Source organism: Neodiprion lecontei, chromosome 5, assembly GCF_021901455.1.
Source record: "Neodiprion lecontei isolate iyNeoLeco1 chromosome 5, iyNeoLeco1.1, whole genome shotgun sequence".
Lineage (NCBI taxonomy): Eukaryota > Metazoa > Arthropoda > Insecta > Hymenoptera > Diprionidae > Neodiprion > Neodiprion lecontei.
In genome coordinates this window covers 35,505,882-35,648,861 of record NC_060264.1, presented here as the reverse complement: position 1 = coordinate 35,648,861, position 142,980 = coordinate 35,505,882, and the positions used below count along the sequence as shown (strand labels likewise).

At 40.1% G+C, this 142,980-nt stretch overlaps 12 protein-coding genes and 1 long non-coding RNA gene across 35 annotated transcripts in view; 8 read left to right on the top strand and 5 right to left on the bottom strand.

The window, feature by feature from the left end:
• LOC107217302 (Down syndrome cell adhesion molecule-like protein Dscam2) overlaps positions 1-7,089 on the top strand; it is a 50,310-nt gene extending 43,221 nt beyond the window's left edge. For 4 of the 11 annotated variants that reach the window (XM_046740351.1, XM_015654788.2, XM_046740349.1 and 1 more), the window contains 16 exons: positions 378-557; positions 884-1,031; positions 1,585-1,883; positions 2,195-2,343; positions 2,411-2,565; positions 2,664-2,845; positions 2,925-3,236; positions 3,333-3,629; positions 3,730-3,871; positions 3,968-4,095; positions 4,325-4,753; positions 4,833-5,117; positions 5,184-5,473; positions 5,559-5,817; positions 5,920-6,010; positions 6,529-7,089. In XM_046740351.1, coding sequence (XP_046596307.1) covers positions 378-557; positions 884-1,031; positions 1,585-1,883; positions 2,195-2,343; positions 2,411-2,565; positions 2,664-2,845; positions 2,925-3,236; positions 3,333-3,629; positions 3,730-3,871; positions 3,968-4,095; positions 4,325-4,753; positions 4,833-5,117; positions 5,184-5,473; positions 5,559-5,817; positions 5,920-6,010; positions 6,529-6,991 — 3,809 coding nt within the window. In that variant the 3' untranslated portion in view covers positions 6,992-7,089. Of the gene's footprint in view, positions 1-377; positions 558-883; positions 1,032-1,584; positions 1,884-2,194; positions 2,344-2,410; positions 2,566-2,663; positions 2,846-2,924; positions 3,237-3,332; positions 3,630-3,729; positions 3,872-3,967; positions 4,096-4,324; positions 4,754-4,832; positions 5,118-5,183; positions 5,474-5,558; positions 5,822-5,919; positions 6,024-6,413 lie in introns of all 11 variants that reach the window. The other 7 variants (XM_046740353.1, XM_046740356.1, XM_046740355.1 and 4 more) reach the window with 7 other exon arrangements.
• A 1,951-nt stretch (positions 7,090-9,040) lies between these two features.
• LOC107217278 (dihydropyrimidinase) lies at positions 9,041-20,939 on the top strand. Of its 4 annotated transcripts, none has more exons than XM_015654747.2 (11): positions 9,041-9,440; positions 11,999-12,093; positions 14,417-14,729; positions 16,009-16,188; positions 16,316-16,429; positions 17,286-17,518; positions 18,261-18,597; positions 18,677-18,832; positions 19,277-19,568; positions 19,669-19,744; positions 20,046-20,939. In XM_015654747.2, the coding sequence occupies exons 1-11, from the start codon at positions 9,402-9,404 to the stop codon at positions 20,086-20,088; spliced, it is 1,878 nt and encodes a 625-aa protein (XP_015510233.1). In that variant the 5' UTR covers positions 9,041-9,401; the 3' UTR covers positions 20,089-20,939. The 4 variants fall into 4 exon arrangements, with proteins under 4 accessions (XP_015510233.1, XP_015510232.1, XP_015510234.1 ...); XM_015654746.2 differs by lacking the exon at positions 17,286-17,518 and adding an exon at positions 16,616-16,848; XM_015654748.2 differs by having other exon boundaries at positions 19,669-20,939.
• Positions 20,940-22,148: 1,209 nt separating this feature from the next.
• On the bottom strand, positions 22,149-39,387 carry LOC107217273 (epidermal growth factor receptor kinase substrate 8). 4 transcript variants are annotated; one of them, XM_015654733.2, is made up of 11 exons: positions 39,260-39,387; positions 31,021-31,097; positions 30,698-30,933; positions 30,275-30,614; positions 28,087-29,327; positions 27,509-27,626; positions 25,230-25,385; positions 24,370-24,639; positions 23,870-24,038; positions 23,517-23,652; positions 22,149-23,393 (listed from the first exon to the last, which is right to left on the bottom strand). In XM_015654733.2, the coding sequence occupies exons 2-11, from the start codon at positions 31,064-31,066 to the stop codon at positions 23,289-23,291; spliced, it is 2,817 nt and encodes a 938-aa protein (XP_015510219.1). In that variant the 5' UTR covers positions 31,067-31,097; positions 39,260-39,387; the 3' UTR covers positions 22,149-23,288. The 4 variants fall into 4 exon arrangements, with proteins under 4 accessions (XP_015510219.1, XP_046596214.1, XP_015510221.1 ...); XM_046740258.1 differs by having other exon boundaries at positions 39,171-39,317; XM_015654735.2 differs by lacking the exon at positions 39,260-39,387 and adding an exon at positions 39,029-39,164.
• Positions 39,388-39,399: 12 nt separating this feature from the next.
• LOC124294554 lies at positions 39,400-40,775 on the top strand. Its single transcript, XR_006904436.1, has 2 exons — positions 39,400-39,912; positions 40,284-40,775. It is a non-coding gene; the product is annotated as an uncharacterized LOC124294554 (long non-coding RNA).
• On the bottom strand, positions 40,543-41,634 carry LOC107217239 (cytochrome b-c1 complex subunit 8). Of its 2 annotated transcripts, none has more exons than XM_015654658.2 (3): positions 41,486-41,634; positions 40,885-41,050; positions 40,543-40,791 (listed from the first exon to the last, which is right to left on the bottom strand). In XM_015654658.2, exons 2-3 carry the CDS (start codon positions 41,036-41,038, stop codon positions 40,697-40,699), a joined length of 249 nt encoding a protein of 82 aa, XP_015510144.1. In that variant the 5' UTR covers positions 41,039-41,050; positions 41,486-41,634; the 3' UTR covers positions 40,543-40,696. The 2 variants fall into 2 exon arrangements, with proteins under 2 accessions (XP_015510144.1, XP_046596216.1); XM_046740260.1 differs by having other exon boundaries at positions 40,885-41,063; positions 41,486-41,621.
• A 335-nt stretch (positions 41,635-41,969) lies between these two features.
• Positions 41,970-58,358, top strand: LOC107217258 (lysine-specific demethylase lid). Of its 4 annotated transcripts, none has more exons than XM_046740256.1 (18): positions 41,970-42,564; positions 44,381-44,597; positions 44,679-44,839; positions 45,098-45,451; positions 45,580-45,858; positions 45,931-46,423; positions 47,414-47,541; positions 47,621-47,815; positions 49,681-50,135; positions 50,246-50,507; positions 50,681-51,503; positions 51,582-51,790; positions 51,887-52,111; positions 52,200-52,248; positions 52,711-53,111; positions 53,282-53,402; positions 53,519-53,658; positions 55,045-58,358. In XM_046740256.1, the coding sequence occupies exons 1-18, from the start codon at positions 42,340-42,342 to the stop codon at positions 55,177-55,179; spliced, it is 4,872 nt and encodes a 1,623-aa protein (XP_046596212.1). In that variant the 5' UTR covers positions 41,970-42,339; the 3' UTR covers positions 55,180-58,358. The 4 variants fall into 4 exon arrangements, with proteins under 4 accessions (XP_046596212.1, XP_015510187.2, XP_046596211.1 ...); XM_015654701.2 differs by having other exon boundaries at positions 52,200-52,284; positions 55,114-58,358; XM_046740255.1 differs by having other exon boundaries at positions 52,200-52,284.
• Positions 58,359-60,737: 2,379 nt separating this feature from the next.
• On the top strand, positions 60,738-76,818 carry LOC107217286 (plastin-3). 2 transcript variants are annotated; one of them, XM_015654761.2, is made up of 3 exons: positions 60,738-61,028; positions 72,513-72,943; positions 73,225-76,818. In XM_015654761.2, exons 1-3 carry the CDS (start codon positions 60,978-60,980, stop codon positions 74,636-74,638), a joined length of 1,896 nt encoding a protein of 631 aa, XP_015510247.1. In that variant the 5' UTR covers positions 60,738-60,977; the 3' UTR covers positions 74,639-76,818. The 2 variants fall into 2 exon arrangements, with proteins under 2 accessions (XP_015510247.1, XP_015510248.1); XM_015654762.2 differs by lacking the exon at positions 60,738-61,028 and adding an exon at positions 72,165-72,343.
• A 92-nt stretch (positions 76,819-76,910) lies between these two features.
• LOC107217257 (vitellogenin) lies at positions 76,911-83,480 on the bottom strand. Its single transcript, XM_015654700.2, has 6 exons — positions 83,366-83,480; positions 82,415-83,133; positions 80,649-82,291; positions 80,099-80,565; positions 78,250-80,004; positions 76,911-78,159 (listed from the first exon to the last, which is right to left on the bottom strand). The coding sequence occupies exons 1-6, from the start codon at positions 83,394-83,396 to the stop codon at positions 77,135-77,137; spliced, it is 5,640 nt and encodes a 1,879-aa protein (XP_015510186.2). The 5' UTR covers positions 83,397-83,480; the 3' UTR covers positions 76,911-77,134.
• A 6,019-nt stretch (positions 83,481-89,499) lies between these two features.
• On the top strand, positions 89,500-92,227 carry LOC107217310. The gene is made up of 2 exons (XM_015654800.2): positions 89,500-89,757; positions 91,017-92,227. Exons 1-2 carry the CDS (start codon positions 89,755-89,757, stop codon positions 91,473-91,475), a joined length of 462 nt encoding a protein of 153 aa, XP_015510286.1. The 5' UTR covers positions 89,500-89,754; the 3' UTR covers positions 91,476-92,227.
• A 5,745-nt stretch (positions 92,228-97,972) lies between these two features.
• LOC107217276 (synaptojanin-1) lies at positions 97,973-105,225 on the top strand. Of its 2 annotated transcripts, XM_046741972.1 has the most exons (8): positions 97,973-98,462; positions 100,080-100,437; positions 100,593-100,757; positions 100,830-100,890; positions 100,963-101,887; positions 101,977-102,548; positions 102,679-102,853; positions 102,948-105,225. In XM_046741972.1, the coding sequence occupies exons 1-8, from the start codon at positions 98,336-98,338 to the stop codon at positions 103,961-103,963; spliced, it is 3,399 nt and encodes a 1,132-aa protein (XP_046597928.1). In that variant the 5' UTR covers positions 97,973-98,335; the 3' UTR covers positions 103,964-105,225. The 2 variants fall into 2 exon arrangements, with proteins under 2 accessions (XP_046597928.1, XP_015510227.1); XM_015654741.2 differs by having other exon boundaries at positions 100,830-101,887.
• A 466-nt stretch (positions 105,226-105,691) lies between these two features.
• On the top strand, positions 105,692-112,688 carry LOC107217289 (ubiquitin carboxyl-terminal hydrolase calypso). Its single transcript, XM_015654773.2, has 8 exons — positions 105,692-105,917; positions 106,162-106,376; positions 106,514-107,274; positions 107,871-108,004; positions 110,671-110,775; positions 111,494-111,810; positions 111,891-112,039; positions 112,122-112,688. Exons 1-8 carry the CDS (start codon positions 105,860-105,862, stop codon positions 112,198-112,200), a joined length of 1,818 nt encoding a protein of 605 aa, XP_015510259.1. The 5' UTR covers positions 105,692-105,859; the 3' UTR covers positions 112,201-112,688.
• LOC124294795 lies at positions 108,003-110,025 on the bottom strand. The gene is made up of 2 exons (XM_046741973.1): positions 109,724-110,025; positions 108,003-109,350 (listed from the first exon to the last, which is right to left on the bottom strand). The coding sequence occupies exons 1-2, from the start codon at positions 109,895-109,897 to the stop codon at positions 108,025-108,027; spliced, it is 1,500 nt and encodes a 499-aa protein (XP_046597929.1). The 5' UTR covers positions 109,898-110,025; the 3' UTR covers positions 108,003-108,024.
• A 399-nt stretch (positions 112,689-113,087) lies between the features above and the next one.
• LOC107217225 (mediator of RNA polymerase II transcription subunit 12) lies at positions 113,088-128,226 on the bottom strand. Its single transcript, XM_046741974.1, has 2 exons — positions 127,397-128,226; positions 113,088-119,196 (listed from the first exon to the last, which is right to left on the bottom strand). The coding sequence occupies exon 2, from the start codon at positions 119,174-119,176 to the stop codon at positions 117,806-117,808; it is 1,371 nt and encodes a 456-aa protein (XP_046597930.1). The 5' UTR covers positions 119,177-119,196; positions 127,397-128,226; the 3' UTR covers positions 113,088-117,805.
• Positions 128,227-142,980: the final 14,754 nt, after the last annotated feature.

The window sequence follows — 142,980 nt, the reverse complement described above, 5'->3', positions numbered from 1 at the left end:
GACATCTTGATGATATTTTTCTGCTCTTGGGAAAGTCATAAAGGTCGTGTAAGTGAGTTAAGAGGCAGTTTCTTAAAGAGAAGATCGGTCGAAAAATGTAGACTCAGCACTTAGAAAACATTGAAAAATAGCTGCTCAAAGTATTTGACTTTTAAGTAATTTACAACAAGCTCATACTATTCATCTGCATCGCGGAAGTTCGAGTTGAGGGGTAACTGCGAGTTGAGTTTCTACGAAAGCCGTTAAGAAAACCGTGGACGCTGTGGACACTCATGAGAGCGCAAAGATATTTTCATAGTTATTCAAATTGTAATTTACCGGGAGTGAAAAATAATTTTAATTTACTAGCGTCAAGCATTTTGTTGTTTGTGTTGCAGGCGAAACACCTGGTGATTATCGAGAGCTGGGTTATGGCGGTACAGAGGGCGCCGGAGTTGCTGGCAACGGTTCTTTGGTCATTCCTCGCGTAGCGAAAGAGCACAGCGGCTTCTACCTCTGCCAGGCAAGCAACGGGATCGGTCCAGGACTCAGCAAACTCATTCGTCTGACCGTTCATGGTAAAATATTCAAATTCCATCTAGGATATCGTACATTCAGTGTCTGACGTGGGTCAGGGTTCTCCCTCGCTATCGAACAATATTTATGGAAGACATTTGTAGGGTACCGGATACTTCTTCGGTAGTCGTAACTTGCACGGTTAACCTACAGTTAACCTACACGGAACATTTTTCATTACACCAACCTGAACCACACGAACAAATGACAATGCTGTTTATTACCCGTCACGTCTACTGACCGTTGTGAACCAAATATCTTATCTAACAACAGTGAGCGTAAAATGTTGCTAATTGTATGACATGAGAATCGTGACTCGTTGCCATAGCGGGACCCACTGTGACGGTGAGGACGAGACAGGAGTCGGTACGTCGAGGCGAGGCGGTCACCCTGCACTGTGAAACTGAGGGCGACTCACCCCTCGAGCTCAGCTGGCGTGCTCGCGGCAGTCGGGTCGACCCTAACTACGACATTAGGTTGGTATCCAATCCACTCACGTAGGTCTCCCCAGACCACCTCGCGCCACTCACCGCTCGAGCTAATAGTTGATGTAGGCAACCCCGACCACACCGCGAACCCTAAATACGAAGAGCTCACAAGCCCAACTCAAAACCACAAACCCAAGTACGTGACTATTTCATCGCGATTTTCGTGGGTCGTAATTAATTTATGTAGAGAATGTGATGATTTGGAACTTACAAAGTGAGATTTTCCACGAAAGCAAAACTTGGTGATGCGGAAGATGATTGCAACATAATCCTGTAAGACGTGCGCGTGCTTCTATTGTAACTTCAAAGGATGCTATCCGAATTTTGTCTGATTGGCAGTAAGGAGTGATAACTTCTGATTTAAAAGTGTCTATTTAACATATCTCTGTGAACCCAAAAAAAAGTCTATCACCGTGAGCATGGCTGGCTTAGAGGTATCTCGAAGTGAGTCTCAATGTATAAAGTATTGCACGAATACGAATGATTTTCGCCAACGACAAGTTGATGGTTGAATGATGTAGCCCTTGTTCTTGAAATTCAGATACACTTTACACAACTCGCCAGTTCCGCGAGGCATGATATCGGAATTACGAATATCGGAGGCCGGTCACGCCGACCGCGGCGAATACACGTGTGTAGCCAGCAACGCCTACGGTCACGACCGCGCAAACGTTCATCTCCTTGTACAAGAACCACCGAACTTTCCACGAAATTTACGCGTGGCCGAACAAGGAAGTCGCTCGATACTCCTGGCCTGGTCGCCGCCCTCCGGCGATTCGGACCCTGTTCACCCCGATTCTCCGATCATCAGCTATGTCGTTCAATACAAAGAAGCACAAGGTGGGTAGACACATCTAGTTCGACAACCACAAACCACCCAGGATCTCCATCTTCCTTGTTTTCACTTCCACTTTAGTTTCCACTTCCATCGTGAGCTTTTACCTTACAATAGGCGCACAGCGTAACCCATCGATTCCCTCGACGAAAGCAACTTTTGCAACCTGATAAACTATTCTTGTACCATGCATCGTGCTTCGGTCAACGCTCTCAAGAAATAATTCAATTTTTTCAATACGGTATGACAATAACCTTTTTTTTAAAGTGCTGCAGACTCAAGATTAATCACCCTTACATATTCAATTCTTCAACAGACGTTTGGCACGCCCACAACTCTCAAAAATTGGTCACTGGTAATAAGACAGCTGCTCTTGTGACACCGTTGAAGCCGGCAACCACATATCACTTTCGCGTCTACGCTGAAAATCATCTGGGAACGTCGGCTCCCAGCGACATACTCCACGTTAGTAATATCGATCATTATTATCATCAGACAATAACTCAGCTTAATCTTTTACTCTTTATTCCAGGTACAAACTGATGTTGAAATTCCTAGTGGACCGCCGAGACAGGTGTCTGTCGAACCCTTAGGTCCTCAGCAGCTCAGGATTTCCTGGCAACCACCGGACAGATCATTGTGGAATGGAGAACTTCTTGGATACAATATAGCATACAGAAATTTAGGGTACGGGCATTATGAAGTATTATCGTCTTATTCAGTGTCCAGGCCGGTCCGCGAATTGTGGCCTTTTGCTCGCTGATTGAACACCTTAATTCTTTTAGTCATGATGAAAAATCAGTCAACACCACACCAGTTGGCATAATGGGAAATGGCGATGGTTCCTACAACTACAGACTAACAGGATTAGAAAAATACACTCAGTACAGTGTGGTCGTGATGGCTTTCAATAGCAAAGGGGATGGGCCTGGGTCAGATCCGATAATAGCCCAAACTTTAGAAGACGGTAAGATAATAAGTTTCCTACCTTTTCCAACAATTCCTTAGCATACAAAAATGTAGCGAATCCTCACTTTGTGACACAGTACCTAGCGCTCCGCCTCAGAACGTCGCCTGCGTTGCTCTGACCGCCCAAAACGTCCAGGTTACATGGAAACCGCCTCCGTCCGATAAAGTCCACGGTGTCGTGCAAGGGTACAAACTTCTTTACGAAGCAGCAAATGACGCCACATCATCTGAAATTCAAGGCTCTCGCGAGACAAAAATTACTCATGCTTTGAGTACAGTTCTGCATGGGCTAAATCCTTACACGAACTACACTGTTCAAGCTTTGGCTTATACTCGTGCCGGCGAAGGTGTAAGCAGTAGTCCGGTGTCCTGCACCACGGAGGAAACTGGTAAACCAATAGTTCAGAGTTCTTTGTAAAGATAAGCCGTTTCATCTCAACTTCTGTACAATATTGTCTTGATTTTCAATACTTTCGCCTGCGCAGTTCCTGAAGCCCCAGAAAAAATAAAGGCTGTAACTAGTGGAGAGGACTCAGTTGTGATCTCTTGGCTGCCACCACGCAGACCGAATGGCGTACTGACGAGATACATTGTCTACATCAGAACGTATGATCAAGGTCACGAAAAGAAGATTACACCAAATTCTGTCCCAGCTCAAAATTTGCACTATGATGCTATGGGATTGAAGGTTCGAGACGTATACGAAGCTTGGGTTACGGCGTGGACGAAAGTAGGCGAAGGTTCGAAATCTGCTGTCATCAAACTGCAGCCAAGTTCAACAGGTAAATCAATGAAATTTCTACAAATAAATTCTCAATCGTAGATCTGATGTTATAACAGCTCCGATTTTTGAACAAATAATCATCAACGTTTCAAAATTAGTTCCAGCTGCAATCATCTCGTTCGGTGGTATGATTTCGGTTCCGTGGAGAGTGGACGTCACGCTTGCATGTCTATTTGTTGGCGATCCACGACCATCAACCGAGTGGAAGCTCGGTGATGTGAAATTGCAGAAGCAGCAGAGGTGAGCTACATCACGTGTTACTACCTCCGCATGGTGTGTCGCATTTGATAAGCGGTGCCATTCGAAGTCTTCTCACTCGGTTTTAAATCATTTTAGATTAGAAATTGGTCTGGACAACACTCTTCTTCTGAGGACTGTGCAGCGTGGTCACCAAGGCAATTACTCATGTCACGTTAGGAATTCTCTGGGATTGGACCAAATTGTTTACAGTTTACAAGTCCAAGGTAAAAACCGTAATAATCCATAAATCATCGTGCAGAAGTTTCATTTGAGACACAAATTTGACCTTCCCCAACGCCCTGCTGAACTGTAGTACCTAATTACCTTGACTGGTATTCATAGTTTGGAAGCAGATTGAAAATTGTTGGGCAGCGCGTATGTGAAACAATACATCAAACCCGCTTTGCTATCCAACTTTTCAGCTAATTGGTAAACTTCCTACTTTGTGTCTAGTTCCGCCAACTCCACCAACGCTTCTAGCTACTGGAACGACAACCGATGCAATTAAACTGCAGTGGAAGCAGGGGGACAACGGCGGTTCGCCAATAAAAGGATTCTTGCTCGCTTATCGAAAGGAATCAGCTGAATGGGAGGAAGTTATACTAGACCGAAGAGCTAATACGTATTTGCTTGAAGGACTTCAATGTGGGACCATGTATCAATTCAATTTAGCGGCCTTCAATCGCATTGGAAGTGGAAGTGCTAGCAAAACCGAGAGTGCAAGAACTAAGGGGTCAAAGCCTATTGCTCCAGCCAAGCAGCATCTCATCAGGTCTAATCTGACTTCAGTACTATTAGAATTAGCCTCGTGGCAGGATGGTGGATGCCCGCTTCTTTACTTTTCCGTTGAATATAGAAAGCTTTCTGATAAGTGGCATTTGGGTAAGCGTTCACGGTACTCTTTGTTATTATCATTAATCATTTTGCGTCAAAATGAATAAACTATTATATACTATTTTAGCTTCGAATGACATTCGACCGCATTCGCGGTATACGATAGTTGGGCTGACGAGTAGTACCAGTTACGAATTAAGACTGACGGCGTATAACAACGCTGGTTCTACGCAAGCAGAGTATACATTTGTCACTTCAAGTTACAACGGTGGAAAAAGGGCCTTCGATGATTCCATGATGGACGTCGAAGAAACCCCGTTGTACTTGGACGCACAGGTCCTCGCTCCTAGTGTTGTTTCAGTACTGGCTGTGATATTGGCTGTTGCTGGCGTTTGCTTTTGTTTGAAGACGCGTGAGTATTTGTTTTTCAACGTTTCAAAGAGATGCATTCTGAATTCGTTGCAATAACGCATTTTAGACCCCCGAAGAGCTGGAGCAGCAAATGATCCGCCTTCTCAAACCCAAGCGGCTTTAGACAACAAACATAATATGGAGCAGAGAGAACAATACTACGCAACTGCCAGAAAATCAGAGCATCAGTCACCCTGCCGAGAAGTTAATCATGGTCTTGAACGAATCCCCGAATATTCTGAGGATATATACCCGTACGCTACTTTCCACCTTCCTGAGCAAGAAAATCTATCTGCTAATCCTATGCGGCAGGCCTTCTTCTACGAGCGCGGAGAGACAATGCTTCAAGGAGCTCAGGTATGCCTGCGATGATGAAATTTAAGTCATCAGCCTCATTATTCGGCAGCGAAAATCCAAAGATGATTTGCTAAATCTCTTTCAGCGTGACATGGATCAGTACACCAAGGTTCGCGGACGTTCCCCTCGCAAATCCAAGTCTTTCAAATCGGAATCAGAGGAATACGATACTCTAGGCTCCGATAGCGATACAGAAGTTGGTACCAGCAGTCGAACAGAGTCTTCAAATCACCTGGACGACTCGGGACCAACTTCGATGATAGCGAGATCGCCCGGGCCAAATTCCGGGGTTCATCGAAGTCGTGAACAACGATTGGCTCGGGTCCCGAGGGCGGTTCATCATAGTAAGTTAGTATTCGGACTTCTGTGTCGATTTTGAAGCAGCTAATACTGTGCTAATCTCACTCATTACTTCTTGTCTACTTTTTCCACCAAATGTACATCAGACGTGATATACCACACGCAAGAATCGAGCACATCAACAGAAGCGTCACCAATTTCTGAACGAAAGACTTTTCCTAGACTGGAAAAGCAGAGGTATGCAGTCATTGTACGTTCTTTACTCAGCTACAATTTGTTGTAAAATAACTTTCGTTGGCATGGCATGTCGAAAAAAGTGAATTGATCTGACCACTGGGGAATGTATGTAAAATTTGCTCTGATGAAGGTGCATTGCGTATTTTTACATTGGATATTATAGAATGAATAATAACTATGTAAGATTTAGAATTTACTACAAATATACAATGTATATTGTACAAAATGCAACGTTTATCGTAAAATGAGGTACACTTTTCTACACTCCTGAATCATCAAGTTTACAGAACGTAACCATATTCGATTGGTGCATTCTTACACTAGTGTAGAAGGTAGAGAAAAGTGTGCAACATTAACTGAAGACCTTGTGTTAATGCGTGCAAATTTTTGCGACATTTTTTAGAGATTGGAGCAACTTACTTTTGCCCATGCAGTAGCGCTGGCTCGGGCAGATGTGAAATGGACCAGATAATCCAGCTTGATAAGGTATTTTCACTTTGCTACACTGATTTTTTTAGGAGTCGTGGAGCAACGCCAGATATTTCAGTTGATCCAGGCCGTGATCCAAATGGGATTCGGACAATTTTAAAATTATCAGAGGCCGGAATGCGTCCGTATTCGGCAAACTTATCATCAAGTCATTCTGCAAACACGGTCTGTAATCGGCTATTGCAAGCTCCAAGTATCTGCAGCAATCGAGCAAAAGAGCTTAACGAGAGAAAATCCGTCGAGTCATTTTGTCTGCTGGATGAACCCCGCGACTTTTGGCGGACCGTTAAAACTATAAACCGCGAGAGAAACGAAGACTGGGGTAGTGAGTTGTCAACCTTGGAGCTGAAACCACCTTCCGGCTTTATGGATGCCCACGAGACAAGCGAAGCTGAGTGCGACATGGACATGAAGCTTAAACTCCATCACAAAAAGGGGATCACGCTCAACGCCCTCTCCAAGTCACCAAAAGACTTTACCATCACTGTTTAAGTCTAACGAATATCAAAATAAATGTATCTTATTGATTATTAAGATTAAGAAAATAAATTTGAATTATATAAAATGACTGTTTCAACCATTGCTGATGACGCTCTATGTACAATAAATACATATTTTTGTATGCCTGCATTATTATATATTGAAGACATTCCATTTCATTCCAACTACACGGTTTTCATGCTGTTCCCTTACCTTGAAAACTAATTGAAACTTTGGTTCCAGCCACGGAGTATTTCTACTCATTCGATAATGTAGAACTAGAACCAATTTGTTCAACACGACTTACAATTAAACTAATTCTACGCACGACCGTGCAACAGAGGCTACAGTACCCCACGACCGAAATGGTTCGCAGTTTGGGCGCCAGGTTCCGCTAGTAGTCCTGAACATTCTGTTTTGTCTCCATGCCGCCAAGTTGACCAACAGACGGGTCCGACGTCGCGTCGGTATCGGTAATAGACCTTCTAAGCTGTAATTATGTCGGTAATCAAGAACGAATCGCTGACAAAGAAATGAGTGCTTATCGAAGGCGAAGATCAATAACGCAAGTGCACAGCACCTTGCTACGGTACCAGTCCTCTGCTTCGAAATGAAACAACAACCCTACCGACATCTGCAAGCCAAATTACAGAGAGTCTGTAACCCAACTCTTACCCTGTGTCAGTATTAACCTAGGTCAATATGCAGTCCATATTCCGATGACAATTTATCCCTTCCATAAACGTGTCGCAGCATACAAGATATTCGTTGCCAACAGGGTGAACTTTAACAAAAAAATGGAATTCGGTATCATACTCACGAGTGCTGTGATATCTGGATAAATTCCAAGCTAAAAATATCATTGTCCCAAACAATAACACAATATCAAGAACGCACAAAACGAATGCCTTTAGTATAATAGTGAGAACCTGAAATTAAACATAATTCCTCGTAATTTCAACAGCTGTCCTGCGCCTAAATCGGATATAGACTGCACGCATGTATATGCAGGTCCAAAAATGAACGAGAAGCGACTCCCGCAGCAGAGAAACCTCGTTAAATATAAATAACCTTCACCACAACCCTCTTAAATACCATGAGGCATAAAACCTGAGCGATTCGTCTTTTCGCCGAGAGGTATTCGAATCCGGGGTGTTAGAGAGGTAGAAAAGGGCGTATTGACCCTTGAGACTCAGGGAGTCCATCACACAACTTTTCTCACCAAACTATTCACGTGAGATCCAATGGTTTCACCTACCAGGTTGCAAAGCATTAGCCGTGAAAGGTAAAATAACGAAAGTTACCTGCTAGCCCCTGTTAGGTGAAGGAGAATCTGTAGTTTTCAATAAGGCATGGGCTGCATGGGGCTCTCCATGGTAATTCATATTTGTTATGAAAAATTGCTACAGACTCCACTCAGAAGTATACAAACCCGGAGGCAAACTCTATTCAAGGCTTGAGAAATTACCGTCACGGTGGCCATAGGAAGTTCATTAGTATTTGCAGAGGCAACTACCGGTTCGACTCATATGGTCAAGCTGATATTATACGATTCGGTCTTCGGGTTCAACAAACCTGCGCTACTGTAGATTAAATTTTCGCATGTAATAAACTGGAAAAGAAAATGAAAGAATCAAAACTGGCCGCAAGCTCTAAAGTATACGCATCGAAAAATTCCAAATGCAAGAGGGAAAAGGTATAACTTCAGAAGCCATTTATTAATTCAAACGGCATTCCGCCATCATCTATAAGGAGAGAAATTGTAACAAGCATCGACGAACCAGTTCCGCGCTGTTTCAAAACCGTTTATGGGAATAAATTCTTGTGCAGACTCTCAGCCTTTCGTCGTCTTTGAAAACGGTGAAGCTTTAAAGATAATTCATTACAAATCAAGTTTCTAATATCTTTAAGATTATTTTCTATGCGGAGCATCTTCTTTCGTGTGAGGGCCATAGCGATAAGAAGAAGTGGCTGTGCGGCACCGCGGTGCCCGGATCGCGAACCAGCTACGCGAAGAGATGATTCTTCGAGGTGTTTCGTTAAACCAGTATCCGACTAACCACCAGGCGGTGAGTTCTCGCCGGGTCCGTCAGTCAGTCGATCGCAAGCCGTTGAACCAGCCGCGCAGACTCCGACCGTCGCAAAACCAACCACCCAACGACCGTAGCGTGCCTCTGCGACGATTAGATCTCCGGAAACGTGTTCCTTATAATTCTAGGAAAAACGGCGCAGCGCGTTGTTAGGGTTGTGCTTCTGTTCTCCAGGCTCGCTGTGCACCACTGTTATTGACATTAACACCCCAGGACCTGGGAGGCCAATAGTAACAGCATAAGTGTTGCATCGCATCGTGTAGTACACACGGTAGTGCGCATCTTTTCGTCGACACCACTGTGATACTGTGCAGTGATCTAAAACGGGGATCATGAGTACACCGGTGAAGAAGGTGCCAATTCACCTCCAGGTAAGCAGCGATCACGCGTTTACGTATTCCGCAACAAAAGCAGCCCGTTATAGTAGGATGAATGTAAACCGACGCCGGTTACGTAATAAGCTATTTATGCTGTAGTAACGATCAGTGTGTACGTTTACGTGCACTGGTGACGGCAGCGAATGTTGATGTGTTCAAAAACTAGCTTTGTCAACGGTGATATTGAAAGGCGGGCAGAAATCCATTCGAACATGAACGAGCTGCTTCGGTTTGGAACCGGTTTTCGGTTTCAATCCTCATCGGCTATCAGCCACTGTGCCGATTGTCAACTAGGACACTCTCAGTCCCAACCCTTGAACTCGGGGTCGTGAAGATACCTGTTCCACCATATCACGCCTTCTCTTTCGTGATAACGTATCTGTTTATGTTCTTCGACGGTGTACCGCTCTATTCCAGTTGTTCACGGTGCATCTATCTCCTCCTCCTCCTCCCTGCAGTATTTGTATGCAGACATGGATGTAAAATACACTCTCTACTCCGTAGTGTGTACCTCGTCACCGTTCTTATCGGTTGTCTATGACTGGTACACACCGTGTATGGTTCAAAACAAGTGAACCACACGCTATCCATTGATACATTCACTATCTGGATCAGCGACTGGACGCTGAATGAAAGCACAGTGTTTAATCATTGCCACGAGACTGCCCAGTTATGACAATGTTGTTTCAAGTCGGAATCATAAATTTGGAATTAAATTTATAGAAATTGACTACAGATTATCAATAGTTTTTTCACTTGTTATGAACCCATGGTATTCGTTGCAAGTGACCTTCACTCTCCTGTGTCTAAAAAGAACCTATGTATTCACAGCCTAGCATCCGCTCACGACTGGCAGTTTACTGTTACAGAATATGAATTGAGAAACTCTTCCTTATAGTCTGAACAACAAAAGCGAAAAATTAACCAGCCGAAGATCTCCACATACTAACTCGCAGTTGATACCGTTGCAGGTTAGGTGTACCGTATATGAAATAATTATGAGAAAGTTACGAAGAGACCTGAAAAACTACACCGTGTCATGTGCTACTGAATATTCGCATTCCCTGTGCCATAAACGAGCTGAAAAACTAGTCTTTCGAGAATATCTGCGGTAGACGTCGCAGCTGTACCGCGCTGAATCGATACCAACACTAACGCGTGTCTCCATGGAAATGAACATAACGAGTTGTTGCGACGCGAAAAGTGTAAAATGTTAGACCCAGCTCTTTGCTGGGTCTGCAGGTGTGTCGAAGAAAAAAACATTTTTTTTTTTTTGTTTCTTTATTGAACAGTCATTGACCGTTACCTGCCGGAGCTGTCACCCATACAGCCTCGACGGACACGTGAAAATTTCCATACGTTACTTCCGGAAGTGTCGGGAAACGGCGCATGAATCGGCTGGCTACTAGATAAAGTGTACGATACCATTATATATATATGTATACTCGAGGCTACGGGCACGTTATAATCTAGCCGACCGCAACGTTTACGTTGAGCCATGGCAATTCTAGGTCGTCATTTAATAAGGCCTTACGCTCATTGTTCGGAGTTCATTATACAGAGTCCGAGTAAGAGAAAATAGTACCTATACAGTTCCCGGCTGAGTATATTTTTATTTTCGTCGAGCTTCATTATCCTGAACAACAATCTTCGCATGTCAAATCTTAATTTCGGCTACTGCACTCTTTATCGAGTCAGTGATCCTTTCATCTATGGGGGCAGTTCAGACTCAGGGTTGGTTATTGACAAGGACTGAAATAAAATTACTAAAAGTTCATAGCGTCGTCACCGTCTACTGTGGCTGAAAATATCATGGCAGGGCACAGACCTTCCGTTTCCGCCCGGATCGATACGGTACTAGAGAATTTCCGCGCTAAATCCCGAACGCTTCCGTGCGGGTATATTAATGTTTAGCAGAGAATCGTAGACATGTATGAAATTCGAAACGTGAAGACGATAAGCTCGAAGAAAACTTTTCATCTCCAATCTTTGGCTTTGAAGTCATTGAGCCACGCAGTTTGCTGGTTTGTTATTTCTTTTTTATTTGTGACGCAGAGAACAGTCTAAAATCTGAACATCAGTCGTGCAGTCTTTGTATAAATTTTCACGATATATACTCCATATATTGGCAAAATATATGTAATTCACGAATCGCGACGAGGTTGACGACATGTATTGAGAAAATCTATATTGGTGGCCACTTCAGAGGGTTGGGCATGGACGTAGGTGGCGCTGATACCTTGAACTCTACCCGAGGGTGCAAATACAACCGCAGGACAACGCCCTGGGTTATGATGTAGTGATGTGAAAACCCCTTAAGGAATCGAACTATCTTCCCATGTAATGCGGAGAAAGTCGAAACCTAAAAATAGATGATCCAAGTAGCGGGAAAGGGATTATCGAAATAAACCTGACCCGCACGATTGTATACCTATATCTCTATGCATGAGTGACTCGAAGAATTCCACATGACGAAGTTACTACCATTATTATTATTATTCACACTATTTTTACTTACAGCTCATGTTCTCTGTTTTCATTCTTATTTTCAGAGCGCTCAAAACCGGCTTCTCATTAAAAATGGAAAAATCGTCAACGAAGATGAAATTGTGGACAATGACGTCTACGTTGAGGATGGTGTGATCAAGTTAGTATTGAAAAAAAACATTTACAAATAACTACTGTCTATCCTTATTTCATTCTTACTGCACAAAACAATGAAACCGAATCCCAACACAGTCTATCGGGGTTTAGCGCACATTTGATCCCTTTGCAATTCCTAGTGTGAGGGCGGATATATTTGCCTGGGGTGTAACTTTAACTCGGACTACCTTCTAACCAGTTTAAACTGTTGATGCCCAGTGAACAGGAAACCGAAGGGTGGTCTGACCGATTTAATTTTAAGATTAAAACACCCGGCTCATATTCGTGACTCACGATCAGTCACATGGTCGCCAACATGCGCCGCGTCAATATCACTGCAGAGTTTCTAGATCAGTGAATCATTTTTAGTCAAGGCCAATGGAGAGGGTCCTTTCCCTAAACCTAAACAACCCTGAAAGTATAGCTAATCATTATAAACAACTCCCTCTTTCAATACGACCTCAAAGAGGACTGTGCCGAAATCCGTGGAATAATGGAATCGAGAATTGCAAACCCTTCAACAAAGTGCCGGTATTCGGGCAAACTTCCAAATCCCGACATTTCTTCGTTAGCAATCTTCAGCCACGGATAACACGCCTATATGCACTGCGCAATTGCTTTGGATCGATGGTTTGGCTCTAGCTGATGCTGCAATGATTCGACGAGAAATAATCCCTACAAAAATCTTGACCGTTATTACCGTGGAAAAATGTACAGTGTTTTCGTGAATCCGAAATATATTCACATATTATGTTTACGCACTTTCATATCGCGTTTGTAATGAGTAAATTTGAACTGAGCTTCGGGTTCAGATAACATTAAGTGGTTTATCAAAACTCGACGATAAGTCGATGACATGGTCATTACCAATTTCTATTGACCGCCAATGGAGGCCGAATGAGATTACCCGTAATGTCTGAGATACCGAACCTAAGAGCGTTGAAGAAGCATACTTCAAATTTCACGCTCTTAGCTTGGATGCTCTCCGTATGAATTAGATACTGAAAGGAATAAGTATTCATCGGAGTGTAAATGTAAGGAAATAATGGAATTATGTCAGTGTGATAATGATTGAAAACAATGATAAATAATTTCACGGTACTATAAGGAACAAGCGTGAACAAAGTAACGTCAGATCAAAAGAACAGGTATGGTTTTAAACGGCTCTTAAAAGTTTTCTTTTTCCGATCTAACAGCTATTGAAAACAATAGAACATTCTCCGCATTGCAGCTAGCCTCATACACGTACTACAGAAAATATCCGTCTATTTTTAATACATTTCCTAATCTATTTACGTACCCGCTAGTTTAAAGCTTAGAGGACATTGCCCACGCTAGGTGCTAAAATGGAATTATAATGTAAATAAAAAAAGCTCACGCAGTATCGTGCTGAAGAGAACAATTCGCGTTGTATTTTGCGATAATTAAACTCGGAATACACGTGTACATTTCGAGTGGGTTGTACTAATTATCGTCATGCTATGAAAAAAAAAGAGAAAATAAACCACTAGTCCGAGCCGCGAGGAATAAGTTTGGATAATTTTATCCATTTCTATGTCGTCAAAATGCAAAAGAATCACAACAACTTCGATCGCAGCGTGAATCGTTAGTGGTGTAGAATTAATTCACACCTTATCCACTTCACGTCAGCAATTAGTATGCTCTCTTAATTACTTTCTATTCTGTATTCGTATACGAACGATTGTCAGGATCGACGAACGCATGCTAATGTCCGCCCTCCTGTACATACCATTATTAGCTGAATCATTTTAATCCATCCAACACATGTTTGATCACGAATGCAGGGGCACCAGCAACGGAAGCGTTTGTCACGGTAGACATACATGCCAGATCGAGAGCCGCCACGTATTTTGACGTCCAGACTATTCTTAACCCTTTCAGGCACAATGGGATGCTCGGCGTCCCACTTCAAAAATTTCGACGTCCTAGCCTCGGCCGCGTTTATTTACAACTTAAAATGATCATTGTTACTTCGTATAATCCGAAAAACCCCCGAGTAACTAGTTTCGGTCAGAATCATCGAATTTTGATAGGTTTTTTGATTTTACGTCCGCCATATTTAATCCACCATCTTGGATTCAGAAATCATCAAATCCTGACTTCAGATTCGTGATCAGCGATCCCAGAAACTCCCGATTAACAAAATTTAGGCCAAATATTGAATTGAGAAATGTGTGACTGAAATGGTTAGAATACTGCCAACGAACGAACGCGGAACGCGATGTTGACTTGATTCTTTTCACACAACTCCGCATATCATACATCGATAGCGTTAAGTATATCACTTATGATATGTTAATTCATAGACAGCTGGGACGCAACCTGATAATACCAGGTGGAACCAGAGTGATTGATGCACGAGGAAAATATGTGATGCCAGGAGGAATCGATCCTCACACCCATTTCGAGCTAGAATTCATGGGGACCAAGTCAGTGGATGATTTTTATCAGGGGACCAAGGCCGCTGTCGCTGGCGGTACCACGATGATTATAGACTTCGCAATACCCAAGCAAGGGGAGTCGCTCCTCGAGGCTTACGACAGGTACAGAGCAACTGCCGACGAAAAGGTCTGCTGTGACTACGGGCTGCACATCGGGGTGACATCATGGAACAGCAAGGTGAGGAACCTTCACCCTGTAAATCCTTCGGCCAGTCGGCCCGCGAATTAATCATTAGCGTCACTCTTCTGCTGCCGCTTTAAATGCGGCACTTCCTGTATTCGCATCCTCCACGCACTGTCATTTCTGCAGCAGGGTGATCAAAACTACCAGACCCCGCGTTTTATAACTTTAATGATGCTTAATGGACGTCGGCATTTTAGAGAGGCTGGCGGTCGGTCAGTCTGCTGCTGCGCCGAAACGGGGGTCAATTAATTTGCATTATTCGTCTCTTAACTCTTTAAGCGGACGAAGTATGCCTACCCACACTTGGCCACTTTCTCCCACTGACATGGTGGGAAAATATTATTGTTTTCGTCAAGTCAAGTGGGTTAGTTTTTCAGCAATTAGACGTGTAACCTCTTACACAACTGTACAATAATGTGCTAGTGCCTTGTTTACATTATTACTGCACAAATTGTAGATATAGTACTTTATACAATAAGTGGATAGGCGGAATCATTGTATGTATTACTTCGTCCATTTAATTCATCCTTACAAGCATTCTGCTATTTGAATTAATAAAAGTACGTTGTTCTTCAAACACGCGGCCAGTATTTAGCAATTATTAGTCTTTTGTCGTTGACTCATTATTATTAAGCCAGAAACAGAATCAATACGAAAAAAACAGTCAACAAATTGATTTCGAAAAGTGAAACAATCAAACTCTAAATTCTACATGAATTTGTTACGTGGTGATACACGATCAGTAAAAAGAGCAATAGTGCTCGATTCAAAACGAGACGGCCAGTTACTGTAGTTGAAGGTCAAGTTAACGTCAGCTTTGCTGGTTACTGTGCAGAGCCATAGACCAGTTATTCTTTATCTTTCACTCAGCCAAAGATGCTCTGGTAACTGACGAACCAGTGCAATGACATATAATTAGAGGCAGTGACCAGAACTCTGAGAACGGGAATATGGAAACGTTTTAAATTTCCTTGCATGGGCAGGTGGTTCATCCACGAATACTTGCTTATACGCTCCATGGTATACCGACGGCTTAGTTGCTCATGAAACATCTGTAACCGGGACAAGCCTCTTTCAAACCAACGAACTCACCATGGAGATCGAAGATTAGAAGTGTCGAAGCTTTCTCTTTTTCCTCAGAACCGACAGGAATCACAATTTGCTTGCTAAAGTCAACTCTCGACTTTTTACGCAACCGCAAATCAATATAGAATCGTATAACTGCAAAGTTTGAACAGCCTAAATCTGATCCATAAATTGAATTTGTTGCCAGGTCAAAGAAGAGATGGCAATTCTTGCCAGGGACCACGGAATAAACAGTTTCAAAGTGTTCATGGCCTACAAGGACACTTTCATGCTAAGGGATCCCGAGCTGATCGAAGTTTTTGCGGCGTGCAAAGATATCGGAGCCGTAGCTCAAGTCCACGCTGAAAACGGTGACCTAATTGCGGAGGTAAGCCTGTCACAGTTCTTGACTCTTTCTTTTCGCACTTTCAAAAAAGTTTGCAATGTTCAACATTCGGCAAGCCGTCTTCTCAATTCTAAAAGACGTCGGTATTCACCGTCTGAAACAATTTCAGAACACGAAACGACTTCTGGCTGCTGGTGTGACCGGACCTGAGGGTCACGAGATGTCGCGCCCGGAAGAGGTTGAAGCTGAAGCGGTAAACAGAGCCTGCGTGATCGCTAATCAGGTAACCCATAGACCGTTTCTTCGTTGTCACGAGCAGCAGATCCAGGCGTACAATTATGCACGAGCAAAATTTTCATTTGCCGATTATCATTATGAGTTTTCCCCACGTCGAGCGAAGAGAAACGGCCTTTCTAGCACGTTTTTTCTTTCACCACTCATTTTTTAAATAGTAGTTGTGCACGACTAGGTCAACTGCCCGCTGTATGTTGTGCATGTGATGAGTCGGAGTGCAGCTGAAGAAGTTGAAGCAGCTCGAAGACGCGGTGTGATAGTGTGGGGTGAGACATTGGCGGCTGCTTTAGGAACCGACGGTACACAGTACGCACACTCTTGCTGGAGACACGCAGCTGGACACGTGCTCAGCCCTCCTCTGAGGCCTGATCCTGACACACCTTACAATTTAATGATAAAACTTGCAACGTAAGTGTTCATAGTTTTTGAATAACCGCTGTGAAACTGGTCGGAAGAGACATGTTTGACTTTACGCCAGCTGCGGAGATAGACGGACGTCGCGGCCAGCCAACACAAACCTGCGTTGAGATTATTCGTCCTCTTCCATCTTATTTGTACAAACTTGATGTGTCTAGTTGCAAAAATCAGGACTGTGCACGCTCATTTAAATTACAGTATATTTTCAATGCACCTCTTTCGGCACGTTTTTTCACCCGTGACGCTTTTATGCATAGCTTGAATATTTTTCTTCAATAGATGCAAATTTGTGGTAGTATTTTTTTTTCAATTTACTTGGTTATTACAAGGTAGCTTAGCGATGATTCGTTTTTTTGTACCATGTGCCGAAATATTATCTCGAAGGGATCTTTTCGAAATTAGAGAACTTTGTATGATCTGACATTTAGGTAAATTGTCCGCTGTACGTATCTCCTGTGACGAGCAAATCATCGGCCGATGTTATAGCTGCTAAACGCGCCAACGGTGTTGTCGTATTCGGGGAACCCCCAGCGAGTAGCCTCGGGATTGATGGTAGAGATCAATACGGAAAGGATGTTAACAAGGCTATAAAGCTGATCACAAATCCTCCATTAAGACCAGATCCAACAACACCTGCATATTTGATTGAGCAACTTGCTCAGTAAGTAGATTAACTGCTGCAAAAGCAGAAACCATAGTACAAGGTCGATATAATTTTGTCACTCAACTTTTATCTCACATTTAATTCTTCATCGTTAATTAGCCCTGAAGTCCGTCAGTGAATTCACTACAAAACCTGAGAGTTTACTCATGCCTACAGTTACACGATGATGCAACTGCACAGTCACGTTAAATGATAATTTTTTCTCGCGTGGGCGTGTAGAAGGCAGTAGTATAAACATATTACGCAGTCTCTTTATGAGGAGGTCGATCAAGCCTGTCTTACATGCTGCAAGATTATTCTAACACCAGCGAAATTCAGATAGCAAAAATACGCGTCAAACAAGTCGAGCACTCTCTCTCTCTCTCTCTCTCTCTTAGGATGTCTCTTTATTAATGCATTAATTCTTAATCAATCATTGGATCCTACGGATTTAGGAATAGAAAGAAATTGATGAAAAAAAACATCACCGCAATTGCGAAAATATATTTGAATTGCATAAGATAAATTAACTTAAAATTCAATATACCATGCATACGTAAACCGTCATCGGCACAAGATCAAACTCGCACCTTTTACCATGGCGTAAACTCTTGACGAATTTCTTTTCTGACCAGTAAAATGTTTATTTATCGATTCCCAACTGCCAGGGTGAGATCCACTCTGAAATCACATCACGGGGATCATACACCACGGTAGATTAAATTTACAATACTTACAAAATCGTTTGCCTGACGATTAGGGGCGGTCTCCAAGTGACCGGCAGTGACAACTGCACCTTTAATTCGGAGCAAAAGGCTCTCGGAAAGAACGATTTCTCCAAGATTCCAAACGGCGTCAACGGAGTCGAAGACAGGATGTCCGTTGTTTGGGAAAAGGGAGTTCAGGCCGGAATAATGAACCCGACCAGATTCGTCGCAGTGACGAGCACGAATGCTGCTAAGATATTCAACCTCTACCCAAGAAAAGGTGTCATAGCTGTCGGCTCCGATGCGGACATCGTTATCTGGGACCCAAACAGGAAACGCACCATTTCTGCTGAGACGCACGTGCAAGCAGTAGACTTCAACATCTTTGAGGTGATTTGTTAACAGTCGCTACGTATATGCCTAAATTGTACGACCATGCATCAACAAATTACGTGTTCAACCCGATCAGGGTTTGGAAGTCCACGGTGTTCCAGAATACGTAATCGTCAACGGCCGCGTCTGCGTCGACGAATGTGACGTCAAAGTTGTTCACGGCTACGGCAGATTCGTGGAAACTCCGGTGTACCCTCCGTACGTTTACGACCTCATTTCCGAACGAGAACAGGTAATTGTTCAATAATTTGTGATCAGGAATCAACCCGATAACCTTAGTTTCGCAGGGTGGCCATCCATCTGGAAAAACTGGAAACCCTGGAATTGCCAGATTTTTAATTTTGTCGTGGAAAAAACTGAAAATATCAGTTTTGTGTCATAGGAATTAGAAATGATTTTTTGAGATAACAAGTTTATGTTTTATCGTCGATAAAACAAATTTGCTTAAACTGAATTTTTTGTACGCACGTACATTATATTTTTCTTCAATTTGAATTGAATTTGAACCGTATATAGATTTAATAAGCTGACCGATTCAGATTTTAGTAACTTACTAGAAGTGGGAAAGAGTTCGGGAATTTTTTACCCAAAAATTTGAGGCCACCCTGGTTTCGACAAGCAGTGTCGAGGCAGGCAAATCGTTGATAAAAATACGAGCTTGACGATGAATATTTAGAAGCCACGTGGAGTGGCTCGGACAGAAGTGGAGTTGAAACGATACGCCGAGGAAGACGCAGCCATGGCGAAGGCGAGGGAAGCCGCGAAGGCGGCTGCTGCAACGGCTGCGGCGAGCGCGGCGACGATCGGCAACATTTATACAAACGGTTCGGTGGACAGTCTGAAACCGAAATTGCAGAACCTCTCGTGCGTTCCAACCTTGCCAGAGTCAGCCGTGGTCACCCCATCAGCAAAGGGTCCGCGTCTCGAGGGTCAAAGAAACTTGCAGGATTCTACCTTCTCGATCAGTGGTAAGTCTGCCGCTTATCGCTGCTCTGTCGGTAACGGCGAGGACGTTTTGTTTCCGCTAGTTTATCTATGTTTTTTTTTCCTACCACTTTGAATTTTCAGAGGACGTCGACGAGGCTCGTCGCGCTTGCATCCGCGTCAATAATCCTCCTGGTGGTCGCAGCGCCGGCGGATTTTGGTAATTTGATCCCTTAAGGGTCGTCATGGTTCCGCTTAACGCGCAGGCAAAAGAAAAAAAGAATGATAAGCAAACTGTCCTGGAGTAAGAGAAATTACTAATAACAAGGAAAACCGGCTGAAGGGCAACAGCAAATCCCATCCCACTTTACGTTTTACCTCATAAATACTGCACTACCTGCATCCCGTTCCGTAACACCCGGCGTCCTATCACCGTTACGGCTTGTAATCTATAGCTTTGACGTTTCGCTACTTACCAAATATTAAACGTTAAGTTTTCACCAACGTTCAACTTCATCAAGGTCTGTCCCACCCAAGGAGGAAACGGAGGCGCCAAGTCAGTAGGTTATGCGAATGTACCGCAGACCCGATAGATAGGTATAATCATTATTGGTAATTCGTTCAATCGTTCATTAATTCGTTCGTTCGTTCACACGCTCTGCTTGATAAGACTTGAATTATTGTTACATTTAATCTCGTGTCGAAGTCTGTACGCCTGTCGCTCCAGCTGGAAGCCTGCCTCTTTTCAAGCTTTCACAATAAACGGCATCTTATAACTTACACATCAAAGTACCACGCGCGCCAAGCTTCTAACGTTTATTACTATTCAAATACATAGGTATATATCCGTTAGTTATTCTAACGCGCATGTTGCAGCAGCAAAGATAATGAGGAATGCTTGTAAAATCGCCAAATATTTCTCCGAAGGCGGCGGTGCTTGGGAACATAATAATATTATGACAAATGATTATTTAAACTGAGTCTCGTCTCTTTATATACATAGGTATACATATAATATATTGTTAAGTTCTGTGTTAAGTTTTCATTAGGTACGGTTACAATTTTTTGTTTTAACAAACGTTTTTTTAAAAATATTTCTGTTACAAATAATAATAATAGTAATAATAATAATGACGATATGAGGCAATAATCTTATGGGTTTTATTATCTTACGCGATTCTCCTTATTGGATAACATTACTGTGAGTACAAGATTGTCATTATACCGAATATAATGATATTAGTGTAGCTAACTGATTGTCAGAATTTTAGTTATATACGATAGAAACGTATTCGATTTTAATTACGCTCGACTAATAAACGTGCAGCAGCCAGATAATATGGAAAAAATTAGCGTTCGTATTATATTTATAAATTAAAGTTAAATGAAATAAAATTTACATCAATTATGCAGTATCTGGAGAGTTGATAATCGTATCAATATAAAATTCTTTCTTTGTTTTAACTCAATAACAATTAAGAAACTGAATTTCTTCACTTATTTATTTATTTATAAATATACTTGCTCTCGTCTCGCACAGATTAATCGATTAATACGAGCAAATAATCAATTGAATTAATATTGCGCTGATTATACGCGCACTATATGGAAGCAAATATTTGTTTCACAATCAGCAGAAGAAGCCGCTCGAAGTAATTTGAAGCCTCTTAGGGTATAATTACTCGTTCTTGTTCTAAACATGGTGCAGAATAAGACATTATACATTTACAGATGTGCATGTATAATTTATAATCTGTACGTACAACATGTTACGTATGTATAACATTAGATAATGAATTTACGCCAAGAGTTTGCAGAATCGGTATTGTGACGCACATTATACGGTTGAAAACACGTGATATCGAGATTTTTCACGGATCGTTGATTAATTGAATAATTCAAGTTATTGATTGAAACTGAAAAACGAATATCCAAACAAGAAAATCATCATACTGATCATTGATACTAACATTGCTTATTCGCCGTATCTGCAGCTAGAAGAATATTCGATAATTAAATTATCAAAATGCAGCCTATTACAAACACTCTGTGAAATTTATTCTCGCAGCAACGCGTAATTGATAATTAAAGTTAAATACACAATTAAAAAAATGCTGATTTAATAATCTTGAAACCTATAATGGTGTTCAATAGCACTAGGAATATAACAAAACGTAATTAGACGTCGTGAAAGTTAAGTAATTTATGACAATGACAAATAATACTGATTGCCGCCCGATGTGATTTAACGAACAAGATACAGCTGTGAATATCAGAGAATCGACATCATTAATAAACAACCAAGAATTCTTGTGGAACTCAACATATCGTGGAACTAAATATACCGATGACGAACGAGAAATGCAAGAATAGAAGGACATTAGAAGGACAGTAACCCGAATATAATATTTACACTCGTATGTGAAAAGAAGTAAATGAATTCAAATCCTCTGATACAACAGTCCACGGGCGTTAATTACTAACACTCTTCTTTCGCTTAATTAACGAACTTCTGGAAATATTATTATAAATTTTACCTGTACTTTCGCCGTTTCAGGTTACTAAAAAAACAACGCAACAACCTATAGTATGTGTATATTAACATTTTGCAAAAATAACTTTTGTGACGATACTTACTATACGTACTTATAAATTATAATATTACACTCGGATATGTAATTCCGTGGTGTTTTTGTACTGAAGTTTTTTATCGTAAACTCCACATCTTTTAAGCAGAAATTTATTGGCCACACACGTACAAGTGTAGATAATTACGCTAAATAGACAAGCGTCGAAAATCATTTTCATGATTCCAGGACGAATCTTCTACAGTGAAATAATGTACAAGAGTACAAGTATTACAGTATTGACGATTTTTCTGTCAGTTGAATTGTTGATATAAGGAAAGTGATGTTTATATGAAACGTTGGCAAAGGTTCAAGCTGCAGATTTACACTGACAAGAGAGAAAAAAAAAGGAGTTGATGTTTATCGGGAAGTCCGTCTATAACGCATTGCTTCTTCCTGGTGTGATGACCGTTTATATGTGGGTTTTAAAAAGAAACAAAATATCAACTGGAAAACAAATTTTCAAACTTGAAAATTTTACTATTTATCATTTTTCCATGAACTTTGAGTTGAACATGAATGAGCGGTGTTGAATATAATAATTGACAGAGTAGGTACATTATATGTATATACACTATATAATATATATATATATATATCTGTTACAATGTATATGGTATTGCTTTAAATAAATGAAAAAGGAATAATAATCGGGACTATGCAGTGATAACTGATACGTGTTGTTTCGTATAAGTTACGGTAATATTTGAGTTTTTCTTCAATTTCCAATATATTCAAGTAAATTCATATTATTTATTGAATTGATGTATTTATGGTATTACTGGAAAGAATTGTATATACATGCACGATGTTCAGTACGTTCTAGTTGAAATTCTTACGGACTTAAAGTTATTAAAAAATTTTAAATAACGATAACAACAAAATAGTGCTAACAGGAATATAAGAATATTAAAATCTCTTATTCTTACTGACTTGTGATATTGAATTATTTTCATTAACTATAATACTATTTATGGTTGCGAATGTAAATTGATTGTAGCTGTACATGGAATTCGATTATTGGTTCTACACCGAATAGAAGTGCGTGGCCGAATATGTACAAATGTATTTACATATCATCGATACATATCGAGAGGTAATTATTATTGATTAGAATTTCGAAAGCAAAGGAATAATTCACACGTTGTTTTTTACTCCGTTCCGCAATTCTTCGTCGCCGTCAACTCTTTGGCGTACTTTGTCCAAAATTTGTTTCAGTTCGTTGGATCGCGCCGTCTTGTACTGGAGATGAAAAAAAAAATGAACAAATCAAACTTTGAGTTAATACTCATAGAGCTACACATATTCTACGCAGATGAACGTCACAAAAAAAGAATGACTGCCTCCCGAGCCAGATCCACTCACCCCTCTTACATTACGAGACAAAGTGATTTGACTATCCAGTCGCTTGCCTTCTACCTGTCCGCAATATTGCTCAAGTTGACGCTTCGATAACATGAACAACTCGTAACCAGCCATCCCTCGGAGCTGCCGACAGGTTCTGTGAATAAATAAATATGTGTACTGTTCACAACAATATTTCAGGCAATTTTTCACGCATTTTGTGATTCAAAGGGTTAAGACAAGTGTAACGACATTGTGAGAATATCGTTAAAATCAGCAGCTGCACGTGTAAATTGATTCAAGGCATCACGTTCTTAATTGCTATCTTGTCAAAGGTGTACCTTCAAAATAAACAATGGCTATGATGCACGTACTTATCTGAAAATCCTTTAGCTCTCAGCCAGCTTTGAACTTCACTAGGTGTAGAGCGATTATCGATACACACATCCGGCGTCTTCACGATATCTAAGTTCCGTCTCTTTTCGCGAAACATTGTCAGGACGTATTTGAGCTCTTCTTGCATTTGATCTTGGCTGCTGAGTCCTACGAGGACAATCGGAATTACAGCAAACTTTTTTACATAATAATCGATAGCGTGATTCCGAAATCGGGATCCCATGATTATAGCAATATGGCGTCGGTGTGGGTAATCAGCTGATCGTTTTTGATAAATTTAGTAAATTCAAGGTAGAAAAAATAACGTGCCAGCTGCTATAATTTCATTTAGTGACATTGAGTCACTGTGAGATAAAATATGTGACGAATGATCGTTATTATAATTAAATCCGACTCAGTGCTGCATATTCACTGCCAGAAGATGGAGTTTTCTGAATTTAAGAATCCCAAAATGATGTTATAATGGTCTCACCCTCACCTGGTCCAACCGATTTGTTACTCTTGGACGTCCCACTTTTACTAAAACTTGGAGGATCACCAGTGGACCTCTTTGACATTGGCAAAGGCAATGGTGGCGGAGGAGGTGGAGGTGGTGGCGCCTTGGAAAATGAATCTGAATTTGACGCGAGACTAGATTCGTCGCTCCGACGCATAGTGCTGGCCTTCGACTGCGAACTTTGGGGTGAAATACTCGACAGATCGTCGACACTGAGACTGCCACTCGACGTGCTCGAATCTGCTGCAATACCTGTGAAACAATCGAAGAAAGATTTTGAAACACTTTAACGCTGGAAGAGCGACACCGATCACATGCCCTTCACCAAATTTGTGTGCACCTCAAGTTTAAATAAGAAGCATATTGATTGATGTGAAGTTGTGCTGATAATAACGATGGTCGTCAAATGTTTAATGGTGAAGTAAAACTTTCAGGGTTAGTATATCAAACGGTGTTATCCTACTTGTAGCGCAGTGCAGCAATATCATCCTTGTCACTAAATTTTTTTCTAGTTCTTTTCAAGTGCGCAGCAATTTGATGAACATACCTTGAGTCATCGTACAATTGTGTTAGCAAGACGGACAAACAAAAGCATCACTTCGATCGAAGATTTTACGATGATTGGCGTTACTTAGAGAGGAGTTAGGAAAATTGACAAACCTCAAGCACTTCCCCGCAAGCATGCGTAAAACATGGTGAGTTTTCCAATTGTTTGGACAAAAAAAAAAAAAAGAATCGGCAGAATCAGCGGTTTGATAAATATCAATAGCTGTATTGTTTTATCATAAAATGCACCGACTTGTTTCTGTATATCAATTGGAAAACCCACGTAGATAACTTACCATAAAAGTAGAGATTTTCATCCTGTCGCAGACGTGTTTTCACTGGTGTGTAGACGTTGGGGGTTGGAATCGCAGTCGTGTCACTTCTTGTCGGAGGAAGCGGTAAAAAAATTTTTGCAGCAACAATTCGAAGCGAAGGTATCGGCAGACATGACGCTTTGATCACAATTGCAGTACGCGTATAGAGACACAAAAGGGAACAAATAATAGAAACAAAAAAAAAAATAAGGGAGGTAGAGAAACTTTCATCGGCTTTCCTTTCAAGTTTATTTTACGTACTGTATGCGGTATTCGAAAAATTTGATGTATCCGTATGTGCTGTGCACGTTGAGTATTTTTTTCAATTTATTGACTGCAACGGGAAATCATTAACGAGGTATGAAAACCAGCAGGTGAACAAAAATAATACGTGAATTATACAATGATGCGGGAGATATAACGTGGACACAACTTATTTTGCACAGTCTGTCTATGAACGGCGTGAACATGGAACTAAGTACGTAACTGTCAAATTATACGTGTATATGGACAATCACAACATTTAAACATACATCATTAATCGTATATATTTATTAATAAAAGATTTACATAAATTACAATACAATAAAATACTGGACCGATGTGCAATCCATATCCGGTAAACAACGTATGCGTATAGAAAGATGAAAAACAAAAGAAAAATTCACACCGACAAACAATCATGGAAAAGCGAATATTTTTGAAAGACCGGAGAAAAAACTGAAAAGGGACTCGTGTACGACTTGAGGCTTTTAAAATTATTGCTATTCCGTTTGTTCGCTATTCCTTTGTTTTCGAACGGGTTTTTCTTTTTCTTTTTCTTTTTCCTCTTTCTCTATCTTTCTCTCTTCCCCTAACTCACTCCCATGCTCACTCTTTCTCTCTTTCTTACTCTTTTTTACTTACTCTTTTTTCTTCTTACATTAAAATGGTAGACGTCACAAAAATCATCTTTCTATCATTCACTGCGATAACAAACTTATGCGATGTATACGTATACATGTGTGTATAATTATGATGCCAAGGGTCGACTAAATGTATAATAACACTTGGAAATAACCGATACTAAATTTTGATAATCGAGCATGCGGCGGATTATTTTCAGATGACGATGTAGGTGTGTTCTAACAATACTTACCACATTTATTTACATTCTAAATACGATACACTACGGTAAAGAAAAATAATTATTTACGAAATATTCAAAACCCAGTTTCGGAATTTGAAGATAAGTAATTCGATGTACGTATAAAAACAATCGTACAACCTCTGTGATGCAAAACAATTACGCATTCTAAAGCGTGTCAACGATATAATTTATTTCTCCATGTTCATTTACTTGTTCCAAGTATTGCAAGTCTATCATTCAAGAAAAATTCATAAAACATTTATACTTTCATGTACAAAAAATTATATTCGGCAACACGTTATTCATTGAAAACTGAGAAAGAAATTGAAACGGATTATTACGCATCTTTCAAACGTGTATATCTACAACAAATCATTTCATCCATCTCTATGCACGTGTAAATTCATGCGAATGATCACAAAAGTCGTTATTTCACATATATTCAACGACACAAACAGAAACCCATATTATAATAAGACAACGGACAAACAGATATTCTGAATTAAACTAAAACGGTTCAACTTCTAGACAGATCAAGTTTCCGATAGGTATGCACCGATCTGGTTGAGGTGTCGACATCAGTTAAGTACTACAAGACAAGCATTTGGCAACCGAAAATTCGACTCGTCAACCATCTAATCTTTACTTGGACGAAGTATTGGGTGTTAAGTGTTATAATTGTTAAAGTGTATGTATATATGTACTTATATATTTAACTTTAGCACTTTGAAATGCCATGTCTGGCTACGTACACGTACAGATATGGTACGGTAAGAATTTTTTAATAGATAAATACGCAATATTTGTTATAAAATATATGTTTGTCAGTTTTGCAATAGTTAAAGCAAAGACGGGAAATAATTTGAAAATTTCATAAAGCTCGTTCGTATCTAATTAAAGAACGAGTACGAATGAGAACTTGAATGATGTAACACGTGAATCTCTAAAATCATTCGTCCGCCATGATTAAATTTCGAATAAATCGATATTCTCTGTTAAACGGCAGAGGAATATTATCCTGTACTTATCTCTCGGGTTTGTACATTAGCTCGTCTAAAATCTGTTGCACATGTACATAATAATATGGTGTCGGTGAGCTTGACATATGGGCCTTAGAAATATCGAAATTCACCTTTTTTTCCGAGTCGTTCTTTTCGAACCCAGTCAGCGGGGGCCGGAGGCGGTATGGCATGAGGACGATGCGAGGGGTCAGGTCCCGGACTGGTGCTGGTACCCTCGACTTCAGAGTCCTGAATCAAATGATAAACTTGTAGGCGATTAAAGACTTTTCGGAGCATTGAATCAATAATGAATGAGCCCTATCGTCTTAATCGGAAAACAGAAACGGAGAAAAGTGATTCAAAAAATATTCAGAAACATTATTTACTCGAATGATGGTGAACACGAATAAAACAACATCCCTTCTACGTAAAACAAATGGATCTGAGAAAATTTGAATAGCACAGGCTAAGGTTCAAACAAAAACAACTTGCTCGGGATCTTGTAAACGGTCTTTTTCTTTTCTTGAGGTCATGTAGTACTACTACCGTTACCGACCGAGCAAACTCACCCTTCTTGAAGGCTGATGAAAAGGATGTTTGCTCGGTCAGTAAGGGTAGGAGTACTATACCAAGTACTTAACTTAAATTTTGGTTCACAGTGTGCCCAGTCGGCCTAATGTAAAAGAGTACTCCAATAATGACGTTGTACCTCGTAATTGTATCCGTGTCCCTGCCGTTGATACCTGCTGGTGTACAGCGGGTTATTGAAGACGTCGTTATCGCCGGCAGGCTGATTCGTCGAGCTGTTGTGAGGCGCGACGATGGTGTGAGGCACGTGGGCGATCTGCCCTTTCGAATTCCTGGCCTTCCACCACTTTCTGCTGTCGTCAAGGAGCTCGAGGTACTCACCCCTAACGACCGTCAGCTCTTTGTCGTTGTTCGCGGTCCGGGGATAGGTAACCTGGACGATCTTCGCGTGTCGCGCCACCAGCTCGTCAAGCCAAGCTTCCTGCGCGCGCTGCTCGACCGGCACACCGCGGGAACCGCGTTCGATCGAGTCGAGGGATATCTCGCTGTGCGCCCTGGTCTGCTCGACTCTTTCCCTGTCCTCACGGCCGTAGAGGTCAGAGGCGGGCCCGTAATTCCGCTCGAAGTAATCGTTGCTCGGACGCTCCTCCCTGCCGCCCTCGTACTCGAGGTAGTCGCTGCTGTAGTGCGACTCGTCGACATCCCGGTGGTTGTAGTAGGGCTCCCCGAGGTTCTGCTGCTCCGGGATCTCGTCCCTCTTCTGCTTGTCCGCGTTCAGCAGCGAGGCGAGATGGTCGTGGTCCCGGTCTTCCGGTATCGGGTACTCTGGAGACCAGCCGTCCATGAATATGGGGTGGTAAAGAGGCACGTGGCCCTTCCACTGGTCCCTGGGTATCAGCCACGTGTCACCGAGGGAGTGCCAGAGCTCCGTTTCTTTGCTCGTCACGCAATTTATCAACAGGTTGACGGCCTCGCGCGTCAGGAGGGGGGACACCACCTTGTTCGGGAGGTTCGGGTCGTAGTTCGTATCGTGAGAGGCGTCGACGATCAGCGCCAACGGGGTGAATAGGAAGTGGACGAGCTCTGGAGCGTTGGGATCGTGAATGTGCGCCTTGAGCTTGGCGAGCAGGTTGAACGAGAGTTTGAACTTTTGGAATATGTCTATGAACTCCATCTCCGGTGGCGGCTTGGCGCGCATCGTCAGCATACCGTCGCCGAGGTTCCTCTTCTTCGATTTACGATTCCGGCGACGACGTTCCAGCTCACGAGACGCCGCCGCCGCGTGCTGAAGCCGCGCTATGAACTTTTCTATGTCGTCGAAACAGTGGTTCAGTATTGTCACGTCCCTTTCGTACTTTTCCGAAGACGTCGAGGACACCTCGTCGATGTTCTCTTCTCGCGACATGTCGTTCGTTCCGTCATCTGAAACACAAGATTGAACCGTAAACCGTGTGAAACTCCAAGATCTCATCTCACGCATGCATGAGATTTCTTTAGCGGGACGTGGCAGGAAATAATCTAGCAGAGAAGTATGTAGAGACTATCGTTCATTGCGTCAATGATACCGCAGTCCTAAAACGCAGCCTTCCAATCAATCTTACTCGAGAGTTAGGGCAAAGTACACTAGCGCAATTAAAAAACTAGCATCGACAAGATCAAGGGTTATGGTAACTAATTCAAGATTACGTGGGGAAGCACAGATTTTGTTGGACAGCCTCCGATCAACTGCCAGGAGTAATCCGTCACCATGACTCTTACTACTAGTTTCCGCGTTCCTATCTTTATGGCAAATAATAAAATCATTTAGAGGTGATTCGGTGTCTTAGGCAGAGTCGTCGAGCCAGGTTTCAGTAACGGCTAGAATTGCAGGTTGAGAAGTCTTCAACAGGAGGTTGTGGCTCAGGTTCATAAACTTTGACCTCAGTCCCCTAGTATTCTGATAGACAATATAGAGCTCCACCCCAAGAAGTATTTTGAGCGACGATCACTGTCAGTTTTGGCATTGACAATCATGGGCATGTCATTTTTAAATTTGATTGTTTTGGTTTCTTTATTTTTTTTGTTACAACACCTACTGCCAAAATGGTTGGGATAAATACACAGGGCTGTGCTCTGCGCGTTATAACGGGAAAACTACTTTTTGGTATTGATTGTTTAAAATTATTATTATCGAAATGAAAAACAACTTTGCCTATGTGATCTTGTTGAGTCAATACAAATGAAAGCAACAAAATTAACTTATTCAAATGTTACTAGTGCGTTATTTAGATCAGAGGTTCAAAGTGAATGAAAAGTTCAGTCATAAGAAATCGAACATTGAGATTGCAGTGGTGTTTGAATTATACTAAAGTCATCAGACTCAGACTCACTGTTTGCTGCATTGAATGCCGAAACTTGTTCGCGAACATTAACACCGTTCAACGGAGGTTCCGGAGGAGGGAGAGCCGGTGGAGGTGGAATGTGACCCCTCGGTCCTCTGGGAGAACCACCGGGGACTAATTTCCCCATTTGCAGCATTTTGAGATCTTCGACAAGATCCTGGGCGGAGACGCTCTGACACTGAAATATGTGCATTTCGGCACGTTGACCAGACACACTGTCGTCAGCAACTGTGAATACCAAAATATTGTTGTACATCTCCATTGGATCCCTGGACGTGAAAGCGGTTGGTTCCTGTATCAATGAGGCTGGGAATCTCTCCATTACTGCCTGAAAGATGAAAAAGGATATTGCTGTTTCTAGTTCTTTCAAGGTATGACAATTCATCCAAATGGCAATTTCCCTGAAATTACCCCGGTCTCGTTGTCCATTATCAAAACCCACGACCTCTCCAGACGTAGCTGCATTTTCTGACTCCATATACCATTGCTCTTTTCAAGTTGAAGGAGCCTCCTCATTCCGTCGGCGGGATAAACTATGCCAGTTTCAATCGTCACAGTAAACGTCGCCAAATGCTCCATCAGGTAAGTTGGTTCCGAACTCGTACCAACGGCCCCAGATGTGCTCGGAGGGCCACTGGACCCGCCATCTGAACGATGTGGAAAAATAGATACATGAAATAAGCTTAAATAGCAATTCAAGGGCACGAAATAAGAATGAAATAATTTTTACTCACCTTTGTTGTAGGTCGATGTGCTGTGACCACTGTTGTAGTAAGGCATTGTGCGACCACCGCTTCAACTCAGCGTTTAACTAAAAAGAATCAGAATTGTTATATCGTAGAATTAGTGTATAGAAAACATGGTAAATAGGCATTGAGAAAGGGTTTTGCAGTCCAGTGTCGTATAAATATTTTTATATAACGCGAGCATGTTTTACGCGTTTTTCAATGTGTTTTCCGTACCCAAAGTACCATTTTCCATAGCGGCCGAGTGAGTCTACGAATACGCATACGCGGAGTATTGAAAAGACCACTTTTAAGTCCTATGAGTTGAGAATGGTCTTTTCTATACTGCGCGCATGCGTTCTCGCGAACAAATCTATCATTATATCACCCTAACCTCAATTTCGTGCTTCGTGAAAAAATGTATAACACTCTCGTTATATAAAGAATCGTCCGCAACAAGGTGGCAACGGTCTTTTCGCCTCGCGTATTTGCAATATACGTCTTCCAAAGAAATCATATAAGCTGCAGCAAAAAAAGAAATAGATAGGAACTGTCAAAAGAAAAAAGTAAGTAACATAACCTTTTTATCGTGTATAGAGTAAACGTTGAAAGTACAGTACCAAATCAATTATTCATAACATAACACAAGAAATGGATTTGTCACAACATTGAAGGTTCACTTTGGGTGCCAAAACGGTGTGATTATATATGCAGTAATCATTTTATTGAAAATAAAAAAGGAGATGAAAACAGTCCAAGTTGTATACCGACAATATTTCCTTTAGTATATCCGCAAAGAAGCGTAAATGAAATTATGGGAGCAAATAGATATGATTTAATTAATATATTGATTGATGAAACAAGTCATTGGGGTTTTTATAAAACACAGGTTATAATATGTTTTATTGCAGGCATGCTCGGTTTATAAAGCGGGGAACAGACAACGTAAAATTTACAGTCGCTTCACGCAGGCAAAAAATTCTTGAACAATCACTCAAATTAAATAAAAGAACTTGAGGCGCATTGGAGGATGTTGAAATGGAATACATCAACATCAAGACAACAATCGATCATGGGTGTCAAGTTACATCTCTTAATAACGAGCAATTTGACAGTACGTTTATTTGTAATGGGATTGAGTTGGATGGTAAATCTGTGTGGGATGTGGAAATTCAAACGAATACAAATGAACATTCAAATGCGGTAATCACTTCCAAGAGAAAAAATTTTGAAGACAAGCAGTGTGGCACAGAATCGAAGAATTATGTAAATGTAAGTGTAGGACGCAATCTAGAAAATGAGACCTTGAATACTCCACAATTTTCTGGATTTGCTGGATATTTGTCAATAAAAAAAGGGGAACAACTTTTAAATTTTGCTGGTATGACATTTCAGAATTTTAATTTATTACTAAAGCGTTTAAATGACAGATCAGATCATAGTAAGCTTTCCAAAGAAAATCCACTTCTACTTTTTTTAGTAAAAATCAAAACTGATTTGACATTCTCAGTGATTGCCGTTTTATTTGACGTACGCAGAACGACCGTGTCAAGAATGTTTTTTGCTGTTTTAAAGTACTTATCTGCTGCCACACAAAATTTAATTTTTCAGCCAAAGAAGTGTATTGTAATGCGGTCTATGCCAGAATATTTTAAACCAAATTATACAAATACTCGAGTAATCATAGACTGTACAGAATTCAGTGTCACTCAATATTCGATAACAGGATATTCTGTTATTCGAATTACAAGAAAGATTTCACAGCTAAGCTGCTTATTCGAATCCCTCCATTTGGATTCATTAGTTTTAAATCCAAAGTTGCTGGTGGAAGACAAAGCGATACGCAATGGACTGAAGAATCAGGTTTGATAGATTTACTAGAAGAAGTTGACATCGTTTTGGCAGACAAAGGATTTCCGCAAATTAAACAAACGGTGGATGCAAAAAGGAAAAAGGTAACAGTCGTGATGTCTCCTGTTTTGGAAAAAAAAACAGAATTTAGCAACGAGGAAACTGAAGCCACGTATAGCATAGCATGAGTTTGGATCCACGTTAAGAGGATTATGCAGAGATTAAGAATCTATAAAATTTGATATAAAATGTTTCATTTCGGTGGTTTTTTGCCAATAACTTTTGATCCAATCAATATTTATCAGATCGCGATGCCTAGCTTTGTAGAGCTTTCAAAGATGAAAAGAAAGTATTGCTCTTTATTCTGTACAATTGAAAGGAAAAAAGATAAACGCGAAAAACGTTAAAATCATAGTTTTCATTGACTTTTAAACAATGTTCCCACGCGATTTCACAGGGCGGAATGATTATTTTCATCGTTCGTGTACACCAGTTCTTACTACTCACACGAAAAGTATCAGCTTGCCCCAATAGAATAATGCGAAAGAATTTGTCATATTCGGGTATATTTCCTGGACTAAATAAACCAGGAGAACTTCGGGCTATCGAGTCACTAGAAGGCCTTACCGGGCATGCTCACAGCGATACGTAAATCCTTATCAAAGCTACCATTGAATTAAAATTTTTCAAGCACCCCAATCTTGACGTATAACAATCCGATAAGGAAAAGCTCGACATTCAGGCATGAAAGATTCTGAAATATTGAACCAGTTGTCAACTCTGATGATTTATCGCAAAATTTTTGTAGTTCCGTAATTGTTCTTTATACACCTTATACACCGTTCTCTTATCTGTCGTTCCGGTAAATCGAGCCAATACTCAATGGTGCGACTGTTTATGTTGTGTTTTCATGAGCTGTCTGCGCAATTTCTGCAAGGTTTCGGCCTAAGCTTGCAGTCACTCGCCGATTAGATTGCAGAGCTCCTCGGTGATCAGCGAGTATAACTGATAACGTTTACCCAGGCATCTTGTACACACGATCTTCGATATGAGTCTAAGTTGCGGTACAGTCTCAATTGTGACTCATTGAAACAGTGATTATTGGGGGGTGGGACTGAATTCCGCCTATATGTCTCACTTGTTGTGCCTCGCGGAAAGGTAGATGAGGAGGGAGAAATGAAAAAACAGATACTTGTACATTTTATCACTTATACCTACGATTTATCATATTCCTTGCTAAGTTATCGCTATTTGCATGCACTGTTTTTTTCCTCTCATTCGCTTTTCTTCACTGTGATATTATAAATCAGAATTGCTGGCAACTGGGGCGTTTAAGTATACAGGAAGTTATATCTCGACAAGGTGAGGTCAACGATACGAAAAACCAGTTCGCTGCAATAAGGCCGCCAACATAATCCAAAGGAGTAGCCTGCAGGAATGCATGCGTGCATGTATTTCCGTTCGGTAAGTATTTACTCTACAGAGGTCACCAAAGGCCATTGCGAAACGTTGCTACAGCTGCGGTTATCCTTGAATAATACCTTTATGCATATTATACTCTCTTACGCGCATTGTTACACCTAATGACAAAACTAATCTCCCACAGTTCTGATTGTCGTCATCACCATGATTGCACCGTTGTTATTCAGATTTTTCTTTCCACATCTATATTATATATATTATTCGCATACAACTTTCCCCGTTTATAATTTGAATTTGGAAAAATTCTCTAGTTTGAGGGTTTATACTGGGTAGCAATGACATTGTCTTAAAGTATAGACTTTAAGCTACTAAAAAATGGGGATGAATTTGGTGTACTTGGCGACGCAAGATTGGTGCTGTATTGTTTAGTTGGAATTATTATTTATCTGGTAAATGCAACTACTCAATAAATACTTCAAATTATAAATAATACATTTTTACTCATATAAGAGTTGGAATTAAATAATTCATTAAATAATTACAGGCTTCAATTAAAGGCAGGAAAATATGTGCAAATGTAAGCGGTAAATATATAGGTTCTGCAATGCCGAGGCTTTCTCTTTTCACGCTATCTCTTATATTATTCCCAATATAACGATGCGGTCAATTTCCATTACAAGATGATGTATATGGTACGCGAAAACTATTAATTGACAAAATTAAGGGTTATTTGGAATCAAAGGGCTGAGCGGGTATCAACAGTGACACCTTGCCGATAGTTTTTAAAAATATAATGTATATTTCACTTGAAACCTTATCATTTCGATAGCAAAGAAAACGTTTTTTTCAAAAACTCTCTCTCCTCGAGGATTGGCGACGAAAATAAATAGTTCAGAAGTCATCAATCGGGATGACGACGTGTTTGTAAATGTCTAGATAGCTTTAGATACGACGATGTGAATTCCCCGATATTTTTTTGCCATTTCAAGAGAAATGCAGATGGCACGCACGGTAATTCTCTTTCGCAGCGAAAGTAAGATATTTTCGAAACTCAACCGACTCTTAAACCCCGGAGCTGCGTGATATCTTATACACCAAGCCTTTTCCAGACAATGTTTTCCTGCCTTACAGATCTTTACCTAAACACAAACGAGTACAGAAATTACACCAAAATCATCTAATCTCTCATTTGAATACGCTGCGTATCTTTTTGCATGATTGAAGATAATTAGGAAACCTAAAAACAATCTGTATCTGTCACAACTTAGCGAAACAGTTTTTCACTTATTCTGGTTCATAGTGGCAGTTATACAAATTCAATTTCAATGAAATTTATTTCTTTTTAGCATAAGAGGTCGTGAAGAGGACGTGAAATAATTGTTGGATTATTTGTCAGAAGGTAATTTGTGCTTTCGTCACAACGTCTATGCTGGCAGGACCCTCGAAGTCAGGTTCATTAGCAACTGTTATGTTCGTATATACGTACACCTCGGTATGTATTATATATACATATACACGTGCTGATATATGCTATACACCTTCTCGCCGACGATAATTAAATTTTTACCTTAATTAGTAGTTGGTAATTTTAAATCAGCAGAAATGTAGTTTAACGATTTGAAAAAATAACTAGGTGCATATTTCCTGGTTGATTATAAGAAAAGAAACCAACGTTCTAATAATAAATTAATAAATTATTCATCGGCTGTATGATTAATTATTTTTTGCAAATACCATGATTGTTGTTATTTATTTTTCTGCATCGCTGCTTATATATTTATAATATGTAGCATGCATTCATGTCTAAATACGGCACATTTTGGTTTCACGTTCGACAAAATGGACCACGCACTCATTATAATACGAGTAATAAACCACTGACACATGTTCGCTCATCTACATGCACATACGCATTAATGTATAGTTGGGTTCCCGGATTCCGAGCATCTCTCGATAATCGTGTAAAAGTAAGTTGCGATGGTCGGAACCGGGGCAATTCAATTAGTATACACGCGTAGTATGCGAAAAGAAAAAAAATTCTTCAATATTGAATCAACACATTAAGTACCGACGGTAAAAAGTTTTGCCAAACAGATTATACGCAGCTCATCTTGAACTATTATGTGAAATACTTTCAGTCTCGCATGAAGCGTGTCAACAAACGGCGATTACGTTATATTTACTTCTTCGCAGGCGGTATCTAAGTATGCTTTTTCATGAAAGAAATTGGCGAATGATTGTATGTACGCTGTTTTCTTTTTTCTCAATTGCAAATCGAACGACGGAAAGTCTGCAGCCTGCGCGAGCAAACCAACCAGTCTAGAGAAATAGATTAGATTGGTAACAACAACTCGGCGGTGAATTTCTCCTTCATATACCGTCAAAACTGCGTCTGATCTAAACTCGTTCTGGTATAGAAACTTATAATTACAAAATTCCCACCCAATTCTCTAGAAATATATTTTCAGATTCTCATGAGCATCGCAAGAAGTATGACTCCATGCATAAAGAAAAAGAAATACAACATCCCGGCATCATTGTTAATACTATGTGTGAGATTTTCGCCGCTCAATATCCTCAATACCTAGAGGCTGCCATTTTGGTGAAAATCGTGTCTCTGATATTGTCAAAGATAGGCAAGTCAAAAAAGGCGTACGAAGAGCAAGAATTAGATATCGTATCGCGCCTCAAGAGGAATCAAATTCTCCTCGCGGTTGATTGTTCGGAGTGACACGACCGACGTGCGAACGTGCGTCTCGTACCTACGGAAAATGACATCATCATCGTCATCGACCCTGAATGAGGAAGAAAGAAGAAAAGAACAAAAGTCAACGGGTGAAAAACTGGCAACGAAACGTCACGTGTGCACGCGCCTTTATGTTGACACTATCGAATTCGAGATGTAAGCTTGCGAGGCTGGATGTGGGCAAGTAACGAAAGGTGCCCCCCCCCCCCTCCCCCCGCTCATCTCATGCGGCATCAAAGAGTATTAATGCACGCGCCGATACAGGCGTGTGTATGCGTATACCTATGTACGCAAGTGTATGTATCGTGTACGTATCACGTAGGATGTATATGTATAGACAGCCAGAAGGGATCAGTTCTTGGCTGAATCGCATTCCAGAGATTCCAAGGCGACTTTAACCACATTTGAAATTCCCAATCCGTAATGGACGCGCTTATCCCACACACGAAACACGTGTGTACACATACGTATATGTATACAGTTGACACAAATACAGAAGGTACGACGCGTGTACGCATGGCACGGTTCGACTTACGTGCATACGTATACCTATGCATATATACATATATATATACATATATTGTATAGTCGAGAAACTTTCATCTGCTCCCGGAATACACGTACGCATTCATAACTCGTGTATAATAATATAATATGCCTATGCTCGTTTTGAAATATACCTACTAACGTTATGGATCTTCATCGTTGTACCGCAAAGTGCGGTGCGAAATTGATTGACAATTTGAAATTGATGGGATACGGTAGATAAGAAAGTTCGACATTCGGATGCCGAGTTAGATATCGGTCGTCGGACCTCGTCAAGGCCAAGGTCGAAAATCTAATGGCTGGTTGTGAATGTGGAATATGGTGTGTAGCGTCCGACGATCGTGCAGACGCTGGAAGTTAGGCGCAGGTGTTTTCAAGCGATTTTCGATACCGCGAAGTAAAATAGATCTACACACCGTGTACGGCATGGCGAAAATCGGTGCTCGAATCCTGCAGCGCGGTGTCGGTGTGCATACATGTGGCAAAGTAAGACCGTTACGAAACGCATCGGAAATGTCTTCGAGGCGTAGGTATAGGTACCGCGTTGTTCTTCCGTACATTAACATTACCCTACGTTTATGGGAGGTTGCGCGACGACGACGTGCTTCACAAAGCTATTCGTGCCTTAGGCTGACACACCCTGTATCGGAATTGATGAAAAAATTTCCAAGGTGTGCATATCAAGCTCGCATGGCGCGTGCAAAAATTACCGGAATAATGCGTGTGTTTGTCTAACCGCATATTACCCTAATCGGGAAAGATAAGTCGCGATACTTTTCAATTCTTGATAGGCAAGAAATTAGCACGAACTTATCAGCATTTTGACAAATTTGACTGAGCTGTTCGTCAAGTTTTAATTAATCATCACAACCGAACGGGATCGACCAAAATTGTAAGGATCGAGATGAAATATTACGTCCAATGTAGGTACAGACGCTTAAATAATTCAGTACACCGTGTGCGGCTAGTTCCTGGAACTGATTTCTAATCACCTTGGTTTTCTTGTTAGTTACGCCGGTATGATTTTTGTTTTTCCTTTCGATCCTCTTTCCCCTTATCGTCACAACCCAACGCGATATTTACCTCGGGCTACAGCATAAGCTGGGTACGGGATTGAGCTCGGCTTCAACCGGCAATTCGGCCGTATCTTAATACACACCAATCTTAACACACACCAAGAACTGAAACCCTAATTGGATTTTCAAGAGGACAATAACCAGGAAAAACAGACAGCTTGCGAAATAAGCCGCATAATGGGTGAAGTGGAATCGACGCTTGGAGCTCCGTTCAAGTTGTGTTATTCGTACCCCATGTATATACTGATACAAAATTACGGTAGTCGGATGTTAAGACTAGCCAAAGAGTGTCCATATCTCTGCTGCTGCGTGTATGGGCGTATGTGCGTGCGTGTATGTGGGTGTATCGGTGTAGTGGAATATCATCGATAAATACCTTGTGACAGCCGAGTTTTGGTAGAACGCGGGTTTGGCTCGACGAAACTTATAATATCCAATATGACGGTGGTTATAATCGTAATCGCGTGGCACAAGACCAATCGCCGCCGTTTATTTTCACTGTAAACTTATCAACTTACAGGTATAGCTGCAGGTACCAGAACGATAAAAGTTTGAAAACTATCAACTCCGTCAACAAGTGTCAGTCCCGACGTCACACTCTACTCACCTATATACAATACGGCACAGAGCAACGGAGTTTTGGGCGGACCTCGGTCCCACTCATTGTCGACTGGAAATACCTGTGCCGTACCTCTATACCTGACGAAGCCCCAGGTAAACTTGGGCGGGTGTCCCCCTTCTTCACCCCCTTCGACCCACGGACAGGTAGCAAATGAAACGAACCACCTCATTGGTCGAGGTGGAACGGTACCGAGCTTTCCATTCGTCGAGACCTGCGACGGAGCTCGGTACGATCGGTTAGAAGAGGTCTTAGGTTTACCTGGGCCACCGATAGCGGATTCTCGGCTTGCCCTGTAGCGCTCACAAAGGCGGCAAAACAATAAACGACAGTCGTGGGTATTTGCTTGCTCTGGCCATTGAATTCAAGCCAAATTTTACCTGCTCGTATTTCTCGGAACATGGAAGGCATAAACTTCTTTTATTACGGCAAGAACATACTACAGTTAAAGTCCAAACTGTTTTCTTCGCGGAAGGTATTTAAATGGAGTCGGTGAAAGAATTTGGAAGCTCCAACTTTGAAAACTGTACCCGAGATTCTTTCGGAATAGGATGAAGTCAAGATAAAGTAGTAACGTTACTGTAACGGTGCATGTTGACGAAAAATCGGTACTTCGCATTTATAGGAAAGTCCGAGATTTGGTAAACCATTGTAAACAAAATATACTTCAATTTTGAAAAGCCAACTCCTTGAGAGTAATTTTTCAATCGCTTAACTTCAGTCTGATTCTTTCGGAGGATACAGTCAAGGCTGTTGCATTACAATTTTCGCATCCATGAATCGTTATTAGCTAACGATAATCCAGTGTCGATGGGAGAAAATTCGCTATTTTAAAAACGTCCTCTAAAGCCGAAGGATGTTTTTCAGACAATTTGAAAGTCAAAGCCGAAAAAACGTAGTCCTGATATTTTTTTTTTTACCATATTTCAATTTTGCTGTGGCCATATTACAAGTTTTTACGAAATCGATTGAATTCGGTCAACTACAGCTTGACTGTATTTCTAATTTCCAGAATTGGCTTTTCGAATTATGCAGAAGTGATTTCTGAACAAATTTTGGCAATGAATGGCCCACAACAGCTGCTTTAAGAATTGAAAACAAAATGAGGAGGATGGTTACGAAGAAATTCAGGTTGTCAATTTTTCCGACGCCGTTTGAACGTTCGATAGCAGGATTTCGTTGGTAAATTATAAATCTTTCAACTCGTTAAGCAGAGTACGTATTATCTGAAAATTAAATTTCAAACGGTACTCTTAACGAACACTTTCTCGTTAAATTGACAGGAAACTTTATTCGTGTAGTATAACTTTAGACATTCGATACACGCAATATATTCACGGATACTCTGTACAGATAGATATATGCATGTGTGTTGTTTGACTTTCCAACCATATTCTATAAATAAACTATGCAAATACTAATTATTTATACGTCATTTTCATAATCCTTGGGGTTCTTCCTTTGAAGGCGAGCGTGTTCCTTTTCTGCCCAGTCGTAGACCAAGTAGGCTATTAAAAAGGCTTTAACAAGAAAATTTTTCATCTTAGACATTACAGACACGACTGGTTTGAATCTAATCACACAGTCTCGTACGACTTTGTTGAGATACTTACGTGGGCCCATTGTAAACAAGTTCTCCTTTATCCTACGAAATACATTCGGTACACCATGAGATATCGCACCTGCGAATGCCCGCTGCTCGTACGGACTAAGTCGGTAATAAATAATTCCTCGCAGCTTGTACAGGTTTCCAAATACCTTTCCCATCCTGCCAACTGTCTGTGGAAAATATCTGATTTACGTTAAGCTGTTATTTTGTGTGGCGAGTGGTGTGTATACGACAGTTACCACACGAGCGAGGGGGGGGGGGGGTGAAAAGGTGTGTGGAATTGGTGTAGAAAGAAGGTGCCGAACACACTTTTTTGCAAAATGAATCATTCCGCTGGACATTCTTATCGGTCTGATGGCTATGAATATTCTAATGACAACAGAGAAATTGCAACAGAAGACGTAAAGCATCGACTGACTGGCAAATAACGTAATTCAGTACGTAGCCCTCTCTGTGACCAACCTAACAGTCACGTCCGAATTACGTAAGAAGAAATACGGTAAAAACGGCAAACGGAATACCGCGGAGAAACTCATCGAGTATTAAGTTAGATAACTCTATCGTTTTTCGAATAAATTATGTAATTATTTGGTAAAGACACCTACCCCTTGCGCAGAGAGCACACGTCGAGTCTAATGGAAAGAAGATACCGACTTCAGACGGGTAGACAAAGTGCACCAACACGAAGAAACGAAACTGAGGAGCGAGTGGCCAGCAGTTCTGCCAACGTTGACTCACTCGGGATACTATTTTTTTCACGGATCTTTCGCAACTGACCAATGAAGGATCGCTGAGCCAGTTTGCTGCCTAACCAACATCGACGATTCAAACGATCAATCTGTTTTCATCCGTAGAATTGACGACGCCTCGTATGCTCCGTAGAGTCTTGAGAGATGAACGCAATAAAACGCAGGTATAACCTCGACGGCAGTTTCTCCGGTGTGGCCGAAAGCTCAGTCAATGGCGTGAAGGTATCAGCCATGTTGGCGGTGAGGATTGAGGAAGCGCCGATGGAAGAAACACGGGAGAAAAACGCATTCGGTTGTCGCATGCGCGCAGAGGTTGGTTCTCGAGCAGCGTGATAGTGGAACAAGTACTGAATGCATACGTACGTGCCAGACGGACTGGTGTGAGTACCGAGCAGCTCTGCCTATTAGAATCGTTCTATAGTTCCTACATAGAACCCGAGGAGTTGTGTGCGGACGGACGGATTGTCACATCGGTAACGGTCATATATACGACATCCGTAGCCATGGCTGCGCTAAAAACATTGACGAACAAGTTTTTCCAATTAATACCTGAGTAGTACCGAGTTTCCTAATCGATCCCCACACTATTGTCACGTGCCACGGTGTATTGGTGATTCCCGAGTGAAATCCACGGGGGAATTTAACATACCAAAACTTTGCCTATATGTCCTCGTTGGTGGTGTGCATTCGTTGTGTGACGAAATTACGTGATGGTCTCTAAGGTGGATGTAAATATCGGGTGCGAGGCTCGGTTTGGTACTTATCACGCTAAAGATATGAGTGAAAAAGGTGACAAGGATTTTGAGTTCGCTATACCACCAGAGGCCCCAGTCTTTGAGCCAACAGCGGAGGAATTCCTCGACCCCCTTGGCTACATCTCCAAGATTCGTCCGATTGCCGAAAAATCGGGAATTTGCAAAATAAAACCACCGCCAGTGAGTAATTACAACGATGCGACAGCCCTCCCCGCCTCACCCCTCATCTAGGAGGCCTTTCGCCCTTTATCGTCCCCCCCCTTTCCCTATGCCGTAGAGATGTTAAAATCCAGCGTCGACGAACCGTATGTGTTTGGGGGCTTTGAGAAAGGAAAGCGAAAAGTGATGTAGATGCGATAAAAATGTGTAACAAAAAAAAAATACTATGTACACACACGCGCTCACACCCTCTTTGGATGGATACCTTATTGTTCGGGATGAAAAAAATCTCCCACAATCACCCGTATCCACATGGGCTAGAGTTGTACGATTGAATACGCGATGAAAGGAACAAATGCGGAGTAAATAAATAAATAACATTGGCAGAAACGGGATTCTGTTTGTCGATTTGCTTTCTCATTGCTCTGACGATGCTAACATTGGACGTTAATTTTGGGAAATCGCGTAAACAAATGACATCTAGGTATATTAAATGCTGCGTCTTCTCGACTGTTCCTGTGACTGACATAACGTTTCGTCATTATCTCACGTCCTCTCACAAACGTTAATGTCGCACTTTTACAGTTGTAAACTGTCATTAGAAATATTCTTCCGGAAGAATAATTAATTATTGTTGTATTTGGTGTCGTTTTTCTTTACTGACCGATTTTCTTTCTTTCTTTCTTTTTTTTTTCTTCTCTTTTTGTTTTTCGAACACCTATGCTACCTCTTTCTTTCTACTCGGGCGAAACTACCACCGATGTTAATCTCACCAGCGTGTTACATCCACAAACTATAGCTATATCGATGCACATAATGGTCGTTCGTCATTTTACGATTAGCAAATTACTAGATGAATAAATTTTTATCGCAGCCGCGATACGCTTATCATCGAGAAAAATTTGAAATGGTGTAAACCGAGAAAATCGGAAACAACAAATAAAAACAAGAAACGTCAATCCAACGACGATGTTTATACGCATACATTATTACCTGTAACGATAAAATCGATCGAAGTTGTTATACCTGATACAGCCATTATTTTTCTTGCATTAAATGTCAAATGAGTTGCAAACCTCGGAAAATAAATCGCCGTGAGAGCATTCGGTCAATACGTAATTCCGTTACTCAATTTACAAGCGTCTGACGATTGTCGAATCCGTCGAAAGAAAATGAAAGATGATGTCCATTTTGTTTTATGTAGGTATAACGGACATTGCATATCCGTGCGCGTACTGTAAAGAAAAGAAAGGTGAAAAGTAATCAACGGCAAACGAAGAGCTGTCGTTGTTTATATTGCGAATGCCCCTGTTAATTGTGTCTTATTTCTTCTCTAAACAAGAAATTATACGTTACGCTTGCATTACCATTTTATCAATCCAAGAGACAAATCCTACCTCACGTCTGCTATATCCAATAATTTAGTAAAGTAGGAGTTTGCGAACCGAACCGAAAACTAAGGTCGGCTTCAACTGTCGAGATTTGAAATTAGAACAAAACAGTAATCCAAATGCATCCGTGTTTTATTGCCATTGCTAAGGGCAAAGGGCGAGCGTCAGAGGGGCGGAAGGGGGGAGGACGCTTACCGTTATAGATTCGGCGTATAATTTGTATGACGAAACATGCGATTGCATAGTTTAAAAATAAACGGGAAAAACTATAATAGAATTTTCACCATTTATTATGTAATTGTCAACAGTCGAACCACTATGTACAATAAATTTTTCCAAAACTGTAAAATGTTTAATTCCAATTTACAAACTAAAGAAAATAAGTAAATAAGTAGAACCAAGTTTCCAGTTTGCTCATTAAATTCAATATTTTTTTTTTTCCACAGAATTGGCAACCACCTTTTGCCGTTGACGTTGACAAATTCAAATTTGTACCAAGAATTCAGAGGTTAAACGAACTTGAAGCAAAGACCAGAATAAAGCTGAATTTTTTAGATCAAATAGCCAAATTTTGGGAGCTTCAAGGATCATCGTTGAAAATTCCACTGGTTGAACGTAAAGCTTTAGACTTGTACTCCTTACACAGAATTGTCACCGAGGAAGGTAAAGGATTGTTTTTATCGTCCTTTCCCAGTTACCTGTGATTTAACGATAATACTAATACTTTGTAATATTGTTTCATAGGTGGCATTGAAACAGTTACTAAAGAAAGAAGGTGGGCAAAGATTGCAAACAGGATAGGATATCCATCCGGTCGAAGCGTTGGAAGTATTTTAAAAAACCACTATGAAAGAATTTTGTATCCCTTTGATGTTTTCAAGCAAGGGAAAACCTTGACTGACATTGTAAGTATCTTCAGCTTAAATTTGCAACTGACTTATCAATGTAGTGTTTATTCATTTAATCAGTAATAAATCATTTGTACTGTCTCCAAAAGAAAACAGAAAAAAAAAAACGCGTTGGCCTCCAGACATTTTATGCAGAGCTGATGGTACAATTTTTGTTTATTTTCAACTATGTGAAGTTCCTGAATTGGACTCTATTAATCAAAAACAAACATTAAATGGTCCAAAGCTTACCCTAGTATTGTGATTTTTTTTTAGAAAATTGAGCCAGAGGGTGACGTGAATGAAAAAAAGGACAGGGATTATAAGCCTCATGGAATAATATCGAGACAGCAAATAAAACCACCAAATGAAAAATTTTCACGGCGTTCCAAGCGATTTGCTGGTACGGATGAAAAACCAGAATTAGTCACAGACAGCACATCACCTATTAAGCAAGAAGATTGCAAAGATGAGTGCGACTCTGACAATGAAAAGGATAAAGATAACAGCAAAGAGCTTAAAAAATTGCAGTTTTACGGACCTGGTCCGAAAATGGCCGGTTTTAATACCAAAGATGTAAAAAAGCCTAGCAAAACCAGAGGCGTCAAATTACACTATGATTTTGACCCGGTAAGTGAATTCAATTTTTCACGTGTTGAGAAATAAATAATTGTTTGTTTATCGGTGTATTACAGCTTACTAAAGATCTCCTATATTTTTGCACATTCTTATTCCTTTGTCCTTTTTTTTTTTCACAGCTTGCCAAATACATTTGCCACAACTGTGGTAGAGGCGATACAGAGGAGAGCATGCTGTTGTGCGACGGATGCGACGACAGCTATCACACCTTCTGCCTTATGCCACCATTAACCGAAATACCAAAGGGTGATTGGCGATGTCCAAAATGCGTCGCCGAAGAAGTCTCAAAGCCTATGGAAGCCTTTGGATTTGAACAAGCTCAGCGTGAATATACGCTGCAACAATTTGGCGAAATGGCCGATCAGTTCAAAAGCGATTACTTCAACATGCCTGTACACGTAAGCATCATATTTTCATTCAATTTCAAATTACTCTCTCGAGTTACGTCTTTAAACGGTAATTTTTTTCAGATGGTACCGACTCCTTTGGTCGAAAAGGAATTCTGGCGGATTGTTTCTTCGATAGATGAAGATGTGACCGTCGAGTATGGGGCTGATTTGCACACAATGGATCATGGCTCCGGTTTCCCGACGAAGACCAGTGTCAATTTATTCACGTGCGATCAGGAGTACGCCGAATCTTCGTGGAATTTGAATAATTTACCCGTTCTACATGGAAGCGTGCTGGGACACATCAATGCAGACATTAGCGGGATGAAAGTTCCCTGGATGTACGTTGGCATGTGCTTTGCCACCTTTTGTTGGCACAACGAAGATCATTGGAGTTATTCCATAAACTATCTACACTGGGGAGAGCCCAAGACTTGGTACGGAGTTCCTGGATCTCAGGCGGAAAGATTTGAACATTCCATGAAATCTGCTGCCCCGGAATTATTCCACAGCCAACCGGACCTTCTCCACCAACTCGTCACTATTATGAACCCTAACATACTGATGAATGAAGGTGAATATTACAGGACAATTATAAACGCCCATTGAATATGGTATAAGAAAATTATCACGTTTTAACTGATCCTGCTGATTCGACATTTCGTTGTCAATTTACTCTCTTTCCTACCAGTTTTACACTTATAGATGGCAAGTTCAACAATTCACTGCATTCGGGAAAAAATTCAATTTGTCCATATCACATCTACTTGTGACAATTCTTAAAGTATTGAAAAATTCGCTTCAGTTTCACTCAGGGCACCAGTGCTATCTTTGAATGCTCCCATGACACAGGCTCCAGAGTTTTTGTCCAATATATTCGTCAGGCTGCCATATTCACTTATTGTTCGACATCTCAACGTAACATTTTTACTGTTCGATTAAGTTCCTTTGGTTCTTTCAACTTCATATTGGTCTTTGCTTTAATTTACTTCAGAAAATCGTCGATGGCTGTACTGTCCTGGACCTGGTTGCTCGCCGAGATGCCAGCATACAAATAATCCAACCCCCATGTACATAGGTATCCGATTTCCTAACAACTTCCCTCTTCACGCCATCCCCCATCCTATTTACATCACCTGCTTATTACCTTATTATCTGCTATTTTTGTGAGCAGAAAATAAAAGTTAGTTTTTTATATTAAAAACTGGGCTAATCGAACGGATATTGACGAGTTATTTTATGGCATGAATTGACATCGAATCGAATATGTTGTACATCGACTCCATGAATTTATTTAAAATGCCAACAGTTATGGGTGATAATAGTCAGAAAAGCAGCGATCAGTATAACGTTTGATAATTGTTGGAAAAAAAAAAAAAAAAAAAACTTGTTTATAGTAGACCAAATTTTACAAAAGTAATTTACAGATCGCTCAGTTTTTACTATTGATTTGTGCTAACTGAAATTTCACCAAATGGATGGATCTCATTTCATTCAATATTGACGTTGAAATCGAATGGACGCAAACTTTTCTTTAACCACTGTTACTGTCTATGTTGTCCAGGAGTTCCAGTATTCAGAACGGATCAGCATGCAGGTGAATTTGTTGTGACGTTTCCAAGAGCCTATCACGCCGGCTTCAACCAAGGGTACAACTTTGCAGAGGCTGTCAATTTTGCTCCAGCTGATTGGGTAACACATATAAGGATTGAGAATCGTCGCTCGTTTATTATGACGTGATTAGACGCCTTGTGATTTCTTTTTGTTACAGTTGAAAATGGGACGGGAATGTATTTCACATTACTCTAACTTGAGACGCTTCTGCGTTTTCTCACATGACGAACTTGTCTGCAAAATGTCTCTGGACCCAGACTCCTTGGACATCGGTATAGCCACAGCAACATATCACGACATGCTTCAGATGGTCGACGATGAAAAAAAATTGCGAAAAAATCTTTTGGAATGGGTGAGTCTTATCCCAGTTTTTATTTTTCATAATCCTTATCATTTTACTTCATTTTATTCTTATTCTTTTGCTGGGAATAAACTTCAAATCGTGATAGACTCAAGAACCGAAGTGAAAACAGTCTTTCTTTGCCTCCACAAGAGTTTCAATTCTCTCTATTTCTAGTATCGAAATTTGCTACGGTACCCTTCATCAATAGACACAGCTAATTGACAGTAAATAATATAGTTTTATCATTCCACATTAAACTTCATCATTCCAAAAAATCAGATAATTGACTGCCCTATTGATATTTCTCATTTACAACGGTTTTTTTCCAACATAAAGTTGTATTTCTTGCGACTACGATTTTCGACAACAAAATATGTTTCCAAATCAACCACTGTAAAAATTTGGAATTACCATTTACAGTAATGTTCATTAATGCCTTGGGCTTCCGGCTACCTTGTTTTCAGTCCGAAACAAAATGCGAGCTCGGTTCTATATGAATTATGTAACAATGACTGACGATGCAGCCAACGTGAGAGATTGAGAGTCATTGTCACATAATTCGTATAGAATCGAACTCGCATTTTATTTTGGACCGAAAACAAGTTAGCTGAAAGCCCAAGGTATTAATGAACACATTGATTATTCAAAAATCGTAGTTCAACATTTGAACAATTGATACTCCAAAAGAACCGTAACTTTGGTTTTTGTATGAACGAAGCGCAAGATCACTCCTAATCAAATACAAATCAATACATCTGTAGTCTGTTATTCAGCAATAACAGTATCTCAGGAACGGCATTAGTTTAATTTATTTTTTGCCATACCGTTCAAGATTAAGGCTCCTAGGTTTAATTTGATCATCGTTGCTCGCTACTCTCATTAGTTATAACATATTAGTTATACGTTGAAATAATGTATCTCGAAACGAGGATTGACGGAATCAAAGAATCCCCATCCGTAGGCATATTTACACATGCATATATATACAACTGTGAGATTATGTAAAGAATAGAAGGAGGAGAGTTATCAGGAACTGAGTATAGCCAAATGGAAACTGGTCAGCTTATGTTGTTGAGAAGAGTAGTACATTCCCGTTTCCCCACATGCCACATGCCAACAGGCACACAGAGAGGTGCGATGTATTGCCAGTTCGCTGAACATTGTCATATCCCAGCTCCACTTATAAGTTTTAATTGATGCCTTTGCTTACGTACATATTACTTTTTCCATAACTTGCGTATAACTGGCTTGCACTACACCCTTATTGTTCGCACTATCTTAAGCAGAATCTGATCCCCGTTATACTTATCCAGTTTTATTTATCGTTCACCAATGATACTCTGTTGTTCTTCAACATTTGTTACGTAATATGATTAGGTGAGTCCAGGTTATGTTTTTTTTCGTACTACATCAATCGACTTATGGGTATTCAAGCGATAATACACTGTTGACAAATCACCACGACATTTGCTATTTACTCCTAGGAATAGTACCATTCGCACGTATACTCTATCGCCTTGCTTTCATCCTTTGTACAACCTGGTTTGCACTTTGCACGTTTCTTTTTTACTCATTCACAACGTTTGTTGTCAAACAGTACGAGTATCGAAAGATAAGACAGATGCTACTCCGTGCATCTACTTTCTATTTCAATATTGAGCACGATTTTTAACAAGTGATTCAAATTCTTGGATTCAATTGCAAAGTAAGTCATACAAACTTGATTTTATAATAACCGAATGGTAATCGATTTGTTGGTTCCAGCGTTACGCTTCCTCTTCTATTATTCCGTACACCGCACATAAACTACACAATACTGTGAACCTTTGATTATAAGCAATTTTTGTCATTTATCTTCGGCTTGTTTGTTTTAGGGCGTAACAGAAGCAGAGCGCGAAGCTTTTGAACTTTTACCGGACGATGAGAGGCAATGCGAGGCATGTAAAACTACCTGTTTCTTAAGTGCGGTAACGTGCGCCTGCCATAACTCGCAGCTCGTTTGTTTGAGGCATTTTACCGACCTCTGCGACTGCCCGCCGGAAAAACATACTCTCAGATATCGTTACACGCTCGATGAGTTGCCCATAATGTTGCAAAAGCTTAAACTGAAAGCTGAGTCGTTCGACTCATGGGTCACCAAAGTGAAGGAAGCAATGGACCCGAAAGGAGACAAAATCGAACTTACGGAACTCAAAGAATTGCTCAACGAAGCTGAAGTCAAGAAGTTTCCAGAAAGCGAATTACTTACCGCTCTTACTACCGCTGTACAAGATGCTGAAAAATGCGCCAGCGTTGCTCAGCAGCTGTTGAACAACAAGCAGCGAACAAGGTTTGCACTATTTTAGTCATTGCATGATCTGTATAAATTGAAAACTTCGTCGTAATCTGATAAACTTTAGTGGTTTTTACTCAATCTTGTTTACTTTTGTATGGAAACAGGACTAGGCAGTCTGTAGACACAAAATATAAACTAACTGTCGAAGAGTTGACCTTGTTTTACAAAGAAATAACAAATCTCTGCTGCGAATTGAAAGAATCTGATGGTGTTAAATACATATTAGACCAAGTAGTTCAATTTCAAAAGGATGCCGAGGAATTGGAAAGTAAAGATGAAATTACGGACATCGAGAAGCTGGAGAAATGCATTGACTTCGGTGATTCTATTTGCATTGAATTACCACAGCTTGTTAGACTAAAACAGGTATTTCTTCTTCGTTTTTTTTTTTTTTTTTCACGAAGTATGGCTTATGTGGATTTGAAACATGAATTTATGATAAAATTCATTTTTGATCAACGTCTGTGGGCCAACAGTTTTTCAACGTTTTGTTCTCTTCTTTGGCCATTCCTCAATTGTTTTTGCACTTCGTTTTGTAGAGATTGGTGCAGACGCAGTGGCTGGAAGAAGTGAAATCTATTCAGGACGAACCAAAATCAGCCAGTCACGAGGATCTTGTAAAGCTGGTAGAAAAAGGGATGACAATCCCGCCACACGTTAGCATAGAAAACACGTTATCAAAGCTCCAGAATTTAATGATAGGTATAGAAAAGTGGGAAGATAAGGCGAAAGGGTATCTGCAAAATAAAAATCGTCAGACCATCGCTACGATAGAAGATTTCTTGAAAGAAGCCGACGAAATCGACGCCTATCTACCAAACCTAGACAATTTACAAGACATTTTAACAAAGGCCAAAAACTGGACTCAAAACGTTCAGGATATTCAAGCCAAGGAGAATTATCCTTACTACGACACACTTGACGAACTTGTACGTAGGGGTAGAAACATACCGCTTCATTTAGACGCTCTGCCGATCCTAGAGTCGACGTTGTCTCAGGCTAAAGTTTGGAAAGAAAGAACAGCTCGAACATTTCTCAGAAAGAATTCTCACTATACCTTAATGGAAGCTCTCTCTCCAAGAATCGGAGTAGGTGTGCAAGCTATGAAGACGAAGAGAAACAAGGGAGAGGAGACGGTCGGCGCCGTGTTTGTGTGTGATACAAAATTGGACGATACTAATGACTCCGCGAATGTTGTCGCGGCGTTCAAACTCGCCGAGCAGCGTGAAATGGAAGCCATGAGGAATCTTAGAGAGAGGAATTTGACCAAGACTGAGATGGACGAATCGAGATATTGCGTCTGCCGAAGACCCCGATTTGGACTGATGCTACAGTGCGAACTTTGCAAGGATTGGTTTCACTGTAAAATGATTGCTCTTATTTATTATTCTGATAGACTCGCTAATTTGCGTATCCTAACAAAGTTTCATTTGTCAACAGCAAACTGTGTGCCTTTACCCAAAACCACGTACAAAGGGAAGCTACCGGTGTCGCGAGACACAAAGTTCTTGTGCCCGTGTTGTCTGAGATCACGCCGACCTCGTCTTGAGACGATATTAGCCCTTTTAGTGAGCTTACAAAAAATTCCCGTACGTTTGCCCGAGGGTGAAGCTCTGCAATGCCTCACCGAACGAGCGATGAACTGGCAGGTGCGTGTGTTGACAATAATTCAGTAAATCGAACTCTGTAATAACTAAATGTCCTGCCTATTCACCCCGACTTCCTTTACTTTCTTTCATATACAGGATCGCGCCAGGCAAGCTTTAGCAACTGAAGAATTATCTTCAGCGTTGGCGAAACTGTCGGTGTTATCTCAGAAGTTGGTTGAAGCAGCTGCAAGGGAAAAAACAGAAAAGATAATCAGCAGCGAGTTGAAAAAGGCTGCTAACAACCCGGAGCTCCATCAAAGAGTACAAGCCATCGCCCCACTTAGCGGTGTACATTCCGACGATAGTGTACCAAGTACTGCTGTAAGTTTTCATATTTGCATTACACGTTTTATGAGTAGTTAAGCGGTAATTTATTCGTGAATCACATTTTCGTATTGAATTCTTTCAGGACGATGATGACGACGTTGTTACCATCGAGGATGACGAGCCTACTTGTAGTATGTTTAATAGTAACGAACACGATTATTCGTACGGTAAATTGTTATACATTTTCTCTAATAACATAATTTACCTCTGCGATAAACGATTTTTTTCGAATTACGGGTTAGAATATTTTCTTGATAAAGATTTGACTGTTCATTGAGCTACTGTCGGCACTGAGCATATGCGATCAATCTCTTAGCTTTTTTTGTACAAGATCACACTTAACATTGGAAGTAAATTTCAATGGAAGTTTTATGTTTAAAGTTAAGAGATACAGATTACAAATGCTTCTTTGACGCAGAAGATATTCTTATATACCCAAACAATTTTGCTGTAGAAGAGTCGGTTCGTTATGTTAATTTTTATATTTCTTCCAAACAATTTTTCACTGTTCTGTATTCATCTTTCTTACCCTATGTATTTGCAGCTGCACATTAGACTAACATTTTCGTTTTCTTATTCCTTTCGACGCTCAGTTTCCAAGTTTCAACCCAACAAACTCCAAGGGCAAGACACTGACGCCGCAGTAGTTTTGTCAGAAAGTGCGAGGGGTCGGCTCGAGGAGTTAATGATGGAGGGCGATCTGCTCGAAGTAGCCTTGGATGAAACACAGCACATATGGAAGATACTGAGCCACACGAACATACCTAGCAGTGTGCAAAAGTATGCGACCTTCGAGGAAGTACAAGCAACGTTTAAGCACGACATGAAAGACGTTAAAAAACGCGGACGTAAACGTAAATCGGAAGAATTCGAGCTGCTGAAAAAGTTGGGCCGGCCAAAAGTCGACGAAAAAAATATCCTGAAACGTAAAGGATTGAATAAGGAAAAGAAAATTATCATGGCTGTCGGACAGATGAAACGCGGGCCGCGAAAGGTACCGAGTAATATAATTTTGTCATTTGTCACGGTTTCAAATCACATACATTCCTTCACAGTTAACCGGAATAATTTGGTTTGAAACTTCGAGTTCATTTTTGTTTATCAAAGGCTCATTCGGTTCTTAGAATATTGGCTAGCGCGATCTCAGATTAACAAACTTTACAGATGAAACGTAAGGAGGGCGAGGAAGGGCCCAAAAAACGCGGTGGTAACAGGAAGAAAACGAAACAAGACACTTCCGACGAAGAGGACGACTGTGCAGCTGTCAGTTGCCTCCGCCCTAGCGGTAAAAACATTTATCAAACCTCCACAAATTATTACTAGGAATCGGGAAAATTTTTTAAACAATCTTAGACTCATTAAGTCACATACTTTACATTAATTATTTATTTTCCTCATCAGGGCGCGAGGTCGATTGGGTCCAATGCGATGGAGGCTGTGATGGTTGGTTCCATATGCACTGCGTTGGCTTGGACCGTGCAGAAATAGCTGAAGAAGATGATTACATCTGTAGTAATTGCAAAGACAGCGATAATGTCATGGTACGATAAATTAATTAAAGTATTCCTCTACTTGATATTATTATTATTATTATTATTATTTTTATTTTCTCTTCCCTACGTGTCCGTGAATTTTCGTCTCATCGTTATGCGGAAGACCGTTTCTTTCATTAATTCGCCCTGTTACCGCATCATTTTAATACTATTACTGCTACGCCTAAATAATAATAATTCAATAATTGTTGACATCAGTACAAACATTTTGAATATTCGTTTATTTCAAAATTTATGTTCGACTTTCACTAGGTATGAAAATTTGTGCATTACCCACTTTTTCATGATATACATGTACAGTGAAAGAAAAAGAAAAGAAAAAAAAAAAACAATGGAAGAAAGAAAACAAAAAAAAAATAATTATAAAAAATCAAATAAATGGTATAATGACGAGAACAAATTCCAAAACCATTATCTTTATCATTACTTACTTCTGTATTTTATATTTTTAAAACCTATTATTATTGTTTTATTATTATTATTATTATTATTATTGTCATTATTATTATGTTGAAATATTTATACGACACGACGAAATTAAAATCATTTAACAATTCGAACGTAGGTAATTGTTATTATTTCAACTATGTCCTGTATGTATAATATTGTAGAATGGTTTCAAAGTTTGAATCGTGGGATTAGATTTAAATTTTCTGTACAGAGTTCGATTTCCAAAGTTTACCAATTGTACTGGTGTCATGCCCCCCTCGAATGTATTTAGTTTGTCCCGACTGCGGCACCCATAATTAGCAAAAATAAAAACAATTCAGGGGAATGAAGTCAATTCTAATACCTTTTGTAACTACAGATAATTAAATTGCTACTATTGTTATGTTGATTCCATTTTGCTCTCCGTGCCAAGAAATTTAATTTGTATACTCCTAACAGTGAGAAAGCGTCGGATCTATTGCGCATGTGCAAATTCTGTATCCTCCATTGCTTTGTCGTATGGCTAGTGGTTTACAGTGACATGAGAACCACTGCATCGATCAGACGTCGCGTGACAAGACGCGATGTATCTAACCTCGAATTTTCAGAGGACGCAGTATCTCATAATACTACTAATCTTAATCTAATTACCTCGTGGGTTTTACAGTACCATGAGAACCACTGCATGAAGTGTACGAGCAGTGTTTCTCATAATACTAAAAACCCGTATCGAGAAATGATTGTCCGTGTATATATACAAAATTTGCACAAGTGCAATATATCTGACGATTTCTCCCCGTCGAGTAATTCATCCTGTAAATTTTATAACACTCGCATTTCTTTCCCAAAGTAAAACAAAATGTTTGTATTTAATATATATTAACCTCCAGAGGTATTTTTTTTTTTCCTCTTAATATTTGTTTTTCTACGTGCCAATCAACGTAGTTGCCACGTATAGATCACACTGCTGAATTATTAGGGCTGGATGCACTTCTTTCCCTTTCTCAATCTCAGGGATACAACAGCGGAGATACGGAACCGGAGATACAGGAAGCCTCACCATTCGTTGAGACGTATTAATCAGCTTCTTACTCTCAAGATCTCTGATGACGCAGTAGCTGGTTGTCCCATATATTGATCAGGATAAACGAGACCACACCGTTTTAAACATTCACAACAGCCAGCTGTCAACACCGCACTCACACATGACAATGAACGTTTTCGTTCTCATTAATTGTCCTTCATTTTGTTATGCTGTTTTTTTTTCTCCAAATTTCAATTTATTTCTATGTTGTGTAGTTCTTGGATTCTCAGTCTTCCACCACGGTGTCTTGCCATTCAAAATTGGAACATTTCAAATTTTTAATCCTCTCTTTATCTCTACGTTTGTTTCTTGTGGCGATTGATAAAAGTAGAGTGAAATTAAAGTAAATGCATGTGGCCAAGAATATCGAGAGGAAAACAGAGCCAAATAACTAATACTTTATCGAAACCATTTAGATTAAAAAAAAAACTTTCAAACACCTGAAACCACTATATGATTAGTATCATTGTGGTTATTACAATTTTTGTTATTATTATTATTATTAGTATGATCGCACTTAGTCACGTAATAATTCCCATTTCGTCGAATTACTTGTTACAGAGTATCTTACAATCTTTAATAATGTTTTCGTGAATATATGTACATATCTGATGTAACCATAACATCGCGAATTCTTAATAGATAAATGGCAATCATAGCACTTGACGAACTGCGATGTTGATCGGTCGATTACGTTGATTTCAGAACTTAATATTACGTTAGCATGTTTTGTGTGAGTGCCGATTCAAAATCTGTAACAACAACGCCAGTTTCGCTGTACATCTACGATATCGACTTGTATATCCGTCACCGGGTTGTAGATATAATAACGTTGTTAACTTAAATGTAATATAATTTTAGTGTCAGAACGACGATTTGTCTTGAATACAACTCGCAACAAGTTTAATTCAAGATCACAATCGCGTTATACGATCTTTATCAAACGTAGACAAGAAGTCCTAATTAAATTATAAGTTTAAAGTAACAAGAGTATGAAAAATAAAACCAACACTTTTCGTGCACGTATATTTTTATAGGCTCTGGATTAGATTTTTTCATTGATGAAGCAATCGATCGTATAGATATTTCATCAGCCCTACAGAGTAAATAAAATACCGTATTCACGAAAGACTTCGTAGCTAACGTATCTGAGCTTTATCTGCAATGTAATTCCTTCGATGAACGTTGGATCGTACCGCAAAGTTTAGAATGATCGGTTGGTATGTTGTATGTATATGTACAATGCGTAACTTGTAAGGACATGGTATTAAATGGGTATGTTTTGGTATTTTACGACGGATTACAGTCTAGTCTTTAAGTATTTGTAAATATAACGTTTAGTCTAAAGTACATAATTATAGTTATTATATTAAAAGCTAAGCAAATCCATCTTCAATGAGTTTCAATGGTAACATCAACACCTGCACTACTAGAAAGCTTCAACTCGAATAAAAAAATCTGTAAACCTGTCCGGAATGTTTCAAATCGGTTCATATTTAATTTTTTCAGATGAGTAAAAAAAAGTCAATATCCAGCAATTCACTCATGTCAAAGTGATAAAACTGTTAACCGCACTTGATGCGCAATGTACTTTATGTTTTCGTGGTATATGCTTGACATGATACGGTTCTTTTTTCTTCTACGTGTGTGATATTTTAAGGATGTACTGACATCCTGTTGAGTGGAAATAACTCATCTCTTGGAACATGGTGACCCAACCGACACACTAGATTACTTTATCTTTGATGTGAATTAATCACAGTTTCTCGTTTCAACGATCTCGCAGTAATATCAAAGAGAATTGTAATATTCTGCAAATTTATCAGTCATTCTTTCTTAGATATAATTTCATGAAATGCCTGAGTACACGCAAGCTGGGTTTCACAGCGATAAACATGATTTTCGAACCATGTTCATCGTTCATTTCGTTTTCCTTGTGTTCGTTTAGTCTTTTCATTTGTCTACCTGTCAGAGTTCGGGTATACCGCGAAACTTTTTCACGCGGTATAAACCCACATAAATACATAAATACGATATATAAGTACTATCGAATAATAGAAGGGGTGCGCACTGAAAAATTTTTTACACAGAAGAATGCGGTATGAGAATAAATGTATAGACATTTATAATAACGTAAATACATATAGTCAAAATCATTACTATATTTATATTTATATATACATCTAGTATTTAGTAGACATGTTTAACTGTAAGTTACAACAGAATTCCATAAAATACCAACTTGATATCTATCAATTTGTCTGATTAAAAATTACGGTACATATAAATGCATACATACACATACATATACTTATAGTATTATCGTAAGAAGATGAATTCGTGTGATTAGTATATGTAACTTAGTATGCAGTAGATAACCAATACTATATTGTATTACATGTATGTCATTATTATCATCGTCAATAACGATTTTTACACAGGCACATATACACTACTAAAAACTATTTTTAATTATATAAACAATGAAAAAAGGTGTCCATATAAAACATACGACGATTATTTAATTTATGCCTGATGTGACAAACCAAAAAAATCAAATAAACATATAATGAAATTAAGTGTACCTACTTCGAGAAAACATTTTGCGAAAGATTTCAGACACAGAATACAAAATACGAGCGAGAATGGATCGAAATTTTTTTAATTTCTATACAATCGTGGTATGTATATGTATTTACATTACTGGAGATCCGGTATACAAAAAATTGATAGACAAATATTCCTAAACGTTCGATCGAGCTTAAGTTGAAACTTTTGGTGACGATTTTGCCCATTTGTATTTTCTCCCAGTTTTCGCATTCGAGTGAATTGTAGAAATATCTCCCTTACTGATAGTATATAGTACGATTACCATGATACCTGGGACATGTAGTCGAGGTAATCAAATAAGACTAGTAAAGAAAAAAAAAGATAAATTCACGACTGTCCCACTTTAAATTAAATTCGGATGTACACAAAGATAATATAGATATATTTATGACGTCTATAGAAAAACGATATCATGACTATACGTGCTGAGATTATATTGGAATATGGGCCAATTGTTGTATAGCTTGTTACATCCCCTGTAAATCATTGAATCATAATAATAATTATTATTATTATAGCTGTAATACTAACAATAATAAAATAATATAGTATCACGATCAAAGTATATTTAGTGTGTGTATTTTTTCCGATTGAAGGATGCACAAGCATTCGCACATGCATTTGATCGGTACATTCCTCGAATTATTATCGAAGTATGAGGGGAGGGGGACAAAGAATGATTCGTCCGAAAATATAATCCTCATACATTTCTTTTATCTGCAAAGCATAATTGTACCGTAGTAACGTAATCGTAACCATAAAACCACCGTGTGACTTTACAAGGGAAAATATCCGAAACGTTGTGTATACTCAGAATTTAATCGTACGCGGTGAAGGAAAGACCGGATAATATAACATAAGTGTATATTATATCGACGCGCGTGGTGACACATGTTTGAGAAAACGCATTTGCGAACTTCCTGCGAGAGCACGGGGGACGGTGTATATCCCCATCAATCACCAAGGAATGATTCATCCGTGGTCAGTCTTCCCGCGAGAATTGTTGAACAGAACGGAGAAGATGTATAATATTACATTAATCGGTTTGGTCACGCGTGTCGTGTCTTGCCTCATCGCAAAAGAGAAATGGAAACTACGGTAAATGCGTAATCATCCAGACGTTACGGACTAGGAACTGCCAGCGCGAATTGTACTTGTTCTCTGACTTTACTGCGACATGGTCAGCTTTTGGCATGTTCAGCGTTTTGAGAATAGCATCCCTGTGCTAATTACACAATAGTCAAATTTTTCAGTGGGACAGTGGGATGGTCATCGTGAGCGTTCCACCTCAAAAATTTCTATGCCCTTTCATTTGTTTCCATTTCCTAGCCTTATGACTTATCACAGTTTATTTGCAACTTTAAATGATCTTTGTTACTTCGTGATTTGTGATCGGCGACCCCAAAAACTCCGAGTAACAAAATTCAGGCCAAAATGTTGCGCTGAAAAATGTGTGACTGAAAAGGTTAGTTACGGCAGATTTTCCGTATGCGCGGTAAAATAACGTATAATTTTCGAAGGTTCAACGCTTTGAAAACATCTGCATCAGTACGCACCCTCCGGGTTAATTTTCGGCGAGTCACACCTGACGTCGTGAAACATCGCGACATGTGGTACGTATGCGGGGATCATACGCTGCGTCGTGAGTCAACGATTGACGATTCAACCCTTGCGCAAATTTGAATGGAAAAGTGTTGACACCTCTTCTCGGCACAATTGAGAATAACAAATGACAATCCTCATACCCAGCGGAGGATCGAGTGTATAATCTGTGCCTGACATTTTTCATTTTTTGTGAATGGGCAAGATATTGAATTGCGAAAATACCGAACATTCAAAAAGTCGACTTTTCAAATGTCAGACTCGTGCATTTTTCGAGAATTTACGAATCCAAATTTACCAACATCGACTGATCAAAGACTCGAAAGGTCAAAATTCCGAAACCCACTGACGATAAGACAGAATGGACAAAATACCGAAAGGTTCCAAGACGTCGGAAATGGATTTATTCTTTCCAACGTCATCATTTGTAGCTAATAGATGGCGTTATGCTTGTAAAGTGACACGAGGGCGCGTTACGTGAATGCGGAACAAAATTTAAAGTAATAATGTCTTAAATAAATTAAACGTACGGGGAAAAAGATTTACTCTATAAATGTTATTAAATAGATGTTGCCTATTCCTTTGCTTTCTTTTTTTCTCTAATGACACAGACGGTTTTCTAATGCAATGAGATAATCTTGATAAAACTAGCATCGAGTTGACGAATTTCACAAATCCCGAATTCTCAGGAGATTCGGTATTTCCTCCTTTCGGGATTCTGATCCTTCTGCATTTTGCGGATCGAGATTTTGCTCCTTCCGAAGTTTGATTTTTGAGAAATAAGTCTTTTGCTTTTTCGACTGTTCGAAGTATTAGCCTCTCTCAATTTTTTATTTCGGAACTTTCATTTTCCGATAGTTCTTAAAATACTTTTTCGAATAATAGAGCGTTCGCTTAAACGAATTAGCGGGAGCACAGTTATTTTACCGGGTGATTTCTCGAACATCCTAATTTCGGGTTTTCGTCCAGCCGACTTTTCGGTATTTGGAGATTCTGACCCACACCCGGGTGAGTCTGATCCCGCGCTTCGGGCTTTCGGCCATCCATCTCGTCGTCTGATCGCATCTTTGCGTATCTGATCAATGCAGGTATAATACACGAACACCGAACTAAAGCGCGTACCGATCGTAACAAAAATGCGAATACTGGTGCCATACGACATTATTGACACTCGTGGTGGCCGATCCGTCCGGCATATGTGTGCATGATAATAAGTGTGACTCAGTGGTGAGTTTGTGGCTGCGAGACGTCGGTATAAATTACGGTTTGCGTGTGTGTACGTATACACGCGCATGCCGCGTCCCGGTGGTCGGAGCTGTATATTCGTTGTTCGAATACGGAACAGAGTAAAATCCAGTGATCCAGTCATATCCGAGGCGGCGTGTGGCGACGTGCGCAGAGACAGAGTGTCGGTCCCGCTTTGCCCGGCTCGTTATAAGCAGAAACGCAGTTTCTAGAGTGGCTCGCTGCTGGAACGACGTTGCAGGAGGCTCCTGTTACCCGGAGTGAAGGAACGCTATCCGGTTCGAGCCGCCAAGGGGAACCCACCGAGAAGTGCCGCGCACTACCAAAAGCTAACAACATGGCGACCGCTATAGACGACAGACAGGAACTCCTCGAACAATTTCAAGCGGTGAGTTGAAATCGACTAACTGCAATTAATCGACGCGTTCTTCCTTTGTTTACCCCCGATCTAGGTACGCGTCGTTTTTACGTTTTTTATTTGTACCAATGCCGTCCCCCTAGCATTTATATAGGTATGATACATACCATTTCGTACCTCTGTCCGCTCTTCTCGCACGAACTTAAATCCTTGTCATTCATGTATGTATATTGATCGCTACCGTTATCACCCTTCCTCTCGCGAGCCGTCTTCGATTCAGCAATTATTCCTCCTACCGGCCCTCGTACCCTACCTTCTGCGATATTCGAGCGTGTATTCAACCCATTGTTGGCGCACTGGGCGGGCGCCAGGCGCCGGGTCCGGGTTATCCTCGTGGACTGCCATTATGACAGTCGATAACCCCGGGGATTGGGGCATGCGTCGAAATCATCGGGAGATGATCGCGGGTTCTTGCCGGAGGTGGGGAACGATGCGAGTAACCCTTTATTTCTCCAATTCCTGTATATTAAGAGTGCCGCAATTTCGAAATTCGTACAAAATGGCCGTTACGCTCCTTATATATTATCAGCAATACTAAACGAATTTACCTTTGTACAGTAAAAAGGTGGAGCGATGTTAATCGCTATCATAAAAATCGATGATTTTACTGCGAAAAAAAATTATCTTATACAAGTTCTACGATAACATAGAGTTTACCTAGCCGAAGATTGAATAGTCGTTTTTCGGTCACTGATTGGGAGTGAGCAGTGCGATTTACTGTTAAACTAATCAAGTATGCACTGTCACCGCCACGACTTTTTGTAAATTGAAACGTTGGAATTCTGTTGGACAAAAAGCGAATCAAAGAGAACAGCGATAAAAATAATTAATTCGCACGTATATAATTCACATGTGTCGGATCGAACTTGAGATTCAACTTTGGTTGTAATGTTGATGTCTGAGGTGTGTGAAAAAAATGTAATCTGCCTTCTGCAGATAAAAAAAAATTGCAAATATTTCGGCAACTATGATGATAGCATAATAGCACACACGCACCCATTCACAAATAGATGTCTATAATTATACTTCTTCAAACTAGCTGACGCTGTTCTATTCATCTATTCTTTATTCCTTTTATTTTTATTATCATCATTATTATTGTTCTTTTCTTGTATTTCGAACGGGTGACAATGCGGTGAGCATTGAATATCAATTCTACAGTCTCCTTGAACCATTCCCTACTACCAATTACCTGTTAGAACGCGTACGCTAGTGACATATACATATAAATATATATATATATATATATGTATGCGTACACATATGTAAGGGATACACCATTCCGCGATGACACATCAACGCAATGTTGTACTTGCATACCGATACGATATACAGTGTTTCGTATCACCTGAAATAGCAAAGTATGCAACGAAATGAATGATAAAAATAAGTCACATTCCTCAAATGACGACTCTTTTCACAACTAGAATGTCACATATATACGCGATATATTATAATATGGGATACAACATGTTATACAAGTCCTGTTATGCTACAATTTGACGTATAAATAGTGTTCATTTTTCTTCCATTAATTATTCTTACCTCGGCCATATTAAATTCCTCTGTTTACCTGTAATAAATACAGACTGCCTGGATAAATTTAAGATGTAACATCTTCTTTAATTGAGAAAATATATTTCGTGTTATCTACGTGCGGGTAGGTATCAATAAAATAGGCTTCCTTTGAAATCCCACTTTCATTTCTATTCGCGACAAGAGAAGATAGGCATAATTTTTCTGCAGGAAAAAATTTATTTCCCGCTTCGAATGTTGCTCGGAATGCCTGTGTAATATGATTTATTGGCACTATAAATTGGTGTAGCATAATACTTGGTTCGAAAAGTTGATCAAAAAACAAAAAAAAAAAAAAAAACAAAAAAATTGAACGTACAAGTGACTGATCGTTGTTTTATTGCTGCTTGGTTATGTGTGTTGTTACAAAATTCATGGCTCATTCGATTCGAGGTACGCGGTCCGCATGACCATAAATGGTTGAATACATGTAAGTATGTTTATCCATCGAGCTTAGGTAACTATTCTTATCGAGTCATAAGCCGAGGGCTATACATAGATATTTATCGCCTAGTTTCCATAGGGTAGATATTTTTAAAAGTCTCGACGTACGCAGAAGAACACAGAAAGGAATGGAAGATAATAGAACGCAACCGTGATCCTTATAGCCTTGGTTGGTACCACGTGTCTTCGGCGGCTGATCCCCCGGATCGCACTTGCGTCGCGGGGGCAAAAATCGTTGCTAATTTTGTCACTTTCAAGTACTTTTCGAGTCGTATTTAGGACTCCAAGACTGATTCGAGGATCTCGCAGTTTTTTTTTTTTTTTGTTTTTTTTTTTCATAGAAAAATTAATGCTTGTTATTTGTACCTCGAGTTTTTCACGTAAATATCGCACATGTACAAGCTAGTCTCGTTTTGAGCGCAAGGGGTGAAGAGGAATCACATTACGTTCTTGCTCCAGGTGACACGTGCCATTCTTTTTTTTATTCTCAGCTGCTCCTTGTTCATATTCATATCTTTTTTTTTTTATTTCCTCTTTTCAAAAACCGGTTGTGACCTTTCCCTCGTACAATGCATATATGTATATATAAATTGTGGTATACCTGCCGCTTCAAAGCGGACAAAAGTTTGTACAGACCAGATAGAAAAACTATAAACACAAGAGCTTACTATTGCTACACTAATTGTAAGCTTTGATCCGTCGAACCGAAACTTACATACGGAGTATGCCGAGAAACGAGAGAAGTATTTTTGTGAACAATATTTTCCTAGCTTTCGTCGGTCTCGACAAGTCGACAAATGAACCTTGATAATGAAAATTTAATTGTGACATGGTAATTGAAGAATTTGAAAGTAAATAAAGACAGATAATCCCTGTAATATTGTGCAAACTATACTCCGAGCACACACGCACATGTAAACAAGTCTAGTAAATAAAGAATGTTGGCGTACCGTAATTGCAGTGTATTTGCGATTAGCTACTGATAATTACTCGTACACACACAATGGGGTAACCGCATTTCTCGTGGAAAGGATAGAAATCTAGTTGAACATCTGATTTTAAGTAAAAACCTCGGTCAATTTGAATACCATCCTCATTTAGACAAATCAAGCGATCGACTCTCTTCTGTGACTAACTTCTGCGGTGGATGTGTATGACTAACATGTTGATAAAATGATTTCGACGAATATGCGTAGTATAACGATAGATGGTTTAATTATCACCATCCCAGTAATTTATAGAATCCGTCACCCGTTGATGGTTTGAAAAAAAAAATCACTCTCCTGGAAGTACGTGACCGCGGTCAATTAACCCACGAGTAGGTACATCAGCTGTTAAAGTTGCGAGCGAAATCAACGATCCCTTCGTCTCCTGATCTCTGGAGTAAAGAATGCAGGACGCATTTTCAGAACGTTCGCGGTCAGATCGCAACTAGGACTCTGCACTCCGATTTTTTGACTTTCAATTCTAGCGGACAGATAAATTGAAGCGGTCAGGAATGGGGCTGCTTTAGATGCGATCCTGCCGCATATACGTCTCGGAATTTTAGTCTGGCTCCTCGGCTGCATGGCCAGTCGAGCTTACTTCGGTTCAACGACCGATTACCGGTCCGGTATACACAGGCTGACTCTATTCTCACGTGTTTATCGGCAGGACGTTTAATTCCTGTGCCCACTTGGTGCGCTGTGCAGAGATCGTACAAGCGCCACTTGTGATTCCTCGTTCGTCTCTCACCTCAAAAATTCATCATTTCGGATATTTACGAGATCCTTGGGGTCGATGGAGCCGCTTCGACACTTCAAAGCGACGGCGCAAGAAACGCGAAAGAGACGACTTCTTTCCTCACATCCAAGCGATCCTTGTGTACATTCTTTAGTACAGTTTCCCCAACGGTGTATTGAACCTCCTGGATGCCCGTCTAATAGTCTATGGGAAACACTCTCCGACAACCTACTTTGAGCACAATACGCGATGGTTTGCTACTGTTCACACGTAAACATCCTCGGTTTGCATCCTGGATTCTCATGTGAACTGTGTACCAGCAATGTGGGAGTGTCAGGATGGCGTAACAACGATAGGAGAAATCGACGCGCTAAACATTGATTATTAAGAACATCAAACTTCAAACGGAAGAGAGCTGTGGTATTTTTTGTTATTTCCTGTAAACGTTTGAATACAAACTTATACGTATACGTCTGTACGTATCATACGCATGAAGACGTATCAAGTTTACTTTCCGATAAAAAAAAAAAAAAATGTAGCGGCAAGTGCTTTATATTGACCGTACATCAGTGCCGGAAATTTGTGCAGTGTCAAGAAAGTAATTAAACAATCAGCCTCTGTAACGGTGATCAATGTAACTATGTGAATCTCGGTAATTTATTACCGCAGCAACTGATCCATTCAAAAGTTGTGTCAGTTTAATTGAATTCAATCTCTGCACCTGTAGTTTCGCCCACTGTATAATATATCGCACGGATCCTGTTGAACGAAGTTTTAAATTACCGCTTACACTGTGTTTGCACTGAGCAACGGAAAATTCTAATTGGGAGTTAGAGCCCTGATGCAGAAGGCTCTTATACGCAATTGTTGAGTCAGAGCGGATGTATCGTCTTTCGTCGTGGTACGATTTCAGAAAAAATTTCGCAATCCCGATACTCGTATTTCGGCGGTGCGATGTTATACCGGTTTCACTGAAACCTAGTAGACTGCGTTACTCGTCTAGCAATCATCGCGTTGATTCACATACATATACTCGTATATACATATATATACATGTATGTATATGTATGTATGTATGTATGTATTATAAGTGTCCCATAGTTACATCCGCGTCTATCGCAAGCACTTCCCGTGGCGGTTCTTATCGTGGTTTAGCAGAAAAAAGATATTAATTCCTCTGCAGAAGTACTTCAACGTTACAATCACTTGAGTTCAAAATTATGCACTGATCCGAACTGCTTGTATGATTAATCTTTTAATAATACTCATAATTATCGTAATTTATTGTGAGCGAGATCAAAGGCTTCCCGCTAAGTCGGTAAGAGTTGATCGTGCAATCTCAAATTCTGATACATTCGATATTTCGAGTCTTCTTCCATCGATTGAATGGATTTACGGAATGAAATTTTCAGTACCTATAAATTTCCATATAGGTACGGAATAGGTTTTACAAAATAAAAATGATGGTCAAATATTATTTATGCTTTCAAGGGTCTATTGTGTACGAATTATGATATAATCTAGAAATATAAAAAAAGTCAAAAAAAAATATAAAACTTATTTATTGATTTATTGCAAAAGTAGCAGATGTAAACAAATTGTTGGAATTCGTACTTTTCCACGAAAAAAAGCATGTTCTGCTAATCTACGATGCAATTCGAAAGCCAATTTTTACACAAACTTAATACACACCGAAAAATTCTACAGAATCTTGTCAAAATTTGTGTTGTTACTATTGTTTGTTCGCCATATTGGATCAGCCATTTTGAATTTTCGAATTTTGAGTTCAGATTCGTAATCAGCGATCCTAAAAGCTCATGTGCGCAAAATTTCAAGTGAATCGCATGGAAGGAAAAATGTATGACAGGGTTAAGTATAGTATAAAATATTGAATCCTCGCGCGCTTCTTCAACCGCAAAACTACAACACTTTCGTGTCAAGGTGCAGCTTGTAATATCGGAGGACGAGCACAACGGGCTATTAAGTTTTTCTTAGTCGCGTCACGTGTGCTGCAACAGAAAACAAAAGCGAAACGTGATGCTGAAAAATAGTCTCGTGTACCGTAAGTTACGCGCTGCTTAACAGGTGCTTTAACAACACTTAATACTCGGTTGCGTGAACCTGAAATCAGAGTTGAGAAGCGTGCCACTTATACCACCACACCTTGAACATGACTTCGTTGCGATGAAGTTACTCAAAATCCAGAACCCGTTTGAACGGTGAAATTCAGGAAAACTGATGACCTGCGGATATGAATTTCATGCGTATGCGCTCGATGAGTGAGGCTGAAGTTGGTAACGTTGACGTAACGAAACATTAGGGAAAATATCATCAGTTCTCGACTTTAGAATGACTTTCAAGGAGTTGGCTTTTCCAAATAAGAGTATGTTTTGTTTGACATGGTTTACCAAATTTCAGGTATTGCCATGGGTGCGAAGAAACGATTTTTTCTAAACATGCATCGTTAAAGTAACGTTAGTAACTTCATCCTCATTTCGATGAGCACTTTTCAGCTGAAACCATATTTAATCGTGTAAGGTCGTCGTTCCCTGGTTTATAATCGAGAATGAGAAAGCCGGGATTCTCTTATCATTCGCTTACTCACGCGTTTCTGTATATTATTATACGGATGCTCGGACGGATGGAGAAATGATCGGACGTGGGAGTATCTTCTAATCAAAATGATACTTGACGAAGTTGTGAGAGATAGCCTGCCGTCGGAGAGCCAGTCATTCTTTCGGTACTTACGAACTGGTATGTTATGACGAATTATGGAATCCGGGTTAAGAGATCACTGCTGTTGTTCACTAGGTATATACCTGATTTTCACGTCGATATGATTCATCTTTGGCTGCAGGTTGTTCCATCAACCACGGATGACGTGTGCCTTGTTTGACCATGACGACTTTCCCGTTCAACAGTATTGTCCATTCTGAGCGTTTAACTCACTGATCGAAGTTGTATGAGGATGAAGTTAGTAACGATACGTGTTTGGGAAAAACCGTTAGCTCGCACATTTAGCATAGTGTTTGAAATTTAGTAAATCACGATAAACAAAACATACTCATATATTTCGCCTAGTCAACTCCTTGAAAGTCACTCGGTACTTTAATGATTTTCTCCTCTGACGTTTTGTTACGCTAACGTTACCAACTTCAGCGTTGCGAAGTTGTTAGGTATTGACCTCAGCCATTGATCAGCTACCTCCAAAGGCTATGGTTTCGTATTTTCTGGTTCGCCCGACCTCGTTTTTCTTCATAATAGGGTTCACGCTTACGGTACGCAACATTATGATATTACAGAAGGTATACACTTTTCTCAGGGATTAGGCGTAGTTCACTTGTTAAAAGCCTTGCGTCGAATGTGCTGGCCGATGGTTCTTTGAGAACGTACTTGTAATTATGCCGTGGTTCCTTTGTTTCCTCGTGCAGGAAACTTACTGCAGTAGTAGAAGTAGTAGTAGTAGTAGTAGTAGTTAAAATTGGTTAATTAATTGAATACGTTACTTTGGTTTAATAGCGTCAAGTTCATTGTTAGTTTCGTTTCTAATTCCTTGTACTTTTTGGCTTCCTTAACGACAAAGACCACAATCTACCTTAGCTGTACGAAACTCTAAATTATTTTTTCACTTATCGTTAGTACCTGTTTCTATAACGACACTTCATGTGCACTTCACGCATGAAATCGACTTCGTATATCGCACGCGGTTTTTACGATCGAGTACCTTGTACCGTGCCACATAGCATGTATTAAGTAACATTTGCGGTGTCGTGAATGAGTAAAAAACGGTGTTAACAAATATGATACGATACGGATGAAATACAGGGTATCGTTTTCTTGCGGGAAATAAATTTAAAAAAATGTTTACACACCATCGTTCCACACCATTCCAATCATAATTCACGTCCGTGAAGTCGGTGCCTTGTTGAAAAAAAGATTTGCAGTATTTGTAGTTCTAACATCTCGTTGAAAATTTCCAGAATTTCCGATAGTTCATTTCGTTTTTCTTCAATATATGTATATGACGCTAAGTTCCAGGCGTCCCCGATTTCATTCCTCAGACGAGCAACTGCAACAGCACATGCCCGCTTAAAACTCCTATGTAATTGCGTTGAGTTGCATCACGCTGTAACAACACTCGATGCACACTCACAAAATTGAATACATACCAACACCTGTTGTCGTTAGTGAATTTGAAACCGCTCTCGTTTGTGTTTGGCACACTAAGTGGAGGTAAATGTAGTGTGTATGTCCTAGTTCTTGACAAAGAAACACCGCCCTATGCCTCTGGCATTGACTCATCCGAGGATAAATGGATTGTTTTAATGAGCAATCCGACGAGGTGCGACGCAATAGGCATACCTATTCCATTTGGTAACTTGAAGCCAGTTTGATGTTATGAATGAACCCTGAGAGAGGCGGCAACAATACGACTGGTCTTAATTAAACGTAGGGTCAAGATGCTGGTGGCTCCGTTTTATCCAATAAAGATCCACTCAGGAAGCGTTTAAAGAAAGGATCTAAACTCTTATCTACGGAAGCATCAATTGGCCGCGAATGTATGAACAAGTGCGTAGTGTCACGATGACGAGTGAATGTACCACGGTACGTCCACGTGGTACTGCAGCCACTGCCATGTGTGAAGTAAAAATTATCGGAAAATTTGTGACGTTGTATGGGATATTAATATTGACTGTTAGTCCGCATCGTTGACAGTGCAATTTATCAGCTGTTGAACGAACAGTCTTGTTTGATCGTGATGCAGAAGTCAGACTTACGCATACACACTTACTTACTTACAATGAAAAAAGACATGCGAGGATAAGGTATGTTGCGGAGTCATCTCATGGTCAGCAGAACCTTATGTGGAGAGAATGAGAAAAACTAATACAGAGAGCTGCAGAATTGTAACGACAGCACGTTTCATCGAACTGAAAAGTCAGGCAGATTTCAGCAGTCTTACAATTGGGTGCGTAGGACGGCCGGTCATAAACGTTCCACTGCCAGTTTGGCGTCAAGAGATGCGTAGGCTCGACTTGTGTCTTATTTTGCATTCATTAAAGAACTTGCGTCATTGCGATGATATAATTACATTGAGATCTGCAGCCCACTTGCTATGTCAAAGTTAGGATTGGCGACTATTTGCTTATTCGACATCGTCGCTCTTCTCTATGCTGACTTTACATGGCTTTGAATAATCACAAAAGAGAATTGAAATTCTACGAGATTGAAGTTAGTAACGTTACCGTAACGAAACATTGGACTTCGAAATATGAGTATGTTTCGTTTTATGACGTTTTACTGAATTTCAAACTATTCCAAAATGGTGAAATAACGGTTTTTCATCAGCATAAGTCGCTACGATAACGTTACCAACTTCAACATGGTCAAATTCTCCAAGTCCAATTTTCACTCACAATCAGTTCAGTCGTATTTAGGTTTGTATTCAATGGCTCTTGCGTATATCTTATAATGCATGCAGTAACAATCTGTATATATGCGCTTTCCCGCATATCTACCGCCTATGTTGTTTGACTGACTTTCGAATGTTGATCAATAGCAGGGACACTCTCACTTTCCTGTAATGCGTCAACGGATTATCATTGAGAGTAGTTGATGTTATTCTAATTTTCAAAACTACTTTGAAACAAGAACATATGGGGAAAAAAATCAGAAAGATCAGTTAGTGTTCGCACTGTTTTACAATAACCTCTTAGAGTCTAATTGAGGGCTGAGAAGAATTTTACTCGTTCGTATTGTTCTCAGATAACAATTAACGTACCCTGCTTAATATTATAATAATTACAGCTCATGTTTGCGCATATTACTCGGGCGGAATTTTTCTCGAAGCGTGGAGAAGAGTGATTACAACGGGGATTGGAATTGGAACAATAAAAACCGTTACAAAGCGGGATTCGTTATACTTTTTTCGATCCGTGTTTACAGCTGTGGATGAGATTTACACAGACACATGTGTGCATCAATGCGTTTCAAACTGTTGTGATCGCGTCATCGGGCGCGCGACGACCTCGCTAGTATAGTTCATGATACAAGTGTGTTTATGAGAAATTCCGATCTCGTCGTGCGATGTCTTCGCTTTAAACAATTCGTAATTATTCGTCGTGGCGAAGGAGTGACTCACCCTGAGAAAAATCGCAAGGATCCCGACTGAAAAACATCCAATTATCGTATCGAGTGAAAGATAATGTAATATATATATATGTATATATACCTACACCGCTGTCCAACTGATCGCAGACTAACGGTTATACTAAAACTGATGAATTGTTCACAGATCTATACCTACCAGAAATCGTTTGCGGGAAAATAATTATTGTTAGGTCGCACAACGAATTTCAAATCATGAATAAATAATGTTAAAAAATATATTATTATATATTTTACTGACTACGAATAACTGTGATTCAAATCGAGCTTAGACTTTGCCCTCCATTTGAAGTCGGACATCACGGAATCGATTAAGGGACGCCGATGTAAGATTATCCAAACTTTTCGTGTGTCACGCGGTGTGATGATTTTCCAGCAGATAGGTTATAGCTCAGATTCTAATTGTTCTAAAATCTCGTTTATTCTCAATGATTGACGAAATCTCGTATTTATTATACAGCATGCGATACTCGCGATTATAAACGAAGAATAAAAACAAAAAAAAAACGCCGATATCATCTAGGATTGTACAGCACTGTTCAAATGCAGATGGCAACTACTGGTCAACTTCTAGTCCACGTGCCACCGCGCAACCTTGTCCTTGGTGACAGGCCAGGTCTGTAACCTCGTTTCAAGAGTTCGTTGTATCAGAGAGTTCGTTTCTCTCGGATAAACTGAAGTGAGAATGATCCGAGCAAACACTACGTCGATGAGTTTCCATTTTTTCTCTTTTTTTTCATCCGCGCAAAAAATGACAACGACAGTTACACGGCATGATTTGTATTCGCTGACTATGACCGAGTTCCAAAACAGTTCTTCTCCTCCCCGTTAACTTTGATAGCCAAAGATTTTCCGTTGATCGGTATTATGTGTAATAAATCATTCACCCCAATTGTACATTCTTTCCCAACCCGCATAGTAAAAAATATTTTGCGAATGACCGAGCGTACTTCATACGAAAAGATACCTACTTCCAAACATCAAGGTTTAATCAACAGCTTCCATCAATTGATAAAATCTTGTTCAATCGTGTAATACTCTGTCTTATCCGCGTATGTGCGTGGTGCTGTAATAAAAACTAGAAGTGTATTGGTTCCCGGTATTTTTTTTTTTAATTTTTTTTTTTCATCGAACCTCCGTATCAATGATAACGTTGATAAGCAGCTGTGTCTGTCCGACTGTCGACTCACTGAGTGCTTTTGCAAGTTTCAATTCGGTAGAGTTCCGCGAGAACATTTTACTCAATTCTTGTCTTCTAGTAATACAATTATTCAGAGTGCTTAAGAACAATAATAGTAACAATGGAGATCCAATCGATGCAAAAATGGGATGTCATGGACGAATATTTCCAAGATTTTTTCAATCTGTTTAACTCAGTAAGTTGTTTTTGATATCGTCCCTCCGGGTTGTCTCTAGTAATTAACATTCGACTCGCAGACAGTCAATAAACCTTCGCAATGATAGAGATTAATAGTTTATTAGCATGACTGATGATTTTATAGAGACGTGAATTATTTGAGAATCAATTTTACCGATTTGTTGCAGATCGATCAAAATGGCGATGGTTTCATTGACTTGGCTGAGCTTAGAACAGCGTTGGCCGTATGCGGATTCAAAATGCCCGGCTACAAAGTTCGCCAAATGATTGAAGAGTACGACGACAAGGAGAGACTGGAGCATAAGGGACGATTGTCCTTTGAGGAGTTCGAGAAATTATGCAAAGAGCTGAAAGCTAACGAGCTTGGGTCTACTTTCAAACAAGTTGTATCTAAGAAAGAGAATTTGGAAACTCTCGGCGGTATTTCTGACGCTTCGAGCGAGGGAACGACCCATTCAGTAAGGCTGGAAGAGCAGCTGGCCTTCAGCGACTGGGTAAATACAAACTTGGGCTACGATCCAGACCTCAAACATCTCCTGCCGATTGATCCAGAAGGAAAAACCCTCTACGATAAGGTCAAGGATGGAATACTCCTGTGGTAAGTCAAGATTATCGGACACGCAGTGCTGAAAGAATTGTGTACACCATTAATTGTAAGATAAGATAAAGCATATTTTCAGGGCTATCAGATAAAGAGGCGCGGTTTTGAGTAGTTAATCCATTTGTTACATGAACGGCTTACTCTTCATATTCGATATATTGAAAAGTCTTGATCAAATCCCTCCGGATTTGGCAATAAAAATTCCATGACTCATCCGCTTTATAATTTCACGAATTCAGTTGAAGTGCATGTCTAATTTTAAAACGCGTTTGTTACAGTAAAATTATAAACCATTCCTGCCCGGACACGATCGACGAAAGGACTATAAACAAGAAGAATTTGACCCTCTACACGAAGCATGAGAACCTGACGCTAGCTCTATCATCGGCCCAAGCAATTGGTTGCAACATAATAAACATTGACGCACACGATTTGACGAAAGGATCACCTCACCTAGTCCTCGGACTCTTGTGGCAGATAATCAGAATCGGATTATTCAATCAAATAACCCTTGAGAACTGTCCAGGTTTGACAACGCTGCTGCAGGATGGAGAGCGGATCGAGGACCTACTGAAGTTGTCGCCTGAGGCGATACTTCTGCGATGGGTGAACCATCACCTCCAGAATGCCGGAATAGCGAGAAGGTGCAACAACTTCCAGTCGGACATCACCGATTCGGAGATCTACTCGCATCTGATAAAGCAAATAGCTCCGGCAGACGCTGACGTGACTCTGGAGGCTCTGATGGAACCGAACCACAGCACGAGGGCGGAGATAATGCTGCAGCAGGCCGCGAAACTTGGTTGTAGAAGTTTCGTCACCCCGAGCGACGTCGTCAACGGCATTTACAAGCTCAACTTGGCCTTCGTTGCGAATCTGTTCAACAACCATCCTGGCCTGGACAACCCTGAGACCGTGATCGAAGGACTGGAATCACTGGAGGAAACAAGGGAGGAAAAAACGTATAGAAATTGGATGAACTCGCTGGGCATTTCGCCCCATGTGAATTGGCTGTACTCCGACTTAGCCGACGGTCTGGTGATATTCCAACTCTACGACATTATCAAGCCTGGCACGGTCAGTTGGAACAAGGTTCACAAGAAGTTCACCAAGCTCAGAAAATTCATGGAGAAGTTGGAGAACTGCAACTACGCTGTCGACCTTGGTAAACAGATGAACTTCTCGCTTGTCGGTATTGCCGGGCAGGACATTAACGACGGCAACGCGACTCTGACGCTGGCTTTAATATGGCAGCTGATGAGGTCTTACACTCTATCGATCCTTGCCTCGTTGGCCGGGAACCAGGGCAGTCCGATTGTTGAGAAATCGATCGTTCAGTGGGTCAACTCGAAGCTTCAAGCCGCGGGGAAGAGCAGCAGCATTAAGAGTTTTCAGGACTACAGCATATCCGACGCGAAGGTGGTTATCGACCTGATCGACACGATAAAACCGGGGATCATAAACTACGAGCTGGTAAAGGAGGGCGGCACCGAGCAGGAGAACCTGGACAACGCAAAGTACGCGATATCCATGGCCCGTAAAATTGGGGCGAGGGTTTACGCCCTGCCCGAAGACATCACGGAAGTTAAACCAAAAATGGTGATGACAGTTTTTGCCTGCCTAATGGCCTTGGACTACGTACCAAACATGGACTCCGTCAAGGCGAACAACGGCGACGTTATCATCCAGTAACGAAGCGGGGTTTTTTTTTTTTCAACACCGCGTATGTTATCTTGTACACATCAAACCATCCCTGGAGCAACGCCGCCGCCTCCCGCATGGCTTGTTGCTACTAAACGTAAAAATTGTACATACGATATTATTATATATTTAGGATAATTTAATTATCGTTATCAAGATGAGAGGCGAACACCCAAATCGGGTTTGTCACATATTCTCTATCGCGTCAGCATGACATCGTGTGTTTCGAAAATGTAAAATTGTATAACAAGAAGGAAAAGAAAAAACATGCAAGAGTATCTCGTAGCGAAAAATTACTCACAGGATATTTTGTTGCGAAAATCTTTCATCTAAAGAATAATAACAATAGGTATTGCTCTTGTAACAATATTCGGGATATTTCTTGCCTCGTTGCAATGCTTCGCAGTGTACAGTGTTTCACGTTTTAGTAATGCTACACTGTGCGGCGACAGCATCGTAGTACACGTGTTAAACTTTTACAACGGGTTTGTACACCTGAGGAAAGTCGAGTTTCACTGGACCTTAATGGGCGAAATGTTTGTGCCCACATTATGATAATCATGTTCCTCCAGAATTCAATAGTAGGCTATATTTATATACACAATTTCCAATTTTGTACTGCTGCATATTACTAAATCTATAATAATAATAGATTAGGGCTGGCAGTTGAAGAATTTAAAATAACTCTATACTAAAGACCAGAATTCGAATAATTGTACATTCAATGTCATTCTGAAACCTGCACTTATTGCATGTTACCTCTCTGTTTCACAGTCAGTTTAACTGAAAACGAATACTTTAATATACACATATTGGTTCTTACTTTGAAATCGAATTTCATCGCTACTTACTTTGATATACCAATACGTTAATACATAATATCATAATATTAATATTAAAAAGAAAACATTTATTGTAAAAATGTTACAATGGTAATTAATTAATTCACACGTAAATATGAATTTGATATCCATATATTTGTATGATGAACGTGAGAGTGTCGCGACAAATTACAATATTCATAAATTTATGGATGTTTATACATCAATTTTTGTCATATGAAAACATCTTTCTTGTTTTCTATTTAATCAGCGAGGCGTGCATTGCTGATATACATTCCAAAAGTCACTTCCCAGACACAGTCGCGAAAATTTTTTGCCTTATCAATTGAACGGGAATTAAACAAAAAATTGAACCAAATTTTTCATTTTTCACAGTAATTTGTATGTACTGCTGTTTTCTATTGTATTTTTTTCCTTTTCTTTCTTTGTGTTCGTTCTATCATAGGAAATATAACGTCGGCGGACGTGGATACAGACAAGAAATAGCCCCCACCGCCCCCAGTCGTTCCTTCTGTGATTGACAATGAAATGACAAAAGAGAACAATGTATATGTATAGCCTCTTTAGTACGATATGGTTGGAGTTAAGGTTACAACATCAAATTTTTTCAAGAATTCAATTCTTCATTAATCAACATACTATTTGTTATTTAGCCAGGTTTGTCTATCAAGAATGTTTTTTTCTTCGTTCATCAAAATCCAGCGATATTTTTTTAAACTAATAGGCTCTAATGATATTAGATGCCACATATGTCGTATACGAGCTGTAGACGAAGGCCATATTTAAAAAGTGAGAGATTTCTTGAGTCTTGGGCATATTGCAATTTTGCTATTTGAAAATTAAGAGTTAAAAAGAAAATTTTATTATAGTTTTGGCTAAAAAATACATTTTAGTCATTTTTAGTCAAATATAATGATGTATGCATGCATAACTATTACAATGAGAACGAGACGATAATCCACAACGTTTTGACTGCGACAAAACGATTCTTAATTATTGATTATTCCAATCATTGTAAGTGAATACAATTCAATTACGACTACGATGCAGAAGCATGATTTGATTTCGATTAGAATTCATTAAAATTATTAAACCGGTGATCTTGAGGAAGACTGGAAAGATACAATTAAGTAATCCGTACGTCAAGATCGCGAACCCTAATATATTTCCCAATGAGACAATTGAACGGCGCCGCGGCGTCATAAATTGTTATGAGTAAATTATTCAGACTGTGTGTCGAAGCCAATGCTCGTCTCTTCGTATGCCGGTATAAATAGTAGGTGTAATTTAATTGTAATTTAAATAAAGACAAAATTATCTAAAAAAATAGAATCTTCTACTGTTGATATTATTAAACTGAGTTTGTTTCCAAATTATAAGTTTGAAGGTGAATACAAGTTAACAGCTCATAAGCGATCACGTGATATGCAATGAAAATTTTTATTCAATATAAATACATGAACTTTGTAATTTTGTAATTTCGTTTTTTTTTTTCACTTTCACTCGAATTAATTTTTAAATATTCGATAACATTGTAAGTTCTATACTACTATACACATGTCCATAGGTATTGCAGTCGTCATAAAATACCACCAGTGTACAACGTCAGATAAGTGATGAGACGCCGTACTTTCGAAGATGTGATCTATGCGGGAACACAGCTCTCTGGGACGGAGATCCTGGTACTCTTGTTATGGGGTTTCTGGCTGAAGTCAGGGTGAGCTCCCTGATCGATGCGCTGGGCAAGAGAATCGGCGTAGCTGCTCTTCTCAACGCAGTGCATCTTCACGGTCTTTTGCTGCTTGCTGGTCGGCTTGCAGCCTGGAGCGCAGGCGGCGACTGGCCTCTGAGAGAAACACACCTGGCCACCCTCTTGAGTCACGCTGGTTCGATAGGTCGTGCAGCTGCCACGTGCCTGGCTGTTCCTTCCGGAAAAGTTCTGATGTTTGTTACCGCGAGAACTTCCCATGTTCCTTCCACGTCCGGCATCCTGGTCGCTCACGACATTACCTAAAAGAAGGACTTTGCGGTAGCACTTGGCTTGATCAGCTTTGCGTGCGTTCTCTTTTGCAGGTCCTTCGCAGCGGTCTTCATTGGTAAGAGCATAGCTGGCGGCGAAGTACTCTGGCTTCTTCAGGATGCAGTTTTCTGGAGTGGTGAAGTCGTCATGTTCTTCTCCGGTGAATGTTCCGCAAAGTCCACGGATCTGGTCGCGGTATTTGTTGTTTAGAACCAGCTTCATGCGTTGTCCGTCGTAGGCAGCTTTGACGCCGAATGTCTCAGAATGAATCACGACAGCACCCTGCTGTCCGAGGTAAGCCTCAAAATCGTATTCGTCGTCGTCGTCGTCGTCGTCATCGTCGTAGCGGTAGACTTCGTGTTTTGAAAGTTGGACAGATTGGCCGTCAACCTTGATGGAGGGCTGGTTGTTGTTCGGGTACATGTGGATTTCGGTATCTCTGAGAACCAGTTTGCATTCCCTTTGCTTGTCGCTGATATCACGGCAGACTGCGCTGACTTCCATATCGTCGGAGATACCTTCATCGTCGTCGTCGTCGTCGTCATCGTCGGGAATGGCTGTCATCACAACGTGCCAGCAGTTGCCAAGTTCGATAGGGTAGGTCTTGTTGTCGAAAGTAGATGCGGCAGAGTGGTCAATGACGCAAGTAGCTGTAAATGAATTCAACAAGAACGTTATGTTGCGGCGTTGATGCACTCTAAAAAAATTGAATATGCTTTTCGAATGTATCGTTAACTCACGATTGTATTGCCCGGCAAGGACTTCCCTTCCAAAACGACGCTGAGCCGATTGAACGGGGTCTATGGCGAGGAGGGGAGCTGCCCACGCGCTGATGTCCAGATCTGTAATGTTGGCGTCGAAACCAGGGGCGTTCATGGTTACGTTAAGGCTTTCAAAGTCGGGTGACATTTCGTATTCGACATCGATCTGGCCTTCAGCCTGGTTTTCGGGATCGACATAGTTTTCGTAGGCGTAGTGATAGGTCAGGTGGCGAACAATGCTATAGGCTTTAGCGGTGATATTCTTTACTGTGTCGGGAATCTGCTGGTACTTGATGGTGAAGCTACCTTCATCCAAAGAGTTTGCGCGAGCCGTAGCGTTGCGGCAAGCTGGCAGAACGTTGTTACCCTCCTGCATCTCTTGAGCACATTGCAGAACCATCGGGTCATCTTGAAGATACTCTCTGCGTTCGTCGGACTGCTCTAATTTACCTTTAATTTGTACTCTTGCGCCAGACTGGCAGTTTTCACCGAATTTAATGTCAACTGCGACTTTGGTTGTTGGCTCGGCCTTCAATGCCTGGGCGAAGTTCATGCGTGGGATTTGAGGACTCGAGCTTTGAGCGGACATGCAGACCTCGTAGTTCTTCTGCTGTGCAGGGTCACTGCCGTAATAGAAGACGACTCGGCTCTTATCGTCAACGAAGCTGCTGGCCACAGCGATAGTGGCTGCAAATTGCGCCTTGTTCTTACCCTGGAATTCCGCACCGAAATCGTAAGCCCGGGCATACGCGTCTTTGATCCCGGAGGCAGCCTCCCTCAGGAACTGCTCTTGACGCTTTTCACTGTCAGGTTCGCGGCTGTGGGGTTGAGGGGCTGAGGCGTTGCTGTCGGAAGATTGGTTATCATCGTCAGCGGAGCTCTTACGGCCTGCCGGGTGTTGGTAAGCTGACTTTGAAGCTGAACTGCCGCTCTGTCCCTTCGTGTAATCGGAGTAGGAGAACGTAAGTTCTACGGCATCGTTGCTGCTTTGTTTAGCATCCCAGATCAAATTGTAATTGGACTGTTGGATGCTTTCTACGTCTGAGGAGAAGATGTAAGATGCCAATGGATCTTCAGACTCAACCATCCTCAAGGCCCAATTGCTTAGCTTTTCAGGTTCATCATCACTTTCAGCTGTGAAACGGAACACAAAACCGGTAGACTTATCTCCAAAGGACCACTCTCGGTCTTCCGAATCGTCACCATCGATGGACTGGTAACCTTCCTGTTGGGAAGCTGGTTTTCCATTGAGAAGATCGTACTGAACAGTGTATGGCCAGCTGCTGTAGTGCACAAGGTTATAGCTCTTATCCTGGTCAATGGGCTCAAGGTTCATGCGGATGTGGCTATTTTCGAAATCCAAATCAACTTCAGCGCTCAGTGGCACGTTGATTTGGAAGTTCTGATCGTAACCAGCCATATGGTGACGGTGGCTGGTGGGGTTGACAAAACCGAATCGTGCGATCATCTTTTTGGAGTAGACGGCATGAATTTGGGCACTAGCGTTCACCGCAGCAGGAATAGAGATCTCATGGGAGGAGCCGCTGTAGTCACCTGGGTGTGCTCTAGCACGTACTTCGCCGCCGATTTGTACAAGAGAAGGAGTCTTCATGGTGTAGACAAATGGCAGACCCATCGCCGTTGGGAAAATGACGGTCACTTCGTTGTCACTGTACAGTTTGGTGTAGTTGAATTTCTGGCCATGTTTCAAAGAGGCTGCGGCTGACTTGACCCCTAAAAATATTTATTGCCATGATAAATCGTTCGCCGAAGTAGAAACTAAGTTATCTAGGAAAACTACATTTCTCAAATTATGTACTGTACTTACAGCTGGGGAATTGTTTGATGGTGTTGTTATCGAATGCCATGAAACGGTCGGATTGAAGGAATCCGTCGATGAAAATATGTCCTTCGAGTTCTTCGTCGTCATCGGTTTGGATGTTTAGTGCACTCAAAATGTTTTGAGGACTGAACTTGCTGGACTTGCCTTTGCCTTTCTGGGCATTGTCATCGTCATTCTCGTATTGGTCGTAGAGAACGTCGAGCAAATCATCAAAGCTGGATACCGCGGCACCATAGAAACTAGTGGGCATTACGAATCCACCTTTGTTACGTTTCAAGGCACCAAATATAGCCTGAGGGGCGATGCTGTCCTGACTTCCGATCCAGCTAAGACTAGCTTTGTAAGCAGCATTCAACTCTTCGTGAACATAATCGTGAAGCCAGCTTCGGGAATACTGGATACCCATGTATTCGGGATTTAGCATATCGCGTGCAGCACGTGCGTTCGCAGAGCTACAAAGAATAAGTCACCATGAGTCATTACTACGGTAATCTGATAATATTATTTCTCTTTTTGAGATTCTTTGGGTACTTACTAATCAGAATCGTAAAGTTCAGCTGCTGATTCGATGACAGACTTGACGGCAGAGTTGACCTGGTTGTTCGTGTCCTCGTTGGTGAATTGAGCCATGCGTTGGAGCATACTGGCGGGTGGTTTGGTTTTCATCAGCTGGAAGACTGCAGCGGTACGAACTTCAGAAGATTCACCAGTATTTTGGTAGATCTTGTACAGTACAGCGCGTGTTTGCTTCGGGTACAGTTCAGCTAAGTTGGCCATACTGAGGACCATGGTCAGGCGTTGAAAGTTTGTGGCATCCTCTTCACCTTCTAGGTATGGTTCAAAAGCAGCGAGCATCTTAGGGTGACCGACTTTACCAAGAGCACGGATGAACACTTGAATTTTTGGACTGTAAGCTTCACGGATAGCGCTCTTCATTTGATTCTCGAGGTAAGGAATCCATTTGTTTTGAACAGCTGGGTTGTTCTTAGGGGAGAGACGACCGTAACTGTGCACAGGATAGCGATTATGGGCCGAGGCGTTGTTTACCTGCGATTCACGTACGAGATCTGCGAAAGCCAGAATTGCTGTAGAGTTGAGGTAAGCTTGTTTGGTGACTTCTTGGCTGGTGGCAAGCTCAAAGAATGCATCCATGTACTCAGAAGTAGGATCTCTGGTGGTCGCTGGCAATACGGCGATCAATTCCGCAGCTTCAAAACCCTTGACCTTCTTAGATAAAATCCAGTCCTTGATCACAACCAACGCAGGTCCAGTACCGGCTTGAGCAACTGCGTCGCGGAAGGCTGCCCACGAAGCACACTTGATACTCTGGGTTTTGCTATCCTTATCACCTGGGCATTGAGAGGCTGGTGTGTACATCTTGGACGCGGCCTGCTCGATCTGCTTCGTATTCATGGTACGTAGGCGGGTAGAAAGGGCAGCAAACTTTTCAAGGGTATCTTCCTTTGGGATGCTACTCGGTTTTTGAAGCTCAGCGCCGATCTGATCAGCGAGTTTCTTGGTGTAGGAAACTAGATCCATGTGATCTACAGTGACTTTGTCGCCGACGAAGAAAAGCATGGGAAGGTCAGGAGCATTTTGCAAGGTAGGTTTTGGCAACCAGTATTCCTCGCTGCTACTAAGGCTGTCACTTTCGCTTGAGCTGCTGGAACTTGAGTCAGAGCTATCGCTTGAGTCATCATTAGCTGCACGAGCTTGACGATGTCCACGTTGGTCATTGTACTGGTTTGGATTCGGGTAGCGACCATAGTTGTGTTTGTATGGCCGACCCTGACTGTGACCGTTTTCTTCCGAAGACGAGGATGACGAAGAAGAGCTAGAGCTTGACGAAGAGGAAGAAGAGGAAGAAGAGGAAGAAGAGGAAGAAGATGAGGAGTCGTCATCATCACGACCGCTGTTTCTTGAGCTACGCTGACGTTTGTCGTTTTCCCTGTAAGGGATGAACACTAGGTCATCCATAGACTCTGGGTTGGATGGAGATTTGGGGCTTCCAGAAGCAGAATCGACTGATTGCAGGGTGATGTTCAGCCTGCTGACAACCATACCCTTTTGTGTGTTATGAATAGTCGGGCTCACTATAATTTTGTTTGTGGTGACCGATGACTGGATGGTGAAATGATCCAGACTTCCAGAAATAATCACACGGCTGACAGACGATTTCTGCAACAATGAAAAACCCCCTTAGATATGTTGATAAAAATTTGAGCATAAACGCCCCCCTCTATTAATATGCACCGGTGCACAAGTGGGTCGAAAATATTTACAGTCAATATATGCACTTACAGAGAGCAGATCACCCATGGAGTTGCTTCCAGCTTCCCAATCAGTTTCTCCACTGAAACCAAAGTGGTAACTCCTACGATTTCCACAGTTACTGAAGTTACTCGTCTTCACAATATCAATGATCTGTCCATCTCCCTTGAGATTTGGGAATGGAGCCAGCTCCGGTTTAGTTTGGAGCACGAATTCTGGCAGAGGGCTAACGTCGTAGAAGACCTCACACTCGCCGGTAACAGTATCTTCCATGGTCACGAACGTGGCGTAGGCGTTGTTACCTTCGGGTTCCTGGTTGTAGCGAGATTTTATGGCGTTCTCACCCTGCGTATCAACTTGAAGTTGACTGACGATGGACTTGATAATGTTGACCTGGTCGACTGGCAGAGACTTCTCAACGATAAGGTCGTCGATCGCGCCATTTTTGAATTTGATCTCAAATGGCTTTTCGCTCAGCGGGAACTGCTGGAAATTGGTCTTCTTCTCGGGTAGAGGAGAATCCCATCCACCAGGTAGCTGAGCGTGAATCTCTGCGGACTGAGGACTGTGGATGCTACAGCTCAACGAGTCGGATCCTTTCGGCTGACACTTGAGCTGAGCCTTTAACGCGATACCGGTGTACTGATCTTCGAGTTGGTGAAAAGCCGCCAATGTGCGACCACGCACCTGATAGGTGTATTCTTGGCCTTGCTTCCAGGCATTTTGATTGGCCGCGGAAGCGATTCCAACTACAGGACAGAGAAGGATTTTTTTCAAACATGTTAAAATCAATCTTGTTTGACGAATTACAAGCTACAATGATTTTTCAGCTTTCAACTTTTACAATCATAAAAAAAAAATAGATTTCACCAATTATGATGTAATCCGAATACATTACTGTGCTATGCTTGTGAGTTTTGTGACAACAAGTCAAAATTGAATAGTTGCAAATAAAATAATGTGTATACATCAAGTACTTACCAAGGAGACACAGAAGTAGAGGAGACCACATTCTGCTGCTTGACGTCCAGTTGGAGTGATGAGTACCGATTTTGCAAGGGCTTTTATACCGATTCGATTGATCTCTACGACATTTAACCCTTCAATTCTGTCGACTCTAGCAATAATCAGTCGACATAGTAACAGTGTATCAATCTATGCCACGCGTGGCAATTTTTACGAAAAACTGCCGACTTCCTTTCGCATGTTGAAACTCTGACCTTTCTGTACCACCGGATGCTGCTCTCGATAACGATTTGCTCTGATGCACTGTTGTCGAAGCGTGAAACAAACATCTTGACCGCAGTTCGAATGTCTGCGATGGTGTATTGGCACAGTACTCTTTGCTCACCCAAACTCTGATCAGGTGCGTATTCTCATTTCTCATTTATTGTCCAATTTTCTGCAACGAGTTTAAGATCTCAAAAATTTGTTTTGTCAAGATTTCCTAGACAATAGCTTTTTGAATTGTTCTGTTTTTCATCCGTTCTTTTCAAAATCTAATCTGAACCCTATAAAGCATCCTCAATTTCTGTGAATCTTCAATCATAAGCTTCAATTATTGATTTTCTATTTCCTTATATGTGTTTTAGTAATTTTTATCGATTAGGATCTAGTTCAGCGGACATTTATCAAAATCTTGAAAACGTCGCAAAAAATTAATTCCACCTTCTATGTAATCTCAACTTGCTGAGTGAAAAATTCATTGATATGGCATGGAATGCCTCGTATAATATTTTTTGAAGCGGAATAGTTTGCTTCAAACGGTAGTCATATATTTTATCAATTCGTAATATCGATTCGCATTCTCTGATAAATACTATATTTAAAATTTGAAGTCAAATATGATCTACTTATATGACATTATTCTATCCATTTAAGTATTTTATTCTTTCAAATCACTGATAATTTGTACAGCAACAAGCGCATGCTTTCAACGACAGGCAGATATTCAATTTCTACGTATAGGAAACTGGAATAACAAAATACATTACAAATACTCAAAAATCGATTTTTAATCAGACAAGCTTATCATCTAAACATCAGAAGATTTGAAGGATCAAGTTGTCATCTTTCGCATTTAATTGATTTTGAAAGTTCGACGAAAGCTAGAGAAACAAATCGGGAAATATTCTCGGGTGTTTTTTTTGTGTTGAATTACTTCTTTTAGAAATGAGCCAAACTGCATCACGGGGAAAGTTTTGGGTATCCTGCAAGTATTTGAAAATTTCGATAATTGAGGGAAGTAAATTTTGGAGCTCGGACGTAAGTCTCCTTTATGCAATCTGAGTATATATTCCAAAGTTTATATTCTGGTAGCAAGAAATATAAACATAGATGTGTGCATGCAAATTGCGACCGATTGCAACTGTGACTGCAAGTATGAGTCACCAACATCATCGACACGTAAGCCCCGCATAAATGGGCGAACAATCGAATGCCTTTAGAATGATAGTATACCCAAATAATTCGACAAACTTTCACCGTCGAAATCTAAACTACCTGCATGAGTATGAAACATGATACCGAACCTATCGTCTCTGGTCCGTTGGTAAGAGTAAATATTCGTAAATGTCATAGATATAGAGAAATTACGTAGCGGCTGCAGGCAAAAAGAAGTAAGGCGATTCTATGACGCACCGGCGAATGACGATCGATCAGGGATTCCCGGAAAACCACAAATACGTCCGTCGGGTTCTCTGTTGATCATTTATAATCTTTTACGTCCAAAAGTCATTGCGTTCCATTGAACCGCCACAGAAATACCCGCGAGGCACAAATATACGGATAACAAATGAACCCTGAGAGCGAAAATTTTGGTGACGAAATTGAAAAACACAGAAAGAAATCAAATAAAGATACGGTTTAGCATAAGCCTAGCGTGACTGTGCGTAGGAAAGATAGATAATTTCGATAATAAGCCGAGTCAGTTTCAGCGAAAAGGTATCATCGTGCCGGTTTTTCTTTTTATTATACATATAACAAAAAGGAAAAAGCGAGCCTGATCAGCCGACAGAAATATAACGAGCTTTGCAAATTAACGTCAAACTTTAACTCTACCATTACACGTGATGTAAAATCGTCGGCATGTGACTCGCCGGGTGCAGTATATTTTTCATTTCGCCAACTCATACCTATAATGTATTTACAGTGTACGTTTACTTCAAGAAGTCAAGACAGGCAAAAGCCAAAGCTCAGCTAATTGGCTATAACGTGAACCTTGAACCAACGTCGTTAATGATAATGTATTTAATGATCGTACAATGTATTAGAACATAATAACCAATAAGTAGGTCGAACGCGTTGAATGTTAAAAAATTACCGATAGTCAATTATATCTACGCATACCATTATACACATACAGATTTTCATATTATACCAACGGATGCGCAAAGGAGACCCCTAATTATAGGCAACTTTGAGTACACGCCCACTCTGAGCAACTCCGAGTTTCGCATCAGCCGCGTGCTAACAAATGAACAGTGGAGTTACTCAGAGTGGACCTCACGAAAACGTACAAGCTTGATTTTTGTTTGTCACGATTTTCTCGAGGTATATTTCATATGAAATAATTGTCAAGTATATGAAATAGGCGTACATTTTTTGACAAATCCATTTCCGCTATTTATTTTGTGGAATTGTTCTCACATTGTAAGGAAAACGGAAATTTTTAAACATGTCCAAAATATACGAAAACCGTTCAAAAAGTATTTCTTCACTCAAATAAATGCGTTTAGAGTCAATATTTTCATTTTAAAGCGAACGGGTCAAGTTATTCGTAAATTACTTATTTTTATATATCAATCAACAAGTTGCTGTAACTACTACAATGGTAATTATCACTGCGATTTCAATTTTACAGAGAAAGCAATGACGATTGGAAAGACAGAAATTCGATTGGAAACTATTCGACAAAATATCATGAAATTCGAATAATTTTAATCAAATCCCAATACTTTCTTTTCGTATACAGGTGCTAACCACCAGACGTAATATAATATTTATATACGTTGTACGTAATATAATATGTGTTAAAAAATACTGTATTCAAAATTTCAAGTTAAATATGATCTACTTATACGATAATTTTCGATTCATGCAAGATAAATTTGATGCTCCCAAATGACTCAGAGTTCGCATAACAACAGTACGCGCATGCTTTTAACCACAGATATCCAGTTTCTACGAATAGGAAACTGGAATAAAGTAATATGTATAAATTATATTAGAAAAAGGACTATACATATTCTCAAATATAAAGTAATATGTGTTCTTTTCAGAATTCCGAAATCACCGGATTGTCGAAGAACCCAGCGAGTGTTTTAATATTAGGTATATTTGATAGCTCGCTGCAGGCAACGCATCAAAGTTTCCGGTTTTTATTTCCACATATGCAGTGTACAAGTATTCACATGCAACGATATATTCAATAGACTTCTAAATGACACATCGTTCTCACTTTTATGGTATACCACGTATATGCAACTTTTGTTCCGATGAGCGCATCCTGGGAAAACCCAAAGTTACAGATAAGCCCGCCGTACCTGGGGCAATTTAATTAACTTGTGCAGACATCCGACGACAGATGACAGCTATTTTGCATACTCTGCTGTGATTTTTGCGGTTTGACCCACTGACATACTCGAGCCTTCTCGTAGTCGAACAGTGTCGTAACAAGACTTTACAGACCCCTATGCAAAAAAAATTTAAGGACCCCCGCCGTCGTTGCCTATGAAAACAAACGTCGACAGTCGTCCTTCGGACAATAAATCGGCAATAGACATCTGAGAGCTGGGTTTAAAAACCACTTACGGTCGCGTAGATAATTAAATTGTAGATCAGCGGGCAAATGTATGGCAAAAGCCTTCATTCATTTTGAATGAAAATTAATTTACGACAATAATACGGAACTTCTCATTAATCGCCGTACAAAAAAACGATTGTGAAAATTGTGACATTGACTGACCAAAAGGTTGATGAAATTCGGTTTATTCCAATACAAAATATTGTTAAATTCATATTCACCGTAAAAAGTTTTATAGTTCGACTCACGTGGGTTCAATTCATGATACTTTATTTTTCTCGTGGAGTTGTCGAGCTGCTTTTTGTTGAAATATACTTAAAAAAAAATATTTGTGGCTAGCTGGGCAGCTCTTGAGTCGGGGCCCCATTGCAACGGGATTGGTTGCGTTGGCATAACTACGCTACCGCAGTCGACCTAAAAATGGAATTAAATAATAAATATTTGGAAAGAGTTTCGTGATCGAAATGTGACTCGTGTTTGCGCAAATGTTGTTCCGAGCTCCCGGAAAATCCACCGTCAATAAACCTTTGTCTATTTGTATGGGAATGCAAATGATTTTCAGATTTTCGACAATAGCTCGAGGACGCTGTGGACGTCATGCTGTGTCGGAAGTAGCGCACATCGACCTGCTAACTGTAGACCGTGATAGAAATATTTTTCTACATTTTTGTTCGAGCATATGCCAGACGAATCCTCTGTAACATTACTCACACAAATGCAAGTGCTGATCGTTCGGCGAACAAACAGTTCTACAAAATTAATGTAACACACGCGCATGCGGGAGAAATTCTGAAAACTGCAGTCTAGTGGTAAATTAATATTCTTCGTAGAGTATGTTTTTGCGAATTAATTTCATCCGTAAAGAAACATCGAAACAAGTATGCGTAGAGGATTTAGTTTTGAACATATTTCAATCTCCTTAACAATCGGCAATCGTATTTGAAAAATCTGTGCAACAAACAACTCAATTATACCAGTCAACCGTATTTTCTTATCTAACAAAGCTCAGCTGATACCCTTTGGCTCCTCGCAACGTTGAATTTCTATTTCCATTTCCGTACATTAAATCGCATAATATCGTACATTCTATCGCATTATAGCAATTTTGATGCAAACAATTTACAATCTCCTTATTAATACCTCCCCCAATACGCTGCTCTGGAATTGACTTCATGCATCTCAAATATTTGACACGTGCAGCGTTAATCGAAACGTGATGTCCATGATAATTCTTTTGTTATTCTATCAGCTGCCTGACACACGATTATTACTCGGAAAGAGCTTGGCAGTTTTGAAATGGTTTTCCCCGGGGAGGATTGTAATCTTACTAGTACGGTGAATTGCAGCACATAAATTATGTAAATAATCTCTCGGCCTAACCGAGAAAAGGAGAAAAGAAACACGTTTGTTTTTCTTCAAGAGCTGCAGTTGATAAAATCTAGAAAAAAAATCAAGACTCATTAACATCTGAACACTTTTTTTTGTGTCAAAATATCACATGTTATTCTTTTGAAACGGTTGTTATACAATGCAGAGTAATCGTTTCAATTGTTACAATTTAAACTTATTTTACATTTCAATTTTGTTCACCTTTCTCACATTTCGAAGGAACGTTACGCGGTCAATCAATTCATCGATCGCATTTAATGTTTGGTTTTTATTTTTGGCCTAGAATAATTAAAATATGCAGTTGCTGTGAGGAACGAAGTGGAAGCGAATGATGATAAAGTAAAACAGAACAAAACAACCAGACGTTATTTCACAACCGCAATTGACGCGGGTAAAACCGGAAATGTTGATAGGAAGAATGTATTTGTGTAATGTATATAACGTATACATTATACACCATTGCGATCCCTACCTTGAGAAAGGTGATTGCTGTTTTATTAATGCGAATGGTTTAAACGTGTAATCGTGTGATGCAGCAATAAACTGCACGAGAATCAGTATCTGTGATTAATATTATAATCGGTGTTTTTTTACGCGTCTTGACGGTAGAACCTGAGAAAGCCTCAAATATTGAGACTGTTATAATGTACGCGGGATGGTTTCTTAGTTTAGTTTATTCGTAATCTTCGTAATATACTCCCGCTCCATCAATATACCGATTGCGTAATCATTGGGTATGATACGTAGTACACAATATTGATGATCATGGTTTATTATATCCTAAGAACATAAGCATGCACACGCAGAGAGATAGAGAGAGAGAAATAGAGAGAGGAGAACTAGATTCTGTGATGCGAGGAATGTATCAGGTATATTAGTAAACAGTTTTGAAGCTCGATAGTAATTATGAGCATACCTTCGTGGTGGGGGAAACAGGCTCGTATTGTGCTTTCGTCACGGATCTTTTAAGAATTTTGGAGGAAGTTGCGACAAAGTTCCCCGTGCCGTGAAAGGTTAGGTGGGATGGCTTATGGGAATCTCACGACGGTGGGAGAATCCTGTCGGCGGACAATTCATACATATATATTCCCAGTCGAACCGTTCACCACAGGCAGAACGTTTCAACCGCCGTACACAGCACATCTCTCCCTGAAACGTTATTGTTAACACCGTGAATATGGTAAGTCATTTTACACAATCTAATTGCTTTTCTGATAGCAAATGACAGGACAAGCGAAGCATATTGCCTAACACACGAAAATAATGAATCTATGAAATTTCCTATACCTCGCTAATCAAGCCGCACAGCTAGTTTAATCTTATTGAACACATTGCAGTAGTCATTTATTAATCGTACGAACAGAAAACAAGTGACACATTTTTATGTTCACATTTGATGTGTTTAAAATGGAATGATCATTGATGTGTTTAAAACATATGGGTCGTAGAATCTAAATCGAAAGTTATAAGAAGTGAGAAGACTGTGCCATTGATAATGAAAACAAATAAAAAAAACGTCCTTGTCAAGAAATAGAAAAAAATCTGAGAACATTCGAATAACAGATGTTAGAATATCGTGAGAATTTGAGAAAAGGTGTTACGATTGGAACGTTCAAAATGATCAACCTTTGGTGTTTCTAATCTTATTTCATTGTTTTTGGGCTTGTCTTTCTGACTGCCCAGTACCTTAAAAATTCTCAGGAAAACGTACACGAAATTTTACATGATATAACCCGCAAATACAAACGTTGACGAATATCTGTTGTACCTTATTTACACAAACCTATTTTCGTCGAGCCATTTGTGAAATTTTATTCAAGGAGTCTCTATAGAGATCTGTATATTAAACAAAATACGGCCAAAATCATTAAAATCGAATGAAAACACTAGGACATAATCATTTTTAGTAATGTTTTTCCGTATCGTAGCTCACAGAAATCAAAACTCTTTTTTCAAGTTCCGACCTTTTGAGAGGGGCCCTTCTCAGAATTGTGAAATATATATTTATTTATAATGAAATTAACTTTTAATGTAATCTGAACGTCGATGCGAGAAAAACTACAATCACTTAATATACTTACATCAGACATAACTAAAAATTAATTCGGGAAAAAACACGGCCTTCGAAATCAATTCATATCCAGGGAAGAATAGTAATCATTTTTATCGTTCTCATTATAAAACCGTTTCTCAAATTGTTACTACCAAATTAGCTTGTGCTATTGGAATTTACTCAGATTAGTTTTGGATTACATGATGAGGATGTTGTTTCCTTCGTGTTCACCATCATGACAAATGACTCTGCTGGAGATTTTTCAAGCTATTTTTCCTCATCTCCTATCTTCAGCATCAAACGGTAGTGCCCGTTTATCCTGAATTCCGTAGGAGAGTCGCGTACATAGAACACAAAGTTTAACGGATGTTAATTTTTAATTACAGATTAAGTACGCCGTCCTTTTCTCCATGTGCATCGTCATGGGACAATCCCAGCGGCCTTTTTACGCCGGAGGCCGGCCTTACCCAGAGGTACTGCCCAGGTTTCGGAACAACGAAACCAGCACGACGAGTTCGACCACGTCGACCACATCAACCCTAGCTGACGTTACCCTGGTCAACCGAGTCGGAGAAAATACAGGATCAACCACCGTTGTTCCTGTGGACAACGCACCGACAAAATCGAATCCCGCGTCACCAGCATCGTCCTCGACGCAGAACCCCCTACTCCAGGCTCTTGGATTTGGGGAAACTGCGAAGAAAGTCGAGAGCTGGCCAGCGGAGCTGCAACCCTTCTGGTGGGTGAACCGACAGCAAATCGCTGAGCACCTCAACCCGGTCAATGGTCAGCAAAACGTCGTCCAACCCGGAGTCGCATCGCGTGGATCTTTTTTCGGCGGATAACTGTGATCGCACTTTTGAATCTGCGAAATTGACTATGAAATTTCACGACGCGAATATTTTTTCTTTGTTTTTTTACTCTACCTCTCTATTTTCGGCTGACTCGTAGTCCCAGAACTCCTCGTGTTTCAGGGGCTGTGAGAATTGGCAAACAGTGCTACCGCGTAGCGGGAAGAGTGTGATACAGACTGATAGACCGCCAGTGAATTGTATGGAAAAAAGCGCGGGTGCGCGTGATGCTCGCGATAACTACCCAGTTTCACCATTCCTATTTTTCTCTTCGAATGCTTATCCTAACACACTTGGTACTGTTGTTAACCTTGGACACTAGAATGACCATTTTGTTGTAAACATTTAACGCACCGCTTGGTCAAACTTATTTCTTTGGTGCGTTGCCTGTTTGTACGAAAATGAATGTCGTGAATTATTAGTGATACTCCCGATACATAAAAATCGGTATTGAGATTCCTTTATTGTTTCACTTGTTTCCATCGCCTGATTTTACAAAGAGTGAATAAATCAGAGCCCTTCATCTTACGTATGACCAAATTGAGTTCAAGCAATGAAATTTTTAATTCTGTTAACTGCCAGTGGTATCAACTCATCACGGTATTAATTCATTGCGTTCAAGAATATGGATTTAGTTTATAATAAATTTAGTGATTTTTACTACCTTCGTTTATTGTACTGATAATAGCAGTTAGCAACTAGTAAATGTATGCAAATAAATCTCGAAAAATTCTTGTCAAAACTTATTCCACTGTACCAACTATTTATGATGTTATGACATTAAACAGCATTGACATCAGGTCTATGAAACACTATCATGCTGGATATGAAAATCTCTTTTGAGAATAATGATAATTTTTGGATGAATAACACGCATGCCTCCCGTGTGCATGTGCAATTTGTTACATAGACTTCTATTGGATAAGACTACGAAAAGACGAACAATACTTACGTAGAGAGTAATGTCCATCCAATCGTTTACAGATAACACCAAATTTTTTCCACTTTTTAACTCTAACTTTTGGTTGATTAATACTACCGACAAGGAAATTTTTTCGTTTCTTACTGTCACTTTTGATACGCTGCTCGCATCCCAATCCTCTCGCAAATCTACGTCGATATGGTGCATCAAAGAATTGATTCCAGCATTCTTCAAGATCGCCGAAAGTTTCGTCAAAAATACGAAAAGGTTAGACTTACTTTTTTTTCGTAATTTTCGGAGCAAAAATTTTTCCTCTCAGAATCTATTTGTACGACCCTCATTAAACTGATTCGTCCCTCAGGAACGAAACGTAGACATCAAAGAGAGCAAAGGACCAGCAGCATGGAAATTACCGAGGATTGCAAGAAAGGCATTTGAAATAGCGTAGGACCAACAACTGAGAAAATAAAAGGACTATATGGGGAAATTTAATTATTCATTGGTTTGCTTACAGGTTACAGTGAATGGTAACAATATAATATTACACATATGTGCTAGAACTTGATTATACTTACAAACTACGAAAATAAATATTTTATATAACATTTTTCCTATTCGGCTGGAAGTAATGTATATTACACTTCGTTTTCGTCATATTTTCATTGTCTTTTACTTATATATTACTTGGCAACTTGTTGGACGACTATACACTGACACTCGAACACTTGTACTAGCATTAAGGTATATTGAATAAACTATAACTGAATTGAAATCTTCCACCTATGAATTCGTTATTTTCCTCACCCTTCGTTCTCAAAACCCCACACAAATTTGATGTTTATTCGGAGTAACTCTTGGAATTGAATTAATCGTAATCGATTCCTCTCGCAAAATTACGTCGGAATAGTCCACGAAAGAATTTAATCCAGCACTTTTCAGAATCGCTCAAATTTTCGCCAAAAATGCAAAGGGGTTAGCCTTACTTTTTTTTTCATTTTTGGAGCCGAATATTTTTGGTCTCAGATTCGATTTGTATGACCCTTTCCTGACGAATTGGACCTCCAGGAACTCAGAAAACGCAGCGAAAACAGCGTGGGATCAACAGGAGAGAAATCACGAAGGAAAAAGCACCTGCTGAAAAATGTCGAAAACACAGGTTCTAGTTTTTCGGCTCTAACTTTTGACGCGTTGTTCGCAGCGTATTGGGACTGCGCTCAATCGATTTCTCTCGCAAAAGTACGTCGGAATGGTGCCGGAAAGAATTTATTCCAGCACTTTTCAGAATCGCTCAAATTTTCGCCAAAAATGCAAAGGGGTTAGCCTTACTTTTTTTTTCATTTTTGGAGCCGAATATTTTTGGTCTCAGATTCGATTTGTATGACCCTTTCCTGACTAATTGGACCTCCAGGAACTCAGAAAACGCAGCGAAAACAGCGTGGGATCAACAGGAGAGAAATTACGAAGGAAAAAGCACCTGCTGAAAAATGTCGAAAACACAGGTTCTCGTTTTTCGGCTCTAACTTTTGACGCGTTGTTCGCAGCGTATTGGGACTGCGCTCAATCGATTTCTCTCGCAAAAGTACGTCGGAATGGTGCCGGAAAGAATTTATTCCAGCACTTTTCAGAATCGCTCAAATTTTCGCCAAAAATGCAAAGGGGTTAGCCTTACTTTTTTTTTCATTTTTGGAGCCGAATATTTTTGGTCTCAGATTCGATTTGTATGACCCTTTCCTGACGAATTGGACCTCCAGGAACTCAGAAAACGCAGCGAAAACAGCGTGGGATCAACAGGAGAGAAATTACGAAGGAAAAAGCACCTGCTGAAAAATGTCGAAAACACAGGTTCTCGTTTTTCGGCTCTAACTTTTGACGCGTTGTTCGCAGCGTATTGGGACTGCGCTCAATCGATTTCTCTCGCAAAAGTACGTCGGAATGGTGCCGGAAAGAATTTATTCCAGCACTTTTCAGAATCGCTCAAATTTTCGCCAAAAATGCAAAGGGGTTAGCCTTACTTTTTTTTTCATTTTTGGAGCCGAATATTTTTGGTCTCAGATTCGATTTGTATGACCCTTTCCTGACGAATTGGACCTCCAGGAACTCAGAAAACGCAGCGAAAACAGCGTGGGATCAACAGGAGAGAAATTACGAAGGAAAAAGCACCTGCTGAAAAATGTCGAAAACACAGGTTCTCGTTTTTCGGCTCTAACTTTTGACGCGTTGTTCGCAGCGTATTGGGACTGCGCTCAATCGATTTCTCTCGCAAAATTACGTCGGAATAGTGTCAGAAAAAATTTATTCCAGCACTTTTCAGAATCGCTCAAATTTTCGCCAAAAATGCAAAGGGGTTAGCCTTACTTTTTTTCCATTTTTGGACCAAAAAATTGTTGGCCTCAGATTCGATTTGTATGATCCTTTCCTGACTAATTGGACCACCACGAACTCAGAAGACGCAGCGAAAAGAGCGTGGGATCAACAGGAGAGAAATGGCGAACACAGTTCTTCGTTTTCCGGCTGTAACTTTTGATGCGTTGATCGCAGCGTATTGGGAGTGCGCCCAATCGATTTCTCTCGCAAAAGTACGTCGGAATGGTGCCGGAAAGAATTTATTCCAGCACTTTTCAGAATCGCTCAAATTTTCGCCAAAAATGCAAAGGGGTTAGCCTTACTTTTTTTTTCATTTTTGGAGCCGAATATTTTTGGTCTCAGATTCGATTTGTATGACCCTTTCCTGACTAATTGGACCTCCAGGAACTCAGAAAACGCAGCGAAAACAGCGTGGGATCAACAGGAGAGAAATTACGAAGGAAAAAGCACCTGCTGAAAAATGTCGAAAACACAGGTTCTCGTTTTTCGGCTCTAACTTTTGACGCGTTGTTCGCAGCGTATTGGGACTGCGCTCAATCGATTTCTCTCGCAAAAGTACGTCGGAATGGTGCCGGAAAGAATTTATTCCAGCACTTTTCAGAATCGCTCAAATTTTCGCCAAAAATGCAAAGGGGTTAGCCTTACTTTTTTTTTCATTTTTGGAGCCGAATATTTTTGGTCTCAGATTCGATTTGTATGACCCTTTCCTGACGAATTGGACCTCCAGGAACTCAGAAAACGCAGCGAAAACAGCGTGGGATCAACAGGAGAGAAATCACGAAGGAAAAAGCACCTGCTGAAAAATGTCGAAAACACAGGTTCTAGTTTTTCGGCTCTAACTTTTGACGCGTTGTTCGCAGCGTATTGGGACTGCGCTCAATCGATTTCTCTCGCAAAAGTACGTCGGAATGGTGCCGGAAAGAATTTATTCCAGCACTTTTCAGAATCGCTCAAATTTTCGCCAAAAATGCAAAGGGGTTAGCCTTACTTTTTTTCCATTTTTCGACCAAAAAATTGTTGGCCTCAGATTCGATTTGTATGATCCTTTCCTGACTAATTGGACCTCCAGGAACTCAGAAAACGCAGCGAAAACAGCGTGGGATCAACAGGAGAGAAATTACGAAGGAAAAAGCACCTGCTGAAAAATGTCGAAAACACAGATTCTCGTTTTTCGGCTCTAACTTTTGACGCGTTGTTCGCAGCGTATTGGGACTGCGCCCAGTCGATTTCTCTCGCAAAATTACGTCGGAATAGTGTCAGAAAAAATTTATTCCAGCACTTTTCAAAATCGCGAAAATTTTGCCAAAAATGCAAAGGGGTTTGATGGTTTTATTAAAAACTTTCCCATAGCCATGTTGGGAAATAACAAGAAAAGTATACAAAGGTAAGCTATATACAGAGTCTCAAATCCAAAAACTCAGCCTCGTTCGTTATTTAGAGTAAAGAGGAGCACAGAATAGAGACAGAGAACTACAACGACATAGACAGGAGTAGAAATATACAGATAGAAGGATACAAAAATTGGAAGAGTGAAAGACGGCAAAGACAGTGTTAGAAAAAAATAGAATAAAGTAGAAACATAGAAACGTGGGAAGCAGGAAGTAGAGAAATCTAGATGAAGAATCACCATCAAGAACGAGTCTCTTCTGTCCGGAAGAGATACTGATAGAGTGCACGTTTAAGACAGCAAGCGTCGAGATAGACCTGAGTTCGGTTGGTAAGGTAGCCTGGTAGCAAGACAACGGAGTCCGAGATCTGCGAATCGAGCCAGGTTTCAGTCACATCTAGTAGCGGCCGAAAAGACGAGAGAGGCAGTGGAGATAGCTAGCCTTTACCTTTACGGGTTAGCCTTACCTTTCAGGTGATTTTTGAAGTAGAAATTTTTTTGTCTCAGAATCGATTTGTACGACCCGTTTTAGACTAATTGGATCCTCAAGAACGCGAACAAGACATGACAAAGAGCGTAGGACGTAGGTACAACTGAGGAAATGCGAAGAAAACACACAGAAATGAATTTGTTCAAGTACTTTAATTCAGGTCACATAAAACAATGAAATGTTTTACATATATTATCCTGAGCAGGTACATTGCACCTGTGCGCAGGCTGGAGCCTAATGTATACATACAAACTATATTAATTACCATTTTATATACTACTTTCCATATGATGCTTAAGGTAATATGTATTGTACTACTTTACCCTAATATAATAGTCAGACTTCTTATGGAATGTTCAATTATTCTCCTGCATTTTTATTTACTCACTTTAGTATTATTTAACAGCTTGTTCACGTACTGTACACTGACACTGGAACACTTGTACTAGGACTAAGGCTCGATATATATACCAAAACTGAGGTAAAACGAAACTTGGTAGCTATGAATTCGTTATTTTTCTTCCCCATATTTTTGATAACCTGATGCAAATTTCTTGTTTTTCGGCCATTTCTTCTCATCCGTTGTTTGCAGCGAGTCGAGACTGTGCGCGATGGATTTCTCTCGCAAAATTACGTCGATATAGGGTCTGAATAAATCGATTCCCATATTTTGCAAAATCCACTAAGAATAGACTTAAATAATCCGAAGGGGTTCCTTCTTTTTCTTTTGATTTACAGAGTCAAAATCAATTGGTCTGAGAATCGATTCAAACGACCCTACCTCAACTAATTGGATCCTGTGGAACGTAGAAAAGACATGAAAAAGAGCGTAGGATCAACAGCAGAGAAATTATAAGTCAATCAATTGATTTCGGCCTTATTAAAAATTGATATATTTTTTGAAAAAATCCAAAGAGGTATTTATACGAATACGAATTTTCTATTGCGATTTCGTAGAATCCGTGCCATTTCTTCATTTCTCCGTCAAACGAAAATGTATTGGAGTGTTTTTGTTCAGAATTATGTATAAAATGGGGCTATTGAGTGTTTTCTTTTTTGTGTTTAGGATACGTGGAGCTCGATATTTTAAGATATATACGTCAACGTCGACATCCACCGGAGCACCCCCTCAACACGTTGAACTTCTGCTAGATTCCTTAATATACGAAACGTAGTAACGATCCTACCTGTTGTCTCTACAGACTGTACGGACTGTACTATATGTAATACAGCGTCCACTCATAGGAAGAATAAGAAGTAAGAAGACAGATGCGCCACCTGGTTCCAAGTACAAAAGTAAAGTATTTCGAGTATCAACTATCGAATTATCGACGTGAAACCTAACCTGACCCAACTGAACCAACCTGATCTAAACCGCGTAGCGCCCCGAGGAGGCGTTTTAAAATCATACATATGTATATCGTCTTGAATTTCTGCTGTGAAGGATAAGTAATAATCTACTGTACTTGGTGGAGTCAATCGTAGAAGTGACGAGCCAGGCGAAGGGGCCTGGAATAGACCCGGAGAGTCATCCTGCAGACGATTCTGTCAGCTGTCAATTTAGCCATTGGTGTGCCGTACAAAACAACCGAGGTACAAGAAAGTACGTATACAGTGTGCGTGTGTATGCATATATATATATAAAAACGGCCATAAAGATAGAATAAAAACACAAACACCCTCCCAAAAAAATGGCTATGGGCAAGGGATTTCGGATTTACGAGAAGTTAAAACCACCAAGTCCTCACTCTCTTCTACTTGAGCAAAGAAACCGCAAGGATACCGTCCTCTTCGAATCCCAAGCAGTGGCAGTCTTGTGTGAGTATGCTAACAATAAGCCCGCTCCTCCTATTTTTTCTATAACGAAAAATTGACACGAAGCAAAACAGCCTTACAAACTATCTAAAATGTTTGCCTTATCTGTAACTGTGTCGTAATGTAAATTGACAGTTTCACAAAAATATACCACCCGGTGATCGATGATGGTTTTTATTTCTATACCAAAGTAAAATTAAGTAGAGAAGAAAAGACTACCATACAAGTATGAATCGGGATGACGATCGTGTTGAAGTTAGTAACGTTAACTTAACAATTCATGCTGAGGAAAAACCATTATTTCACAATTTTGGAACCATTTGAAATTCAACAAACCATAATGAAACAAAACATACTCATATTTTGCAATCTCAGTTCCTTCAAAACCATTTTAATAATAAAAAAATAGTGGTTTTTCCCAATGTTTCGTTATGATAACGTTACTAACTTTGACCTCGTGGATGACGTGCTTCTGAGAATTGAAAAAATGCTCATGATTGGCAATACGGCGGGTTCATGCGAGTCGTTTCAGAAGATATAGGTTCTGACCGTTCTAACATACTGCTCCGAATTACCCTTGGTTGATGACTCATTCTATCGAATTGACAGCGAATTAACGTTCAAATTTTAATCAAGACTGCTGCTCCGTTCGTATGATCCACCAGTTACGAATTCCGTTAACGCGCTGCGAGCGGTCGAACATTTTACCGCGTTTTAGACCGAATCGAGAATTTCCGAAAAAATACAGAAACAATTATCAATTTCATTTAGGCAGAAAACGTCTTTGTACATAATATAAATTCTAAACTGAAAAACGACAGGGTTCACAATGGTTTCTCGTTGCCAAAACCTGTGGAACTAATATTTTCAAAGATACTGAAAATGAGAGTTAAAGATAACCCATGATTCCGTATAATTTCAAACAAAGGTCATTTTTTGCCGAAACCGAATAGACAACTTTTAATACGTTTTCTGACATATTAATCAGCTTTAACATTTAAAAATCCTCCCTGGGTGCTAAATGCACAATTGCCATTGTAAATTGGTTTATAGCTTTCCAGATGAAAAAATTCATTATAGCCTCACTATTCTTGGCAATGCCTATGGAAACATGATATGTGGAATTTAAAGACTCACTTGCAGAGATTCAAATTCACATCACCAAATAGTAGAGCGCAGTTTTCTGATCCAGATAAGATTTTCGCCTTTATTTTGGACGCTTGAATCAATAAAAATGCAAATTATCTTTAACCATCCAAATATGAAACGCTTTATTTCACACGTAAAGTACATCTTTTAGCAATAATGACAATTTGATGATATATTTTTGTGGGAATAGCTCAGAATTTTCAACACTTTTTATCTTGAGAAATATACGACACTTTCTCAATTACATTTTCTGCAGTAGCTAAAACATATAAATGAATTGGCATCATTGGTAAAAACAATGTTCCTTATCTGTAAACTAGATAAGATTCCGGACCAGGAGTTGAGAAATACTGAAACGCAATAACACACATTCACTGATAATTACTGCAAATTTAGAACGACACATACAAAGAATTTAGTCAAGTTTAAGGTCACTCTACTGAAAAATTTCTTTGTTCCTATTTTCAACAGCTGCCCAAGAGACAGAGTCGCTCAAGTCTCAGTACGTTAAACTGTTGGATGCCTATGGGTGCCTGGGTGTGCTGCAACTGAATGCCGGGGACAGTACTTTGCTCTATCTAGTTCTTGTTACGGGCTGCTTCTCTGTGGGAAAAGTTGGAGAGTCAGAGATATTTCGCGTTACGCAGACGCATTTTGTACCACTGCACTATGTCCAAGGTAACGAAGACAGGATTTCAGAGGTCAGAAAAGTCCTCAACTCCGGCACATTTTACTTCTCATGGAGTGCTGGCCAGCAAGAAGCCCTGGACATAACACTCAGTGCCCAGAAGCGCTACAAGTCCAGCATTACAGACAATAGATTCTTTTGGTACGCCCATTATACCTCAGCTAATTGATTGCTACCCTCCTTGTTCTGTTTCCTTGGACTCTTTACAATTCTAGACTAAAAATGGAGGCACATTATTCTTATATCAGTCCACTCTTATCGCTTCATAGAAATGATTGAACGATGATCTTTCGCAGGAATCGAATGCTGCATATCCACCTACTCAGATTTGGAGTTAACACTGGTCAATGGTTGCTAAAAGCAATGTGCGGGAGCGTTGAAATTCGCACTGTATATGTAGGGCATCGGCAAGCCCGCGCTGTTGTGGTGTCCAGATTGAGCTGCGAGCGTGCAGGAACAAGGTTTGCAAATATATCTAGAATCTATAATTACGACAAGTTTCCAACTGTTTGTTCATAATTGTGCAATTTCAGGTTCAATGTGCGAGGCAGTAACGATGATGGACACGTGGCAAACTTTGTGGAGACGGAGCAGGTGATATACTTAGATAACGAAGTGACTTCTTATGTTCAAACACGTGGCTCCGTTCCACTTTTCTGGGAGCAGCCTGGGGTGCAAGTCGGTTCTCATAAGGTGAAGATATCTCGTGGATTTGAGGCCTCGGCACCGGCATTCGAGCGACATTTGTCGATGATAAAGGAGCGTTATGGACAGCAGGTTATCGTAAATCTACTGGGATCTAGTCTGATCGGTAGCAAAGAGGGTGAGGCGATGCTGAGTAACCTGTTTCAGCGCCATCACAGCGTCTCAAAACACCGCACGGACGTTCCTCACATTCTGTTCGATTACCATCAAGAATGCCGCGGAGGAAACACCAAGAATTTGTCCAAGCTGAAGTCAAAGGTCGAGAAGTACCTCAAATCTTATTCCCTCTTCTACGCCGTTGGCACTGAAGTTGTAAAGGAGCAACGAGGTACAATCCGCACTAACTGCCTCGATTGTTTGGACAGGACAAATTGTGTACAGACGTTCTTTGCCATGGAAATACTGGGCGTCCAATTGGGCCTCTTGAAGCTTATGGAAAAACAGCAGATGGTATCGAGGTTTGAGGAAGTATTTCGGCAGATGTGGATAAACAATGGAAATGAAGTTAGCAAAATATACGCTGGCACGGGCGCCATTCAGGGTAGTTCAAAACTCATGGATGGAGCACGATCCGCTGCAAGGACGATACAGAATAATCTGTTGGACTCCAGCAAGCAGGAAGCCATTGATATTCTACTCCTCGGTTCAACTCTGAACACTGAACTCGCCGACAGAGCTCGCCTTTTACTTCCGTCCAATATGCTTCATGCCCCTCCTAGTGTACTCCGAGAAATGTGCAAAAGGTACAACGAATACGTTGTTTCCATGAATCTGCGTGTCGGTGTTGGAACATATAATGTCAACGGAGGCAAACACTTTCGCAGTGTTGTTTACAAGGATGTTTCTTTAGCTGACTGGCTTCTGGATCCAGTCCGCAAGTCACCTTGTGAGTAGTTTTTTTTGTACTAAAAGTATTGTATATAATTCAACACATTTGTGTAAACTGGTAATAACTTCATGTGAATGATTTTCTAGCTCTAGTAAGTGTGAAGCACGACAATGTTCCTGTGGATATATTCGCGATAGGGTTTGAAGAAATCGTTGATTTGAATGCTAGTAATATCATGGCAGCAAGCTCGGAAAACGCGAAAGCATGGGCTGAAGAATTGCAGAAAGTTTTATCTCGGGACAACGAATACGTTCTTGTAACGTTCCAACAGCTGGTTGGAGTCTGTCTCTACCTCTTCATTCGGCCCGAACATGCACCTTACTTGAGAGACGTTGCTGTCGATTGTGTGAAAACTGGACTCGGTGGAGCGACGGGTAACAAAGGCGCCGCAGCCATAAGATGCGTTCTTTATTCGACATCTTTCTGCTTCGTATGCGCACATTTTGCCGCTGGTCAATCTCAGATAAGCGAACGGAACGCCGACTATGCTGAAATAACGCGAAAAATCACGTTCCCCATGGGGAGAACCCTCAATACTCACGACTATGTATTCTGGTGTGGTGATTTCAATTACAGAGTCGACATGGATAAGGATGAAATGAAGGAAATGATCAAAAAGAATGAATTCGATCAGATTTTGCAGTGTGACCAATTAAAAGTAAGTTTATTTTTGTCCTGCGATGCACCCCTTTTCCAAGGACCCCGATTTGTCTCATATTGAGCATACTTATGAATAGTATTACACGTTTGCGACATACCATGATCATTTTTTTCTTCTACCACCTCAGAATCAACAGGAGGAAGGTAACGTTTTCAAAAACTTTTTGGAGGGTCCAATCACCTTCCCTCCTACCTACAAATATGATCTTTTCTCCGACGACTACGATACGAGTGAGAAATGTCGACAGCCTGCTTGGACAGATAGAGTGTTGTGGAAAAGGCGGAAACAGGTTCCCGATATTGGTAAGTTGAAAAAATAAATCTATGCTCACATTTTTCTAAAAAGTAGAGTAACTACATGTACAAAAATGATCGAAAACTTACAATTATTTGCCAGATTCACCAGCAGACTGGAATCCTGGGCGCCTTGTTCACTATGGCAGGGCGGAATTGAAGCAAAGCGATCACAGACCTGTGGTAGCAATAATCGACATAGACGTTCATCAAGTCAACATAGAGAAACGGGAACGTGTATTCGAAGAAGTAATCCAAGACCTGGGCCCCCCTGACGGCACAGTAATAGTGAAAGCTGTAGATGACGGCAGTGAGGAAATGGACAGTGTATTCGATGACAGTTTCATGATGGCATTGCTGCAGGACTTTTCACACATAGGTGAAGTTATCTTAGTCAGGTTTGTCGAGGACACAATTTGGGTTACTTTTAGGGATGGCCAGTGCGCCCTGGCTGCTGTGAACAAGGGAACAACCCAAGTATGCGGTCAGACCTTGACACTGTCTCTAAAGTCACCCAACTGGGTGAGGCTCATACAAAAAGAGATCGAAATATGCAGCAATACCACTGTACCTTACTGCATGGACGATACTCCTATCGATAGTCCAGTCCACCAGTTCGAAGGGCTCAATTTAACTGAGCGAAAAAATGTGCCGGAGCGTTACAGTCCCAATGAGGTAATTCCTCCGCCCAGACCGGCGCCCCCCGGTCGCCCTATTCAACCTGGCCAAAGCCCAACTGTGGGAAGGCGTCAGGCACCCCGTGCCGGTGTTTACAGCGTTGTGCCTAATCAGTTCCCGTCATCTCGCGGCCAGCCTTGTAAGCTGGAGTCATCTGAACCTGAAAGACAATCACCGGAGTCTGCGATTTACGAGGAAATTCAAGATAATACGCCGAGCTATCCGATTCCCAGCAGGCCTCCGCCACCCTTACCGCGTATCGAAAGTCCCGAGGATTTCGCAAACAGCGCTGCGGCCTCTCTGCCGCCTCCGCTTCCGCAAAGGCAAGCGGCTCATCCACCTCCGCAGCATCCGCCGCCAAACTTGCCAATGAATATGCCACCTCCTGTTCCTGCAAGAACGACAGGAGGACCGCCAATTCCAGCGCGGAATCCTCATTAGGTGTGAATTGTTATGTAACTGTTTGTAAACAATATTTTTCAGCCAGTGGTTGCTATTTATTGATCATTGATTATTTTTCGATGATGAAGATAGAGACTGCGCTATTGAAGGTCTATTCGTGGTAAGATCGTTGGAATCCTTCGTGACAGGATGTTCGAGTCGCTCGAATTTTCGAACGGACATTAGTTTAAATATTTAAGTAAGGGAGCAGGTGATCCCTTGCTTCAATATAATAAAGCATTCACACGGGAAGATATACATATAAAAACCATGCTCCACTATGTGAATTTTATTTGATTCCAGCATCTCAGATTGCAGCTATGAAAACTGTACAGCAATGCAGGTCGTGTATGGCTTAATTATAATTTTGTATCTTAATTTTTCTCCGTTATTATTTATAAAATTAACTTTATCTATTCACTCTGCCTTCTTTTTTACAGAAGTGAATTTCCTAAACACCTGTATACATAACTATATCTTGCCCAATTAATGCTCCAAAAATAGAGCTGAAGCTTCAAAGTCTTGAAACAATTGTTGCTCGCGTTAGCTATAGATCAAGACCTCAGTATTATTTCTGTGATGGTAATCTGTTCTTATATCGCCTATAATATGAACAAGATGAATAATGGTACTCAATCTTATTGGGTTTATACGAACAAGCTAATAATTAGTATATTAGCTACATTGAATGAGGACAAATTTGAATTTTGAACTATTTATTAAGACTTGACGATGTTTCAACGAGTCGTTGATTTGCTATAACTTGTTGTTCTAAAAGTACAACAAAATACATACATTGTACTATTAGGAATGTAAAAAAAAGTTGTAATGATCAAATTGAACAAAAATCACTACTAGTTATTGAACACGAACGTAATATTGTATATCTTGGAAGCAGTTCGATGTTCGATGTTCACATATAAATAATTTCACTACACATGCAATATAGGTACATATATGATAATACAGATACGAATATTATATATTATTATTGTTAACTGCTGATCGTTGTACGTCTCTCTTTGTTGTGCTTACCAAATTATTATTGTATATTAGTACATATAATGAGCTAAAATAATAAACCTGTCAATGTTACTTGTTAGACACCTAGAGATGATTACTACATTAGCGTTAAAGAGATTGTTGAACTGACAGTGAGTATTATTATATTTATTTTGCATCAAAACGAGTTATAGTTATGTTATGTAGTAGAAATATATGTACACGGTGATTATAAATAAAATGTACATGTTCAAAATGAATTATTTTTTACGGCTATCTGAATCTGTGGATCAAATAATGAAATATTAAATGCATTTATTTTTTAATTACTGAAACACCGCAGTCGGCTTCAACGGACGACGCTACTTGATTTGGTTTCCATTAGCTGAATTGTTATCAGTCTATCAGTATAGTCCATCAAGGCCGTGCATACCAATTTTTCACTTGCCTTCGCCCTAATAACGAGTTAGGCCGAATACTCCTGAATTATCTCTTTCGTTTGCTTCATCTTCACGTCGAAGTAAACAAAATACGATCGTTCGATTTTTTCATTTCAAATAACTTGATATCATTGTCCAGAACAATACGATATGCATGAGTACTCTGTTATTTATTCCACATTTGAGTTCGCCACGCTTTTAACAGCATTGAAAAAACCACGCAGCCGTCGCGGCGCCTGGCGCCGGCGCATCTCGGCTCGATGGCGTCAACGAGCGCCATTTTGTTCAGCTCATTCCATTCGGATTCATTGACAGTTGGAAGTATGTGCGTGATGTTTATGGATTTTAAAAAATATGCAAGGCGCGCCGGATTGCATCGTATTCAAATAATTATTAGTAACTCGATACCGAGCTTATTGCTTTGCTAAATAGATGGACTACTCTAAAGACAATAATGCCGGTCGACATAAACCGCCTGACAGAAGGCTGGTTGGAGTTGGAGAGCGATCCAGGTGCGCAATAAGCAATCAAACGTTCCAGCATCCGGGTCCGAGATAAGAGCGCGTAGATCGCTACAATTCAAATATTTGAATTGTAATTCGAAACTGTGTTCTCACTCGGTTGCATTATAAAAAACTAACTAAATGGCATAGAAAACAGAAATAAGTTTTTCATCGTTTACAGAATAAAGATTACCTCATGTGTATTAACTATCTTATTTTTTTCGTTTGCTTATGTGAATAACTTTTCCATCAGGCCTTTTCACTTTGCTCCTTGAAGACTTTGGTGTGAAAGGTGTCCAAGTGGAAGAAATATATGATCTACAAAAGTCACTCGAGGGTCCGATCTACGGTTTCATATTTTTATTCCGTTGGATTGAAGAGCGCAGATCAAGGCGCAAGGTTGTCGAACAGGATGAGAGTTTCGTAAAGGACGAAGATATAGTCAATAACATATTTTTTGCACAACAGGTATGTAAATAATGTACGTTTACAACTTACACTTGGACAAATTGAACAATTGAAACAAAATTTATGATTTACTCTCCTGAATCGGTAGCAACTGCAATACACAATATATTTGAAAACTTTTCTTACCTATTTTCCAGGTTGTTCCGAACAGCTGTGCGACTCATGCTCTTCTATCGGTCTTATTGAACTGCCCCTCGATCCATCTGGGCACAACTTTGTCGCGGTTGAAAATCCACACCTCCGGCATGTGTCCGGAGAACAAGGGATGGGCGATTGGTAATACGCCAGAGCTGGCCTGTGCCCACAACTCCCACGCAATGCCCCAGGCCAAGAGACGCCAGGACAAAAACACAGGTGTATCAACTGGCAGATTCACTGGAGAAGCTTTCCATTTCGTCAGTTACGTACCGATCAATGGCAGGCTCTTTGAACTAGATGGTCTGAAACCATATCCCATGGACCATGGCCCTTGGGGAGAGCATGAGGAATGGACAGAGCAATTTAGGCGTGTGATTACCGACAGACTGGGGATGGCGACGGGTGAACAGCTCCAGGATATCAGGTTCAATTTAATGGCTGTAGTGCCTGATCGGAGACTGGCGATATCTCATAAACTGACAATGTTGAAGACCAACAGACAAATTGTTCTGGAGGCTTTACAACAGCTAGTGAAGTTGAGTCATTCTGAAAGCGCATCTGATAAAGCTGGTATACAGGGTGAAAGAGGAGACAGGAAGGAAAAAAGTGAGAAAATTACCGAGGATGAACACACTATTGCCAAAATTGATGGAGATGGGGCTCTTTCCATACCCACTATTAGTGTCGAACAGTGCGATGCTGTAAATAACGGCGGCGAAAACTCGGCCGCGAGCACCAGCACAGTGAAAAACGAGACAAGGTAATAAGAAACTAATAACAACTCGTGTCAATAGTTTGCCGAGTCCAGCTTTCCTATCGTAGATACTGGAGGTTCAAACTACGAAGTTTTGTTTTGGATTAACCCAAGAAACAATTAAATGAATCAATGAAAAGAAAAACAAAACGATACACTCGTGAGTATAATTTCGTCCGGAAATATCACCGCTTTACGATTGACGATCAGTTTCTTAAACTAGGTATTTACAAAATTCGCCCGTATTTTATTGAACTGAATACGTAATCAAAACATACGTTCACGCTGAATATGCGGTTTGCATATTTATTAGTTCAAAGATGCATACATACATTGACTTATAGCCCGTGAAGCTTACAGTTTGGTAGAATCGGTCTCACATGCCTTGAACGAGACATTCAACTATATAAATGTGATGTTGAATAGAACGGGTCGCAAGCAATGTTCTGAATTTCGGAGCACGAGTTCATTCACATAAGATTCAAATTTCTCAAAGAGTGGTATTTTTTCGAATTTGGAAGCATTGGCGCAACCTTATGTTGCGAGATAATAAATTGTTCCCGCCTTTTCTTACATGGATATAAGCGAATGATACTTTTCAGCGGCATGGAGAAAGTCGTAATGTGTGCTTTAGATTACGCGACGCCTCTAAGAATACAGACGTCTCCAGCCCACAGTTCGTCCAGTACAGATACGTCGTCGGAAATCGGTTCGGCGTTCAACTCTCCCACTCAAGGTAAGTGGAAGTGACGACAATTAAATAGCCTCGCATCGTTTCCTAGTCGTACAGACATTTTTCTGCTGACAAAATATCAAACTATTGGGACACACCATCCGACGGTATTCAATGTCCGTTGATTTCTTCTTATCAGAGTAACAGAGGTAGTAATGATTCTCGGACGACGGATCCCCGTGCTTTCCGATCGTCTGGCACGGATTCCCATCCGAGACTTTTTCCAGACTGTTCGTAGTCTTAGGTCTCGTAGTAGTAGCCGATATCCTGAGCGACGTCTTGCCAGAGTCTCCCAGACACAACGCGTATTCGTTAGTTTCGCAGAGTCGTTTGTACTGGTTGAAAGCGGTGTTTTTGGGACAAGAGAATTGACGGATTTTCGCAGTATCCGGGTCACAACGGTAATACTTGGTGCAATCGGTAGAATTTGGCAATCTCACGCCACTCGTGCACGGAATCAATTCCACAGTCTCAGTCGTTAGCATATGAGCTATACGCTTGTATTTACTTATAGTGAAGTACTGTCGATTTTCTAAACTGTCACTAACCACGACTATATTGTCAGCAGCTTGAGGTCCGTTCAACACCACATCCAAGGAATCAACGGTAGTCGATTCCTCCTGATCACGCAAGTCCGTTGTCTCTGGCTCCTTCGTTCCAGCATCGCTTGGTAGACCGGCAGCTTTATCGTTCTGCAATTGAGATTTAAGGATGTAATTCTTGATCAACAAATTTAGTATAGCCGAGTCTCGATTGCTATTCGGAAATCTCTCAGCGTTGGTATTATAGCCATTGCTGGTATACTGTGCCGGCGGGTTAGCAATCGTGCTTTTTACAGCCGAAGTCGTCGCGATTGCCGGTTGTCTGTCCAGAGGAACGCCCACGGCTTGATAGGCTATCAACCGTTCGATTAATTGAGTCAAACGCTGCAAGTGATTCTGAAGTTGTCCGCCATTTGCGTTCGAAGGTGTAGCCAGGGCCTGCTGGCCGTTTACGAAGTGATACAGGTAGTTGTCCTCGCTGTGCTTTATCGCTATCGGCAATCCGATGTTCTGAATTGTGCTGTCGATTTGGTTCGAGTAGGTATTCGGTGGCGTTGCTTCGATCAGAGGGTAGGGCGTCACCGTTGGCTGGACACTGTCACCCTTCTCAGAGTACTTGTCCGTATTGTCGAGAGACTCGCCATACTTCGACACACCGTCCTCGGCATACTCCAGATAACTCGTCTGCGTCGAGTCAATAAGGTTCGGAATTTGTTGCGTCGTTGTTTCCGGTGATTCCGTAGAGAGGATGTCACAAGTCCACGAATCTCCCGGCAGGACGCACATTCTTAGGTACGGTTGAAAAACCTGAGATCGAATCAACGATTGAATAAGTTTCACGAGGTTAAAGTTAGTAACGTTGTCGTAACGAAACATTGGGGAAAAATTTACTATTTCCTTAATTTTACAACGATTTTTAAGGAATTAGATTTCGAAGTATGAGTGTATTTTGTTTCAATACGGTTTACTGAATCTCACAATCAAACAATTGCAAAATCTCGAAATAACGGTTTTTCCCCAGCATTGATCGTCATGATAACGTTACCAACTTCAACATGATTTGATTTCTGCACTTTCAGGTGCTCTTGTGTAGCGTCAGATATAACTAAAAAAAGAATTGACTGTCGCGTTGTAGGTCACCTGACTCTTGGTAATGCTAGATAATTGCGACAAAACTCACCAAACCATTCGTGCACTTAGCCGGAGCCCAAACGTATCCTCCGCCGGGTAGATTGATGCAATTGTAAAAGATTGTGCAGCTCGTTGGATGCGGTTTCTTCGGTTCTGGACATCGCGACGTTGACCCGATGTCCAGGAGGGCCAGAAAAATTGAACATATCTCAATACCGCGCATGGTCTTTACTCAGAGGTTTTGGTCTCACTAAGAGCTTTCTTGCACTTCGAAATCTTCTTATACGTGTTTAACACATTCTCGCACAATTAGAACAGTCCTATTGACACTACTCCTGACTTCTGCTTTGTCGGGTACAGTTAGATGAACTTGTTTCACTCCCAGCGTATTACATCCTCAACTAACGTGGTGCAGAGTGAGCTATTTCCCGAATATTTTTCAACGCCATTCGAATGGCCGTTTTTTAAAATCTGGATTATTAAAAAAAATTATGCACATGCCTTTGAAAATTTCGGAAAACACAGGAACACATCATTTTTATATGAGATGTATAGAAATTTTTATATGGGTATAGAGATTGGTAACAGTTGTTTTTCGTGAAATTAATGATCGTGTTAGCAAAAAACTTCACTTCAACTTTCTTCTGAAATTTTGGAACACCCGGTCGAAATTTCTGTTTATGTAACGTGTGGTCATATACACTGTAGACATAACTGTCCAAATCACATCTACTAATTGTATACCTATATATCAACTCGAAATACGGCCAGTGGGTATTGAGAACAGTTATAGTTGCGGTTTTCTTGAAAGATAATCATGCGTGCCACTTCTTGACTAACCCGAAGATGACATTTGTCAGCATCATTTTGTAACTTGTGAGCAGAAGAATGGATAAATATGTTGATTAGAATGTGGAATTATCGTCAAAATTCTCAAAGAAACACTAATTTCACTGATTTCAAAAGAATACCACTAAAATTCATTAACATTTACAGCTTGGGGTTGGAACTCTGGTCAAAGTAGTCCGACATCGACAAAAGACTTCAAAAAATTTGTTGTCATTCGCGTGGCGGGGGATGAAAAACACGAAACAGGCTTGAGTAAGATTATTAAGTATAATTTTTTCTTCATCCGGATCTCGCGGCAACTCTAAAAATAACACAGGTCTGCAACGAAATCCTCCTTCAAAAAAAAAAAAAAAAAAAAAAAAAAAAACAAATATTACAGATGAGAAGGTTTTAATGTGCCAAATCTGTATCTGCTTACCAGTTTTTGCTGTCACGTATATATTACATGATATTATTTTTTTTTTTTATTGTTGAAAATTCAGAATTTGTTGAGTTTTGTTTTTGCATTTACACTACTTTAACCTATTTAAATAGTATCTGTACATATAAAACCAGTTCTAAATGATAAAAAGAGAATTTGAAGGAGAAATTGGAAAGTGAAGATTCGTTGCGAAACTCCAATCTATGATCCAATCTATGATGAAAATAAAGAAAACTACTAAATAACTAGAATTATACTCGTAGATAGATCTTCTGACGATTTTAATGTTTAAACTTTTCTGGTTAAAATTCGTAACCAAAAATAGAGTTTTATTTAAACAAAAGAACATTACATGAAAAGCATACGTGGTACATATTTTTTATTACCATATTTCGATTCAAGAGCATCAAATCTATTACATACCTATAATTAGGCATAATAACGACGAGAAAAAAACGTTCATTACTTTGCAGACCAATGTAATAATTATGTAATTGTAAAGCCTATCAATGTGTTAATAATCGTTTTCATACCCACCGCCTTTGACAGGTCGCTCGTTGGGTAATATAAACATAAACGGCAAGAGGCTAGTGTCCGACAGTGGTCATCTGCACAAAAAAGTTTGCCTCTCTGGAGAGGTGCGAATACCGCACGCTCGGGTTAAAACGAGTAACGGTGACACGGTAACGGAGGAAAAGAAGGTTGAGAAAATGGATTCAAAATTGTGCTCGAAATATCCGGAACTATTCGAGCCGCACACCTTCGCCCCGAAGGACCTTCTGGCGTTACTGAAGAACCTGGAGCACGAGATAAGCATATGCGAGAACAGTTTAAAAGACGAGAACGACAAGAGAAACAAATACAAAGTGAGTCGGTTTTCGGTAGACTTGGCAAAAAGGAAAAATATGGAAATTTCGGTTCTTATTCTATCGGTGTTGTTTCACAGATCGACGACTGCAGGCGGACTCACAACTATGATGAGTTCATTTGCACCTTCCTATCTATGCTAGCGCAGCAAGGGAAACTCGCGGAATTGGTCCAGCAGCATCTGTCTTTGAAAAAACATACCTCTGTACCAGTCAGCCGCGTTCACAGGTAAGACACTCGTTTGTTCCGACAGATTTTACGTTCATTTGGTTTTCTCGATTATTTCGTGATGTTGATGTCATGCTTGCAGGTCAGCAAAGAAAACGGACTCGAGACCGAATTCTTCGCGACGACGCCGAGGCAGGACCAAATGCAAGAAACGTAAATAAGTTTGTTGTTACAATTTCTAGGTCTGCGAATGAAATAATGATCACGATATTAATATTATCGTTTTAACATAATCTTAATCACATTTACCGCGTGATAGAAATAATGAATTGTATATGCATTAATACAATTTTTCACATTAAGTTGTTTAAACAATTTTAAATAAACATGTTTGACCACTTTCATTTTTACTGCTGGCATTAAACCGATGAAACCAATGTACAATCTTTGGATCTACAATCTAGTAACACGGCATATTACAATAGTGCAAATATCGATTTATGCATAGACGCACACGTATACTGAGAAAATTTCGAAAATCTCCGCAATTCGTTGTCTCTGCCATGCGGAAATTCGTACTTCTGTAATACTCGTATTATAATTATCGCATCTGATTCAGTATAAGAATATGTATACAAGTCTGCTTGTAATAATTGCATAAGTATGCAGTGTATGTAATATAATAATAAATAATACAAATTGAGTCTAACTGTCTCCTTTCATTTATGCTCCATTCCCAAATTTGATCGTTTTTAAATATCTGGTAGGCGGCGCCACTACGTGACGTTTTTGATTTAACACAATGCGATCATTCGCATATCAATAAGTAACAGATACTGTATTAAACAACTTGACAACAGAAGTGAAATGCCTAAACTAATTGTGGAACTTTGATTACGCAATATCGGTGTGGAATAAATTAAAATCATTTCTTACAGATTCTTTGCTCCTTTCTGAAGTAGTAAACGAAAAACCGGGGAAAAAAAGAAGGGTATGGTGAGACTTCGACCGCTCAAATGTTCCCCACTTTGGTTTACTCCAGTTGCACGATAAAAAAAAAGGTCGACAAGGACACGAATGTGTTTGGCAAAAATGAGTGAAACCTCTCTTAAACATATTCCTATTACTAGGCACATTTATTCACCAGTCGACGCCCTAATCCAATGTATGGTGTGTGTAGTGTATACATGTGTTGACGTGTTCATATATACATATGCTCCTTAGATATGTTTTTATATTATACATACTTATTAGATATTATATATAATTATACAGTACGTACTCAGGCAATATTTGTCGCTTCTTCGCAATAAAAAGCTATCGATCATGTTGCGCACCTTTCCTGAGTAAATATCTGCCACTAACTTTCAAATATTCTGCTCTAGTTAAAAAATACTAGTTAGAAAAATTTCATCAAATTTGCATAAAAATGTAGATATGTATCTATCTACATGTCTATATGTATATGCTACACGGGTGATGAAATACATCGCGGCATGTTTTGAAATTGTTTTTTCTCACTTTGGGGTTACCGAACTTGCAACACACAGAGCAGTTTTCTTCTTTCCTTTTTCTATATTTCTTTCCTATTAACTTGCCACCCTCAGAATTATATTTTTTTTTTTCTCGAACCTGTGCTGCATATTTGATCAAGATTATACATAAATATATCTATATACACTCGTCGTTTTTCACGAACAATAGAAAAGAAATAGAAAAAAAACCAAAAAAAAAAAAAAAACAGTGAATGATAACGTTTAACCAATAAATAATTAGAATCTAATGTGTATAATAATTGATAAATCGCGTTCGATAGGGTTTCACCGAGACGTAATTTGTATATAACAAATCACACACTTAAGGCATATCAAGATCAAATATTACGGTACGTTGCATATTTGTTGCATATAAACATAATATAATAAACATACGAAAAAATTTCAAAACTTTACCATGATCGTTGTATTATTATAATGCACAAAGTATACATATATCACTTTTATATCTAGTCGACATAGCACTTCTATCAATATTTTTTCCACGGTGTTATTTATTTAAAAATTTTTTTAAAGTTTTTTTTTAGTTTTTTACTTTCTCATACAATAATTTTCCTTACCTCACAAGTCATATAAATATTATTTATATTTATACTATATATGTATGTATAATATGTATGCATACTGAACTACACTATATTTTGTATGTATAATATATTTATATAATAAAAGTAGCAAACGATATAAAAACAATGACAGATAGAATAGGAAAACTTCAGTCCTGTATACCTGCGTACGATATATGCATAATATTTTCATCTTTTCAACACCAATATTTATAAACAGTCTTGCATTGGGCTTACAGAGGATCAATCAATTGTTATTTTCATAAATTATCACCATCAGAATTATCTTCATTATAGTAAAAATTGATTATTTTTATATCACGTTAGCTGTGGCTCTGGCTGCGGCTAGAATTTCATGTGTCTGTCATATTCTTATCTACGGTCCTAATGATATAGCTACGTACAAGTTCAAACGCCCCGCCTCTCCCCTCTTGCCAAGAAAAAAACAACAACAAAAACATCCTCGACACAAAATATATTCTCGCAATTACGTGTAGAAACAATTGCACTTCAAATTTCACACTCACATTATTTTATATAACACAATACGAGAAATCTTAGTTGAGTATTGTTACTAAATGGGGTGCAATTTTAACTGTTATTATGATCATTCTCTTGCTGTTTAATGATTTCTTACAATATTATAATATTTATATAAAATTATAGACAGTATGGTCGTTTGTTTGAGTGTGTGTATTTGTGTATTGCGTGTAAGTTTTTCTTTAAATAGTATACAATTTTACACATACAGTTAATATAATAAATAATTTCTGGTTACGTCTACAATATTAGTGTTTTTCTTAACATACAATATAATATGATATAACAATACATATGTATATATAAATGTACAAACATATGCATGCATACAACGGTAATAATGCTATAGCGTTGTTGTTATTATTGTTATCACTATTATTAATATTACTCTTATTACTGGTAATAGATAAACTTTTATATAGTTACACTGTGTATACCCTATTGTATAACGTACGATTTCATGGGCCAGATATTCTTCCGCGTCAAAGTTACTTTTTGCACCACATTTTTGTGATTATTTTTTATTTTTTCATTTTTTTCTAAAAATACGGCGAACGATTGTTAATTTATTTACACATTCCCTTAGAAACGCATAATGGAATCGAATGAAACTTTATAACGCGACGAAGCAATGCTCGACCCATGTAATTATATCCGTACTAATTTCAAATATACTTCATGTCTCTCAAATCTCTCCTAGTTTATATGTAATAGTTTAGAATAGTTTCAAATGATTCTGTTTATGTACGTTTAACTTTTATCTTTCCTTGTTTCACTCAAGTTTGTTATGTCTCGTTTGCGGCCTAGATTCGGATGATAGATTATAGCCACATTTCGGTGCCCCACCTTTATCTCCTTTTCGCACATCCATGTAAATATAAACGATGTCCAATTTTTTGTTACCAATTCCTTTCTTTTACTCAACTCTTATTATATACGTGATATCCAAAAATACATTGATATTCGCATTCGAAAAATATATGACTTAAATATATAATGTTTGTGTATTGTACGTAGACATATTTATGGATATATTCATTATATACACATACTTATATATTTATATGAATCTGTATAATTTCGTAAAAGTGATGTGAATAGAGACAGAATCGTCGATGGTCATTTATATTGATGAACATATCGAACGTTTTTTTTTTCTCGTCCATTTTGATCGATCGACAGACATTGTTATTGTTAAATCCGAAAGCAATTGTATATATTATTTTAATAACATCATCCAGTTATGCGATTTTCAACGCCTCATGAAAAGCAATTCATGCTACGATGTGGTAACGTACAGAATTTAGTTGGATTATCGAAATCGAAGATCTTCGTAAATATTAAACTGTTTCAAGTGAAACATTACACACCATGGCGCCAGCAATTATCCAAATAAGGATTATTTTTTTTTAATTCCTTCCTAAATATCGCAAGTGAAGGCAAGAACAAGTGTTTCTTCTCTAGAAATGATAATAATAATAAAGATAATAAAAATAACAACAAAAGTGATAACAGTAATAGTAACAATAATATTAACAATACTGGATAATTGGGTACTGAAGAAGATCTTCGATTCCGCAAGTCTCAATCGGTTTCAAAACAATTCAGAAACCAGAAGGAAATTGAAAATTAGGCGGCGAAGGAGTCGAGGATAGAAAACTACGGACAGAAGTATAAAATATATAGTGACAAAAAGCGAAACGAAATGAGTGAGTACTGTCAACAAACGTTGCGTTGTATACAGTGGTGATATTTGTAAAATTGCGAATTCCCTCGACTTTCATTGCATCACGAATAATATAAATATATATAGTCGGTAAGAATATGATGATATTTGATTAATAAATAGCAATCATTGTTTTAGAAATATCGTGGTGGCGATGGTTGCATCGATACGCGTAGTATAAATCCGATTACACCTATACTGCATTCAGAGAGATAGGATTTCACGGATTGAAAGTAGCTAGCGATGCTTTATAATTATACCGATAATAATATTAGTAGCAATAGTAGTAGTGTAGTAATAGTAATAGTATAGTAGCAGTAGCAGTAGCAGTAGCAGTCGTGGTGGTTTAGTGTAGTAATAACATCAGGTGTACACAATGGTGGCGAAAAATATTATATCATTATTATTAACATTATCATATTATTATCAGAATCGTCATTAAAATTCATATTGTGATTGTTATCATCATTATTTGTTTACGCATATTGGTCTAGCGGTCTCTCCATAACGTAACACAGATCGTATATATATATATGTGTGTGTGTGTATACAGTATACACACATATATCTGCATATTGTTGTTCTTCAACAGCTATAAAATGTCCACCCTCAAATCCTCAACGCCAGGGCGAAACTTTAGAAACCATCCGTAGACTTTCCGCTCCACCAGTTATTCGTATCCATCTCAAATTTTTGTCGATATCGATGCAAGTACGCGAGAAAAGAAACGCTTCGAAAGTTATTATTCAATATACTCAATCACATGGAATACTGTTGATACTTGCAGTATGCTTGTTTGTTTCTTTTCTTGGTAACTTTTTTCGTTATCCACTACCTGAATATTCTCTCAGTCATCGCCAAGTCTGCTAGTCTGCTACAAGTTCAAGTTTGAGAATTTCGTTGTTTCCAAGATAAATACGGTCAAAGCAATAAAGAAATCGTTTGCAAGCGTGATTACAATGACTGATGTGCAATGCATAGGACCGTACAGATGTATCAATAGATCGAATAAAATTCAATAATAGAAGGCTTGAAATCGTAAATTCGTATTTTATCAAAGTATATATGAAAAATCTTAGTTATATGTATATATATATTTTTTCGATATAACGATATTCTCGCAGAAGTTACAGAATTTGAAAAACTTGGATACGGGGCACGATTTGAAGAGATATGGGGAGCGGTACCGTAATAAATTGAGGTCCGAAGGGACAGAAGAAGACGGGATGTGATTAATCCATTACCCCGTGTAAATCCGGCTTTTACAATCATTTTCGACTCGTACGAAAGAGTCGTGGGTAAAAACGGAACCGGGCGGTAATACGTCGTTTGTAAATATACATTGATGTCTGTCCGTTCATCGGGTAATCGGTATATATCCATACAGAATCATCACGCGTGATATTTCCAACATTGGAAATACGTGCACCGTAATATTTCACTGTGCCGCAGTGATAGGAACCTGCGCTGCCTGCTGTTGGTGCTGCTGCTGCTGCTGTTGTTGCTGCTGCTGCTGTTGTTGTTGTTGTTGTTGCTGCTGCTGTTGCTGCTGCTGCGGCTGCTGTTGTTGTTGTTGTTGGGGTTGCTGTTGCAGTTGCTGTTGCAGTTGCTGTTGCTGCTGTTGGGGATCTCCAGACTTGCTCAGACGGAGTATCAACTGTAACGAGGCGACCTCTGACGCTAAACGATCGAGCCTCGACTTGACTTCGTGCTCGGTCTCGGGAACGGGGGCAAGATTTCCAGGACCGGGCCACTCGGCCCCGAGGGATATCCCGGAGTCTCTCTCGTCGCTGGATCCCTCGTTGTCCCAGGGCGGCGAGGCTCGTGGGCCGGGTTCCTGCTTTATACCCTGCAAGGCGAGGAGAGCGCTAGCGGCGTCCTTGTCGCCGATCCTCGACTTGTGTCTGAGCTTGTGTGGCAGGCTGTTATTAACAGTTGTCTGAGCGGCGGTAACCTGGGGTCCGCCCTCGTCGCCGCTGCCCGATGAGACCTCGAAGGGTGACTGGGTCCTGCGACCCCTTGACAAGTTGAGAGCGCTCGTCGTGTCGAAATGCATCGCCGGATGGCTGTAGGTGTACTGGAAACTGTCGGTCTCGGGGTAAGCCGTCGTTTCCGGGACGTATAGCTGAGCAGGTGACCTGGGAGACCTCGCGCCGCTGACGGGTTGGTGGATTACCGATGTGGGAACAGGGCTCGGAGACCTGGCGTATAAGATAGCGGCGGTCGGCGGGAGTTTGGGTCGTTTGACGAGCGGCGGTTCGGTCGGTAAAGCAGCGAGCACGTGCTCGGCGCTTATCTCCGACTCGCCGCATATACCGTACTTGTCGCGTATCGCTTCAAGCTGGGCCTTCAGAATGTGGTTCTCTTTGCTAAGCTCCATCACCCGCTGTTCCAGCACCATGTCATTGAAACGGCGTTTCTCCCGCGACCTCTTGGCGGCCTCGTTGTTCCTCCGACGCCTGTCCCAGTAGCTGTCGTCTTTCTTATTGTCGGGTATGAACTCCCGTTGTTTCCTCTGGGAGAAGAGCTCCTTCCTGAGGTCGAAGTTCGGCCCGTATGTATCCGGATGACTTTGGCTCTCGGTGTCGCTGTGAGAGTGCTGCGACGTGCTTTGCGCCCCGTGATGACTCTGGTGACCGGGATGGGCCGGGTGATTCAGGGGCGGCATAGGGCCGTGATGTCCCCCCGTGTGAGGTCCTCCGTGACCTGCGTGAGCCATACTGTGTCCTCCCGGCATATTTAAATTCAGGCAAGCGGTTTCACCGTTGATGGGCGATCCATTTTGACGGGCGACAAATTCTGCTACCATAATTTGTCTTCTTATAACATCTGTAACAGAAATTACGTAATATACAGTTTGACTCGACATTAAACAAATTAAATTTCAATTCAATCAATGTTTCACACTTCGTTGCTAATAACAATATTATACGCACGGTATACAATTTGTGACGGTATAATATAAGGCTGTCTTGAACAGGTGTTTCTTTTATTTTCAAGGCTGTTCTCGTTCTCAAGGAACGAACACATAAAACGAGAAAAAAGAAGAGAGCGAAAGAGAATGATAAGTACTAGATAACCTGGGACGCGATAACGTTCAGGCAAACCGTGATCCTTGGACGTGAAAATGCAGTCAATATTTAATTAGTTATTTTATTTTTTTCCTTTTTCTTCTTTTTGATGAACGCACGTATATATACTTATCGACGCTACTGTACGTGACTGAAGCATCCTATAAAAAAAAAAACAGAAAAAAAAACAAACTTGCGCGATGATTACAAAACGGAATTATCCGAGGTGAGTATTAAATACATACTTGTACATTCCAAGGATTGTCGTCAATGTTGCGTTTATACATGTACCAATGATAGCTGATCTATCAGTATGTGTATAAACCTATGTATTCAATATATTGAAGCCAAGTACACAATGGTTAACTTATGCTGCAGCCAGGAACAAGGAACTAACATTGTATTCGACCTAGAGAAAATAACCTCCGCTAACCAGCGACTCAGACTCGCGGAGAATTGCGGCATGATCGTTTCGTTGTCACCTTGTCAACTCATTGACTTATACGTACCACCTGTATAACAAGTGTAATGTGTGATCATGACAATTTTCAATTGAAAAACTGTCCTCGCGACGACGCGATCCGGCGTATGAATATGTGTAAAGGTATATATATTTAGTTATGACGAATTAGACAACCCCTGGAAATCACATGAAAAGCCATTATTCAACAACATTTCTGAAAATCATAAAAACGTCCGTGTTATTAGACGTACAGTAAATACGTCGGACATAAATTTCAAGTGTCCAGATATCGGTTTCGAATTGAAAAAAGCAAATCATGCTCAAGTTTCGTAAGTTGTGTATATATACTTAGATACTCGTGATCACCCTGATTGTACATTGTGTGCACACGCAACTATTTATTGCGCAATAGACGAAATCGCAGCAGAGTCCTGATCAGCCTGTAAGTACGTGTTCGGTGTCGTCTGAACGTGTTAACAAAATGAATCGGGTGCCTCGAATTCTGAATGACGCGATGCAACAGTTTTAGTCTTCTACTTGGCTACGAAGTAGCAATAGATAAATAATTGTCACCCTGCCAACTGTACAACCAATGATAATGACGCCAGGAGTAAAAAAGAAAAATATATATATATATATAAGAAAGCCAAAAAATTGTTACTAGCCAAACCTATCAACAGCGAGGCGTATTTAATGTATATTCCGAACGGTCCTCGATACTTGGTGCTCGTTGAGTGACCAACCGCCGTTCGACGCGTTCGAAAATTGAAATTCAAAATCTGCCCGCTCCAACCGTAACGCTTATCACGGTGGCTATCGCGTCACTCGGCCGATCGGTGTCTGTCTGCAAATCTAATCGTAAGCCCCGGTGCACCGTCTATAACTTTAACCACATAAGATCCATTTGTAGCCGGTAACCAAGCTTAACCTGGACTAGAAACGGAGAAAGAGGGAGAGAAGGATGGCTTTTATCTTGCGGCTTTGTCGGATTACGCAACCTGCTGCAAGGTTGTGCCCCGTTCTACGGCCACGTGCTCGCAGTCGTTACAACCGCGTTTTAGGTACAAGTTGGCTCGTTTCTCGACAGGCGTCTCTGCTCGGCGTGCCGTGGCAGCGCGTCGATGACCTAGGTAGTCGATTCGCTATTATTTCCGGTTGTCAAATATTCCCGGAATTTTATTAAGCAATTGAGAATTCCCCGCTTGGGAATGCCTGTGTATGTATAATGTACGCATACATATAAATATGTATGTATAGCACACACACATGTAAGACCGGGTGAATCATTCGTGGAATAAATCACTGGATCCGTGTTCGGGCTCATGCACGCGTTATGTTGTTGGAACGGCCAACTACGTTCCGCTTATTATATTAAATTTCCATCCGACGAATCTAAACGCTACACGTCATTCCCTCAGTGTTCGAGGGTCCCAGAATTACCAAAAGGACGAGGAAAGTCGGTCCGACCGCGCTCCAAATAGAAACATGCTGCATACACAATTCTGCGAATACATTAGCGATGGTCATGCAATAATATGCTTGCGTACGGTACAGCCGAGCTGTTTGGCGTTACGCAGTCCCTGGATGATGAAATCTTGTGATATTAGTCAGAGGTTAATAGCTATAGATAATTGTGTAGTTATCAGCCGAGGCTTCTGACTATCCTGCTGCGTGTAAATTCCTCTTTTATACACATATACGTATGTGAATACATTGGCACAAGGAAATCCTAATAAAGTCACGCGACGTGATTAAATTTTAATTCAATTCTATGATTCATAATTTTTCCCCTTGTTGTTTTCTCTTTCTCAAATTTTGCAGCACAATAAACACTAGGCATATTTTTTTTTTTACTTCGAAAATCGTGCAATGTTGAAAAATACTCAGAAGAAACATCGAGAAGTTTATGCAGGAAAAAACTATCGATATTTCGGATCGAAAAACAAGATGGTAGTTTTCCTCCAGGAATTACGTAATTCGTGCCACCAGAGTCTTATAATATATCAGAACTATCTATCCGAGTAACTGTCACGTGTTGGACCGTATAATCTCCGGCTATGCCTAGGTTCACTGTTCACGCAACGAAACGCGTCGCGTCGCATTCCATCTCCTTGCCCCGCCGCCTCGCTTGCCAGAAGCCTATCTTACTACAGCGCGTATAACGTGTAGGCATCTATTCAGGTATAACGGAAAAAAAAAAATTTACCTAATTTATTACGCAAGATAAGTACAGCTACGTAACTTACACAGAGTAACTGTTAATTCTGTTCCTCATTGTCACAGCTACCGCTCGATCTACTATTTGTAAGCGTGTGTTTGCGTGTTTCAACAAATTATATCATCGATGGTGATTTGTTTTGCGTGAAATGATTATTTCGATTCAATCTTATTCTCATCATTTTTTCTTATTCGTGTATGTACTGCAACAGCATAATGGGTATTTCCTCCGCGTGATGTCACGATAAGAACACGTTTGAAAAATAAACGATAAAAAAAGAAATGAGAGAAAAAGACAACATAGTACCGACGACGTTGTTGACCAATATCTACTGCACGAAACACATGAATTATAAATCTATGCCCGAGTAGTGGTTTATGAAAGTTTGGGATAAAACGGAACGTGAATCGTCGCCGTAGTATGAGATAAGCGGTTATGTTATTCAACATACTGCGATATAATATTAAGTGGCCTGGTTGCAGGGGCATTATCGATGTGAAGTGTGTATTTTATTCGTTTAAATTTTCCCTACTCATCCTCCTCCTTTACCATTTCGCTCTCTTTATCTAGTCCCGTCGCAGCAGCTGAGCTATGCCCGATTAATCCCGGTGACGAGTATACTATTAGTAGGTATGTATGTACTAAGCATAGCCGTTGGTAATGGTGGGACGAAAGGAAGGGGGTGAAGCGATCATCTCCGTGTTGCGCCGGCACGTGTTACCCTGGTAATATTGCGCAACGATTATTATTATTACCTATTATACATGTATACACGTGTCATCGCAACTACGCAGTGATACAATGTAACGGTATAACAGCACAAGATTGCTTAAAATTGTGCAAGATAATACATATGATCCATATTATCTCGACCTATAATCATGATTTTGTATAAATATATATTTATATAAAATGCGTATTGATAGCAGTTCAAACTATCCCCGCTATCTTCTTTTCTTTCTCTTCTCAATCTGTCGCGTAATCATAGTACGTATAGACGCCGCAAGCTTTGATTATCAAACACTGTAGATAAACCTCACCATACGAATACACGTGATACAAACATCGGTAGGTGTAAGTATGTATAGTAATATTCATTAGTGTCTTAACTTTCCGGTTACCTTGTTTTCTGTCCAAAACAAAATGCGAGTTCGATTCAGATCGGTAATAAAACATGTAGTAAGCTAAGCGAACTTTGTTTTCAAGCTGATACATCTAGGCACTACGAAATTTTAATATACATATACCTACTTTGTTGTTTCAAAAAAAAAAAACGGGAATCTTGTGTACGAAATATAAGTGGTACGTATATCAGTTGCGAATAAGTACGTCAAACTACAACGTAGTAACTAACACGGCGGCTGGTTTTACCGCGTTAAACATGTACATAAGGGATTTTAGCAGCCGTCAGTAACAGAATTATCAATCCCGTTGGGTGTACACAGTTGATTTGATAATTAAATGGATGGGTGGCATCCGGGTTACAGATGGATGGAACAATCACATCTTCGCATTAATATAAACCGCGCATAAATGAATGAATGGATGAAGAAACTCTCCACGACCTATGCACAAAGAGTCAACAATAAAAGGATAAGAAAAAAAAAAGAAAGAAAGAAAAAGTAAAACATCAACTAATTGTAAGTGCACGTATTTTTAGAGAAGTTGTTTTGCAGGATTGCACAAGTTTTGTAAAACAGACCTATAAATCAGTGGTCAATTCATTACGTATTTATTGCGTATTGGACGAACGAGCATGATTCGCTCTCATACACCGAGATTGAGCAAACAGGAAATCGATTAGACGAGGGACACGTGCTCCGCAAATGTTATCAGCTTTTGTATTAAAACGATTGACATACATAAATAGATATAAACGAGTATGAGCCAAAGAGTCGTGCATCACGGTTACGAGAATAACAAAAAAAAAGAAAAGACATCAGGGTAGGGAATCGACGCAAAAGTGTTCGATGGCTTGTAGGTACAAATAACGCGTTGAACAATGTTCCTGACCGCACCGACCCATCGATGTATCGATCGATTTATCAATCCATCGTGTACCCTATGCAACTCTCGAATGTAGAGAAATACTTGGAAAGTTAGATGGACGGAAATGATAGCGAGCCTCCGTATGTGTGTCACAAAGCACCGTTACCCGCCGACCAGCGCGCGCATATCATTTGCACGATAATATACCCACGCCTATAGTACTTTTTGACATCATTACATCACTACTATTATCACTATCCCGTGTCGATAATCTGTCGTCTATCTATGCAAGAGTTCTCGTTTCCACGTATTTTTTCTTCGTTCGCTCGTAATACTCTATCTTAGTCAAGTGATGTTAAAGCTCAAGTGAGAACCGTACGCAATAAATTATTGGATCCATGCATAGACTTATAGAGGTAGACTGCGCGTTCTGTGCACCGAGCTGAAGCTGTAATTAGAAAGAGAGAGCAACAGCTGGAGCCGGATCTCTCTGTTGCACGATCGAAAAAGTCGGGAGCAGCCGCCGGGCGGGGAGGTATACTTTTACGAGTCTGTGTGTTTCCCCCGTCAAGTTACCGATCAGAGTGAGAGATCCGACTGCGGCTGTTGTTCTCTCTTTCCAGTTACGGCTTCAGCTCGTTGCACAGGACCGCGCGCAGTCCATCTTTGTAAGTCGTCTGTGGGTCCGTGCTCGTCAAATAATGCGGCAGGTATAGAACGCGATGCGGAGAACGCGGAACATTTCTAAGAGCGTTAAAATTCTTCTGTGTATGTAGTTATCGCATCAAGTTATCGCAATGCCGTAGTATGAAATTATCACGTCACGAGTGCATACGCACGTCGCGTAAGTAAAGCGTTAAACTTACGCGTATGTAAAGAGATTAGTGTTTTAAGCGGTAGTATATATAAGTATAGTAGTAGTGGATAGTCGTCAAACATGATACACCACGTGCGCGCGTGATTGCGATGTTCGTAGCACGAAGAGTAAATTAGGCCGTGGCCTACTTTGCGTCCTCTCTTATGTAGCTGTATGTGTCGTGCACACAGCGTATACATGTAACGCCTATAATACCGGACCAGAGGAGAGCGTCAAGTAGGCAGAGTTTCGACCCTGAACGAGAAGGAGGCTCTCCTCTTCCTACCTCTTGCCACTTATTTTCTCTTGCATTGTTCGAGTTTTTTTTTCTTGTTTTTTCCCATTATCACTGTATTACTTTTTACTACTTGTTACAGTTTTCTTTTCGGTGTAACTGGTGATTACTCTTTGTTAACGATATCGAGTTAGATAATATCAGCGTACACGCACCCTCTGTTTATCAATACTTTATACGTGATATTTATTCATTCTTTCTACACCCTCGCAATGAGCTGCAGGTAATTAGATAGATACGCAATAATCGCGGGTTTTTTTCTAGGTTCTAAAATATACGCGCACTACGATAGACACGTGCTACTTTTAGCAGTCAAACTGATAATACAGATATCAGATTACCATGTAATCTATAACCGGGCGACAATAAATATGACGGAACAATACGTAATGCGTAAGTATGTAGTGGTAGTGTTGGTAGTGTTACAGCAGTAGGCACGCAGGCAGGTAGCGACAGCGCAGATGTAAAAGCTGCAAAAATATTTGCGAGGACCGACGAAACTAGGTCAACGTTGATTATTGTTATTATCATTATTATTACTGTTGTTTGTGCTATTTCAACTATTATTAACTACTGCGACATTCGATGTACCTATCTGACGATAAGTTATTTTGTGTTGCTCCATTTTTTTTGTGTCTTTTTTTCTCGCAATTCTCTCTCCGCAAAACATTTCTTATCATCGCTCAAGGCGGAATGAAATAACAACGTGTGATCCACTTGTAGCAAATAAGCGTCGCGTGCATACATCGATAGTGTCAAGGTGCGTATGGTGACAGTGTGGATAAGTGTTTGTCAAATTCTTCAGGTTCAGTTGAAACAGGTGGAATCTATGTTGCAAAGTTACAGATTTCTGAACCTATATATGTAACAATATAATACGATGTCGCGATTTGTTGCATAAGTGCGATATAAATATAAATATGGAAATAATATTGCGGATCGTTGTGAAAATTCAGGTCAACGCCCGATTATTATTAGTTAAGCGTATAAATTGTTGAGATAATTTTTTTTTCTTTTTCAATTAAAAAAGTGTTGCTGCTTTTCGATACACACCCCAGACCCCGTGGGTGTTGTTATCTTACTGTGATAAACACGTCAATCATCGACACATCACGGTCCATATGCATAAAACAATATTGATCGCAGAGCTTTTTTTTGTGCTAAATCGCGCAAGGGATTAACGAACCTATTCCTAACGGCCGATATACCGCAATGAATTGTATTACCGATATGTTGCGCCGTTAATAAAACATACCTCCTCAACACGCGCTTACTCATCGCATCGGTATACGTGCAGTATGCGTCTGTCAATATCAATTTGTAGCTTCAGCACAAAGGCAACCATCATCGAGACTCCAAGAATGGCCAATCACTGCAATATGCACTCATAACGTCACTACGTAACAATGTTATGTATATCGACGAGGAAGAGATAGATGACACCGCATGAAGTAATAGTGACAGATCTTTCTCCACGCGTTTATATATTTTTATTTACAAGTTTGGAATAATTTTTATTTACAAGTTTGGAATAATTTTTATTTTATTTTGCTTCTTGCGGGTTGTACCTGACGAAATAACTTGGAAACATTGCGATATGTTTTTCTTGTAGATCCGATGAGTAAACATTATTTCAACTGTCTGACTCAAGATTTAATGAAGAATTTTAAATCCAGCATTGTGTCATAACAAGATAAGTGTGACAAAATTAAATGCGGCGGGTGAGTATGAATGCATTGTAAGTTACAGGTAGAGTGGGACTTACGAAATTGTAATTAATTATTATTTCAATGTCACTGTCGGTGTAAACGAGGCGCGCTGCTCATAACGTTACTCAATACATCGCTATTTGCATATGATTAAATCGGGTTTATTTTTGCCCATGTACCAATTGCATAATCTTTTAGTTTTTTCGGTGGCCTGCAGACGCGTGCCTTTCTTTCTTCCTCGCTTTCTTCTTGTTTCACATCTCTTTACCTTTGTTGCTTTGTGTTTATGACAATACAAATGTCGTACGTGACGGTAAAAAAATCTCAGAGATAACACCGTGTTGTCACAGTTAGACGTCACAAGAAAAAAGAAGAAGAAGAGGAGGAGGAGACGAAAATTTTGAACTGAGCAAAATACGTGTACTTACCAATTTTGAAAGGTTTTTTTGTCGTTTTCCTTTTGGTTATGGTTGTTGTTTTTAAGTCCAATAAAAAAGAATGACAACTCGCTATGTTGTTCACTTGTATTAAAACGTTTTCAAGTCAATCCTCACAGCGGATATAAATCGGATGTGTTAAAAACGTAGTTAAATATAATAAAAATAACACTTTCACACACAATTGCTTTCCAATATTTCAGTACCTATTGCCGTATAGTTTGTAAACTGTTGTAAAGTGCGCGCAGATCGTTGATATGGACGGACACTGAAGACCACGTGTGTTCATATCCCTCGTAGCGTCTCGCGAAGACTGACGGTTGATAAAACTCAATATTAAAACTTGGCTAAGGTGGTTAAAACGTTCCAATGTGCCAATTGTCTTCCTCCCCGAGTATAACTGTCAGTGCCAATCACAGTGATATACGACAAGTGTAAGTTCGCCGAAAAGTTGAAAACGGTGTAACTTCCAACTTCCAACTATTACGCAGTATTTACGTATGTTTACAAGGTAAAAAATAAATTTAAAAATATTCGATTAGAACCGTACGCGTAGTAACGACGACGTCACGAACATTGACTCTGTCACTTTCGTAGAAAAATATTAAACAAGTAGCGCCGTCGTATTTGACTAAATTCTTGTTTCAAGCGATAACGAATTGTGCCTTGAGTAAACGGTTTTCAACGTCACGCATCCACGACCTCAAATAACACGTGCGAACGGCTCGATACCGCGATCAGAACTGACTCCGCCAAGCCGCCTCGAAGTAGGTACGAGACTCAGTCGCGAGTTCGGTCTGCCGCTGCTGCTGCTGCTTCCAATGTCGCCCGCCACCTCCCGGCTCTTTCGTTTAGGCGTCGAGTAGTAGAGGCGGGGGGGGGGAGGGAGAAGGAGGAGGACGAGGGTGAGGGCGACGCGGCTGGCTCACCGTCGTCGTTCCTCCTGTACGCCGTGTCGCCCTCCGGAGGTGTGTGTGTGTGTGTGTGTGTGTGTGTGTGTGTGTGTGTGTGTGTGTGTGTGTGTGTGTGTGTGTGTGTGTGTGTGTGTGTGTGTGTGTGGGAGGAGGGGGCCTTACTCTTCTCGCGACGATGCCTGGAGAGGGAGACGAGAGCCGAGAAGCCGACGTCGCGCGAAGCACCGCGTCGCGTCTCGTCGACGCACCGTACGGGGGAAGTTTATGTTCAGGATCAACCTTTCTCTCATTTTCTATCTCGTTCTCGCTATCCGGTCGCTGTCTCCCCGCGTTCTAGAGTCAGTCACATAATCCTACACCCATTTGTGTTTACTGCGTTTCTTAGCGTCCCTCGATACCCCGCCCGCGCAGCTTCAGCGTCTGACAAGCGAAGGGTCTGATCGATTGGGGTAGGTTATTTAGGTCTAGGTTTTCGGTCTGAGAGCTAGCTTCTAGATGATTCTCGGAGGACGGGGTTAGAACTTTCCATCTTCGTGTGGATATTACCGAACATTCTTACTCGTGTGTACGTGTATTAATCTTCTTTCGGAAATCGGGCCGTGTTCGATTAGCGATAAAGCAGCATTCCAGAAAACGATATTTCTAACACTCGAAAATTCCCGTTTGCGGCTTTTACTTTGTGATTGGCATTCCAATTTCTACATATTGGGAGGCTCGCAGCACCAAAATATATTCGCCCAGACCATCCGGTGGAGGTCTGCAGGAGAGTATTGCCATGTGCAAAAATTTATTCACTTGAGACTATAGGGCTTTTCGCCTTCACAACATTTTCCGCACTATTACGAAATATGAAATTGATAGAAAGTTTTAGCCAATCAAACTGGTTTCTCATTTTGGATGCACAAAGACGGCTGCCGATCTATTTCTGGCTTCCGAAGTACACATAACAGGAGCGTCAAGAGCAATGATTCGGTATTATTTGCTCATTGTTATGATTTTTCAGCGAATATTCCACTTTCATCAGCTTCAGGCTCTAAGGTGGACTTTACTGCGCACGGAAGTATATTTGATGGGCGGCACAATTATGGAAAATAATTATGACAAAAGTTAGTCTGCTAAAGTAGTATCCAAGGTAGATCTCGGAGGAACGTGCCACGCTGTCGAGTCCTCTGACTATAAGACTGCGACGCCGACCAAGGTCATTCGGCTGTTTAAAGGTCCAACGATAGTCAGAGTGCAGTACTAAAAGAATTTTATTCGTTGCTATTGTTCATTCCTTGGAAATTTGTTGGTGGTTCAATGTATGTTATGAATAAAAATGTTGTTTTCCGAATTTTGAATAATTATTATAATCCTGATCCTTTGTTTTTTCCACTCTCCCAACTTCATGCATCATTTTTTAATTTCTTCGTATCTCGTAAATACTTCTATATTGCCTGACGAGTATGCGTATATACGTGTATATATATGTATAAGTAAGTAGTTTGTTTTTCACGTATGCGTTTGCGATTACTGAGAATTGAAGTTTTCGAATAGCACAGGCGGGGGTTAACGCGCTTGATATACACACGTATGCCGCGATGTCAAATAAAGGACGACGAGTGACGCACGACATTATTTAGAACGTGATTTCAAAACAGTCTTTGCGAATTTTCCAATTCACAGTCAGAGATCCCACGTTACTTCGGGTTTGGACGTTTCCTCCTCTTTGAAATGATTTTTAAAATTAATGAAGCTGAACCATACGTGACATTGCAATCGCACTGGGATACCGTTCCTGAAATCAGCATCCGTTCCATTCTTTTCAATGTTTCAACATATTGTAGGACATTTACATCAGGGTGAAGATCCTGCCACTTTTTGGTAATAAATTCCCTACCAAGGCGAACGCCCGACCGTTTCTGGTTCTGCATGTACGAGTATATTTGGACGTTCTGACACCCCTGCAAATTAACTGCAGTTCGTGACGGTGGTGGTACATAATCTCTTTGGGTAACTTCCTGCGGCTCTTGCCACCTCCTAACTTCTCCTGAATTCCTTCAATGCGCGGCTAACCCCTCCTTCCTAATCTATACTCGCGTGGCCAGACGAGAGGTCGTCAGCACGTGAATCACCACGGGTCACCTTCGCACTTAACTCGAAACGCAATGGCTTTGTCATCATTTGCTCGGCAACCCTTATCGACCGCGGTTATACGTGCAGAATTTCAACAATGACCGTAGGCAGAACGTAACAATCCACCGTTAGAGTCAGCTGTTGGTAAGCCATTGAGCAATACGATATAACAAGTACAGAGCAACAGCAAGAGAGAGAGAGAGAGAGAGAGAGAGAGAGAGAGATGGAGTCAAAGGAACAAAATAGCATAGAGGGGAGATAGACCTCTTTACTCAGCTCAGTGCTTTCGAAAACAAAACCTCAAACAGTCTTGTTTTCGTTTCATATTTGCTTGCTAATCACGCACGCGTAATCGTATAAATATCATCTCAATTAATTGCTAACGAACTTCATACACGGGTAAACAATTGGCTAGCTTGGAAAAAAACAAAGAAGAATAAGTGCATGTACAAAGATTACGAATAACAAAGAGCGAAACTTGCTTCATCGAAAAATGCACAGGTCTGCAATGCGATGACCAAATGACTGCATCGAAAATAAGTTTAGCGAGAAGCATCTTGGGTTCGTAATGAAAAAACGTTACAAGTACGTGCATACGTTATGTGGATACATGTTCATGGATTCACAATCGCATCGGGCGTGACACGATCCCATACCACTCAGGCGCATATTATGCGTTTGGGAATTTCAAGGATACTCGGTCTCTGAGCACGCGCTGCAGTTTATTTGTCGAGGCATAAAGGCGGCTTGCTCATACATGTATGTGTATGTATATATATATATATAGGTACGTCGATGCATCGTTCAGTTTTGTTTTTGCAATTACACAATGACCCCGGGATCGTATTTTCAGTTGAGGACAAAATATCTCCCCGGGTATACGTCACATCGAAAAATGTTTCTGACAAAAATTACAGGGCTATTCAATTCAAGAACATAAACGGCCTATAATTTTTTGTCACTGTATCAACCACTAGGTTGTTATTGTCGATTAATCGTATGAAATCGCCGGGATCTTCATTCGCCTTTCGAATTTGAATCAATGTGTTATAGCAGGCCTGTCTGAAACAAAAATTGTTGGACAAATCGTAGTAAAAATGGACTTACAATTAGATAAAGTGTTAGACATTTTTGCCGCAGCAGGATCAGACGAGATATAACTATCGTAGACAGTTGCGAATGTTGGAAATTGAGAAGGGTTCTGGATTTCTAACGCATTACCCTTGCCCCTGTACTAGGCATTTTTTGCTGTACGCACAAAGACGCCGTAAATTTTTTCACGCCAAGGTGAACGTTTTGCTGTATATAAGCGACAATGCGCAGAGTCTCGTTGCAGAGTCCCCGTTGATATACATCTTATTATTTTGATTGCAAAAGCCGATACGCGATAACAACGCACTCGTTGCTTCAGACCCAGACGTATTTATTTGCTACGATTTATCTAACCTTACCCAAAGTATCATAACCTTCTTCAACGTGGGCGTCGCTTGATTCACCGCTATTTTTGTACCAATTTTGCAACCCTAAACAAAGAAGCAACGCTTGCAGTTCGAAGGATGAATTTTATCCGCGAACATGTATTGAACGCGTTTCGTAACGTTGCTGCGCATGTGTATATTATACACATTTTTCAACGTTTTGACAAAGACTATCAACACTTACTTTAACGAAACCTCATACTGCAGTTTCCACACAATAATATTAATGATTTGCTGCTGTACGCGTGGATTGCCAAGGATTTACTTTAAATCACTCATCCAAGGTTCTACGTGCTCTGCACAACCGATACAATAGAGATATAAAAAGTATCTGAAAACCGAAAACCGTTACTGATTATTGCCATCAGTTTATGAAAACGAGTTGTTTTCAACAAGTGATGTTCAACAAGTAAGGAATAACAATTCCTTATTCAGTACTGGATAACTTCCCGCTGCAGTGGCCAATCCCATTGGCCTTCATTTTTGTTATTCGACAGTCGTTGCATTGTATTTGGTCGGATATCAGTACCGTGACAATAACATCCCCCCATTCGACATTGCAACGCCAGCTCGGGCAGTTTCCTCGACTTTTTTTTATTCATATCTTGTGATAAGCTTCGATCGTCTTCTTCACAGCTCAGTCCAATATTCTTGATCCTTACTTCACTTGTTCGAAGATGCAGCTTGAAGTGATTTGATTTATCCGCACACCCAACCGATCAACCTTTCACTAGTGAGTGAAGTCAGAAAAAATGGATGGATAAATAATAAAGATTTGATGTAAATTGCACGCCTTTTTTTTAACAAAAGCTTTGTTATGTAACTCGTATTCCCACGTAATGTATATGTAGCCGTGAACTTGCCATTGTATGTATATGAAATCAACATCGTGAAGCGCATGTTTGCGTAAGGTCGTATAGTGGGATTTGTAAATATATTCAGTGGCTATTGGCTTGTGGCGTTCACGTTATTGATTGCCTTACGTGTCGCCCTATCTATACATCTCTCTGTTTCCCTTTCTCTTCTTTTTTCTTCCTTTCCTTCTCTTTACTTCACATTATCTTGGCGTTCAAAAGTCACGTTCTCTTTCTTCTATGTTCACTTAATGTTTGTCATCTTCATATTTATCTTCCTGTAAATTATTCAAATTCAATTTAGGCTCGCTTCACGAAACAGAACTGTCATGACCACCGGTGACAGTAATATTTCGGTGCCAAACATGAAGAATGCATTTGTTTTATCATGATAAAAACCCTTGATTGTTTTGAAAGGTATATGCAAAAATCAACAATGTATCTCTGTGATGTAAAAAATAAAATTTTCCGGATTGTGGAAAACTGAATTGAGAATATATACCCGGAGTTGGAAATTTCTGAACTTGGTAATTCGCTGGAACTGAATTAATTAAAATAATCAAGTACCGAACAGGTCTAGACCAAGCCATACGCACACATAGGTAACAGGTCTGGTAGTCTTTTTACCGTACATTTCACCTTTCTACTTTGCAATCAAGCACTTTCATATTGCTTTCACCGGCCGATGAAAGTACCATGTCTTGAACCAAGTAGGCCCCAGTTCTCTTCATAATCTGTGTATGTAAAATTTCCTCCAACAAATGTTGTAAGTAATAGTGGCAGGAAAATACCGCAAAGATACATACTTTGAACGGTGTACTGGTTGAAAAATAAAACAGTGAATGACGTTATGGTAGAAAATATCGTTCGTTCAGAACGACTAACGGATTGAGGTATATTCTCAGACACCTCGTTACACTATCAGATAATTCCGTTACGTCTTACTATTATATGTAGGAGTAAACCGACACACCTTGCACTAAGTTGTAACAATTACGAATAAACTTGATATGCTTGCATGTGCGGAATTCATGAGATGTATAAAAATATTACCTGGATTCAGGGTATGCTGGTCAAACTACTTCCGTGAAAGTTCAGCAACCTGCGACAATTCGGTGCAGCTTCTTCTTCGCCGAGAACTTGACCCATTAATTAAACGAGGTCGCCAGTGCAAAATCTTTGTATTTCGCGATGCTCACTGTTCAATATCCAAAGCGGATACGATGACTCGAGAACCAATTGATGGACACATGGGGACATTGATCCAAAGTTGAAATTCGTAGAGTAGGTTTGCGTTGTCAGTCACGCGTAGCATTTTTTTCATCCGAGAGTGTTGAAGTTCCGTTTATCGTTGAATTTTTAATGAATAGTTAAAGCAGAAAATTAAACATCATTCACTTAGTGAATGATCAAATGAACTTAGCTGTATGTAAAGTTCAATCACAATTGTATACTGCTTTTCTTCTGAACTGATCAAAATGTAAGCATCTTCACTTCCAACCGATTACACCACGATTTCACAGCCAATACTTTCGATCCATATGCTGTATGTCAGTTTCTTGCCGTATGAACCGAATTTCATCAAAGCTCTGCTCCAATATTTCAGGGTATCTCTCAACTACATACAAAGTAAATTGCTAACGACAGAATGGTCCGTCGTTTGCAACAATTTCACGCGCATGCGCTACGATTCGAGGGCAGTTGTTCTCCAGGGCGACCAACTATCATAAATTTAGATGACAGTTCGACGCGATGTATGTAACCTCAAAAATTTTTACAGCTGTCGGTGTTGAACGCAACTGCCAGCGACACCTGTCAACATTTTTTAGGTTACATTCATGGCGGTTGGTCACCCTGGCAAACAACCGCTCTTCAATTGTAGCGCATGCGTATTAAATTGTAGCAGACGACGAACCATTCTGTCCTTAGCAATCCACTTTTTATAAGCGTGAAACATAAGTATTCACAGTTGGGACTGATTATTCATTTTATCATTATCATGATTTTTACTGGATTAATCAACGTCTGTTCAACTCTTAACACTTTGGTCTTCATGAGTTACAACTTGAAATGACACTGTATGGGGTACACAGGTGATGTATGTACACAGACATACGGATGATGTCAACAGTTTTGAGCTGATCTTCCATATTTCTGATGTCTTAATTCTAGCTAGTATCATAACCTTGAGTTCATTTATAAATCTGCGGTTATTGAAGTTTTCAGTTGGTTTATCCAAATACCTGGCGTTTCTGCAACAAGTTTGTTGTTCAAAATTTAACGAACAATTACATATATTGCTGAAGCATAATGTTGCCAAACTCGTGGGATAGAAGTAAATTTCTCCGAAAGAGCTGAAGCTTGACATGATCTGGAATGAAAATATCATTCTTGTCCATTATCTTCACAAACTCCTGAAGTTTTGATTAACCTGGCTTGTGTAATAAAAAAAAGTCAGAGCCTTGACGAGTGACCTACAATGGATGTATCATTTATATTGTGCATCATGCTCTCAAAGTCTTAGGATTTTGAATGACTTGGCTCATCCAATACTTTATTCAGAAGCCTTAGTACTTAACGAGTAAGCTCTAATAAAAATACCATTCGTTAGGTGCATAATATTCTGAAATTCCCAAAGTTCTCGATGAGCCTTGATTGAGTAGAAACTTTTTCATACACGTAGAGCATCGACGAGTAACCGCAAGTAAATAATTGACTCACTGTACATGCGTCAGAGTTACAAACGTAGTAGGGCATTGCCTTGACGAATGATCTGAAGCGAAGACTTTACTTCGAATATGTGTGACAGGCACACGTCTGTGAGGTACTCCAGTAGCACGGGTCTGAGTAATAACTCGTCAAAAAATGGTTGAACACTGACAAGTGCCCTCAAGTGAATATTGCACCTCATGTATGCGTATCGAGAGCTATAGAATACCTGTGTGTGTGTGTGTGTGTGTCTCTCGGCTGCTTGTCTGGTGTTGTACATACAACCATGCCTAAGCTTCGGTTCTGCGAAACACAGCTTTGAGCTTCAGAAAATCATGTCGGGGTTGCTTTATTTCTCATTGCCTACGCCTGTGCGGACGCTGGTGCGCTTGCCTTTTTCTTGCTTGCGACATAACCTCACTATCATTTCTCGTTCGATTGCGCAGCGATGACATTCACGTACAATTTGCCGTTCCGTGATGCTCGTCTGTCGTATTTGCGAGTTCCTTTTCCAGATGCTTCAATTCGATCGAAATCAGAGCTTTTTCTTGCTCGTTTCGGTGATTGTCGTAAATGACTGCCTACAGCAGAGAAAAGTTGGAGAATGAATTATAGTTCAGTGGCTGAGTTCCGCCAAGAAACGAGCATGAAGCATGCGGATTGCAGATGAAAAATGTTATATTTCAATTCGTGGCGACATCGGTAGTAAATGGAGGTACTAAATTTCAATGAAACAGAAAAAGCGCTAAACATAATTTGCAAATTAAGAATCATTGAAATACTGTAATTATTCAGAGCAAACTGATACTCGTCCGTATCGTATCGATTAATTCCGGAGATGTTAATGCGTGCAGACACCGTACAGATAAAATAGAATGATTTTTCCGCTTCACAATCCACACGGATACACAATTTATCAATCGTTATTCACTTGTACTCTGCGCATCGAAACAATGAAAAAATGCTATCCAACGAGTGAATCAGTACGAATCGACAAAGGACGTTCCAAAAAATGAAGAATAGAGTGGTGATCAGCTATTGGAAAACTCAATTTTCTGCGGGTGTAATTTCTCATTTCCACATTTTCAATTCCCAAAACCAACTCGAACCAACGCGATCACAGAAGAGAAAATCTGACGTCACTTGAGGAACTGCAGCAGAGCCTTTGCACCTTGCGTGTGATAGCAAGCAGCGAGTGTAAATTCACCATAGTCTCCCATGCTGTGCATAATACCATATTTTGCATCGAACAAAAGTGACCTTGTCACGTGCCTTGTGCAGTCTCAGTATTTACAGGGCCACAGGGTTAATCGCCATTACGAAGGCCGTTGAGAGAACACGGATCAAAGTCCCGAGGGTCACTCCAAGCATTCGCATCCAGCAAATTTATTTTCTCACCAATTTTTGCTTTACTATCTCAAAAAGGGTGATCCCCAGCAGTGGTTTCCCTTTTCACTTTTTCATACCTTCGACTTACAGTCATACCACAGTACACAGCTAGGTATGTGCCTGAAAGAGAGTAAGAAAAATCAACAACATCAACAACGACAATAATAATACTAATAATAATAGTAAGAATGATAATAATAATAATAAAACTCGGTGGGAAAGCTAGAGAGAAATCTTGCGACCTTAATACTGCAGCAGATTCTATCATAGCGACTCTGGTCAGCGGCTGCACCTATAATTAAATTTAAACCGTTCCAGATTTTCCTCAACGATATTATACGCATAATTTAGTACTTCAATAATTCTTATGTGCCCGCTAATTACGGTCATTTATTATTTGTTGCTATTATTTCCAACAGTAGATTATTTCGTTCGAGTTTATTTTTGAGAAAATTATTTGCTGCTTTTTCCTTTAACTGCCCTACTAATTTTCAATCCCTGCAGCACATATTCTAATCCTCATATGCATACATGTTCATATATATACATATGTATATGAATATCTATTTGATATGTAAGTATGTAGGGCTGTCGATAGTCATGTATAATATGTGTATTAGGGTGTCTCGAAAAAGAAAAATTCTTTTTTCTCTTCAAAACAGGTTCAAAAGTTTCATTCAGGTATAAAAATACGCCTGTTAAAATTTGATCTGTTAATATTAACATCCAGACGATGCTCGTCGCACTTTTCTATTCTCCATAAGAAAAACATGAGAAAAATGGTTTTTTGCTTCTTCCGATTTTTATAACTAACCACCGATGCGTCGTACGGACATATTTTTGTAGAAAATTGAACGCCCTACAAAAAAGGTCTGTTATCATTTTACGATAAACCTACTCTTTCAAAAGTTATTTAAGATCCTAAATATATATTTATGTATATCAAGATTGCATGCATTATACCCAGAAATCCTGCACCGGTATATTTTTAACGGTGCCTTCGATTTATTCATACATGTACGGCATATGGCGTATGCAAGTGTGTGTACTGTGTGTGCACGAGTGTAACTCACACTATGGAAACGAACGATTTCGCATTGCTCCTATTCAATTTGTTTTTGAACACGGTGAATATAGCGGATCTACATATACATACACATCAACGTAATGTAATACATACATTCTCACGGGCGCAGATCGAATTTATACCCGTGACCTCGATAGATCGTTTTGAGTTGTATGGTCTACCCCGGTTAGGGCAGGTATAGCACATGCCGAACATCACCTTACCGATACAACAGGACTGAGCATACCCACGTCTGTGTTTTTTTCCTTTGGAGATATCGGATCCCGGTCTTCCGTCCGCACAAAATTCTTACTGTCTGTACAGTTTAAATCTGATATCGACGAACCGCCAGGATTGTCTCGTTTATTTTTCCTTTATTTATTCCTGCACGTTTCTCATCTGCATTGTCGCACTCCTTGCACACAACACAAATTTTCTCTGAAACCTATCGTCACTTTCTTCGACTTTGTTTCTCCCAAATTTATTTTCACGTTATGCGACTGTACGATATTATTCACGGTGGATTGGTTATTTGAAAAATTCAAATCTTCCGTTAGATGCGATTAAATGTTTATGTATTAATATGTATACATAATTATATACCGTACTATGCCGGTCATAATATCTCGGTAAAAACGTACCTGTGTGAATTTATGTATTAGGTACACGTAGCGGAGAGTCTTGCAAGGCGATCATCGATTGTGTAAGAGGATACGGGAAAATAAGAAAAGAGTAAAAGAAAGAAAGAAATGAAAAAGAAGGAGGAATTGTTCAACGGAAAAAGAACAGGAGATACCGAAATCTCTTACGGTACTATGGAACACTTTCTGACGTAGAATGGATCAATTCCGTTCATACCTGCACGTCAGAGTACCTACTCGGAGCTCCACCTCCGATTTACCTTCCGATCTATTATTTTCTATTAGACGAAGAAAAGTGTGTGATTTTTTTTTTTTTTTTTTGTACGAAGTCGAAGAATAATCGTAATATTCTGTAAAAAAAAACTTAAGGAATCGAGGCTTTCGCTTGTGTTCAAGTCGTTAGTTTTCTGGCACACGTTTATACCTGTTCTATTTGGACTGTACATGTATGCGTCTGCGTGTACTTGGAACGTGAAATATAACGTCGCGTGTGATTTAATTGTTATCGATCGGTGAGCTACGTTGGGAAAGTTTAGTGACGTGTTTGTCCGTCACCGTATAGCGTCGCGAGATTCCGGAGTCATTGACTTTGCGAAAGTATTGCGCAATTTTCACTCGACTAAGTATTATACGCGTGTATAAAGAGAAATGGCTTTGCGCAGTGCAGCACTCGCAGTGTCGTGAAAACAAAATTGTTTTCAAGAAAGCCTCGTCGTTGTTACTGTGCGTCTGCATATTAGGTGTATGCATTAGAGTACAGTTGAGGTGTTACACAGATGTTTTTAATACAAAACATGCTTGTGTGGATTTTAAAAGCGGAAACTACCGAGTCAGATTGGCTTGATGAAAATCGTTCGGTATCGTCAAGCTCGTCCTGACGTGTAATTGTAAAAATGAATTTGCTCTATATACAGGCATGGGCTCCAGTTGTCTTGTAAATATCCTTGAATTTTGCTTGTCCTTCAAAAATCCCGGAAACTATCCTTGAATATTTTTTCCGTCCTGGAAATATTCTATTTTTAATGTTCTTGAATAAACTGAAGATGTCCTGGAAATGTCCTGGAAGTACCATAAAACCACCATAACGCCATGAAAGGGTAATAGTAAGAAAAGTATGGATATGTGAAACGTTTCGGTATCAGTTCAGAAAATCGTTCACCATAGGGACTTATTTTTCTCACTAGCTTTCACCCGCTTTAGGGATTTTCAAGTTGTCCGATTTCTGGGTTACAGTTTCAAACACGCCTGGTGTACATTAAATACGTTTCGCCTGTACATAGACTAAAATTCTCGTACGGAGAATCAGGCGTCATAATAGCTGATTAGACTTCAGTCTGATGCGCAGTTTCGCAACCCATTTTATATTAATAATCGATCATGGATTACCCAATCGTCTGTCGAGGGTCTACAATGCGGGGAGGTGACCAGTCACCGAGTCGAAGACTGCGATATACATCTGATAAGATGGAATATCACATTTTCGCTAATCCATCATGTCAACATGTTTTTCCGTTTGCTTCCCTTTCTACCTCCAGTGCTGTAGCTTCCCTCTGTATGGTGAATCGAACGATCAGCTCGGCTGTATGAACTAATAACGTTATCGTAACGATTATTGCTGAGAAAAAACCGTTATTTCGCGATTTTCGAAATGTCTGAAATTCAGTAAACTGTAATAAAACAAAACACACTGATATTTCGAAATTTTAGTTCCTTGAAAATCATTGTAAAATTAAGAATATAATGATTTCCCCCCCAATATTTCAACCTCGTGTTCTCTGTGCCCTGTCCTTATTTCATTGTGGCTCGTTTATCGACCGGGCTGTAGAGATGTACCTGTAATTTATTTGAAATATTAGACGCGTAATGACTTCGGTGTTCTGATTACTAACGAGCAAGAGAGAAAGAATGACTCAAAACGACAAGAATTTGAAAAAGAAAGCCAACGGTACCGGGACAAGAGCAAGCGTGTAAGTGTGTCAAAACAGATCCTGATACCTACCCTCTTGACGATTTATCCCTTACAGTGAATTAATAGGATGGCGGGAAAGGAGAGAACGAGAGTTATAAGGGGCCAACATTTTTAATTTTATTTTTATTTTCACAACGTAGTGATGATAGGCAACTTCGTGTTTCCAATTATTAATTTTCATGTTAACCCTTTGAGGAGCAGTGGAACGTGAACGTCCCATCTGTTTGGTCTCAGTTTTTTTTCCCATATTTCTAATATATTCTTGCACTCTTTATATGCATATAAACACTTTTCAGATTCTTCGGTGCCTAAGTCATTAAAATTTCATGCGAAATTGCAATAATTTGCTTATATGTTCGTTATAAATAATTACCATGAAACAACTCGTCTTCTCAAAAAGATTTTGGTTTTTTTGCAACGTATACAGCTGAGGCTATGAATCTTTTTTACATATTTCCCGTACACAGTTTTTTAATATATGTTTTTTTCAGAATTTTCCGTACGCTAATTTTTTGAAAATAAAAATTTCGAAATTTCGGAAAATTACGGCCATTTTGAATTTTGTGATTCTGACTTCAGAATCATCATAAGCTACCCCGAAAACCTGAAGATCATCCAAGACTTCTTCAATTTGTTCAGTAGAAAAATGTGCCCCTCAAAGGGTTAAACTTCGAACCAGCTTAAAATTTCAAACGCTGATATTTTTCAAAGTCTAAGGAAGTTCAAGATCATCGCACGATCAGGTAGGAAAATTGAATAAGGTACAGAAAGAAAAAACCCCACCATTGGTAATCCCGGGGTTGGTACGGCACTGGTGGAGAACACGGTACGCTGAACGGTACGCAGAGGGATCCTCTGTCATAATATAGTTTCATAATGGCGAGAATCGGGGCCAGGACACCGTTAACCTGTAACGTTCACCGGTAACCCGCTTGCCTGCCTGCCTGCCTGCCTGCCTGCGTCAGATTTTACGTTGACGACGCTGTTAATTCGCCGAAGGTACGTACCAATTGCTCGCGTCTACAAACGTACCCGGATGCACGTGATGAACGTTTCAAAAAAACAAGAAATCGTTACGTTCTGCATTGCAGGAATATTTGCAGAAGGGTATCAGATATCGAGAGAGAAAGAGGGAGAGACAGACAGACAAGATTGTGTCGAAGGAATGGTGAAGAATATTTTTTGATTTCGAATTGATTAGTTTGAAAATTTTTTAAGTATTAATTTGTACATAAATTGTAAATACGTTAAAGTTGAACTCGATGACTTAGTCATAAATTAATCTTGCATATTTTTTTCTTTTTTCAATGCCTCCGTTTTTCTTTCTTTATATCTGAGAGCGCTGCAGCTTGTTCGTAAGATTTAAGGGAGGCTGACGAATTTCCGTCGGTCCTGCCAAGATGTCTGTGTCACTTCCTGTTATGCTATAACCAAACAGGATGTGCAGCTCGTCACTCACGATCAGAGATGCAGATTTTCTGTTCTAGAGGTGATAAATGGGTTCTGAATAACGCGGCATGATGACCCGATCGTCTCATGACTTGAACTGCGTTCAGAAGTTGGGAATTGAGAGCGGGAAAAAGCGACAGTGAAAGTAAAAGTGGTAAAATTTTTTTCGACTTTTTCCTTTTGAGTAGCGAAATTACAAATTATCCAAAAAGTGCGTACTGTGGATAAAATATCTTCTTTCTCCTGTATTTTTTTCAAAACTTACCGTAAGTAAGGTAAAAAAAATGGTAAAAAAAAAAATATTAACACATATCGACGATGATGAGAATTAACTGCAAATATTTAACATAGTGCTCAAGAAACAATTTTACAAATACTAAAAATGAAAGTTGGCTGTACTTTTACCTATTAGGCACGTTTTTCTACGAGCCCCTGACTCGCTTTTTCTGTGCTTTCTTCCAAATAACCCGTGAGGTCAAAAAGTCGGCCCTTGCGCCAGGGAGAGGGTAAAAGAGTTTATCAAAATGATTGCAGGACCGGAAGGTCGAGCTTATCACGACTGCGTTCAACGTCTGCATTTCTAGGGTTAACGACTCCCTGCAGTTGGTAGGCAGTTGCTAGATGCGCCCAGGATGTCCGGAAGAAGATAGCGCGTCGCCCGCATATCCTGCGAGTAACGTTGAACGACAATTTGGAATTTTTCGATAACAACATTCTAAACCACTAACATGACGTTTTTACTGTTGTATAACAACTTGAAGGCGATACACGCCGTTCTAATTACCTATTCGGAATAAGAATCAGAGGGAAAAGTATGGAGAAAGAAAGATTGAAAGGAAAAAAGGATTCGAAGTCACCGGTCAAATCCGCCAGGCGAGTGGGCCAGAGAAAGTAGTGGACATTGAACCCGGCTTCAACGACCATAGATTACGCTACTTAACTCACTTGCAATTCCGCTTATGTTAATCGTTACGCGTACACATACAAGCAT

Coding starts and splice junctions, on each gene's coding strand:
- LOC107217257 (XM_015654700.2), bottom strand. CDS start 83,396: ATGTGGTCTCCTCTACTTCTGTGTCTCCTTG. Junction 83,134..83,365: donor TCTACTTCTGTGTCTCCTTG/GTAAGTACTTGA, acceptor TCTGTCCTGTAG/TTGGAATCGCTTCCGCGGCC. Junction 82,292..82,414: donor CCATGGGTGATCTGCTCTCT/GTAAGTGCATAT, acceptor TCATTGTTGCAG/AAATCGTCTGTCAGCCGTGT.
- LOC107217225 (XM_046741974.1), bottom strand. CDS start 119,176: ATGGTAGCAGAATTTGTCGCCCGTCAAAATGGATCGCCCATCAACGGT.
- LOC107217286 (XM_015654762.2), top strand. CDS start 72,269: ATGGAGATCCAATCGATGCAAAAATGGGATGTCATGGACGAATATTTC. Junction 72,344..72,512: donor TTTTCAATCTGTTTAACTCA/GTAAGTTGTTTT, acceptor GATTTGTTGCAG/ATCGATCAAAATGGCGATGG. Junction 72,944..73,224: donor AAGGATGGAATACTCCTGTG/GTAAGTCAAGAT, acceptor CGTTTGTTACAG/TAAAATTATAAACCATTCCT.
- LOC124294795 (XM_046741973.1), bottom strand. CDS start 109,897: ATGCGCGGTATTGAGATATGTTCAATTTTTCTGGCCCTCCTGGACATC. Junction 109,351..109,723: donor CTAAGTGCACGAATGGTTTG/GTGAGTTTTGTC, acceptor ATTCGATCTCAG/GTTTTTCAACCGTACCTAAG.
- LOC107217273 (XM_015654733.2), bottom strand. CDS start 31,066: ATGCCTTACTACAACAGTGGTCACAGCACATCGACCTACAACAAAG. Junction 29,328..30,274: donor GGCATTCAATGCAGCAAACA/GTGAGTCTGAGT, acceptor CTTGTGTTTCAG/ATGACGGAACGAACGACATG. Junction 23,653..23,869: donor GCTAAAGGATTTTCAGATAA/GTACGTGCATCA, acceptor ATTTATTCACAG/AACCTGTCGGCAGCTCCGAG.
- LOC107217276 (XM_015654741.2), top strand. CDS start 98,336: ATGGCTATGGGCAAGGGATTTCGGATTTACGAGAAGTTAAAACCACCA. Junction 98,463..100,079: donor CCAAGCAGTGGCAGTCTTGT/GTGAGTATGCTA, acceptor TATTTTCAACAG/CTGCCCAAGAGACAGAGTCG. Junction 101,888..101,976: donor TCCAGTCCGCAAGTCACCTT/GTGAGTAGTTTT, acceptor ATGATTTTCTAG/CTCTAGTAAGTGTGAAGCAC.
- LOC107217239 (XM_015654658.2), bottom strand. CDS start 41,038: ATGGGAAAGGTATTTGGAAACCTGTACAAGCTGCGAGGAATTATTTAT. Junction 40,792..40,884: donor CTTGTTTACAATGGGCCCAC/GTAAGTATCTCA, acceptor TTCTTGTTAAAG/CCTTTTTAATAGCCTACTTG.
- LOC107217278 (XM_015654747.2), top strand. CDS start 9,402: ATGAGTACACCGGTGAAGAAGGTGCCAATTCACCTCCAG. Junction 17,519..18,260: donor TTGATTGAGCAACTTGCTCA/GTAAGTAGATTA, acceptor CCTGACGATTAG/GGGCGGTCTCCAAGTGACCG. Junction 19,569..19,668: donor TTCTACCTTCTCGATCAGTG/GTAAGTCTGCCG, acceptor TTGAATTTTCAG/AGGACGTCGACGAGGCTCGT.
- LOC107217289 (XM_015654773.2), top strand. CDS start 105,860: ATGCCGGTCGACATAAACCGCCTGACAGAAGGCTGGTTGGAGTTGGAG. Junction 107,275..107,870: donor ACAGTGAAAAACGAGACAAG/GTAATAAGAAAC, acceptor GATACTTTTCAG/CGGCATGGAGAAAGTCGTAA. Junction 112,040..112,121: donor CCAGTCAGCCGCGTTCACAG/GTAAGACACTCG, acceptor TCATGCTTGCAG/GTCAGCAAAGAAAACGGACT.
- LOC107217258 (XM_046740255.1), top strand. CDS start 42,340: ATGGTCTCTAAGGTGGATGTAAATATCGGGTGCGAGGCTCGGTTTGGT. Junction 46,424..47,413: donor TAACATACTGATGAATGAAG/GTGAATATTACA, acceptor TATGTTGTCCAG/GAGTTCCAGTATTCAGAACG. Junction 50,136..50,245: donor AACAACAAGCAGCGAACAAG/GTTTGCACTATT, acceptor GTATGGAAACAG/GACTAGGCAGTCTGTAGACA.